The sequence below is a fragment of the Bubalus bubalis genome, chromosome X (genome assembly GCF_019923935.1).
Source record: "Bubalus bubalis isolate 160015118507 breed Murrah chromosome X, NDDB_SH_1, whole genome shotgun sequence".
Lineage (NCBI taxonomy): Eukaryota > Metazoa > Chordata > Mammalia > Artiodactyla > Bovidae > Bubalus > Bubalus bubalis.
In genome coordinates, this window is record NC_059181.1 from 104,394,506 (window position 1) to 104,532,553 (window position 138,048).

At 51.1% G+C, this 138,048-nt stretch overlaps 7 protein-coding genes, 2 long non-coding RNA genes and 1 pseudogene across 31 annotated transcripts in view; 8 read left to right on the forward strand and 2 right to left on the reverse strand.

The window, feature by feature from the left end:
- Window positions 1-28,343: 28,343 nt before the first annotated feature.
- Window positions 28,344-29,259, forward strand: LOC112582084. The gene is made up of 3 exons (XR_006548479.2): window positions 28,344-28,486; window positions 28,816-28,944; window positions 29,124-29,259. It is a non-coding gene; the product is annotated as an uncharacterized LOC112582084 (long non-coding RNA).
- A 430-nt stretch (window positions 29,260-29,689) lies between these two features.
- Window positions 29,690-81,979, reverse strand: IKBKG (inhibitor of nuclear factor kappa B kinase regulatory subunit gamma). 11 transcript variants are annotated; one of them, XM_044936650.2, is made up of 10 exons: window positions 76,939-77,215; window positions 73,260-73,461; window positions 71,274-71,497; window positions 66,026-66,144; window positions 63,762-63,914; window positions 62,858-62,954; window positions 61,719-61,862; window positions 61,316-61,458; window positions 61,079-61,140; window positions 29,690-34,913 (listed from the first exon to the last, which is right to left on the reverse strand). In XM_044936650.2, the coding sequence occupies exons 2-10, from the start codon at window positions 73,444-73,446 to the stop codon at window positions 34,795-34,797; spliced, it is 1,248 nt and encodes a 415-aa protein (XP_044792585.1). In that variant the 5' UTR covers window positions 73,447-73,461; window positions 76,939-77,215; the 3' UTR covers window positions 29,690-34,794. The 11 variants fall into 11 exon arrangements, with proteins under 11 accessions (XP_044792585.1, XP_044792579.1, XP_044792581.1 ...); XM_044936644.2 differs by lacking the exons at window positions 29,690-34,913; window positions 76,939-77,215 and adding exons at window positions 57,444-60,835; window positions 81,826-81,979; XM_044936646.2 differs by lacking the exons at window positions 29,690-34,913; window positions 76,939-77,215 and adding exons at window positions 57,444-60,835; window positions 81,469-81,973.
- LOC112582083 lies at window positions 29,888-32,467 on the forward strand (annotated as a pseudogene).
- Window positions 77,223-94,489, forward strand: G6PD (glucose-6-phosphate dehydrogenase). Of its 5 annotated transcripts, none has more exons than XM_025276080.3 (13): window positions 77,223-77,241; window positions 78,498-78,625; window positions 85,665-85,702; window positions 85,777-85,885; window positions 86,325-86,542; window positions 91,672-91,860; window positions 91,946-92,071; window positions 92,389-92,482; window positions 92,833-93,019; window positions 93,118-93,353; window positions 93,444-93,520; window positions 93,637-93,729; window positions 93,863-94,489. In XM_025276080.3, exons 2-13 carry the CDS (start codon window positions 78,506-78,508, stop codon window positions 93,951-93,953), a joined length of 1,578 nt encoding a protein of 525 aa, XP_025131865.1. In that variant the 5' UTR covers window positions 77,223-77,241; window positions 78,498-78,505; the 3' UTR covers window positions 93,954-94,489. The 5 variants fall into 5 exon arrangements, with proteins under 5 accessions (XP_025131865.1, XP_025131861.1, XP_025131862.1 ...); XM_025276076.3 differs by lacking the exon at window positions 77,223-77,241 and adding an exon at window positions 77,435-77,624; XM_025276077.3 differs by lacking the exon at window positions 77,223-77,241 and adding an exon at window positions 77,439-77,624 and having other exon boundaries at window positions 91,702-91,860.
- On the forward strand, window positions 78,688-79,998 carry LOC123331733. Its single transcript, XR_006548480.1, has 2 exons — window positions 78,688-79,659; window positions 79,907-79,998. It is a non-coding gene; the product is annotated as an uncharacterized LOC123331733 (long non-coding RNA).
- Window positions 94,490-100,670: 6,181 nt separating the features above from the next.
- Window positions 100,671-109,134, forward strand: FAM3A (FAM3 metabolism regulating signaling molecule A). 2 transcript variants are annotated; one of them, XM_006043613.4, is made up of 10 exons: window positions 100,672-100,882; window positions 101,212-101,284; window positions 103,184-103,291; window positions 103,879-103,902; window positions 105,982-106,105; window positions 106,191-106,249; window positions 106,648-106,698; window positions 107,274-107,358; window positions 107,435-107,561; window positions 108,491-109,134. In XM_006043613.4, exons 2-10 carry the CDS (start codon window positions 101,272-101,274, stop codon window positions 108,584-108,586), a joined length of 687 nt encoding a protein of 228 aa, XP_006043675.1. In that variant the 5' UTR covers window positions 100,672-100,882; window positions 101,212-101,271; the 3' UTR covers window positions 108,587-109,134. The 2 variants fall into 2 exon arrangements, with proteins under 2 accessions (XP_006043676.1, XP_006043675.1); XM_006043614.4 differs by lacking the exon at window positions 106,648-106,698 and having other exon boundaries at window positions 100,671-100,882.
- A 137-nt stretch (window positions 109,135-109,271) lies between these two features.
- Window positions 109,272-117,259, forward strand: SLC10A3 (solute carrier family 10 member 3). 3 transcript variants are annotated; one of them, XM_044936643.2, is made up of 2 exons: window positions 109,272-113,412; window positions 115,446-117,259. In XM_044936643.2, the coding sequence occupies exon 2, from the start codon at window positions 115,584-115,586 to the stop codon at window positions 117,015-117,017; it is 1,434 nt and encodes a 477-aa protein (XP_044792578.1). In that variant the 5' UTR covers window positions 109,272-113,412; window positions 115,446-115,583; the 3' UTR covers window positions 117,018-117,259. The 3 variants fall into 3 exon arrangements, with proteins under 3 accessions (XP_044792578.1, XP_044792577.1, XP_006043677.1); XM_044936642.1 differs by lacking the exon at window positions 109,272-113,412 and adding an exon at window positions 113,464-114,220 and having other exon boundaries at window positions 115,334-117,259; XM_006043615.3 differs by lacking the exon at window positions 109,272-113,412 and adding an exon at window positions 113,464-114,220.
- A 565-nt stretch (window positions 117,260-117,824) lies between these two features.
- On the forward strand, window positions 117,825-120,527 carry UBL4A (ubiquitin like 4A). Of its 2 annotated transcripts, XM_025276062.1 has the most exons (5): window positions 117,825-117,985; window positions 118,139-118,244; window positions 118,479-118,693; window positions 118,800-118,906; window positions 120,362-120,527. In XM_025276062.1, exons 1-5 carry the CDS (start codon window positions 117,938-117,940, stop codon window positions 120,471-120,473), a joined length of 588 nt encoding a protein of 195 aa, XP_025131847.1. In that variant the 5' UTR covers window positions 117,825-117,937; the 3' UTR covers window positions 120,474-120,527. The 2 variants fall into 2 exon arrangements, with proteins under 2 accessions (XP_025131847.1, XP_025131848.1); XM_025276063.2 differs by lacking the exon at window positions 120,362-120,527 and having other exon boundaries at window positions 118,800-118,985.
- Window positions 120,528-128,095: 7,568 nt separating this feature from the next.
- Window positions 128,096-129,748, forward strand: LAGE3 (L antigen family member 3). Its single transcript, XM_006043617.4, has 3 exons — window positions 128,096-128,382; window positions 128,707-128,835; window positions 128,996-129,748. The coding sequence occupies exons 1-3, from the start codon at window positions 128,159-128,161 to the stop codon at window positions 129,108-129,110; spliced, it is 468 nt and encodes a 155-aa protein (XP_006043679.1). The 5' UTR covers window positions 128,096-128,158; the 3' UTR covers window positions 129,111-129,748.
- A 749-nt stretch (window positions 129,749-130,497) lies between these two features.
- The window catches only part of PLXNA3 (plexin A3), a 16,347-nt gene continuing 8,796 nt past the window's right edge, over window positions 130,498-138,048 (reverse strand). For 3 of the 5 annotated variants that reach the window (XM_025275951.3, XM_044936641.2, XM_044936639.2), the window contains 18 exons: window positions 137,814-137,950; window positions 137,556-137,726; window positions 137,085-137,178; window positions 136,755-136,994; window positions 136,533-136,676; window positions 136,219-136,453; window positions 135,990-136,132; window positions 135,631-135,887; window positions 135,458-135,524; window positions 135,218-135,376; window positions 134,964-135,123; window positions 134,763-134,866; window positions 134,470-134,566; window positions 134,082-134,272; window positions 133,608-133,777; window positions 132,870-133,082; window positions 132,511-132,661; window positions 130,498-131,542 (listed from right to left, as the gene is read on the reverse strand). In XM_025275951.3, coding sequence (XP_025131736.1) covers window positions 131,447-131,542; window positions 132,511-132,661; window positions 132,870-133,082; window positions 133,608-133,777; window positions 134,082-134,272; window positions 134,470-134,566; window positions 134,763-134,866; window positions 134,964-135,123; window positions 135,218-135,376; window positions 135,458-135,524; window positions 135,631-135,887; window positions 135,990-136,132; window positions 136,219-136,453; window positions 136,533-136,676; window positions 136,755-136,994; window positions 137,085-137,178; window positions 137,556-137,726; window positions 137,814-137,950 — 2,829 coding nt within the window. In that variant the 3' untranslated portion in view covers window positions 130,498-131,446. The remainder of the gene's footprint in view (window positions 131,543-132,510; window positions 132,662-132,869; window positions 133,083-133,607; window positions 133,778-134,081; window positions 134,273-134,469; window positions 134,567-134,762; window positions 134,867-134,963; window positions 135,124-135,217; window positions 135,377-135,457; window positions 135,525-135,630; window positions 135,888-135,989; window positions 136,133-136,218; window positions 136,454-136,532; window positions 136,677-136,754; window positions 136,995-137,084; window positions 137,179-137,555; window positions 137,727-137,813; window positions 137,951-138,048) is intronic. The other 2 variants (XM_025275952.3, XM_044936640.2) reach the window with 1 other exon arrangement.

Genomic DNA, 138,048 nt, shown 5'->3' on the forward strand with positions numbered 1-138,048 from the left:
ATGATTCTTCCTTATAACTTTTATTAATGCCAGAAATGAAATAGTAAAAATACAGTGAATTTTTCAAAATGGCATGATTTTGTCCCATTCACAGGCTCCAGGGGTTAGGCCTTCAACATCTTTTCCTGGGGACACAATCCAACCCACAGCCACCCTCCACCACCTCCCACTTCGCTCTGAGCACAAGCCCTCAGCATGTCCCCTGAGGCCTCCACATCCAGTCCCTGTCAGCTCTCGGCCCCCTGTCCTGCTGCTCTCCTCTTCACCCACTCTGCTCCGGCCACACTGGTCTCCTCACACTCCCAAACCTCCCTCAAGTCCTCACTCAGTCTCTGCTTCACAATGAAGCTGACCCCAACCACCCTGTTGAAAATGGAAAACCACTCCTCCAAGCGCTCCCTCTTCTCCTGCTGCACTTCCGGCCAGGGATCTCACCACCTTTCCATAGGCTACCTAATGTAGTTGTTATTTCGGTTCTTGACAGTCTCTCCCGGCTAAACTGGAACCTCCATGGAGGCCTGGAACAGTGTCCAGCAAAAAATGTTCCTTTAGTTACCAAATAAATAAAGCTACTGTAGAAAGTATAATAAAATATTCTTCTGAGCTAGGAATGGGGAACTACTTCTTAAATATTGTTTTAAGCCCATAACAGATTAATATCAAGAATATACTGATATTTTAAATATTCTGCTGATTATCAAGAAGATAAATGCAATTCTGATTTGTGGAAATGGGCAAAGGATACAAATAGGCTAGTTACAGAAGAGGAAAGCACCAAAGGTCGCAGGATACGGTAGGAGTGGAGATGGGTGTAGCCATAGCAGAAAGCAGCCTGGCACGACTGAATCCAGTGAAGCGTGCACATGCCTGAACTCCAGCATTTCTGCTCCTGGGAAACTGTGACAAGTCCCCTCAGTGGGGGTGTATAAGGGTGTCCTCATGGTGTCACCTGTGGAGGCGGGAGTCAGAGCCACATAGATGTCCTGCTGACTGTCCTTCTGCTCTAATGTCAGACCCTCAGGTGGGTCTACTTAATTCATGAGTTTCCACTTGTGTATGGATGACAGCAGAAGCCAACACGCTAGACCCTCGCTTGGTACATTCTTTGGGCTTTCTTCCCACATGTCTGACCAAAGTGTCCACACCTACTCTCTGCATGTCCATGAGAATCTGGTTCTTCCCTGACACAGTTTTTCTTCAGGGATGATGGTGAAAACCTATTAATATCTGCTAAACCTACAACTAAAACTATAATGTCTGCTCATGGATCCCCCTTTTTCGCACCCACAGAGAGCTTGGACAGAGAGCTCATTTAGTCATCTGTAAGTAACTGCAATGCTTTACTTCCCACTTGGCTTTCGTACAGGATCCCTAGTCCAGCACCATACTGCCCTTTACTTGGAGAAGCTGGCCTGCTCTCCTCTCCTCCTGTTGATTTTATTTATTTATTTTTGCCTATGTTGGGTCTTGCTTTACTTCCCACTTGGCTTTCGTACAGGATCCCTAGTCCAGCACCATACTGCCCTTTACTTGGAGAAGCTGGCCTGCTCTCCTCTCCTCCTGTTGATTTTATTTATTTATTTTTGCCTATGTTGGGTCTTCCTTGCTGCAAACAGGCTTTCTCTAGTTGTAGGGAGTGGGAGCTACACTCTAGATGCTGTGCTCTCATCATGTTGACTTTATTCATATACTTTTGCCTGTGCTTGTCTTCATTGATGAACATGGGCTTTCTCTAGTTGTGGCAAGTGGTGTCTACACTCTAGTTGCTGAGCACAGGCTTCTCATCGCCGTCACTTCTCTTATTGCAGAACATGGGCTCTAGAGCACAGGCTCCATTGCTCCGTGGCATGTTGGATCTTCCAGGACCACATTGAAGCAGTGTCCCTTGCATTGGCAGGTGGATCCCCATCCATGAACCCCCAGGAAGTCCTCCTAATGTTTTATCTGGCTCCATCCTGAACTGTAACCATTTCTCTAACCTCTGCTTTCTCTTGGATTAAAATTATATGTGTATATGTGTGTGTGGGCTCAAACGTGTCTGACTCTTTGGACCCATGGACTGTAGCCCACAAGGCTCCTCTCTCCACGGAATTTTTCCAGGCAAGAATACTGGAGTGGCTTCCCATTTCCTTCTCCAGGGGATCTTCCCCACCCAGGGACTGAACCTGTGTCTGTTGCGTCTCTCATGTTGGCAGGCAAATTCTTTACCACTAGTGCCACCTGTCTTTTGAAAGCCTGAATAAAAGTGTGTGGCTTTACAAATTGGACCACCTGAATCATTTCCTCTACAAGTTCACTGACACCATCCACTCATGCCTGCTGCAAGTCCTTTCCCACTCCTTCCAAACAGGTCCAGGTTAGCATCTGCAGCCTTTGACACATCTTCCTTGACATGGGTTTCAACCTAAATATCAGCTTTATTACTGATGAAACTGCTTGGGCAGACCATGATTGGGCATCTGAGCCAAGTCAAGTTGCTGACTTCCTCCAGACTGGCTGAGACATGGGGATGGCCACCCTCAGGGAACCATGGGCCCCAAGGATTGATCCACCTTCCCAGGCTGCTGCTTCCCATGGTCAGGTTCATTCCCTGTCACACTCTGACATGTGTGACAGACCCATTTTCTTCAGTACATATTATCTCTGAGATTTGCTTTCTCATACTGAGTCAGATTATCTGTCACACACACTCTTTCTGTAATATTCCTGTGTCACTCTATAACACTTTTTCCATCACACTCTCTCACACCTGATCTCTCCTAGACTCTACCTCTGACACTCTGTGTGCCACACATTCACGCTGTCATGGTATCTGTGAGAGAGTTAACTTAGTCAGGTTTCTAGGGAGACCAAGGCTCTTTAAGGAGGAGGTGAACATTCTTTCTTTTTCACATTCTTTTGCCTTAGACACGGAGGCCTGGTAGGCAGCAGAATCTCTTGCTCAAGGACAAGAGTTCAGAACCTGTGTTACGGGAGAAGGTCTGGGTAAAACTTCCATGGCCTTGAGCTCTGGGTTAACCCATTTCTTCTGGTTAATATCCTGCAGATGTCATCCCAGGATGTATGTTACGGGAAAGGGTCTGGGCAAAATTTTCACTGCCTTGAGGCATCCTTTTAATCTATTCTCAGCAGCTAGCAGAAAAGTATATAATGCTCTGCTTAACCAAGCAAACCAGCTACTCTTTCTACCCCCTTATGATGTCTATGTCAGAAGTTTTTCTGTCACTATCACTTTAATAAAATTCCTACTACACAAATCTCTGAGTGACTGAAGTTGAGTCCCTTGGTCCTGGAATTAAATATTTTCCTTTGGAGACCACAAATCTGGCGGCACCTTCCACCATTCACCGTACACGTTAAGTTACCATCTATCATCTTGGGGGCTCACTATCACTATCATCTGCAACTTAGTCTCTTCCCGTCACATTCCATCCTTTTAAATTCCTGTCCAAATCACACATTTGGTCTCTCAAAAATCACTCAAAACCACTCACCTGTCACAGTGGTAAACTCTCTGAGAAACTCGTTCTATTATACACTGTCTTTCCTTCATACTCTGTCACTCTCTTGTCACACATATTGTCATTGTCATTATCATTTTCCTTTGCAGATCTCACAGTTCAGACCCAACTTAAATCCCGTGCCTGATGGAGCACTGCAGTCATCAGTTTTGAGAAATGGAGAAACCAAAATGCACAAGACTTTGACCTGCTGGTGTTGGGGAGAGAGTGGGTTTATGTGATTTGGAGGAGAGCTGCATCATGGGAGACAGGAGACTGACATGGTAATACTGTCTGAAAACTGACCTGGTGGACCAACACATGGAAAGCCCCTGCAACAGCACATGGACCATAGCAAGCGCTAGCTATCACTATGGATGAAGAACACAGGTACAGATGTGGGCAGGACAGATGGGGCACACTGGTGGGTCGTGTGGCTTGGCCCCTCACCCTCTAGTCCATCATAGTCTAGTGAGCCCCCTTCTACAGCACGACTGTTCTTACAAATGTCCCCTCAACCTGAGGGAGAGATATGTCCAGGCTCCCCGCTGGGGTCCTCTTGGCCACAGAGCAGGGGACAGACACAGGCAGCAGACTGGGTCTACCCACACTCTAAAACTGACTGGGAGCCAGAATCGACAGAAACTGGGAGGGTGGTAAGATGAGACAGGAATGTCCCACCCACAGGGAAGGGTCTGCCACTGCTCGTGCCTGTTCCCCTCCAGGGGGGTGGGGGAAGGCTGCTGGCCTTGGATTTGGAGGGCCAGAGGACTCCCTGGCCAGGGTGTGGGGCTCAGGGGCCAGATTGAAGTACAACCCCTGATGCAGTCACCTCCCATGGCACCAGTGGTCCCTGGCAGATGCTCCCCACGCCCAGGCAGTGCTGCTCCAGCCTGGTCGCCATGCCCAGCTGCACCTTGCTTGTTGAATTCACCCCCTTCCAGACCCAGAAGTAGACCAGCACCCAGCAAGTCAGCAGACACAGTCACCTCTCAGTTGAGGGCCACCCAAATGACTAGGCCATCGGAGAGCCTCAAGACTTTGTTCCTGGTGTGTGAAAGGCCATGAGAGTTGTGCCAGCAGAGGGCAAGAGACTAGGCGGTGTCCAGGGGAACATGGCCCTTCCCCCAGCCCTTCAGTCTAGCTGGTTCCTCCGGTGCTTCTGAGGGGCCTTGGGCAAGCCCACAGCCTGGAGTCCCTGCAGTCTCTGTGCCCAGATCCCCAGTCAGCCCAGCCCCATGCCATCCCCAGTGAGTCCAACAGCAGTCCCTGCTTCCCTGCCCACGCAGGCAGGCACAGCCCGCTCCACATCCCTAGTTTTAGGACTCTAGGGCCAGTCCCTGGTACACCCCCATGTGCATGCACCTGCACATGCCCTCAGGCACGCACAAGCACGCAGACTTGAGCTATGTGTGGGAAACGAATGGCACAGACCTGGCCTGGCCCTGGCGCTCGACTCCCTTCCAGAAGCTGAAGTCAGCAAGAGAGTCACATGTGAACATGGCAGCAGAGGTCTAAGGGGAAGGGGCTCACTTGGTGGTTCCACGTTTGGCAGGAAACACTTACGTGCTCATAACCACCTAAGAGGGACATCCTGGGACTGGCGTCAGGGCCTGATTGCACAGGCATTCTCGGCGCCCATAGTGACGTCACCCGCCCAGGGGCGTGGTTTCCTTTGGGTGCCTCAGCCCCTCAGACGCTCCGGCTGGCCGTGGTGGGCTGACGAGAAGTGGGTGTGGTCATGGAGGCCACAGACCCAGGTGCTGGTGGAGGTGTTGTGGTGGGACGTGCTGAAGACCACAGAGTCCCGGATGAACCTGGTGACCCAAATGGCCCTGAAGGGCACCAGGACCTCGGAAGTGCGGGAGAGGCAGGTGCGGCTGAAACTGAAGCCCCAGAGCCGGTGCAGGCACCTCACACTCTGAGACCTGGTGGAGACGCTATGCCTTGGCCAGGTGGACAAGCCATGCCAGGGCCCAGTGGACACGCTGCACCGGGGCCTGGCGTATGTGCTGCATCGGGACTTGGTGGGCATGTGCTCCTGTGGGCGGAGGATCAGGAAGCCAACTTCTCAATTTGTATATTATTTGAAGAGAGGCAAGGGGCTGGAGCAGGGAGGAAAGGGCCTACTCTAGACATTGGAATGCAGAGAAGGTGGTCAGCCTGGAGATAGGAAGGGCTGTAGGGAGGGAGACCAAGAAGACGATGGAGGGTCTGGCCTCGGGGGTATGGGTCAGTGGCGGCAGGGAGAGATGGAGAGGGGAGATGGCCTGACGGACTGGAAGGGTGGGGAGCAGACTTGGGGTGGGGACGGAGACAAGTGAAAACGGCCAGAAGGAAACAGGCCTCCAAGTGAAGAGTAGGCCTGAGGCACAGGCAAGGTTGGTGTGAGATGGTCCCTTAACCTCGCCGCCACCAGCTCCATCATAGTGCTCTTCCGTTTACCCATGGAGGCAGAGGTGGCCTGCCAGTCCCTGAGCCCATACGTTCAGCCCTACTGCAGGGCAGTAGGGAAGGAGCTCACAGTGAAGGGCAGCATCCTAGCAATGTTAGTTTGCAAAGGGGCCTGGGTGGGTACCAAGTGTCTGGGGTCATTCTAATAGTGAATTGGAGACCACAGAAAGATGAAGTCTAAGGATGTAGACATGTGCAGTGAGCCTGTCACCAGCTGAGGGGGCAAAGAGAACTAGAGGAACAGTTACCAAATTTAATCTGATTTTTTTTTTCACTCCCCTTTAGCTGGCTGACTGCTAAAAACAGTAGCCACCTCGGAATGTCCATCACTCCTGTCTCAAGCAGTTTTTCCTGTTGGTTGGGATCAACCAATCAATTATGGGGTAATTTGGCCCCTGGTTATGCCTAAGCCAAGAAAGAGCACCTAAGTTTAACCTAGGCAGTGCATCCTTCCCCAGGGCATTGATTCCTACACTGGCTGCTGATTTATTATGGGGGCTTAACTATTTGCTTATATTGGCCTTTGGGCACTCTTGGCCCTGTTGTTTTCCTCTGGCTGGAGGAGGAGGGTGTTTCAATATTTCTTGTAGCACAAAATAAAGCTGAACTATCATTCTCTGTCTGAATATATTTTCAAATACTGCGCCTCCACAGTTTCCTTCCTTTGTCCTTGGCTTCAAGAGAAGGTTCTGGGCTTAAATAGTCTAGTTCAGTTCAGTCGCTCAGCCGTGTCCGACTCTTTGCAACCTCATGAATCGCAGCACGCCAGGCTTCCCTGTCCATCACCAACTCTCAGAGTTCACTCAGACTCACGTCCATCGAGTCAATGATGCCATCCAGCCATCTCATCCTCTGTTGTCCCCTTCTCCTCCTGCCCACAATCCCTCCCAGCATCAGAGTCTTTTCCAATGAGTCAACTCTTCGCATGAGGTGGCCAAAGTACTGGAGTTTCAGCTTTAGCATCATTCCTTCCAAAGAAATCCCAGGGCTGATCTCCTTCAGAATGGACTGGTTGGATCTCCTTGCAGTCCAAGGGACTCTCAAAGGTCTTCTCCAACACCACAGTTCAAAAGCATCAATTCTTCGGTGCTCAGCCTTCTTCACAGTCCAATTCTCACATCCGTACATGACCACAGGAAAAACCATAGCCTTGACTAGATGGAACTTGTTGGCAAAGTAATGTCTCTGCTTTTGAATATGCTATCTAGGTTGGTCATAAATTTCCTTGCAAGGAGTGTCTTTTAATTTCATGGCTGCAATCACCATCTGCAGTGATTTTGGAGCCCAAAAAAATAAAGTCTGACACTTTTTCCACTGTTTCCCCATCTACTTGCCATGAAGTGATGGGACCGGATGCCATGATCTTCGTTTTCTGAATGTTGAGCTTTAAGCCAACTTTTTCACTCTCCTCTTTCACTTTCATCAAGAGGCTCTTTAGTTCTTCTTCACTTTCTGCCATAAGGGTGGTGTCATCTGCATATCTAAGCTTATTGATATTTCTCCCGGCAATCTTGATTCCAGCTTGTGTTTCTTCCAGTCCAGCGTTTCTCATGATGTACTCTGCATATAAGTTAAATAAGCAGGAGGACAATATACAGCCTTGATGTACTCCTTTTCCTATTTGGTGTATGCAGGTCAGGAAGCAACAGTTAGAACTGGACATGGAACAACAGACTGGTTCCAAATAGGAAAAGGAGTATGTCAAGGCTGTATATTGTCACCCTGCTTATTTAGCTTATATACAGAGTACATCATGAGGAATGCTGGGCTGGATGAAGGACATGCTGGAATCAAGATTGCTGGGAGAAATATCAATAACCTGAGATCTGCAGATGACACCACCCTTATGGCAGAAAGCGGAGAAGAACTAAAGAGCCTTTTGATGAAAGTGAAAGAGGAGAGTGAAAAAGTTGGCTTAAAGCTCAACATTTTGAAAACTAAGATCATGGTGTCCGGTCCCATCATTTCATGGCAAATAGATGGGGAAACAGTGGACACAGTGGTTGACTTTTTTTTTTGGGCTCCAAAATCACTGCAGATGGTGACTGTAGCCATGAAATTAAAAGACGCTTATTCCTTGGAAGGAAAGTTATCAACAACCTAGACAGCATATTAAAAAGCAGAGACATTACTTTGCCAACAAAGGTCCATCTAGTCAAGGCTATGGTTTTTCCAATAGTCATGTATGGATGTGAGAGTTGAACTATAAAGAAAGCTAAGTGCCAAAGAATTAATGTTTTTGAACTGTGGTGTTGGAGAAGACATTTGAGAGTCCCTTGGACTGCAAGGAGATCGACCCAATCCATCTTAAAGGAGATCAGTCCTGAATGTTCATTGGAAGGATTGATGTTGAAGCTGAAATTCCAATATTTTGGCCACCTGATGCAAAGAGCTGACTCATTTGAAAAGACCCTGATGCTGGGAAAGATTGAAGGAAGGAGGAGAAGGGGGCGACAGAGGATGAGATGGTTGGAGGGCATCACCGACTCAATGAACATGAGTTTGGGTAAACTCTGGGAGTTGGTGATAGACAGAGAGACCTGGCATGCTGCAGTCCATGTGGTCACAAAGAGTTGGAAACGCCTGAGCAACTGAAATGAACTGAACTGAACTCCCTCCCCACAACACAACTGAACAAGTGAGCCTAAATAAGTGACCACCTTTGCCCCCTTGTGTCAAGGTGAAATTTAGACACTGAAGAGACTTGCAAACACAGGAAGCCAAAAGAAACAAAGAGGGAACTGCTCTGGAAGTGACAGGTGCAACAGATTAAAACCCTGTAGTTGGCACTGACTAAACATTGGAGGGGCCTACGGACCTTGAGAAGAAGTTTAAGCTGGAACAAGGAACTATCTGAAACTGAACTGACCCCACACTGCCCTCAAGAGCTCCAGACAATTCCTACATATAATTTTACTATTATCATGTTTTAATTTTTTATACAATTTTTTATTTTTAATTTATTACTCCTTTAATTTTCATTTTTATAACCTACTATTACCTTACAAAAAGAGCCCCTATTTGTAAAGCAATTTTCATATATATATTTTTTTAATTTTTGTGATTGATTTTTTTTAATATTTTTAATATAGTATTTTTGAGAGTCTACTATACTCTAGAATTTTAATCTTTGTGTTTGGGTATTTGTTATCAATTTTCTACCTTTAAGAATCCAATCTTCAGTACCCATTTTTACTTAGCAGTGTGATTACTGGCTGTTTGCTCTCTCCCCTTTGTAGTCTCCCTTTTCTCCCCCAGGTCAGCTCTGTCTCCTCCCTCCTCCTTCTCTTCTCTATGTAAATCTGTGAACCTCTCTGGGTTTTCCAGACTGGAGAGAGCACATAGGGAATTCTTTACTGGCTAGATTGCTCTCTCTCCTTTTGACTCCCCCTCTTCTCCTCCTGGTCACCTTTATCTTCCTCCTCCCTCTTCTCTATGTAACTCTGTGAACCTCTTCGTGTGCTACTCACTGTGGAGAATCTTTCCACCATTAACCTAGATGTTTTATCATCTGTGCTGTAGCGATGGAGAAGTCTTGAGGCTACTGTAAGAATAAGACTGAAAGCCAGAGGAAGAAGGCATAAGCCCAAAACCTGAGAACACCAGAAAACTCCTGACTCCAGGAGTTTTGGATGAATCGACAAGAGCTCATCCAAAAGCCTCCATACCTACACTGAAACCAAGCTCCACCCAAGAGCCAACAAGTTCAAGAGCAAGATATACCACTCTGATTCTCCAGCAACGCAGGAACACAGCCCTGAGCATTAATATACTGGCTGCCCAAAGTCACACCAGACTCACAGACACCCCAAAACTCACTACTGGACACTTCATTGTACTCAAGAGAGAGGATATCCAGCTCCACCCACCAGAACACAGATGCAAGCTTCACTAACAAAGAAACCTTGACAAGCCACTTGTCCAACCCCACCCACAGGGAGGAACCTCCACAATAAAGAGGAAACACAACTTCCAGCCTACAGAAAGGCCACACCAAACACAGCAATCTGAACAAAATGAAAAGCTAGAGAAATAGTCAGCAAGTAAAGGAACATGATAAATGCCCACCAAACCAAACCAAAGACGAGGAGATAGGGAGTCTACCTGAAAAAGAATTCAGAATAATGATAGTAAAGATGATCCAAAATCTTGAAAACAAAATGGAGTTACAGGTAAATAGACTAGAGACAAGGATTGCAAAGATGCAAGAAATGTTTAATAAGGACCTAGCAGAAATAAGAGTCCATCAATAATGAATAATGCAATAACTGAGATCAGAAGCACTCTGGAGGGAACCAACAGTAGAATAACTGAGGCAGAGGATAGGCTAAGTGAGGTGGAGGATGAATGGTGGAATTACATTAAGCATAGAGGAAAAAAGAAAAAAGAATTCAAATAAATGAGGACAACCTCAGAGACCTCTGGGACAATGTTAAACACCCAAACATTCAAATCATAGGAGTCCCAGAAGAAGAAGACAAAAAGAAAGGGCATGAGAAAATACTTGAGATAAAAGTTGAAAACTTCCCTAAAGTGGGGAAGGAAATAGCCACCCAAGTCCAAGAAACCCAGAGAGTCCCAAACAGGATAAGCCCAAGGCGAAACACCCCAAGACACATATTAATCAAATTAATGAAGATCAAACACAAAGAGCAAATATTAAAAGCACCGGGAAAAGAAACAAATAACACACAAGGGGATCCCCATAAGGATAACAGCTGATCTTTCAATGGAAACTCTTCAGGCCAAAAGGGACTGGCAAGACATACTTAAAGTGATTAAAGAGGAAAACCTACAACCCAGATTACTATACCCAGCAAGGATCTCATTCAAATATGAAGGAGAAATCAAAAGCTTTACAGACAAGCAAAAGCTGAGAGAATTCAACACCACCAAACCAGCTCTTCCACAAATGCTAAAGGATATTCTCTAGACAGGAAACACAGAAAAGGTTTATACACTCAAATCCAAAGCAACAAACTAAATGGCAATGGGATCATCAGTTCACTTCAATTAAGTCGCTCAGTCGTGTCTGTCTCTTTGTGACTTCATTAACTGCAAAATGCCAGGCCTCCCTGTCCATCACCAACTCTCGGAGCCTACCCATACTCATGTCCATTGAGTCAGTGATGCCATCCAACCATCTCATCCTCTGCCATCCCCTTCTCCTCCTGCCCTCAATCTTTCCCAGCATCAGGGTCTTTTCAAATGAGTCAGCTCTTAGCATCAGGCGGCCAAAGTATTGGAGTTTCAGCTTCAACATCAGTCCTTCCCATGAACACCCAGGACTGATCTCCTTTAGGATGGACTGGTTGGATCTCCTTGCAGTCCAAGGGACTCAAGAGTCTTCTCCAACACCACAGTTCAAAAGCATCAATTCTTTGGCACTGAGCTTTCTTTATAGTCCAACTCTCACATCAATACATGAATACTCGAAAAACCATAGCCTTAACTAGAAGGCCCTTGGCAGCAAAGTAATGTCTCTGCTTTTTAATATGCTGTCTAGGTTGTTCATAGCTTTCCTTCCAGGAGTAAGCGTCTTTTAATTTCATGGCTGCAATCACATACTTATCAATAATTACCTTAAATATAAATGGGTTGAATGCCCCAAACCAAAAGACAAGGATTAGCTGAATGGATACAAAAACAAGACGCCTATATATGCTGTCTACAAGAGACCCACCTCAAAACAAGGGACACATTCAGACTGAAAGTGAAGGGCTGGAAAAAGATATTTCACGCAAATGGAGACCAAAAGAAAGCAGGAGTAGTAATACTCATATCAGATAAAATAGACTTTAAAATAAAGGCTGTGAAAAGAGACAAAGAAGGACACTACATAATGATCAAAGGATCAATCCAAGAAGATATAACAATTATAAATATATATGCACCCAACATAGGAGCACCACAATATGGAAGGCAAATGCTAACAAATATGAAAGGAGAAATTAACATTAACACAATAATAGTGGGAGACTTTAATACCCCCACTTACACAGCTATAGCTAGATCAACTAAACAGAAAATTAGCAAGGAAACACAAACTTTAAATGATACAAAGGACCAGTTAGACTTAATTGACATCTATAGGACATTTCACCCTAAAACAATGAATTTCACCTTTTTCTCAAGTGCACACGGAACTGTCTCCAGGATAGATCACATCCTGGGCCATAAATCTAGCCTTGATAAATTCAAAAAATTGAAATCATTTCAAGCATCTTTTCTGATCACAATGCGGTAAGATTAGATGTTAACTACAGGAAAAACACTATGAAAAATACAAACATATGTAGGCTAAACAACACACTTCTGAATAACCAAAAATTCATAGAATAAATCAAAAAAGAAATCAAAATATGCAAAGAAATAAGTGAAAATGTAATCACAACAACCCAAAACCTATGGGATTTAGGGAAAGCAGTGCTAAGGGGAAGGTTCATAGCAATACAAGCCTACCTCAAGAAACAGGAGAGAAATCAAATAAATAACATAACTCTACACCTAAAGCAGCTAAAAAGAAAGAAGAAATGAAGAACCCCAGGGTTAGTAGAAGGAAAGAAATCACAAAAATTAGGGCAGAAATAACTGCAAAAGAAACAGACCATAGGAAAAATCAACAAAGCTAAAAGCTGGTTCTCCGAGACGATAAATAAAATAGACAAACCATTAGCCAGACTCATCAAGAAACAAAGGGAGAAGAATTAAATCAACAAAATTAGAAATTAAAATGGAGAAATCACAACACACAACACAGAAATACAAAGGATCATAAGAGATTACTATCAGCAACTACATGGCAATAAAATTGACAACTTGGAAGAAATGAACAAATTCTTAGAAAAGTACAACTTTCCAAAACTGAACCAGGAAGAAGAAATAGAAAATCTTAACAGACCCACCACAAGCACAGAAATCAAAACCATAATTGGAAATATTCCAACAAACAAAACCCCAGGACCAGATGGCTTCACAGGTGAATTCTACCAAAAATTTAGAGAAGAGCTAACACTTATCCTACTCAAACTCTTCCAGAAAATTGCAGAGGAAGGTAAACTTCCAAATTCATTCTATGAGGCCACCATCACCCTAATACCAAAACCAAACAAAGATGTCACACAAAAAGGAAATTACAGGCCAATATCACTGATGAAAATAGATGCAAAAATCCTCAACAAAATTCTAGCAAACAGAATTCAACAACATATAAAAAAATCAGACATCATGACCAAGTGGGCTTTATCCCAGGGATGCAAGGATTCTTCAATATTCACAAATCGATCAATGTGATATGCTACATTAACAAATTGAAAGATAAAAACCATATGATTATCTCAATAGATGCACAGAAAGCCTTTGACAATATTCAACATCCATTTATGATTAAAAATAAAACCCTCCAGAAAGCAGGAATAGAAAGAACATACCTCAACATAATAAAAGCCATATATGATAAATCCACAGCAAACATTATCCTCAATGGTGAAAAATTGAAAGCATTTCCTCTAAAGACAAGGATGCCCACTCTGACCACTACAATTCAACGTAGTTTTGGAAGTTTTGGCCACAGCAATCAGAACAGAAACAGAAATAAAAGGAATCCAGATTAGAAAACAAGTAAAACCCTCACTGTTAACAGATGATATGATCCTCTACATAGAAAACTCTAGAGACTCCACCAGAAACTTACTAGAGCTAATTACTGTTTACAGATGATATGATCCTCTACATAGAAAACTCTAGAGACTCCACCAGAAAATTACTAGAGCTAATTAATTAATACAGTAAAGTTGCAGGATATAAAATTAATACACAGAAATCTCTTGCATTCCTATACACTAACAATGATAAAACAGAGAAATTAAGGAAACAATTCCATTCACCATTGCAATGAAAAGAATAAAATACTTAAGAATAAATCTGCCTAAAGAAATAAAAGACCTATATATAGAAAACTATAAAACACTGGTGAAGGAAATCAAAGATGACACAAACAGATGGAGAAGTATGCCGTGTTCATGGATAACAAGAATCAATATGGTGAAAATGAGTATATTACCCAAAGCAATATATAGATTCAATGCAATCCCTATCAAGATACCAACAGTATTTTTCAAAGAATTAGAACAAACAATTTCACAATTTGTATGGAATTACAAAAAACCTCGAATAGCCAAAGCAATCTTGAGAAAGAAGAATAGAACTGGAGGAATCATCCTGCCTGGCTCCAGGCTATACTACATAGCAACAGTCATCAAGACAGTATGGTACTGGCACAAAGACAGAAACATAGATCAGTGGAACAAAATAGAAAGCCCAGAGATAAACCCACGCACCTATGGACACCTGATCTTTAGCAAAGGAGGCAAGAACACACAATGGAGAAAAGACAGTCTCTTTAACAAGTGGTTCTGGGAAAACTGGTCAACCACTTGTTAAAGAATGAAACTAGAACACTTTCTAACACCATACACAAAAATAAACTCAAAATGGATTAAAGATCTAAATGTAAGACCAGAAACTATAAAACTCCTAGAGAAGAACATAGGCAAAACACTCTCCGACATAAATCACAGCAGGATCCTCTATGACCCACCTCCCAGAGTAATGGAAATACAAGCAAAAATAAACAAATGGGACCTAATTAAACTTAAGCTTTTGCACAATGAAAGAAACTATCAGTTCAGTTCAGTCGCTCAGTTGTGTCTAACTCTTTGCAATCCCATGAATTGCAGCACACAAAACTCAGCAGTGGCCACAGGACTGGAAAAGGTCTGTTTTCATTCCAATCCCAAAGAAAGGCAATGCCAAAGAATGCTCAAACTACCGCACAATTGCACTCATCTCACATGCTAGTAAAGTAATGGTCAAAATTCTCCAAGCCAGGCTTCAGCAATTGTGAACCGTGAACTTCCTGATGTTCAAGCTGGTTTTAGAAAAGACAGAGGAACCACAGATCAAATTGCCAACATCTGCTGGATCATGGAAAAAGCAGGAGAGTTCCAGAAAAACATCTATTTCTGCTTTATTGACTATGCCAAAGCCTTTGTGTGGATCACAATGAACTGTGGAAAATTCTGAAAGAGATGGGAATACCAGACCACCTGATCTGCCTCTTGAGAAATTTGTATGCAGGTCAGGAAGCAACAGTTAGAACTGGACATGGAACAACGGGCTGGTTCCAAATAGGAAAAGGAGTATGTCAAGGCTGTCTATTGTCCCCCTGTTTATTTAACTTATATGCAGAGTACATCATGAGAAATGCTGGGCTGGAAGAAGCACAAGCTGGAAAATTCAAGATTGCCGGGAGAAATATCAATAAGCTTAGATATGCAGATGACACCACCCTTATGGCAGAAAGTGAAGAGGAACTAAAAATCCTCTTGATGAAAGTGAAAGTGGAGAGTGAAAAACTTGGCTTAAAGCTCAACATTCAGAAAACTAAGATCATGGCATCCAGTCCCATCACTTCATGGGACATAGATGGGGAAACAGTGGAACCAGTGTCAGACTTTATTTTTTTGGGCTCCAAAATCACTGCAGATGGTGATTGCAGCCATAAAATTAAAAGACGCTTACTCCTTGGAAGGAAAGTTATGACCAATCTAGATAGCATATTGAAAAGCAGAGACATTACTTTGCCAACAAAGGTTCGTCTAGTCAAGGCTATGGTTTTTCCTGTGGTCATGTATGGATGTGAGAGTTGGACTGTGAAGAAGGCTGAGCGCTGAAGAATTGATGCTTTGAACTGTGGTGTTGGAGAAGACTCTTGAGAGTCCCTTGGACTGCAAGGAGATCCAACCAGTCCATTCTGAAGGAGATCAGCCCTGGGATTTCTTTGGAAGGAATGATGCTAAAGCTGAAACTCCAGTACTTTGGCCACCTCATGCGAAGTGTTGACTCATTGGAAAAGACTCTGATGCTGGGAGGGATTGTGGGCAGGAGGAGAAGGGGACAACAGAGGATGAGATGGCTGGATGGCATCATTGATTCAATGGACGTGAGTCTGGGTGAACTCTAAGAGTTGGTGATGGACAGGAAGGCCTGGCGTGCTGCGATTCATGGGGTCGCAAAGAGTCAGACATGACTGAGTGACTGAACTGAACTGAACTGAGGCCTCCCTGTCCATCACCAACTCCCGGAGTTCACTCAAACTTATGTCCATCGAGCCAGTGATGCCATCAGCCATTTCATCCTCTGTCGTCCCCTTCTCCTCCTGCCCCCAATCCCTCCCAGCATCAGTGTCTTTTCCAATGAGTCACCTCTTCACATGAGGTGGTCAAAGTATTGGAGTTTCAGCTTTAGCATAATTCCTTCCAAAGAACACCCAGGACTGATCTCCTTTAGAATGGACTGGCTGGATCTCCTTGCAGTCAAAGGGACTCTCAAGAGTCTTCTCCTACACCACAGTTCAAAAGCATCAATTCTTCAGCACTCAGCTTTCTTCACAGTTCAACTCTCATATCCATACATGACCACAGGAAAAACCATAGCCTTGACCAGACGGAACTTTGTTGGCAAAGTAATGTCTCTGCTTCTTAATATGCTGTCTAGGTTGGTCCTAACTTTCCTTCCAAGGAGTAAGCGTCTTTTAATTTCATGGCTGCAAGCACCATCTGCAGTGTGATTTTGGAGCCCCAAAAAATAAAGTCTTCCACCGGTTCCACTGTTTCCCCATCTATTTCCCATGAAGTGATGGGACCAGATGCCATGATCTTAGTTTTCTGAATGTTGAGCTTTAAGTCAACTTTTTCACTTTCCTTTTTCATCAAGAGGCTTTTTAGTTCGTCTTCACTTTCTGCCATAAGGGTGGTATCATCTGCATATCTGAGCATATTGATATTTCTCCCAGCAATCTTGATTCCAGCTTGTGCTTCTTCCAGCCCAGTGTTTCTCATGATGTACTCTGCATAGAAGTTAAATAAGCAGGGGGACAATATACAGCCTTGATGTACTCCTTCTCCTATTTGGAACCAGCCCGTTGTTCCATGTCCAGTTCTAACTGTTGCTTCCTCACCTGCATACAGATTTCTCAAGAGGCAGGTCAGGTGGTCTGGTATTCCCATCTCTTGAAGAATTTCCCACAGTTTGTTGTGATCCACACAGTCAAAGGCTTTGGCATATTCAATAAAGCAGAAATAGATGTTTTTCTGGAACTCTTGCTTTTTTGATGATCCAGCGGATGTTGGCAACTTGATCTCTGGTTCCTCTGCCTTTTCTAAAACCAGCTTGAACATCAGGAAGTTCATGGTTCACGTATTCCTAAAGCCTGGCTTGGAGAATTTTGAGCATTACTTTCTAGCATGTGAGATGAGTGCAATTGCGTGGTAGTTTGAGCATTCTTTGGCATTGCCTTTCTTTGGGATTGGAATGAAAACTGACCTTTTCCAGTCCTGTGGCCACTGCTGAGTTTTCCAAATTTGCAAGGTGAAAAGACAGCCTTCAGAATGGGAGAAAATAATAGCAAATGAAGCAACTGAAAAAGAATTAATCTCAAAAATATACAAGCAGCTCCTACAGCTCAATTCCAGAAAAATATGCAACCCAAACAAAAAGCATGCCAAAGAACTAAACAGACATTTCTCCAAAGAAGACATACAGATGGCTAACAAACACATGAAATGATGCTCAACATCACTTATTATCAGAGAAATGCAAATCAAAACCACAAAGAGGTACCATCTCATGCCAGTCAGAATTGCTGCTATCAAAAATTCTACAAACAATAAATGCTGGAGAGGGTGTGGAGAAAAGGGAACCCTCTTTCACTGTTGGTGGCAATGCAAACTACTACAGCCACTATGGAGAGAAGTGTGGAGATTCCTTAAAAAGCTGGAAATAGAACTGCCATATGACCCAGCAATCCCAGTGCTGGGCATACACACCGAGGAAACCAGAACTGAAAGAGACATGTGTATTCCCATATTCACTGCAGCACTGTTTACAATATCCAGGACATGGAAGCAACCTAGATGTCCATCAGCAGATAAATGGATAAGAAAGCTGTGGTACATATACACAATGGAGTATTACTCAGCCATTAAAAAGAATACATTTGAATCAGTTCTAATGAGGTGGATGAAAATGGAGCCTATTATACAGAGTGAAGTAAGCCAGAAAGAGAAACACCAATACAGTATACTAACACATATATATGGAATTTAGAAAGATAGTAACAATAACCCTGTATACGAGCCAGCAAAAGAGACACTGATGTATAGAACAGTTTTTTGGACTCTGTGGGAGAGAGAGACGGTGGGATGATCTGGGAGAATGGCATTGAAACATGTATAATATCATATATGAAGCAAGTGGCTGGTCTAGGTTCGATGCATGATACTGGATGCTTGGGGCTGGTGCACTGAGACGACCCAGAGGGATGGTACGGGGAGGGAGGAGGGAGGAGGGTTCAGGATGGGGAACACGTGTATACCTGTGGCGGATTCATGTTGATATATGGCAAAACCAATACAATATTGTAAAGTTTAAAAATAAAATAAAAAAAAACAAAACCCTAAAAAAAAAAAGAAAGCTGTGGTATATATACACAATGGAATATTATTCAGCTATTAAAAAGAATGCATTTGAATCATTTCTAATGAGGTGGATGAAACTGGAGCCTATTATACAGTGTGAAGTAAGTCAGAAATAAAAACACCAATACATGTATTAATGCATATATATGGAATTTAGAAAGATGGTAATGATGACCCTATATGCGCGACAGCAAAAGAGACACAGATGTAAAGAACAGACTGTTGGACTCTTTGGGAGAAGGCAAGGGTGGGATGATTTGAGAGAAGAGCATTGAAGCATGTATATTAACATATGTGAAGTGGATCCCCAGTCCAGGTTCAATGCATGAGGCAGGGTGCACTGGGATGACACTGAGAGATGGGATGGGGAGGGAGGTGGGAGTTAGTGTCCAGATGGGGAACACATGTACAGCTGTGGCTGATTCATGTCAATGTATGGCAAACACCACTACAATACTGTAATTAGCCTCTATTTAAAACAGATAAATAAATTTTCAAAAAAGAAAAGCAAAAAAAAATTTTTCCAATTTAGATGAAATTAAGAAATTCCTTGAATGACACAAATTCCCAAAATTAACTCAAGAAGAAAGTGAAAACCCTAAATACCCCCAAATTTTTCAAAGATACGGAACAGAAAACTCCAGGCCCATGTGACTTAACTCGTGAATGCTATGAAATACTTAAGGGAGAAATATCAACAATCCCATACAAATTCTTTCAGAAAGTAGAGGACGGGAAACACTTCTCAAATCATTTTATGAGAGCAGCCTTACAAAATACCAAAACCAGATGAAGACATTGCAAGAAAAGAAAACCATAGACCAATATTCTTCATTAAGTTAAGCACAAAAAATGAAATGTTAGAAAATTTAATCCAGCAATATATAAAGCATTATGACCAAAGGAGATCTATCCCAAGAATGAAAGATTGGTTATGCATTAAAAAATCATCAACCAGTGTTATTCATCATATTAAGAAAACACAAGAGAAAAACCACATGATTATTTCGATAGATGCCATAAAAGCATTTGACAATATTCAACGACTATGATAAAAACTGTCCGAAAACTAGGACTACAAACAGACTTTCTTAATCTGATCAAGGTAAACTATAAAACTCCTGCGGCTAACATGATAATGGAGGAAAATATAATCCCTCCACTGGGGGTGGGGAAGGCTGCTGGCCTTGGATTTGGAGGGCCGTGGAGAGGCCTATCCAGCCAGGGGGTGGGAATCAAGCAGCCTGATGGAAGTACCTGCCCCTCCTCGGGCAGTGGCCCTGATCCAGTCACCTCCTGTGGCACCAGTGGTTCCACCTCCCAGGCAGTGGTGCCCCAGCCCTGTCATCAACCCTGGCTGTACTGTGTGGGCTGATTTGACCCCCTTCCAGACCAGAAGTAGACCAGCACCCAGCAGGCCAGCAGACACAGGGTCACCTCCCAGTTGAGGGCCCCTGGCACCTCCAGCCCTCCAGAGAGCTGCAAGACTTTGTTCCTATAGAGGGAAAGCCCGTGAGTTTTGTGCCAGCAGAGGCCAAGAGACACCCCCAGTCTCTGTCCTGGGTGGGGGGGGGGCATTGCCCTTCTGGCAGCCCTTGAGTGCATCTGTTCTAACCGGTGCTTCTGGGGGCCCTGTTGTAAGTTCCCAGCCTGGAGTCTCTGCAATCTGTGTGCCTGGAGCCCAAGGTGGCCCTTCCCCATGCCATCCCCAGTTAATTCAACAGCAGTCCCCACTTCCATCCCCAGGAGGGCAGGCACAGCCTGCTCTGCATTCCTAGTCTTAGGACTCCAGGACCAGGTCCCCATGCACTGCCATGTGAAGGCACCTGCACATAAACACAAGTACACACAGATGCCAATGTGCATGCCTCTGACCTATGCTCTCTTTCCCACACACACACACATGCCCATGTGCATGCACCTGACCACACACTCTCTCTCACACACAGATGCACATGGGAACGCCCATTTGCAAGCACCTCCACAAACACACATGCACACACCTATGTGTATGCACCCCTGCACACGCACTCACACACACATAAACGGACATGGGCTAGCACCTGTGCACAGGCACTACTCCCTCTATCTCTCTCGGGCACACACACACACACACAGACATGCACGTCAGATGCCCATGTGCATGCACTTGCCCACACGCACATGGACACACATGCACACACACACACACGTGAGCTACGTGTGGGACACCAGAGGGACAGACCACGCCTGACCCAGAGGTGCCTGACTCCCTTCTGGAAGTCAATGACAATGACCTGCGCTCAGTAGGATGCTCACCTGTGAGTGTGGCCAAGTTGGCAGCAGTGCAGTCTTGGTGGTGCACAGGGACCAGGGCTCACTTAGGGTTTGCAGGCTTGGACCGGAAACAGGCACATGCCCTGATGAGTGGGGCAGGGTCTGTTTGAGCATGAGCACTGAGGAGCTGTTGCCATACTAAAGGATGGAGCGCCACCCAAAGGCTTCCTTGCTAAGCCGTTTACCAGGTTTCTGGGCCTGAGGCAGGGCTGACTGAGAGGACGCAGACCACCTGGATGTGTGTCTGTGCAGGCTCATTGGGGTGACACAGCACACGAACGCGTGAAGCTTCAGCAGTGAACGCCCATTGCCCGAGAGCCTGCAGCCACTGTGGAAGCCAATGGTCGGTGGGAACCAATCGTGAGGCAAGACCAGGGTGTGTGTGCGCAGGCGTTCTGCTGATGCTTGGTTGAAAGTCGCACTACAGGGCTGGGTTCTGGAGGGAGGGTTCAGTCTTTCCCAACGTGGAGGGAAGGGGAGAGGGGTTCAAGATGGAGTCCGAGGCACACGGTTGAGGAACCATGAGGACAGCAGATGAAGATGCAGGAGCTGTGGCCTTTGTAGTGGCACAGCACAAAGCGGCCAAGGTGTGCCAGGTGGTGCTGGTGGCCGCAATGGCCCTGGCGACCCAACTGGCCCTGGTGACGCCATCAGTCATGGAGTTCCTGGCGGCCCCAGCGACTTGGCTGATCCAAGAGGCCCCAGCACTGCAAGAGAGTCAGGTGGTGCAGCTGGTGCCATTCCACAGATCCCGGGGGCACCCCAAGCACCAGGGCCTGGTGGAGATGCTGCACCCGGAGTCAAAGTTCTGAGTAACCAAGCCCTCCAGTTGTATCCTATTCCAGGAGCCCTGGTGGGCTGGGCGACCACGAGGGTTGGGGTGTGGGCTAGGGGTGGTTTGGGGGGTTTCAGGCAGAGGGGCCTAAAGTGTAGGAGGAGGGTACTCTGGGGGGATGGAGGGTGTGGGTCAGGGGTGATCTGGCTGCCAGGGGAAGTTAGTGAGGAAAAGCAACCTGTAGGGAACCAGAGGGTCCAGCGGTGATATCCAGGGTGTCCTTAGGTTATAGGCTGGGAGGTCCGGACAGCCTAGGCGGCAGCCTTGTGAAAGAAGGTGGGTCTCTGTGAGCAGGGAGCCTGATGTACAGGCAAAATGAGTGTGGATGGTGCCTTAACCATATCTCCACCAGTAGCCTCACCGTGCCTTTCTCTTCCTGTCTCGATGTACTGCACTGCGACGGTCAATTTGGAAGATGCTCGATGTTAATGGCCACCTGTTGGTTCTGTCAGTTCTAAAGGGGGCTGGGGTGGGGGAGGGGTGGTGGGTGGTGACCAGTCTCAGCCCAGGAGGAGCCATAATGGAGGGTTAAGCCTAGAGGAGAAGTGTGGTGCCCTGGGCTTGTCAGTGTGCGGGGACAGAGGGAGGAAATGCTCCTCTTCCTCCTCGTCGGGAGCCTGAATTTCATTTTCCCTCCCTTTTAGCCAGTTGAGTGCTGAAGACCATGTCATGCTCCAGACGTCCATCACCCTCTGTCTGCAGAAGATTTCCCTGGTATGTGGACCTTGCAGCACTATGTACCTCCCCTTTTTACTAAGCCTCTGTGTGAAAGTCAGGGATAAATCTAGCCTATGTGCCCTAGCCTCATGTGTCCTTCCCCAGGGCATTGATTTCTGCAGTAGGTGGATTGGGCTTCATCTTGTGCATGTGCTGCTGCTTGGGGGCTCAGGTTCCACATAGTTTGTTTGGTGATTGTTAACTGCAGAAAATAAAACTGAGATACAGTGCTATCTCTGACTATTTTTAGCTTCTACACGTCTTAATACTGTATTTGTCTTCTGGTTGGAGGGGAGGTTCTGAGATCCAGATAGTCAAGGAGTACAACATAACTGAAGACAATTTAAGAAGCGGGAGAATAACATAGTAGTGTACTGCCATTCAGTATTAATTTTGGAATATTTTCTCATTTTATGAAGTGTAGTGAAGTGAAAGTCTCTCAGTTGTGTCCAACTCTTTGTGACCCCATGGACTATACAGTCTGTGGAATTCTCTAGGCCAGAATACTGGAGTGGGTAGCCTTTCCCTTCTCCAGGGGATCTTCCCAACCCAGGAATTGAACCAGAGTCTCCTGCATTGCAGGCAAATTCTTTACCAACTGAGCTATCAAGAAAGCCCCAGTTATATTTATATATTAAGATATAATACCAGAATATTGTTCTTCAGTCTCTTAAGTTGTGTCTAGTCATCTCTTTTGGACCCCATGAACTATAGCACATCAGGCTTTCTCTCCCCACTGTCTCCTGGAGTTTGCTCAAATTCATGTCTACTGAGTGAGTTATGCTATCAAACCATTTCAACCTCCATTGTCCTCTTGTCCTTTTGACTTCAATCTTTCCCAGAATCAGGGTCTTTTCCAGTGAGTCAGCTTTTCACATCTGCTGGCCAAAGTTTTGAAGCTTCAGCTTCAGCATCAGTCCTTCCAATGAATATTCAGAAATTATTTCCTTTAGAATTGACTGGTTTGATCTCCTTGCAGTCCAAGGCACTCTCAAGAGTATCCTTGTATCCTGAAACCTTGCTTAACTAATTAATTGTAATAGCCCTTTTGTAGATCCCGTTGAACTTCCTGCTTAGACAATCATTTTGACTGTAAATAAATATGCATTTATTTCTTCCTTTCCAATTGATGCATTTTAACTGAAATCTCCAACACTTTGGCCAGCTGGTAAAAAGAGCCAACTCATTGGCAAAGACCCCGATGCTGGGAAAGATTGAAGGCATGCAGAGAAGGGAACGATAGAGGATGAGATGGTTGGATGGCATCTCGACTCAATGGACATAAGTTTGAGCAAGTTATGGGAGATGGTAAAGGATGGGGAAGCCTAGCATGCTGCAGTCCATGGGGTCAAAAAAAGTTAGATGCTACTGAACAACAACAACACACTGATTTCTGTCATAATAGGTTGGATTTTCCTGCTTCTTTGCCTCCTGGTAATTTTAGATTGAATGCCAAGCATTATCAAATTTCCCTTGCATGCTTGACTTTTTTCTATTCCTAAACTTACTCTTGAGCTTTATTCTGGAATCCTGTTAAATTACTTGGAAAAAAACAGTTTGATCCTTTTGGGTCTTACTTTTGAAGATTGACTCTGTAGGACCAGAGCAGATCTTAGTGTAGGATGAACTTAATTAACTGAAATCTTCAATGTCCGAGAAGGCTATAGCTGGAAACAAGGACTCTTAAAACCTGTGGTGGATTCATGTTGATGTATGGCAAAACCAATACAATATTGTAGAGTAATTAACCTCCAATTAAAATAAATAAATTTATATTAAAAAAACTTTTATTTACCAAAATTATTTGTTAGTTTTTGGCTGTGCCGAATCTTGTTAACTGTGTGCAGGTTTTCTGCACTTGCAGCCAGCAGGGGCTACTCTAATTGCTGTGCTCAGGCTTCTCATTGTGGAGGCTTCCTTGTGGAGGAGCACAGACTCTGATTTTGGTGAGCTCAGTAGTGGTGGCACACGGGTTTAGTTGTCCTGGGCATGTGGGATCTTCCTGGCCCAGGGATTGAACCCATGTGCCCTGCATTGGCAGTCAGATTCTTAACCACTGGACCACCAGGGAAGCAAAAACAAGGACCCTTATACAGCTGGGCAGCTGTAGTTGTTCAGTTTCCCATTTGTGTCCGAATTTCTGCAACCCCATGGACTGCAGCACACCAGGCCTCCCAGTCCCTCACCGTCTCCTGGAGTTTCTTCAAGTTCATGTTCATTGCATCTAGGATGCTGTCCAGCCATCTCATCCTCTGACACCCTCTTCTCCTTCTACCCTTGATCTTTCCCTGCATCAGGGACTTTGCCAATGAGTCATCTGTTCGAATCAGATGACCAAAATACTGGAGCTTCACGTTCAGCATCCGTCCTTCCAGTGAATATTCAGGGTTGATCTCCCTTAAGATTGAATGGTTTGATCTTCTTACTGTCCAATGGACTTTCAGGAGTCTTCTCCAGCACCACAGTTCAAAGGCATCAATTCTCTAGTGCTATGACTTCTTTACAGTCTGGCTCTCACAACCATATGTGATCCTGTGAAGACCATAGCCTTCACTATATGAACCTTTGTCGGCAGAGTGATGTCTCTGCTTTTCAACACTGTTTAGGTTTGTCATCCCTGACCTGCCAAGAAGCAATCATCTTCTGATTTCATGTTTGCAGTCACAATCTACAGTGATTTTGGAGCCCAAGAAGAGGAAATCTGTCACTTCTTCCACCTTTTCCCTTTCTATTTGCCATGCAGTAATGGGGCCAGATGCCATGATCTTAGTTTTTTGAATGTTGAGTTTTAAGCCAGCTTTCTCATTTTCCTTCACACTCATCAAGAGGCTCTTTAGTTCCTCTTTGCTTTCTGCTCAGATATGCAGATGACACCACCCTTATGGCAAAAAGTGAAGAGGAACTAAAAGCCTCTTGATGAAAGTGAAAGTGGAGAGTGAAAAACTTGGCTTAAAGCTCAACATTCAGAAAATGAAGATCATGGCATCCGGTCCCATCACTTCATGGGAAATAGATGGGGAAACAGTGTCAGACTTTATTTTTCTGGGCTCCAAAATCACTACAGATGGTGACTGCAGCCATGAAATTAAAAGACGCTTACTCCTTGGAAGGAAAGTTATTACCAACCTAGATAGCATATTGAAAAGCAGAGACATTACTTTGCCAACAAAGGTTCGTCTAGTCAAGGCTATGGTTTTTCCTGTGGTCATGTATGGATGTGAGAGTTGGACTGTGAAGAAGGCTGAGCCCCGAAGGATTGATGCTTTTGAACTGTGGTGTTGGAGAAGACTCTTGAGAGTCCCTTGGACTGCAAGGAGATCCAACCAGTCCATTCTGAAGGAGATCAGCCCTGGGATTTCTTTGGAAGGAATGATGCTAAAGCTGAAACTCCAGTACTTTGGCCACCTCACGTGAAGAGTTGACTCATTGGAAAAGACTCTGATGCTGGGAGGGATTGGGGGCAAGAGGAGAAGAGGACGACAGAGGATGAGATGGCTGGATGGCATCACTGACTCCAAGGACGTGAGTCTCAGTGAACTCCGGGAGTTGGTGATGGACAGAGAGGCCTAGTGTACTGCGATACATGGGGTCGCAAAGAGTTGGACACAACTGAGCAACTGATCTGATCTGATCCGCGTATCTGAGGTAGTTGATGTTTCTCCTGCCTACCTTGATTCCGGCTTGTAAATCATCCAGCCTGGCATTTCTCACGATGTGCTCAGCATATAGATTAAACCAACAGGGTGACAGCAGATAGCCCTGTCATACTCCTTTCTCGATCTTGACCAATCAGTTGTTCCATACTAGGTTCTAACTGTTGGTTATTGACCTGCATACAGGATACTCAGGAGACAGGTATAATGGTCTGGTATTCCCATCTCTCTAAGGGCTTTCCACAGTTTGTCATGATCCACACAGTCAAAGGCTTTAGGGTAGTCAAGGAAACAGAAGTAGATGCTTTTCTGAAACTCCCTTGCTTTCTCCATAGTCCAGCGAATGTTGGCAATTTGATCTCTAGTTCCTCTTCCTTTTCTAAACTCAGCTTGGACATCTGGAAGCTCTTGGTTCGCATAATGCTGAAGCTTAGCATGCAAGATTTTAAGCATCACCTTACTAGTATGGGAGATGAGTGCGGTTGTCCAATGGTTAGCCCGTTCTTACTTCCCTTCTTGGGAACTGGGATGAGGATTGATCTTTTCCAGTCCTGTGGTCTTCCAGACTTGTTGACATAATGAATGCAAAACCTTGGTGGCATCCTCCTTTAGGGATTTGACTATTTCTGCTGGAATTACATTCCATCCACTAGCTTTATTAACAGCAATGTTTCTTGGACAACTGAACCAAGTCAATTTGCTGACTTCCTCCAGACCAGCAGAGACCTGGGCATGGCCGCCCTGGGGGAAACATGGGCTCCAAGGACTGACCCACTTGCCCAGGCTGCTGCCTCCCACTGTCAGGTTCATTCCCTGTCACACTCTGATATGTGTGACAGACCCATTTTCTTTCACCGATATATTGTCTCTCACATTTACTTTCTCATACTGAGTCAGAGTACCATCACACACTCTTTTTCTTTAATATTCCTGTATCACTCTATAATTCTTTTTCCGTCACACTTATTCTCTCTCACATCCTATCTCTCTTAGAATGTCTCTCTGACACTCGGACACACACTCCCTCTGTCTTGGTTTCTGCATCTTAGTCTCTTCCCATGACATTCTGTCCCTTTAAATTCCTGTCCCAATCACACATTCACTCTGTCACACTCACTCAAAAGCATTCACCTGTCAGAGTGGTAAACTCTCTGGAAACTCATTCTATCATACACTCTCTTTTCTTCATCGTTCTGTCACTGTCTGTGTCACACACATTATTCGTCATTGTTACTATCACTATCCTTTGTAGATCTCACCAATCAGACCTAACCTGAGTCCGGTGCCTGATGGAGCACTGCATTCATCATAGTTTTCAGAAAGGCAATAACAAAAATGCCCAAGACTTTGAGTTGCTGGTGTTGGAGAGACAGTGGGTGTGTGTGATTAGTTTGCAGGAGAGCTGCATCATGGGAGACAGGAGACTCACATGACAATGTGAAGTGAAGTAAAGTGGCTCAGGGGTATCCGACTCTTTGCGACCCCATGGACTATACAGTCCATGGAATTTTCCAGGCCAGAGTACTGGAGTGGGTAGCCTTTCCCTTCTCCAGGAGATCTTCCCAATCCAGAGATCAAACCCAGGTCTCCCGCACTGCAGGCAGATTCTTTACCAGCTGAGCCAAAGGAAGCCTGCACTATGGCAACACTGTCTGAAAACTGACGTGATGGATGAACACATGAAAGCACCTGAAATAACGCATAGACCATAGGAAGTGCTAGTGATCACTATGGTCAAAGAGCACAGGTATAATGTGGAGTGGGCAGAGACGTGATGCTGGTGGGTCAGGTGGCTTGGGCCCTTGCCCTCGACTCCCACCTTACTCCAGTGAGACCCTTCTGCAGTATACGTTGGAGAAATCAAAGTTGCCTTGTGGAACTAGCTTTAGGCCTTGAGACGAAAGTCGGCATTTGTGTCTCAGTGGCATCTCTGTGGACACTTGGCGAGGTCCATTCCACGCCATCTGAGCCAGCACTGGAGGGGCCCGTGTGCGCAGGCGCATAAGGGGGCACCTGAAAGGAACGTGGCATTGTGAGGGAGCTGAGTCCCCCCAGCGTCACGGGGTCTCCATAGCAGCCCGTGGGTGGATGGGGTGTGTGCGCAGGCGCAATTTTCACGTCCTTGCGCAGAAGGGGAGGGACTTTGTGAGGGGCCCGGTCTCTCCGCCCCTTATTTGCGGTCTGAGGGAGACGCGCGGCAGCCATGCAGGCGTCGGGTGGTGGCGCCGGTGGTGCAGAGGGCCGAGATGACCAGCAGAGCTCCAGAATACCTGCTTGCCAGAGTGGTTCAGGCAGTGCTGACGGTGAGGCTGTTCGCCGAGCCCCAGAAGGCCGGGGTGGGCCTGGCAGAGGAAGAGCGGTGTTGGAAGCTGCTGTAGTGCGTCCCCGGGGTGAGCGGGCACCAGGTGACGTAGGATCTGCTGGAGATGTAGCACCCTTGGCTGTAAGACCTAGACGTGGAGAGGTGGTGCTGTATCCTTTTCATGGAGCCTCCCTGGGCACGGTCAGTGGTATGGTGGTGGGAAACATGCCGGCAGCCTGAGGAAGGGATAGAAGGGAGCACGGGGGCTATCCGGGGCAGCGGGACTGGGCAGCCTGGAGGGAAAGGAGGTTGTCAAGGCCTGAGGAGCCTGGAGGGTGGGGAAGATGGACCCAAGGGTTACGGAGGCACCTGAGGGTAGTCTCAGGTTGTGGTCGGGAGCATGGGCATTCTGGGGTAAAAATGGGCCTCTGAGGTGTGAGGAAGCCCGAGATAGCAGCAAATTCTGTAATGGATGGTGCCTTAACCGTGTCTCTCTCAGCACACTCAGAGTGCCTTTCCAGTCACCCCTGGAGGCAGACATGGCTCGCAGATCTCTGCTCCCAGATGTCCAACGCCACCAAGGATTGATTCGGAAGGAATTTGCAGTGAATGGCAGTGACCTGCTTGTGTCAGTTCCAGACGAGTTTGCCTTGGGGAGTGGGGGGTGGCAGGTGCTGTGGTCTGAGCTCCCTCTTAAGCATGCTGTGATGGAGACACTGAGGGGCTTGGTATAAGGAGGGGGGCTGGTACCCTGGACCTACAGGAGCAATCTTCCCTTTGACCTGATTTTCTTTTCCCTGCTTTTAGTAGATGGACTGCTGACGACCTGGCTTTCATCCGACTGTCCGTGAACCAGTTCCTCGATCAGCTTTCCGTGGTGATTCGGAACATTCGGCGCCTTGGGCACCCACCTCGCCAAAGCCGAAGCTGAGGAAAGGGGCTGAGGCCTAACCTTGTGTCCCCTAGTCGGCAGGGCATAGGGAATTCAACCTAAGAGTCATTGCCACTTTGTTATTTGAGTGTAAGTTTTAGCCTGTACTGGCCTTTGGTCTCTTTCAGTTCACTTGCTTTGTTTCCCTGCTGCTTGAGAAGTGGGATGCTTCAGTGTTTATTACAGCAGAAAAGAAAACTAAGTCACTTTTTGTGCCCTAGTTTCCTTTCAGCTAATGCGCTTCTGGATTTTAAAAACACTTTTTATCTTTGTTCTCGTGTTAGAGGGAAGGTTCTGAAATTCAGATATTTGAATTCAGTTACAAGGGAATTGAAAACAATTTCGGACAATGAAAACCAAGCCCGATGTTCAGCACTAAATACTGTCAACATTTAAGAATATTTTCTGGTTGTACTTGCACATTAAACGTATAACAGCATGTGATGTAGAACTTATCAAGTTTAAATTTTTTCCTGAACTTTTTTCATTTAATATACTAGCTTTTCCACTTTCTTAAATCTCTTAAGAAATGTGTTATTGTCCAAGATGGCGGCGTCCGGGGCGCTGCCTCCTCGGCCGCCGCCGCCGCCGCCGCTGCGAGGGGCCTGCGGGCCGCCCACCCGCCAGCCGCGCCGGCGCCATGAAGAGGCAGAGCGAGTGAGACTCCAGCCCGAGCGGGCGCGGCTCGTCATCGTCAGCCAAACAGCCGCGGGAGCGCGAACGGGAGGCGGAGGCGGGCGGAGGGGGCGGGCGGCGCACAAGGCCTCGGGTGGCGCCAAGCACCCCGTTCCAACGCGGGCTCGCGACAAACCTCGCGGTAGCGGGGGCAGCTGCGGTGGGCATCGCGACGGCCGAGGCGCCGGGGACGCGAATCACCGTGCGAGCAGCGGCCGCTCATCGGGCTCGGGCGCCGGCGGCGGGGGACGCGGCGGCAAGGCCTCAGGGGACCCAGGCGCTTCGGGCGCGTCGTCCCGCGCATCTCCACTACCGCCACCTCCGCCGCCGCCCGGGGCTTAGCCCACGGGTCCCGGCTCCTCAGCGGCTGCACCCGAGTACAAGACGCTGCTCATTAGCAGCCTGAGCCCCGCTCTGCCTGCCGAGCACCTCGAAGATCGGCTCTTCCACCAGTTCAAGAGCTTCGGCGAGATCAGCCTGCGCCTGTAGCACACGCCTGAGCTGGGCCGCGTGGCCTACGTGAACTTCCGGCACCCGCAGGACTCACGTGAGGCCCGCCAGCACGCCCTGGCCCGCCAGCTACTGCTCTACGACCGTCCGCTCAAGGTGGAGCCCGTGTACCTGCGAGGCGGCGGCGGCGGCGGGAGCAGTAGGCCAAGCAGCAGCAGCAGCAGCGCCGCCGCCTCCACTCCGCCCCCGGGCCCGCCAGTGCCCGCCGACCCGCTCGGCTACCTCCCGCTGCACGGCGGCTACCAGTACAAGCAGCATTCGCTGTCCCCGGTTGCCGCCCCTCCGCTGCGGGAGCCCCGCGCCCGCCACGCTGCTGCAGCCTTTGTCCCGGGAGCGGGGCATGGACTACTACGGGCTGTACAACGACCACGGGCGACCCTACGGCTACCCGGCCGTGTGCGAGGAGGACCTGATGCCCGAGGACGACCAGCGGGCCACGCGCAACCTCTTCATTGGGAATTGGGACCACAGCATGTCGGAGGTGGAGCTGTGACAGGCTTTCGAGAAGTACGGCATCATTGAGGAGGTGGTCATCAAGAGACCCGCCCGTGGGCAGGGCGGTGCGTATGCCTTCCTCAAGTTCCAGAACCTAGACATGGCCCATCGGGCCAAGGTGGGCATGTCGGGTCAGGTGATAGGCCACAATCCCATTAAGACAGGGTACGGCAAGGCCAACCCCACTACGCGTCTCTGGGTGGGTGGCTTGGGACCTAACACCTCACTGGCGGCTCTGGCCCAGGAGTTGGACCGTTTTGGGAGCATTCAGACCATTGATCATGTCAAGGGAGATAGCTTTGCCTACATCCAGTACGAGAGCTTGGACGCAGCCCAGGCCGCCTGTGCTAAAATGAGGGGCTTTCCCTTGGGGGGTCCGGACCGCAGGCTGTGCGTGGATTTTGCCAAAGCAGAGGAGACTCGGTATCCCCAGCAGTACCAGCCCTCCCCCCTCCCTGTGCACTATGAGCTACTCCCCGACGGGTATACCCGGCACCGGAACCTGGATGCCGACCTGCGGGTGCGGGACAGGACCCCTCCACACCTCCGCGGAAACAGCCTCGAGGGCTACAGCCACTCAGTGCGCAGCCGGAGTGGTGAGCGCTGGGGAGGAGATGGGGACCGGGGCCTGCCCAAGGCCTGGGAGGACAGGCGGAAGCGCCGGAGCCTCTCCAGTGATCGCGGAAGGGCCACCCACTCCCCTTACGAGGAACGGAGCAGGACCAAGGGTGGTGGGCAGCCTGCGGACCGAGGCTCTGACCGCACCCTGGAGCGTAGCCGCAAGGAAAACCATTCCAGTGAAGGGACCAAGGAGTCCGGCAGCAACTCCCTCAACAGCAGCTGACACGGGGCGGAGGAGCAGAGCCACCACCACCACCACAAGGCTCCCGACTCTTCCCACGGGAAGAAGACCCGAGAGAGCGAGCGCAATCATCGGACTGAGGCCGAGCCCAAGCCTCTGAAAGAGCCAAAACACGAGACCAAAAAGCTCAAGAATCTTTCAGAGTATGCCCAGACGCTGCAGCTGGGTTGGAACGGACTTCTGGTGTTGAAAAACAGCTGCTTCCCGACATCTATGCACATCCTAGAGGGGGACCAGGGCGTGATCAGCAGTCTCCTCAAAGACCATACTTCTGGGAGTAAGCTGACCCAGCTGAAGATTGCCCAGCGCCTTCGCCTGGACCAACCCAAGCTCGATGAGGTCCCACGACGCATCAAGCAGGGGAGCCCCAATGGCTACGCAGTGCTCCTGGCCACCCAGGCGACCCCCAGTGGGCCTGGCTCTGAGGGGATGCCTACGGTGGAGCCTGGCCTACAGAGGCGGCTTCTCAGGAACCTGGTCTCCTACTTGAAACAGAAGCAGGCTGCAGGGGTGATCAGCCTGCCAGTGGGTGGATCCAAGGGCAGAGACAGCACAGGCATGCTCTATGCCTTCCCGCCCTGTGACTTCTCACAGCAGTACCTCCAGTCAGCGCTGAGGACATTGGGCAAGCTAGAGGAGGAACACATGGTGATAGTTATAGTAAGAGACACAGCCTAGCCCAAGCCTGGCTTTTCCAGCCTGTTTGTCACTAAAGCAATTATTTTAAAATCTGACCACTGCTGCCCTGCACCCCCAGCCCATCCTACACCCTTGATTTGAATTCTCTGCTGGGTTACTCCATTTCATTTGGTAGGGGACCAAAGTCCTATCTCCCCACCAAAAACTAAGTTCTTAGGTTTGGGTTGGTTTTTGTTTGTTTTTTGTTTTTTGTGTTTTTTTTTGTTTTTTGTTTTTTGTGGTTTTTTTTTACCATGATAAGGGACTCCTGTCATGTCGGCTTCTAGTGTATGAAATACTGACTGCTGTGTTCTGTATTTTTTTATTTTTTGACTAACTGTGTGGAAAATTGTCAGTAAAGCCTTTGTCAGAGGATGGATTTAAAAAAAAAAAGAAAAGAAATGTGTTATTGAATAGATATAAGATGCATTATAATGTAATTATTGGGACTTCCCAGGCAGCCCAGTGGATAAGACTTGCACTTCCAGTGTAGGAGCTGCAGGTTCAATCCCTGGCAGCAGAACTAAGATCCCACATGTCATGTGGCGTGGCCAAAAAATTAAGATTGGGTCTTTAAATTAAAAAAATAATAATAATAATGTAATTATGGAGCATTTGTTTCCACTTTTTACATTACTATGGTTAATGATTTAGTGGAATTTATAAATCTTTCCATTAATAGTTATTTCCTTAAAGTATTAATATATTCCAAGAATTAGAAATACTGACCTAAATGTTTACTTCTTTTGTTTAAATTAATTTATCTTTTAAATTGGAGGCTAATTACAATATCATAGTGGTTTTTGCCATACATTGACATGTCCAGGCTCCCCACTGGGGTCCTCTTGGCCACAGAGCAGGGCACAGACACAGGCAGTAGACCAGGTCTTTGCACACCCTAAAACTGACTGGGAGCCAGAATCAACAGAAACTGGGAGGGTAGGAAGGTGGGACAGGGATGCCCCACACACAGGAAATGGTCAGCCACTGCTGGTGCCTCTTCCCCTCCAGTGGGGGTAGGGGTGGGGGAAGGCTGCTGGCCTTGGATTTGGAGGGCTGAGAGGACTCTCCGGCCAGGGGGTGGGGCTCAGGGGCCGGATTGAAGTACAATCCCTGATGCAGTCACCTCCCGTGGCACCAGTGGTCTGGCAGATGCACCCCACACCCAGGCAGTGCTACCCCAGCCCCGTGGTCTCCCCCGGCTGTATCTTGCCTGTTGACTTGACCCCCCGTTGTAGACAGAAGTAGACCAGCAGGCTATCAGATACAAGGTCACCTCCCAGTTGAGGTCCCCTGGCACCTCCACCCCTCCAGACAGCCTCAAAACACTGTTCCTGGGGAGGGAAAGGCCATGAGAGTTGTGCCAGCAGAGAGCAAGAGACTGCGGGTGTCCAGGGCAACACGGCCCTTCTCTCTGCCCTTGAGTCTAGCTGGCTCATCCAGTGCTTCTGAGGAGCCCAGGGCACGCCCACAGCCTGGAGTCCCTGCAGTCTGTGTGCCTGGACCCCCAGGCAGCCCTGCCCCATGCCTTCCGCAGTGGGCCCAACAGTAGTCCCTGCTTCCCTCCCCAGGTGGGCAGGAACAGCCCACTCCACATCCCTGGTCTCGCACCCCCACGTGCATGCACCTGCACATGCCCACATGCACAGACAAGGACGCAGACTTGCGCTATGTGTGGAAGACCAATGGGATCCCCGGGGCCTGGCCCTGGTGCTTAACTCCCTTCCAGAAGCTGAAGTCAGCAGGAGGGTCACATGTGAACATGGCAGCAGAGGTCTAAGGGGAAGGGGCTCACTTGGTGTTTCCACGTTTGGCGGGAAACACTGACGTGCTCATAACCCCCTAAGAGGGACATCCTGGGACTGGCGTCAGGGCCTGAGTGCGCAGGCGTTCTCGGCGCCCATAGTGACGTCACCCGCCCAGGGGCATGGTTTCCTTTGGGTGCCTCGGACTCTCAGACGCTCCAGGTGGCCATGGTGGGCTGACCTGCAGCATGAGTGGTCATGGAGGCTGCAGACCCAGGTGCTGGCAGAGGTGGTGTGGCGGGAGATGCTGAAGACCAAGGAGGTCTGGATGGAGCTGGTGACCCAAATGGCCTTGAAGGGCATGAGGGCCTCGGAGGCGCGGGAGAGGCAGGTGCAGCCACGGCTGGAGCCCCAGAGCTGGTGCAGGCACCTCACGCTCCGGGACCTGGCGGAGATGCCATGCCAGGGCTGGGTGGCCACCCCGCTCCAGGACCAGGTGGACATGCGGTGCCAGGGCCTGGTGTCCACGGTGCCCTGGGGCCAGGAGGACACGTCAGGCTGTGGCCTCTTGGACATGCTGCATCAGGACTTGGTGGGTGTGTGCCGCCCATGGCCAGAGGACCAAGAAGCCAACTTCTCAATTTGTATCCTATTTGAAGAGAGGCCAGGGGCGGGGGCTGGAGCGGGGAGGAACGGCCCTCCTGTAGACAGTGGAATGGAGAGAAAGCAGTCAGCCTGGGGATAGGAAGGGCTGTGGGGAGGGAGACCAAGAAGATGGCTAGAGGGTCTGGCCTTGGGTGCATGGGTCAGGGGTGGCAGGGAGAGATGGAGGGGGCAGATGGCCTGAAGGACTGGAAGGGCTGGGAGCAGACTTGGGGTGGGGATGGAGACAAGTGAGAATGGCCAGAAGGAAACAGGCCTCCAAATGAAGAGTAGGCCTGAGGCACAGGCAAGGTTGGTGTGAGATGGTCCCTTAACCTCGCCGCCACCAGCTCCATCGTAGTGTTCTTCCCGTCACCCATGGAGGCAGAGATGGCCCGCCAGTCCCTGAGCCCACATGTCCAGCCCTACCGCAGGGCAGTAGGGAAGGAGCTCACAGTGAAGGGCAGCATCCTAGCAATGTTAGTTTGCAAAGGGGCCTGGGTGGGTGGCAGGTGTCTAGGGTCATTCTAATAGTGAACTGGAGACCACCAAAAGACGAAGTCTAAGGATGTAGACATGTGCAGTGTGCCTGACACCAGCTGAGGGGGCAGAATTAGGAGAACAGTTCCCACATTTAATTTTATTTTCTTTTTCCCTCCCTTTTAGCCCTCTGATTGTTGAAGATGGTGGCCAGCTCCGAATTTCCATCATGTTCTGTCTCAAGCAGCATTTCCTGTTGGTTGGGATCAACCAACCAATTACAGGGTACTTTGTGCCCCTAGTTATCCCTAAGCCTAGGCCAAGAAAGAGCACCTAATAATAACCTAAACAGTACATCCTTCCCCAGGGCATTGATTCCTACACTGGTTGCTGATTTATTATGAGGGCCTAATTGTTTGCTTATATTGGCCTTAGGCACTCTTGGCCCTGTTGTTTTCCACTGGCTGGAGGAGGAGGGTGTTTCAATATTTCTTGTAGCATAAAATAAAGCTGAACTATCATTCTGTGTCTGAATATATTTTCAAATACTGTGCCTCCACAGTTTCTTGCCTTTCTCCTTGGTTTCAAGGGAAGGTTCTGGGCTTCAGATAGTCTAGTAGTACAGTGTAATTGAAGACAATTTAGGAAATGGAAGAAAATTAAAATATATTATGGCTTCTCATTCAGCATTAACTGTGGTTGGTACTTTGGAATATTTTCTTAGTTTTATATTGGCATTTATATGGCTCAGCTGGTAAAGAATACACCTGTAATGCGGGAGACCTGGGTTCGAGCCCTGGGTTGGGAAGATCTCCTGAGAACGGAAAGGCTATGCATTCCAGCATTCTGACCTGGAGAATTCCATGGATTGTATAGTCCATGGGGTCACAGTGTTGGACACAACTGATTGTCACATCATCTATAACAATAGTGTAATTTTTGCATATTCAGGATTAATTTTTTCCTGGAATTGATTTTAACATATAAGCATTTTCTCTTTCAAAAATTTATTCAAAAACATGTACTTGGATGCATATAAGAAGTAGCATAATGTAAGTGTTCAGTCAGTTCAGTTCAGTCTCTCAGTCATGTCCAATTCTTTGCAACCCCATGGACTGCAGCACACCAGGCATCCCTGTCCATCACCTACTCCCAGAGTTTACCTAAACATATCCCTGAGTCCGTGATGCCATTCAACCATCTCAACTTCTGTCATCCTCTTCTCCCACCTTCAATCTTTCCCAGTATCAGGGTCTTTCCAAATGAGTCAGTTCTTTGCATCAGGTGGCCAAAGTACTGGAGTTTCAGCTTCAACATCAGTCCTTCCAATGAATATTCAGGACTGATCTCCTTTAGGATGGACTGGTTGGATCTCCTTATAGTCCAAGGGACTCTCAAGAGTCTTCTCCAACACTACAGTTCAAAAGCATCAATTTTTCAGCACTCAGCTTTATTTTATATTCCAACTCTCACATCCATACATAACTAGTGGAAAAACCATGGCCTTGACTAGATGGACCTTTGTTGGGAAAGCAATGTCTCTGCTTTTTAATGTGCTGTCTCAGTTCAGTTCAGTTCAGTCACTCAGTCGTGTCCAACTCTTTGTGACCCCATGAATTGCAGCACGCCAGGCCTCCCTGTCCATCACCAACTCCCAGAGTTCACTCAATCTCATGTCCATCGAGTCCCTGATGCCATGCAGCCATCTCATCCTCTGTCGTCCCCTTTTCCTCCTGCCCCCAATCCCTCCCAGCATCACAGTCTTTTCCAATGAGTCAACTCTTCGCATGAGATGGACAAAGTACTGGAGTTTCAGCTTTAGCATCAGTCCTTCCAAAGAACACCCAGGGCTGATCTCCTTTAGAATGGACTGCTTGAATTTCCTTGCTCCAACACCACAGTTCAAAAGCATCAATTCTTCAGTGCTCAGCTTTCTTCACAGTCCAACTCTCACATCCATACATGACTACTGGAAAAACCATAGCCTTGACTAGACGGACCTTTGTTGGCAAAGTAATGTCTCTGCTTTTTAATATGCTACCTAGGTTGGTCATAACTTTCCTTCCAAGGAATAAGCATCTTTTTTTTTTAATTAAAAAGTCACCTTTAATAGCAAAAGGCAACATTATACAGGTTATAAGCACTAGACTATAAAGAAACAGTTTTTTGTTTTGTTTTGTTTTGGTTTTTTTTAGCATCTTTTAATTTCATGGCTGCAATCACCATCTGCAGTGTGATTTTGGAGCCCCAAAAAATAAAGTCTGACACTGTTTCCACTGTTTCCCCATCTATTTCTCATGAAGTGATGGGACCAGATGCCGTGATCTTAGTTTTCTGAATGTTGAGCTTTAAGCCAACTTTTTAATTCTCCTCTTTCACTTTCATCAAAAGGCTTTTTAGTTCCTCTTCACTTTCTGCCATAAGGGTGCTGTCATCTGCATATCTGAGGTTATTGATATTTCTCCCAGAAATCTTGATTCCAGCTTGTGCTTCTTCCAGCCCAGCATTTCTCATAATGTACTCTGCATATAAGTTAAATAAGCAGGGTTACAGTATACAGCCTTGACGTACTCCTTTTCCAATTTGCTCCATGTCCAGTCTGTTGCTCCATGTCCATTTCTAACTTTTGCTTCCTGACCTGCATATAGGTTTCTCAAGAGGCAGGTCAGGTGGTCTGGTATTCCCATCTCTTGAAGAATTTCCCACAGTTTATTGTGATCCACACAGTCAAAGGCTTTGGCATAGTCAATAAAGCAGAAATAGATGTTTTTCTGGAACTCTCTTGCTTTTTCCATGATCCAGCGGATGTTGGCAATTTGATCTCTGGTTCCTCTGCCTTTTCTAAAACCAGCTTGAACATCTGGAAGTTCACGGTTCATGTACTGCTGAAGCCTGGCTTACAGAACTTTGAGCATTACTTTACTAGCCTGTGAGATGAGTGCAATTGTGCAGTAGTTTCAGCATTCTTTGGCATTGCCTTTGCTGTCTAGGTTGGTAATAACTTTCCTTCCAAGGAGTAAGCGTCTTTTAATTTCATGGCTGCAATCACCATCTGCAGTGTGATTTTGGAGCCCAAAAAATAAAGTCTGACACTGTTTCCACTGTTTCCCCATCTATTTCCCATGAAGTGATGGGACCAGATGCCGTGATCTTAGTTTTATGAATGTTGAGCTTTAAGCCAACTTTTTCACTCTCCTCTTTCACTTTCATCAACAGAACAGATTCTTTCGTTCTTCTTCACTTTCTGCCATAAGGGTGCTATCATCTGCATATCTGAGGTTATTGATATTTCTCCCAGCAATCTTGATTCCAGCTCGTGCTTCATCCAGCCCAGTGTTTCTCATGATGTACTCTGCATATAAGTTAAATAAGCAGGGTGACAATATACACCCTTGATGTACTCCTTTCCCTATTGGAACCAGTCTGTTGTTCCATGTCCATTTCTAACTGTTGCTTCCTGACATGCATACAGACTTCTCAAGAGGAAGTTCAGGTGGTCCAGTATTCCCATCTCTTGTTAAACATTTAATATGTTTCCATTTGTCCCTAATAATGATTCAGTGGAATTCTTCTGTATAAGTCTTTGCCTGATTGGTTATGTCCTCAAGATAGATTCCAAAGGGTAGAAATACTGAGATAAAATTTTACTTTTCTATTGATTTTTTAAGGCTATTGGCCTACAGTAGGTGGTTGCTACTCAAAAGTGTGCCTCTCCCCCAGAATTCCAGTTTGCCGACCACCTTTATCAGTAGGTCTGATTCCTCCCAAAGTAAAAACCTTAGCTTGCAGAAGATCAAACAACTCAGAAACTATAGGACTGTAACTTTATGGCCTACTGACCTTGTTTCTGATCAACGTAGAAAAGTTTGGGGACAATTAGTTAAGTCTTTGGGGGAGGAGTTAGCTCCCTCCAATGTTTAGTATTTGCTGCAACCTATTTTCTACATGTATGATCAGGTTATCTGCAGATAAGGTGTACTCAGCCACTCAGTTGTGTTCAACTCTTTGCAACCCCATGGATTATAGCCTGCCAGGCTCCTCTGTCCATGGAATTTTCCAGGTAAGAATACTCAAGTGGGTTGCCATTTCTTCCTCCAGGGGATCTTTCTGACCTAGAGATCGAGCCCACATCCCCTGCAGTGGCAGGCGGATTCTTTACCATTGTGCCTCCTGGGAAGTGGCACAGTGTTAACATTGAAAGAAAGTAAATGTGCATCTTCACTGAATAAAGATTCAGTAAATCAGAATAAGCCCATCCCTTGGTGGCTCAGTGGTAAAGAACCCACCTGCCAATGCAAGAGACTCGGATTCCATCTGATTCAGGAAGATCCCCTGGAGTAGAAAAGGACAACCCATCCGGTATTCTTGCCTGGGAAATCCCATGGACAGAGGATCCTGGTGGGCTGCAATCCACAGTAGAATACAATTGAGCAACTAAACAACAAAACAGTAAGAAAGAAATCAGAAGAAGTTGAGAATCTGTGTGAGGAGATGATATGTTCCTGTTTTAACAGTATGCTCCCACTATGTGACTGTGGGTATTACTTTTGATCTTTTTTTAATTTGTGTGGGTCTCAGTTGCAGCATGCAGGATCTTCAATGCAGCATGCGAGCTCTTATTTAATAATTGCAGCGATGTGGGATCTAGTCAGCTCACAAGGAACTGAACCTGGGCAACCTGCATTGGAATTGTGGAGTCCTAGCCACTGGACCACCAGGGAAGTCCCTGACATCAGTATTTTCTTTATTTGGGAAAATAATTGTCTGCTCTATTAGATTAATGGGCTTCCCAGGTGGCACAGTGGTAAAGAATCTACCTGCTAATGCAGGAGATGCAAGAGATGCAGTTTCAAACACTGGGTCGAGAAGATCCCTTGCAGAGGAAATGGCAACCCACTCCAGTATTCTTGTCTGGAAAATTCCAGGGACAGAGGAGACTGGCAGTCTACTGTCTATGGGGTTGCAAAGAGTTGAACGTGACTGAGTGACTGAGCATGCATGCTCTATTAGATTAAGAAATAATCTTTCCCAGTCTTGTTCCTTTAAAACATTGGAACTTGATTTTGAATTTGATGACAAGTGTACCCCACTGTCGAGGACATGTATGAGTTTCATAACCCAGCATCCATTTTCCTTTTCTTGGTACTGATATGCTGTCACCCGGGAAAATTGCCCCTTTCCTTTTCTCTCAGCCACTGTGACTGTGATAGAGTTGACTTCACCTCTGATTCCAGGGGTTGGCATGTGGCCCAGGCCTGCCAAATTGGAGCACTGCTTTCCTGCAGCTGTGGTGATATCATCCAACCAGTGACACTTTGGGTCTCTAGGGGAGACAGGATGTCAAAGGACAGAGGGAGAGTTGGAGCAAGAAGGCAAATCTCAGGGAACAAAATGCTGGATCTAGCCATGCCTAAAGACAAACTACCTCTGTACCTTGTAGTTACACAGACCCAGAAACTCTCCCTTTGGCTGAAAAACCACTGTGGATATTCTTGGTCATTTTTGTTCCACTTGTTTTTCACTTGCAATAGCAAAGTCTTGACTATTAGTGAATTGAAGAATCATAGTTTTCTTTTTTACTTAACTAATGTGGTCTGATGGAGAAGGCAATGGCACCCCACTCCAGTACTCTTGCCTGGAAAATCCCATGGATGGAGGAGCCTGGTAGGCTGCAGTCCATGGGGTCGCTAAGAGTCAGACACGACTGAGCAACTTCACTTTCACTTTTCATTTTCTTGCATTGGAGAAGGAAATGGCAACCCACTCCAGTGTTCTTGCCTGGAGAATCCCAGGGATGGTGGAGCCTGGTGGGCTGCCATCTATGGGGTCACACAGAGTCGGACATGACTGAAGTGACTTAGCATAGCATAGCAATGTGGTCTGAAGACTTGGTCCTTCTTTAATACTTCAAGGGAGAAATAGGCCTATTTTGTTACTAAGGGATTAGTTCCTTGCTGATCAACCCATATCATGGTAGAAAAGGAACCCAGTGAGTCAAAGGAGGGGAGGGACACTGCAAGGGGCAGCTGGAGGAAGGGGACAAGGAGGGTGACCATCCCTTGCCAGACAGGGCACCCAGAATCGACCCAAAATTAGGCCATATAGTGGATATGGTGAAGCCTGTGCCATCCACAGTACTTTAAGAGCTGTATAATATTCCTCAGAATGTGTAATCCATAGTTATTTTAACCAATCTCTTGTATATAGGTCTTTAGGCTGTTTGAAATTTGTCAGTGTTATAAACAAACCTGAAATGGATATCCTGGTACATTTGTTTTTGTGTAATACATTATGTGGAGAAAGAAATGGCAATGCACTCAAGTATTCTTGCCTGGGAAATCCCATGGACAGAGAAGCCTGGTGGGCTGCCGTCTATGGGGGTCGCACAGAGTTGGACACGACTGAGCGACTTCACTTTCACTTTTCACTTTCATGCCTTGGAGAAGTAAATGGCAACCCACTCCAGTGTTCTTGCCTGGAGAATCCCAGGAATGGGGAGCCTGGTGGGCTGCCATCTATGGGGTCACACAGAGTCAGACACGACTGACATGACTTAGCAGCAGCAGCAGCAGCAGCAGCAGAGTACATCCTGTGAAATGCTGAGCTGGATGAAGTATAAGCTGGAATCAAGACTTCTGGGGAAAATATCAATAATCTCAGATACACAAATGACACCACACTTATGGCAGAAAGCAAAGAAGAACTAAAGAATCTCTTGATGAAACTGAAAGAGGAGAGTGAAAACGTTGGCTTAAAGCTCAACATTCAGAAAACAAAGATCATGGCATCTGGTCCCTTCAATTCATGGCCAACAGATGGGGAAACAGTGCAAAGAGTGACAGGCTTTATTTTGGGGGGCTCCAAAATCAGTGCAGATAGTGACTTCAGCCATGAAATTAAAACACGCTTACTCCTTGGAAGAAAAGTTATGACCAACCAAGACAGGATATTAAAAAGCAGAGACATTAGCTTGCCAACAAAGGTCCATCTAGTCAAGGCTATGGTCTTTCCACTAGTCATGTATGGATGTGAGAGTTGGACTATACAGAAAGCTGAGTGCCGAAGAATGGATGCTTTTGAACTGTGGTATTGGAAGAAGACTCTTGAGAGTCCCTTGGACTGCAAAGAGATCCAATCAGTTCATCCTAAAGGAGATCAGTCCTAAATATTCATTGGAAGGACTGATGTTGAAGCTGAAACTCCAATACTTTGGCCACCTGATGCACAAAGCTGACTCATTTGAAAAGACCCTGATGCTGGGAAAGATTGAAGGTGGGAGGAGAAGGGGATGACAGAGGATGAGATGGTTAGAGGGCATCACTGACTCAATGGACATGAGTTTGAGTAAACTCTGGGAGTTGGTGATGGACAGGGAGGCCTGGCATGCTACAGTCCATGGGGTTGCAAAGAGTCGGACATGACTGAGCAACTGAAGTGAACTGAACTCCCTCCCCACAACACAATTGAACAAGTGAGCCTAAATAAGTGACCACCTTCGCCCCCTTGTGTCAAGGTGAAAATTTGACACTGAAGAGACTTGCAAACAGAGAAAGCCAAAATAAACAAAGAAGAGGGAACTGCTCTGGAAGTGACAGGTGCTACAGATTAAAACCCTGTAGTTAGCATTTACTAAGCATTGGAGGGACCTACAGACCTTGAGAAGAAATATAAGCTGGAACAAGGAACTATCTGAAACTGAACTAACCCCACACTGCCCTCAACATCTCCAGAGAAATACCTAGATACATTTTTACTATTATCATTTTTCAATCTTTTTATTTTTTTAAGTTCTTTATTACTTTTTCATTTTTATAACCTACTATTACCTTGCAAAAAAGACCCTACTATTAAAGAAAATTTCATATAGATATAAATAGATTTTGTTTTGTATTTTTAATATTGTATTTTTGAGAGTCTAACCTGAAAATCTACACTAGATTTTCAATCTTTGCTTTTTGGTATTGTTATTCATTTTGTACCTTTTAGAATATAAGTGCCCATTTTTACTTAGGGGTATGATTAATGGCTAGATTACTCTCTCCCCTTTTGACTCTCCCTCTTCTCCTCCTGGTCACCTATATCTCCCTCCTCCCTCTTCTCTTCTCCATGTAACTCGGTGAACCTCTTTGGGTGCCACTCACTGTGGAGAATCTTTTCACCATTAACCTAGATGTTTTATCATCTGTGCTATATGGATGGAGAATTCTTGAGGCTACTGTAAGAATAAGACTGAAAGCCAGAGGCAGGAGGCTTAAATCCAAAACTTGAGAACACCAGAAAACTCCTAACTCCAGGGAACATGAATTGACAAGAGCTCATCCCAAAGCCTCCTTACCTACACTTAAACCAAGCTCCACCCAAGAGCCAACAAATTCCAGAGCAAGACATACTATGCTGATTCTCCAGCAACACAGGAACACAGCCCTGAGCATTAAAATACAGGCTGCCCAATGTCATGCCAAACCCACAGACACCCCAAAAATCACACTGGACACTTCATTGCACTCCAGAGAGAAGAGATCCAGCTCCACCCACCAGAACACGGACGCAAGCTTCCCTAACCAGGCAATCTTGACAAGCCACTCATCCAACCCCACCCACACAGAGCAACCTCCAAAATAAAGAGGAACCACATACTTCCAAACTACAGAAAGGCCACCCCAAACACAGCAATCTAAACAAATGACACTGGGAAGACCCAGAGGGAGGGGATGGGGAGGGAGGTGGGAGGGGGGTTCAGGATGGGGAACACATGTACACCCATGGCATATTCATGTCAATGTATGGCAAAACCAATACAATATTGTAAAGTAATTAGCCTTCAATTAAAATAAATAAATTTATATTTAAAAAGAAATAAACAAATGAAAAGGCAGAGAAATAGTCAGCAGGTAAAGGAACATGATAAATGCCGACCAAACCAAACCAAAGAGGAAGAGATAGGGAGTCTACCTGAAAAAGAATTCAGAATAATGATATTAAAGAGGATCCAAAATCTTGAAAACTAAATGTAGTTACAGGTAAATAGACTAGAGACAAGGATTGAGAAGATTCAAGAAATGTTTATCAAGGACCTAGAAGAAATAAAAAAGAGTCAATCAATAATGAATAATGCAATAACTGAGATCAACACCACTCTGGAGGGAACCAACAGTAGAATAACTGAGGCAAAGGATAAGATAAGTGAGGTGGAAGATAGAAAGGTGGAAATAAATGAAGGAGAGAGGAAAAAAGAATTAAAAGAAATAAGGACAGCCTCAGAGACCTCTGGAACAATGTTAAATTCCCCAACATTCAAATCATAGGAGTCCCAGAAGAAGAAGACAAAAAGAAAGAGCATGAGAAAATACTTGAGGAGATAACAGTTGAAAACTTCCCTAAAATGGGGAAGGAAATAGCCACCCAAGTCCAAGAAACCCAGCAAGGATCTCATTCAAATATGAAGGAGAAATCAAAAGCTTTACAGACTAGCAAATGCTGAGATAATTCAGCACGACCAAACCAGCTCTTCAACAAATGCTAAAGCATTTATTTCATTTACTTCATTTATTTCTCAGGAAACAGAAAAAAGGTTTATAAACTTGAACCCAAAACAACAAAGTAAATGGCAATGGGGTCATACTTATTAATAATTACCTTAAATGTAAATGGGTTGAATGCCCCAACCAAAAGACAAAGACTGGCTGAATGGATACAAAAACAAGACCCCTATATATTCTGTCTACAAGAGACCCACCTCAAAACAAGGGACACATACAGACTGAAAGTGAAGGGCTGGAAAAAGGTATTCCATGCAAATGGAGACCAAGAGAAAGCAGGAGAAGCAATACTCATATCAGATAAAATAGACTTTGAAATAAAGGCTGTGAAAAGAGACAAAGAAGGACACTACATAATGATCAAAGGATCGATCCAAGAAGAAGATATAACTATTATATATATATATAAAACAATTATTTTATATATATAGGTGTGTGTGTATGTGTATGTATATATATATATTTATTTATATTTATATTTACATATATATATGCACCCAACATAGGAGCAACATAATATGTAAGGGAAATGCTAACAAGTATGAAAGGGGAAATTAACAGTAACAAAATAATAGTGGGAGACTTTAATACCCCACTCACACCTATGGATAGATCAACTAAACAGAAAATTAACAAGGAAACACAAACTTTAAATGGACCAGTTAGACCTAACTGATATCTGTGGGACATTTCACCCCAAAACAATGAATTTCACCTTTTTCTCAAGTGCACATGGAACATTCTCCAGGATAGATCACATCCTGGGCAATAAATCTAGCCTTGGTAAATTCAAAAAAATGTGTAATCATTTCAAGCATCTTTTCTGATCACAATGCAGTAAGATTAGATGTCAACTACAGGGGGGAAAAACTATTAAAAATACAAACATATGGGGGCTAAAGAACATGCTTCAGAATAACCAACAAATCAGAAGAAATCAAAAAAGAAATCAAAATATGCATTGAAACAAATGAAAACGAAAACACAACAACCCAAAACCTATGGGGTTTAGGGAAAGCAGTGCTAAGGGGAAGTTTCATAGCAATACAAGCTTACCTCAAGAAACAAGAGAAAAATCGAATACATAACCTAACTTTACACCTAAAGTAACGAGAAAAAGAAGAAATGAAAAACTCCAGGGTTAGTAGAAGGAAAGAAATCATAAACATTAGGGCAGAAATAAGTGAAAAAGAAACAAAGGAGACTATAGCAAAACTCAACAAAACTAAAAGCTGGTTCTTTGAGCAGATAAATAAAATAGACAAACCAGTAGCCAGACTCATCAAGAAAAAAAAGGAAGAATCATCAATTCAACAAAATTAGAAATAAAAATGGAGAAATCACAACAGACAACACAGAAATACAAAGGATCATAAGAGACTACTATCAGCAACTATAGGCCAATAAAATGGACAACTTGGAAGAAATGGACAAATTCTTAGAAAAGTATAACTTTGCAAAACTCGACCAGGAAGAAATAGAAAATCTTAACAGACCCATCACAAGCACGGAAATCGAAACAGGAATCAAAAATCTTCCAACAAACAAAAGCCCAGGACCAGATGGCTTCACAGCTGAATTCTACCAAAAATTTAGAGAAGAACTAACACCTATTCTACTCAAACTCTTCCAGAAAATTGCAGAGGAAGGAAAACTGCCAAACTCATTCTATGAGGCCTCCAACACCCTAATACCAAAACCAGACAAAGATGCCACAAAAAAAGAGAACAACAGGCCAATATCTCTGATGAACATAGATGCAAAAATCCTCAACAAAATTCTAGCAAACAGAATCCAACAACATATTAAAATGATCATACGTCGTGACCAAGTGGGCTTTATCCTAGGGATGCAAGGATTCTTCAATATCCACAAAGCAATCAATGTAATACACCACATTAACAAATTGAAAGATAAAAACCATGATTATCTCAATAGATGCAGAGAAAGCTCTTGACAAAATTCAACATCCATTTATGATAAAAAAAAAAACCCCTCCAGAAAGCAGGTATGGAAGGAACATATCTCAACATAATAAAAGCCATATATGATAAACCCACAGCAAACATTATCCTCAATGGTGAAAAACTGAGAGTATTTCCCCTAAAGTCAGGAACAAGACAAGGGTTCCCACTCTCAGCACTACTATTTAACATAGTTTTGGAAGTTTTACTCACAGCAATCAGACAAGAAAAAGAAATAAAAGGAATCCAGATTGGAAAAGAAGTAAAACTCTCACTGTTTGCAAATGAGATGGTTCTCTACATAGAAAACCCCAAAGACACCACTAGAAAATTACTAGAGGTAATCAACAAATATAGTAAAGTTGCAGGATATAAAATTAACACACAGAAATCCCTTGCATTCCTATACACTAACAATGAGAAAACAGAAAGAGAAATTAAGGAAACAATTCCATTCACCATTGCAACAAAAAGAATAAAATACTTAGCAATAAATCTACCTAAAGAAACAAAAGACCTATATATAGAAAACTATAAAACACTGATGAAAGAAATCAAAGATGACACAAATAGATGGGGAAATATACCATCTTCATGGATGGGAAAAATCAATATAGTGAAAATGAGTACACTACCCAAAGCAATCTATAGATTCAATGCAATCCTTATCAAGCTACCAACGATATTTTTCAGAGAACTAGAATAAATAATTTCACAATTTGTATGGAAATACAAAAAACCTCGAATAGCCAAAGCAATCTTGAGAAAAAAGAATGGAACTGGAGGAATCAACCTGCCTGACTTCAGACTATACTACAAAGCTACAGTCATCAAGACAATATGGTACTGGCACAAAGACAGAAATATAGATCAATGGAACAAAATAGAAAGCCCAGAGATAAATCCATGCACCTATGGACACCTTATCTTTGAAAAGGTGGCAAGAATATACAATGGAGAAAAGACAATCTCTTTAACAAGTGGTGCTGGGGAAACTGGTCAACTACTTGTAAAAGAATGAAACTAGAACACTTTCTAACACCATACACAAAATTAAACTCAAAATGGGTTAAAGATCTAAATTTAAGACCAGAAGCTATAGAAGTCCTAGAGGAAAACATAGGCAAAACACTCTCCGACATAAATCACAGCAGGATTCTCTATCACCCACCTCCCAAAGTAATGGAAATAAAAGGAAAAATTAACAAATGGCATCTAATTAAACTGAAAACCATTTGCACAACGAAGGAAACTATAAGTAAGATGAAAAGACAGCCTTCAGAATGGGAGAAAATAATAGCAAATGAAGCAACTGACAAAAAGTCAATCTCAAGAATATACAAGCAGCTCATGCAGCTCAATTCCAGAAAAATAAATGACCCAATCAAAAAGTGGGCCAAAGAACTAAACAGACATTTCTCCAAAGAAGACATACAGATAGCTAACAATCACATGAAAAGATGCTAAACATCACGCATTATTAGAGAAATGCAAATCAAAACCACAATGAGATACCATCTCACGGCGGTCAGAATGGCTCCCATCTGAAAGTCTACAAACAATAAATGCTGGAGAGGGTGCGGAGAAACGGGAACCCTCTTACACTGTTGGTGGGAATGCAAACTAGTACAGCCACTATGGAGAACAGTATGGAGATTCCTTAAACAACTGAGAACAGAACTCCCATACGACCCAGCAATCCCACTGCTGGGCATATACACCAGGAAACAAGAATTGAAAGAGACACTTGTACCCCAATGTTCATTGCAGCACTATTTACAACAGCTAGGACATGCAAGCAACCTAGATGTCCATCAGCAGATGAATGGATAATAAAGCTGTGGTACATATACACAATGGAGTATTACTCAGCTATTAAAAAGAATGCATTTGAATCAGTTCTAATGAGGTGGATGAAACTGGAGCCTATTATACAGAGTGAAGTAAGTCAGAAAGAAAAACACCAATACAGTATATTAAGGCAGATATATGAAGTTTAGAAAGATGGTAACCATGACCCTATGTGGAAGATAGCAAAAGAGACACAGATATAATGAACAGACTTTTGGACTCTGTGGGAGAAGGCGAGGGTGGGATGCTTTGGGAGAATATCCTTGAAACATGTATATTACCATATGTGAAATAGATCACCAGTCCAGGTTCAGTGCATGAGACAGGGTGCTCAAGGCCAGCAAACTGGGATGACCCTGAGGGATAGGATTGGGAGGTAGGTGGGAGCGGGGTTCAGAATGGGGGATACATGTACACTCATTGCTGATTCTTGTCAATGTATGGCAAAAACCACTACAATATTGCAAAGTAATTAGCCTCCAATTAAAACAAATAAATTTAAAAAAACTAAAAACAGAACTACCAAATGACCCAGCAATCCCACTACTGAGCATATACCCAGAAAAAAACATAATTCAAAAATGTATATGCACTCCAGTGTTCACAGCAGCACTCTTTATATCCAAGACAGGTAAACAATCTAAATGTCCATCAATAGATAAATGGATTTTAAAAGATGTGGTACATATATGCAATGAAATATCAGCCATAAAAGAGAACAAAATCATGCTATTTGCAGCCATATGGATGGACATAAAGACTGTGATACTGAATGAAGTCAGTCAGACAGGGAAAGACAAATATCATATGATATCGCTTATATGTGAAATCTAAAAAATGGTAGAAATGAACTTATTTACAAAACAGAAATAGAGTCACAGATGTAGAAAACAAACTTATGTTAACCAGGGGGAAAGCATGGTGTGGGTGGGGACAAATTGGGAGATTGGGATTGACATATACACTCTACTATATATAAAATAGATAATAAGCACCTACTGTATAGCACAGGGAACACTATTCAGTACTCTGTAATGGCCTATATGGAAAAGAATCTAAAAAAGAGTGGATATATGTATATATATATATATATATATATATATATATATATATATGAATCAACATTCAGAAAACGAAGATCATGGCATCCGGTCCCATCACTTCATGGGAAATAGATGTGGAAACAGTGTCAGGCTTTATTTTGGGGGGCTCCAAAATCACTGCAGATGGTGACTGCAGCCATGAAATTAAAAGACGCTTACTCCTTGGAAGAAAAGTTATGACCAACCTAGATAGCATATTCAAAAGCAGAGACATTACTTTGCCAACAAAGGTCCGTCTAGTCAAGGCTATGGTTTTTCCAGTGGTCATGTATGGATGTGAGAGCTGGACTGTGAAGAAAGCTGAGCGCCGAAGAATTGATGCTTTTGAACTGTGGTGTTGGAGAAGACTCTTGAGAGTCCCTTGGACTGCAAGGAGATCCAACCAGTCCATTCTGAAGGAGATCAGCCCTGGAATTTCTTTGGAGGGAATGATGCTGAAGCTGAAACTCCAGTACTTTGGCCACCTCATGTGAAGAGTTGACTCATTGGAAAAGACTCCGATGCTGGGAGGGATTGGGGGCAGAAGGAGAAGAGGACGACAGAGGATGAGATGGCTGTATGGCATCACTGACTCGATGGATGTGGGTCTGAGTGAACTCCGGGAGTTGGTGATGGACAGGGAGGCCTGGCGTGCTGCGATTCATGGGATTGCAGAGTCGGACACGACTGAGCGACTGAACTGAACTGATAAGTGAATCATTTTGTTGTACACCTGAAACTAACACAGAATTGTAAATCAACTATTGTTGTTCAGTCACTCAGTTGTGTTCGACACTTTGCGACCCCATAGACTTCAGCATGCCAGGCTTCTCTATCCCTCACCATCTCCTGGAGTTTGCCCAAGTTCATGTTCATCTCTGATGCTGTCCAGCCATCTCAACCTCTGACGCCCTCTTCTCCTTCTACCCTCAATCTTTCCCAGCATTAGGGACTTTTCCAGTGAGTCGTCTGTTCACATCAGGTGACCAAAATACTGGAGCTTTGGCTTCAACATCCGTCCTTCCAGTGAATATTCAGGGTTTTCCTTTAGGATTGACTGGTTTCATCTCCTTTCTGTCCAAGGCACTTTTAGGAGTCTTCTCTAGCACCACTCCTTGAAGGCATCAATTCTTTGGCACTCAGCTTTCTTAACTGTCTAGCTCTCACAACCATATGTGACCACTGGGAAGACCTTAGCCTTGACTATAGGGACCTTTGTCGGCAGAGTAATGTCTCTGATTTTAACAGCCTGTCTAGGTTTGCCATCCTTTTCTTGCCAAGAGCAATCATCTTCTGATTTCATGGCTGCAGTCACCATCTGTGGTGATTTTGAAGCCCAAGAAGAGGAAATCTGTAACTACTTCCACCTTTTCCCCTTCTATTTGCCATGCAGTAATGAGGCTGGATGCCATGATCTTAGTTTTTTAAATATTTAGTCTTAAGCCAGCTTTTTCATTATCCTCCTTCACCCTCATCAAAAGGCTCTTTAGTTCCTCTTTGCTTTCTACCGTTAGAGTGGTATCATCCGCGTATCTGAGGTTGTTGATGTTTCTCCTGCTTATCTTGATTTCAGCTTGTAACTCATCCAGCTTGGCATTTCATGATGTGCTCACCATATAGATCAAACAGACAGCATTTAGAGTAAGCAGACAGCCCTGTAGTTTTCCTTTCTCAATCTTGAACCAATCAGTTGTTCCAAACAGGGTTCTAACTGTTGCTTTTTGACCCGCATACAGGTTTCTCAGGAGACAGGCACGATGGTCTGGCATTCCCATCTCTGTAAGAGCTTTCCACAGTTTGTCATGATCCACATAGTCAAAGGCCTTACTTAGCACAGTCGAAGAAAGAGAGGTAGATGTTTTTCTGAAACTACCTTGCTTTCTCTATAAGCCAGCGAATGTTGACAATTTGACCTCTAGTTCCTCTTCCTTTTCTAAAATGGACTTCCCTGGTGGCTCAGACGGTAAAGCATCTGCCTACAATGCAGGAGATCTGGGTTTGATCCCTGGGTCAAGAAGATCCTCTGGAGAAGGAAATGGAAACCCACTCTAGTACTCTTGCCTGGAAAATCCCATGGATGGAGGAGTGTGATAGGCTACAGTCCATGGAGTCACAAAGAGTTGGATATGACTGAGAGACTTCACTTTCACTTTCTTTCTTGTGGACATCTGGAAGCTCTTGGTTCGCATAATGCTGAAGCCTAGCATGCAAGATTTTAAGCATGACCTTACTAGCATGGGAGATGATTCAGCCCCTTTCATGCATCATAGCCTTGTTGTGGCGAAGGGGCTTGCATAACTCAATGAAGCTATGAGCCATGATATGCAGAGCCACCCAAGACAGATGGGCCGTAGCAGAAGAGTTCTGACAAAACGTGATCCACCAGAGGAGGGAATGGCAAACCACCCCAGTATGCTTGCTGTGAGAACCTCATGAACTGTAAAAAAAGGCCAAATCAATGATACTCCAATATAAATTTAAAAAAACATGTCATTTGCAAATATTTTCTCCCATTCAGTAGGTGGCCTTTTTGTTTTTATCAATAGTTTCATTCACTGTGGAAAATTTCCTGTTTGAATAGGTCCCATTTGTGTATTTCTGCTTGTATTTCTGTTCCCTGGGATGTCTCATGCAACCTGTCCTGTTCAGGGTGCCTTGTGGCATTGAGTGCTTGGTGGTTTAACTGTATACTGTTCACTGTCCAAAAAAAACACACTTTTTTTGTGGGGATTCTTTGGCGCCTCCTTTTGCTAGGCATTTAATGGTACTATTATGGGATGGATTGTGCCGCAGACTGAATGTTTGTGTCCCCTCAAAATTCATGTGTTGAAATCCTGACCTGAAAAATTACGGACTTTGGAGGTGGGGCCTTTGGGAGATGATCTGGGTCATGAGAGTAGAGCCCTCATGAATGGGATTAGTGCCCTGATAAAAGAGACCCCAAAGAGCTCGCTCACCCGTTCTGTCATGTGAGGACACAAGAAGGTGGCTGCTTATGAAGCACAAGTAGGCCATCTCCAGACACGAGATCCACTGGTACCATGACCTTGGACTTCCAGCCTGTCTATAGTAGACCGTGCTAGTCTGTGATAGCAGCCCAACCTGACAAGCCATAGTGTCCCCCAAAAAGATGTTTAAGACCTAAGCTCCACTGCCTGTAAATGTGACCGTATTTGGAAATGGGGTCTCTTTAGATGTAATCAAGTTAAGATGTAGTCATACAGGCTTGGGGTGGCCCTAATCCAATGACTGGTGCCCTTATAAGAAAAGAAAGTGAGACATAGAGACACACAGGGAGAAGGCCATATAAAAACGAGGCAGAGACTGAAGTGACACGTCTAAGAGTCAAAGAACACCAAGGACCACAGGCCACCAATGTGAGGCTGGGAGCAAGGTGTGGAACAGGATTGCCCTCAGAGTCTGAAGCATGAGGTGCCCCTGCTCCCAACTGGATTTCAGAAAGAGAATAAATCTTTGTTAAGCCGTCCAGTTTGTGGTCATGTGTTACAGCAGCCCTGAGAAAGTCACATGGGTGCTATCAGCCCAGGAACACTTGGAACCAAATTTAGGCCTTGAAGTCCCCAAAGCACCCCAGCTACTCAAACCCAAACAGCACAGAGCCAGGCCTACAACCCCAAATTTATGCTTTGGTATCCTGTGTCTGTGAGCACCTCATCAACACTCCCTGCAGCCCCAGCGCTGGGGTGAGTTGGGTTGACTTTCGGCCTCCCTTGTGTTCAGTTCCAGAACCAGCATCCTTGGGGCACAGTAGCCTCAGTGGCCTCCTTCTCAGACTCCCATTTCCTCTCAGCTTTCACTCTCTTGTTGGTTCTAAACTGCTTTACCAGATTTGAAGAAAATTTCATCTGTCATTTGTAGTTATTTTCAACAGAAAATTTTGACTACTACTGCCCACACTTAGAGAAGCCCAGGCTTGTTCTGTCACACTCCTGGATGCTGACTGAATCCTCATTCTGGTACTGCAGACATCTAAGTGATTCTGAGAGATCAATCCCCACCTCGGCCCAGACCCACAACACTCAGACGCAATGGAACCTGCAGAATTCACAGAACAGCTCCATCCCTGGGTCTCCCCGCTTCCAGACGCACCAGACCTACCACATGCCCTGTGCTCTGCTCCACCCAGGATGCGATAGTATCGGCTGTGCCTGCACCCCGCCACTGACACGCACACCCCTCTCTGTGGGGGGGGGGGGAGTTCTCCTCTAAAGAAAGGACAGAGCAGGGGCACCTGCATCGAGAGACTAAGGCAGACAGTCCCCTGTTCTCTTCTGACCTGCGATGAGTGCACACGGGGCTTCTCAGCAAACTCATTGCCTATCCTCGCGCTGGTCCAGGGGTTCCACCCTATAGTGGACAGAGATGGAAAACAAACCAGAAAAGATTGGAGACTCCAACAGGGCAATGGATTTAGGATGGAGACTTTAGATGAAGGTAATGTTTCAACTGCAAGCTGAACAACAAAAAGAAACCAGCCATGCAAAGATTTGGGAAAGGGCATCCCCTGCTATGCGGAGGGCTGGGGGGGAGGGGGGCAACAGGGGCAAAAGCCTAAAGATACAGTCAAGGAAGGGGAAGAGGGTGACATTGACTCTTGGTAAGAACATGCCAGTCAACCTCTGGTACTCAGGAATGGCCAACCATGGCTGACTTCTTGCAGCCTAAGGTCAGGACCCTGGGCCGACCCAGCTCCCTTTTGAGTCCCCATCTGAGAAAACAGGGCTAGCAAGAGAATGTAGTTTGTTCCAGCCAACATTTGACTGAGCACCCCCCCTTTCTCCAAGTCTTTCCTAAGAAGGCTCCCCACATGTGAACCCCTGCTCTGTCCCTTTGAGATGTCCATGTACCTCCAACAACCCAGGAGAGGCTTTCTAGGGGACTTGAGAGTCATTCCTTTGAAATGGGATCCTCAGGAAGGACAGGGCCTGAGTCTACCCATCTCTGAGTAGGATGGAATCATAACATCCAAGAACTGACCCCAGGGACGGACACTGCTGACCTCACCACATTGACCCTGACCAACCCGCTGTGGGTTTTCACTGGAGACCCTGCTCGCTGACCCCACCTCACTCTCCCTTCAAATCACCGGCACCCCTGTGCCAATCAGAAGGGTGCCTGGCACCCTCGCCTGCTGACCAAACAAAACCAGTTCCTACCCCTTTACCTAAAGGCCGGCTGAGTTGCTCCACAACTGCATATCCTAATGCTGCTGACATGAGACAGATGAGGACTGGGCAGGTAGAGATATGGAGTTAGTATCTAATGGGGATAAGGTTTCCATTAGGGAAGATGAAAAGGTTCTGAGAATGGATGGTGGGATGGTTGCCCAACCATGTGAATATGCTTCTTGCCACTAAACTGTGCACTTAAAATGGTTAAAATGGTAAATCTTATGTGTATTTCACTGCAAGAAAAAAAAAACACCTGCATCATTAAAGTGTTTGGAGAACACCTTTGAAAATAAACTTTCAACAATCTGCTTTTAAAAACATAATTTGTAGCTTGGAATTATGTGTTCTTAGGTTTAAAGAGTGAGTCACATTATCTTTGAAGTTGCAAGGATTAACAAGCAGTTAGTTAGTTAGCAGTCAGTGTGTGTGTGTGTGTATTTTGTTTTGAGCACCCAATGCAGTCCCTGGGGATGTGCTCAGAGAAGTGCAACTGTTAGGAAGTCAGTGCTCACCAATGACTGGGTAACACAAGCACAAAAGCCAGGGGTGGCCACCCCTGTGCTTAGCAGAGCAGTTAATGCAACCGAGAACACAGGCACCTCTGCCATAGAGCACTGTTTATGATGCTTATGGCAGCCCCACAATGCCACTAGACTCAGGAAATCACTTTTGCTTCTTGCTGTATGTTCAGTTGGTTGCACTTAACTGCTCTCAGAGTCAGCAGGGAAGGTCCCATCACAGGTCAGTGTGTGGTCAGCACATTTTCTCATGCCATTTCTGAGTATCCACACAACGGTAACCTCGATGGGGCTAAAGAAAGTCTTTACAAAGAAATGAAGAAATGCAGCGAAGGCTCGTGATGGTTCGCCAAAAGCGAAACAAATGCAGATAGACTGCAACTGAGTCCCATCAGCTACAGCAGGGCCACCTGGCCCACCTCATGGATGCAATGGTAATGTGCTCCAAATTGTACCCACCTGGATTTGGGGGACCACCCCCCCACACACACAGTGTAGGGTGCAGTTTGACCCTAAGTTGAAATGTCTGTTTTGGAGTCTTGTGGTTTCTATCTTGACTCCAGTTCCAGCCCTGCCCTGGCCAAGGCTGTTCAAGCACCCCCCTTGCCACAGCTTCACCACCACGAAGGAAGGAGACACTTGGCTATGTCAGGGCAGAGGTTGCAGAAACCATGAAGCAGCCACACTGCACATCACCGGCCTGCAAAATGCGGCTGCTGCAGTCCTATTTCCCTTCCTCTGATTCTCCATCCACCCCAGCGGAACAGCATGCAAACAACAGCCTGCTCTCAGCAGTGACTGAAATCAAAGTCAAACCTTGGATGGTCCCATTTTATGGATGAGGAGCCTGAGACTCAGAAAGGTAAAGTCACCAGTGCAAGCCTCACACCGCAGACAGGCCTAGGGAACACACTGCCGGGCTCCAGCTCCTCTCCAAGGAGCCACTGCTGCTCTCTGCACCTCGGCAAAGCCTGCCGAGGGATGTGTCAGGCCTGGCCCTTCCAATGATGTCCTTCTGTGGCCAAGGAAGACACTCAGCCCTGTCCCCTTTCTGACCCATCAGCAGGCAGCGGACCACGGAAGGCCTCCAATTCACCACGGAGGTGGAGCAGCAGCTGTTTTCTAACAGCAGACTCCTATATGCTGTCACCTAAATGCTCTCTTCAGCCTCCTATAAAACAGAGCTGGGGACTTCTCTGGTGGTCCAGTGGGTAAGAATCCGCCTGCCAGTGCGGGGAATGTGGGTTCAAGCCCTGGGCCAGGAAGACCCCACATGCCAAGGAGCAACTACTGAGCCTGCACACCTAGAGCCCAGGCTCTGCAACAAGAGAAGACACTGCAGGGAGAAGCTGGCGCACCACAACTAGAGGAAGCCCTCGGAACAACAAAGACCCAGCAGAGCTGAAAAGAAATAAATAAGACGTTTTTGGAAAAAACTGTTAGGCATCCCACATTATGGGTGGAAATGTGTCCCCTCCAAGAAGACAAATCCAATGGGACTGTGTCCTTATAAAAGGGGACACTTGGAGATGCAGACACGCACAGAGGAAAGATGACGTGAAGACACAGGGCGCAGACGGCCTCTCCCATCCCAGGAGAGAGGCCTGGAACACACCCTCTCTCACAGCCATCAGGAGAAACTGATCCTGCCCAGTCCTGGATTGTGGACTTCCGGCCTCCATGACTGGGAAACAATACGTTTCTGTTGTTTGCAGCACCCCCTTTCCAAAGTATACACACACAGCTCAGAAACAAGGAGTCTGCCCTCGTACCGCTGCCAGCCACTCGCAGGCAAATCTCTTGGCTGCCCCCACCCCGGACCAAGTTCACAGTAACATACATTCTCTATCAAAGTAATACATGCAAATGATATGCATCCGGAAAATACATAAACACATAAGGCAAACTTAATCACTGGTAATCCTACCACCACAGCCATCCAAACGGTAGCAGGGCACGCACAACAGTTCTCCCTCTTTTATTGGGGTCACACTTCATATATCGCTGTGTCTGTTGGCTTTTTCACACCCACGTGCTCCAGAGTGGGTTCCAGGTGATGAGGTAGCCACGGCTCCAGAAGTGCTGCCTCCTACTCCACGGCCTTTGGTGGCTACAGATGCTGCTGCAGCCAGCACCCTGACAGTGCTGAAGTTGCAGATTTAAGGAGGCTGGGACACTCCCTATGTGCTTGTCCATCCCACTCGACCAGCCCCATAGCAGTGGGTCCCCACGCCTTGTCAACAGGGCACTGGAAGTTGGCGTTTGTTGCCATTTTGACATCACTTTTTGTCTAGTTTGAGTCTATGTTGTTCTAGTCATTAATGAGGAAGAAATGCTTTTGTATTGTGGTTATTTGATTGTTCTTAACGTGCATTTTCTTAACCAGGTAATGGAGCAGGGTGTGTGGAAGCAATGGGCAATGCCAACGTGGAGGTCCTATCTGTCCATCTCCACCACCCAAACCCACAGTTGTGAGGGTCCAGGGGCCACCTGCTTCCCTCACAGGAGGAATCCACCCCCTTGTTTCAGAAGGGTGGCTGAAAACCTTCAGTCTCTCACATCCTGTCGGCCCCATGGGAGGTGGGTGCCCAGCATGCAGGAAGAGAAAGTTCCAGACAGCAGTGGGTCCTGGCCGGCGCCCAGTCCCCAGACAGCCCCAAAGCAGCTGCTTTGGGGCAGAGGTGGAACGTGTGTGAAGCTCCCACTACAGCCACTGTGCTGCCTAGGTGGGGGCCTCTGCCTGAGCCACAGCAATGCTCCTGGGTTGTGGGGGGCAGAGAATGTCCACCTCGCACCACTCTGGGGTCTCCCCTTCTTTCAGCCCCCTTTCAGAGGAGGGAGCTGGTCAGAGAAGCACTCTGGTGTATATGTGTCATCATCTTAGAAGCGCTAAACGAATCCCTACCCAGCCAGGAGCCACCACCCAGGATGCAAGTGGTCCAACAGAGCCACCCTTTCTTTTTCCTAGCCATGTGCGTCAGCCCCAGCAGCGGTGTCCAGCTGGAGATGAAGGGTCTGAGGCTCAACAGTCCCCGAGCCTGCAAGCACCTACCCCACTCCCAACTCCATTTTTCCTCACTACAGTTGTTACCTGCCTCTGCAGAGCACAGCGGTCACCATCACCCCAGGGAACAAGCCCTCCGACAGAGCTGCCAATCCCAGAGATGCCTGCCTTCAAACGCATCTGCCCTCATCTGTGGGCACCAGAAGATGACCCTGTGCTGGGCTGAACGGTGACCAACACAGATGCACACGTCCTGACCCCCAGAACGTGTGACTATGATCTTACTTGGAAAAAGGGTCTTTGTAGATGCAATAAAAGCAAGCATCTGGAGACGAGGTCATCCTGGATGACTCAGGGCAAGGGGGGGAGGGAGCTCCAAATCCAGTAAGTGTCCTTGAAAGAGAAGAAAAAGTGGAGGAGATCATGTAGAGACAGAGGCAGATGCTGGAGAGACACGTCCACCTGCCAAGGAACACTGAAGACCACTGAGAGCTGGGAGAGGCCTCTAGAAGGAACAAAGCCTGCCCACACCTGGATTTCAGACTTAGGCCTCCTAAGTCACCTGCTCCAGGTCTAAGTCACCTGCTCCAGCAACAACAGGAAACTAATACATTCCCCAAAATGGCAAGTACTCTTGTAGAAAAATTGCAGGATACGGTTTGAAAGAGCATCCATGAGCAGAGAACCTATCTGTGCCTTTAATATGTTCCTGAAGGACCATTTGCAACTGAACACTGGGCTTCAGGAAGTAGATCAGTCTACCCCTGCAGATGACAAGAAAGCCCCCAGCCCAGGCTTGTTTTCAGAACAGGATGCTGGCTGGGCCTTCATCTAGCCAGACTGATATCCCAATCCTAGTCCACCCTGGCACTGCCAGATAGCAGGGGTCCCGCACAAAACCCAGGGACAGGGGTCTGTGTCATCCCATTTCCAACCAGGCAGCCCCCGGGGCACAGAGGGATGCTGGGTGCTGAGAAGGAAACCACAATTACAGGGTTGATGCCCACAGCATTGACATCGTCGGAAATATCCAGATTCTTGCAAAACTATAAGAGAGTTCTCTGGTGTTGGTACTCTGCCAGAGATGGTGAAGTGGCTTCTGTTGGCCAGGCTGGGGCATCTGGGGCTGGCATAGGGAACAGCATCACAGACTTTGGTGGCAGCGCTCCTGGGGAGGACCAGGGTGCATTGCAGCATCAGACAGCACAGGGCAAGTGTACCTGTGGTATGCACACCTCCTCAGACCAAGAGGTGGTGACAACACAATCCGAAGCTGTGCAGGATAAACGAAACAACGAGAGAACTCCAGTGCAAACACACCGGTACCAAGTCAGGAGGAAGAGATAACCACGGGTTACATCACACACGAAAAGAGTCCATCCCCCTAATGACCAAAGAGCTCTTGTAAGTCAAGGAATAAAAGACTAACTGCCCAATAGAAAAATAGGTAAAAAAATCCAAGCAGGCCATTTATACCAGAACTGAAAAGGACCCTTCAAGCTCTGAAGAGATAAGTCAAGCTTACTCTTAACAGAGAGGAGCTCACCTTGTGGGATGGGCACAAGCCTCCCCCACCCCCGCCACTCTTGGACACTATCACCCGTGGCAGAGCTGTCGGGAGAGGAGGAAGGCACACCAGGGTAGGGGCCTCAGTGCTGTCTAGCCCTGGTGGATACTCAATGGTGCCACTTCGAAGGATCCAACCCAAGGTACGTATGAGAGATGCACAAAGATTTTGTACCACAGTGACAACCCCAATGTCCATTAGTAACAGACAGCATCAGTCCAATGTGCTGCAGCCGCCAAGGAACAGCACCCAGCTTACAAGACCTGCACCCTGGGCGCTGTGCCAGGTGGCTGGGAGGAAGGCTCTGCCCACCTCAGCCTCGGAAGCTGGTGTCTGGGAGCCCCAGCTGTGGCTCGTGACCTTCCCAGCACAGGTGGAAAAAGTGTGAACCCCAGAGCCAAGCAGCTCAGGCAGACAGAACAAAACAAAAGAGCACGGTGGTGGGCCTCGCTGGGGCTCTGTGTTGCCCTAAGAGATGGGAACCCGTGGACAAGGGTGTGGAAGCATGGGGGCCTGCGGCTAGGTCTCAGGGTTCAGAGAGGGCGCCCACTCTGTGTCAGCTGCCCCTAGTTCAGGCCCAGGCAGACAGGAGAGGAAAGCAGCAGAGAGCACTGTCCTGGGCTGCCTGGCGGCCTGCAGCCCTATTCGATGCACTCCATGACGTGTATCTGCAGGGTGTCTATGTCAGGAGCCTGATACTGACACTTGGGGCAGCAGAACTTGGGCGGCTCATCAGGGGGGCTTCTCCTCTGGCTGGACGGGTTCAGGTGAAAGGAGTGATGAGCTGGGGAAAGAGATCAGGCACCAGTCGGGGTGGGCTTCATGTGTGTGTCCCCCTGCACCAACTGTGGGGCAAGGCAAGGACCGACACCTGGGCTACAACCACCTGAGTCACCAAGGCTAGCATCTCCCTTTTCGGCCCACCCCTGGGGTGGGGGTGTACTGATGGGGAGGAGGGGGCCACGTCCAGTTCCCTCTTCCCCCGTAGTATTGGGATCCATCATGCCTCCTCCCACTGCTCGCTCACCTGGGCCAGGGGCTAAGGGGGGCTGGGAGACCTCAACGTGCCGCTTCCTCATGTCTTCAATCCTTTGAGAAAAGAAAATAAAGCGTCCAATCAATACATCTGGGTCACGTCTCCAGCATGAGCGAGGCTGGGGGAAGGATGGGGTGCAAGGTGGGGAGGGGGAGGCCAGCTCCCCCTTGACCCGACAGGCCCAGGACCCAGTGCCACTGCCCGTGGGGCCTGTGCTCCGACACCCACCTGGCTGACTCCTGACAGCTGGTCTTGAGCCTGCTGTATTCCCTCTGCAGCTGCTCCAGCTGTTCTTGTAGAAATTCCTTCTTCTCAGCCAGCTTCTCCCGGGCCTGCCTCTCGGCCTGGAAGTCTGCCTTGTAGATATCCGCCTGGCAAAACCAAGAGAGGGGCAGCGCGTACTGTCCATCAGCCACTCCATGCCAGGCCCAGGGAACAGTGTGGGGGGGACAGCAGAGCCCCTCAGCATGAAGACGGTCCCCGCCAGGGCAATGCAAGTTCGAGGAACGTCTCAAGGGGCTCGGAGGCTTTCTGAAAGGCCACTGCCAAATGACACACGACACATGGCAGGTCCCAGCCCTTGCGTCCCCGCCTGCACCCCCGCAGGCCGGCCACAGGGGTGAGCCCTCACCTGGGCTTTTAGCACTGGGACAGTCTCCATCACGATCTTGTGCTGTTCCGCCTCCTCCTTCAGCTTGTCGATCACTTCCTGTTTGGCCACCAGGGCCTCCTCAGCCTGCTGGAGCTGCTGCTTGAGATCCTCCAGCTGCAGTCCCTATATGTGGGGGACAGGGAGCTGATGGAGCCCCATCTGGCCCAGCCATGGAGGCCGGGCCATCCCCGGGCCGGCCGCTGCTCCTGGGGAGGAGGACCAAAAGGAACCAAAGACGGGGCATTGTGCAAGGCACGGGAAAGGCAGAGGAGGCCGGAGAGGACCGCTGGGGTCACCTGGCACAACCTCGCCCAGGCTGACATTCCATCCTGAGCTGTACAGTCCTCATCCAACCCTCCAAGGGACAGGGGCCACCCACTCCATGCAGACCAGTCTCATGCCCTAGTGCTCCACTATGTGCCCACTAAGCCGAGTCTCATAGGTTCCCCCGTGACACCACCTCACAGATGCCCCACAACCCCCTTTCCTGCCCCCACCCCCACCACACGCACAGAGACACACTCACACACACACATGCACACACACAACACCCAGCCTTCCCTCTTGAGGTCAAAGGGCCACAGTTTTGTAACTAGCTCTTCATCATGTGACCCAGTTTCAGGCTTTATCCTTATAAGTCTCTTCCAAGTATGTTTCTGTTTAACTATATCCTTGAAGTGTGATCACTAGAAACTACACTCAGGATAGGTCTGATGATGACCAATAAGCACAGGGCTCCCAGCCACCTTCAAGACTGATATGGAAACATTCCCAGGGGACGCGTGGCAGGCAGGAGCAACCATGGAGACAAGCGTGATCCTACTTGGGGCAGAGCATCTGGAGGCCCCCCACTCCGTCCACCGTGGGCAGCAAACAACACAGCCCAAGCGTCTCCACCTCCCCCCACCGTCTGGCCTGACCCATCACTCCAGGGCCCTAACCAAGCTCCAGGGTGAATTGAGTATCCCTCTCCAAAGCCAGCTCTGTGAGTCTATTAAGGTAGGGCCTTGACTTCCAATATCCAGGATCTAGGAGGAGGATCAGCTCCTGGACTGCAGGGAGAGGAGCCAGGGGCAGGTCAGTCCCCAACACCCAGAGGACACCTCTCCCATACTCACTCGGTTCCGCTCACTGCTCACCATGCTGCTCTTCATGTGATTGTCATACTCTTGGAAGAGCTGGTGATAGGCCACCTGCAGCTGGGCCAGCTTCCGCCTGAGGAAAAGAAACCACCTTGTCCTGATCCAGCCACAGCGTTCAACTCCACCCCCTTCCTTCCCCTCAAGGCCAAAGGCCAGAATGTGGCTTCCGGGGTGCCTCTGGGCCGTGCAGGCCACCAGCTCCGAGGCAAGCTTTGCTACCTAGTTCATATCCTTTTTCTTAAATCACGCATTTTCAAAACAGTATAGAAAGCAATGTGTATCACAAAGCAGAGCTTTGGTCCAACTACACATTTCTGTGAGGTTGGCTTTTCTTCATGTACTTCAATCAAAACATATCACAACAAAAACTAAAGAACTTCAATCAAAACATATCACATCAAAAAAGAAAGAAAAATAAAAAACCTGTCACAACAGACTGACCACAGCAGCAGCGGACAGGAGAGTCCAGCAATTTTTAGTGAACCAGAGACAATAATGAATGAGATTTATAAAAATGTAATACAATGTCAGTCTCGAAGTATTTCTTATTCTGGAAGACATAGTTCTTTTTCACAAGAATATGTATTTTTATGTGCAAAAAATAAAACTAAAAGACAGCTGTCCTGTCCCCTTCAAAAAAGTCAACTTCATGAAGAATCCAGAAAAGCAGGAGGACGGTTTGAGATGAAAGAAGACTCAAAAGACACCCCATCAAAGACAAAGCAGGATTCTCAACAGGACGCTGTGAACGTATGGGCCAGAGGGCGGAATTGGAATGTGGACAGGAGAGTGAAGGATGTCACCCTCTCCAGGACGCCTCGCTGGGGTGTAACGACAGTCAGGGACAGTGTTGGGCTCCCCCCCACCACATCCCACTCACTTCTCCTCCGAGGCGGCCTGGCGTTCCATGCGCAGGGCAGCTTCCATGCTCTCGTTCTGCAGAACAAGCTGGTCCACCTGCACGCTGTGCCGCTGTTCCAGTGCCTCCCGCTCGCTCTCCAGCTGCCGGGCCTTTTCGCTGGCCACCCGGGCCCTGTGAGGAAGTGGAGGTCACAGACAGGCCTGGGGGGAGGGGGCACCGGCCAGCCCAGCACCCCTGCCACATGGTGCAAGACGGACACCATGGCGGGGGACCAGTCCTGGCACAGGGCGACGAAGGGGGATGCCTCCAGGTGACCCTGGGGTGGGCGCTGGCTGGGGAGACAGGGACGACTGTAGGGCATCCGGCTCGGGGTGGGTTTGGGCTGGGGACAGCCATCCAGGAAGGATGTTCTGGGGGTAAAGGAGGTGGTCCCAGGGGAGAGGAGCCCCAGGAACTGCCCATGAGGTTATCACAGGCGGGTGCTGGGTGCACTGGCCAGGGCCATCTAGTGGACGGGTCAGGAGGGACTGCAAGGAAAGAAAGCAGAGACAGCCAGCCTTGATAGAATTTCTAGAAGGTGGGGAGGGAGAAGTGAGAAATTGGGGGGGGGCCAGAAAGGGGCACTGCTCCAGAGGCCACGCAGGCTCCACACCTGCCCAAAGAGCCTCCTACCTGCCTGCCTGTGGGTATACAGCACTGATGGCCCAGCACCCCCCACCAGCCCGGGTCTCCTACGTCTAAACAGCGCCCTGCACTCTGGGTCCAGGCTTCGGCCAGGCCACCGGCTGGATCGAGGCTTCCTCAGCCCCACTGCAGGGTGATGGCGGGGGGCTGCTGGAGATCGGCTCTGGTCCCAGCATCTCTCCACGCCTGGGCCAGTCTATCAGACGCAGATTCTGTCTGTGAGCTGACAAAACCCAGCCCTGTCACTGCCATCATCAGATGGGACTGCCACCTGCCAGGGGCCTGATGGGAGACGCCTCCTGCCCTGAGCTGTCTAGCTCAGCACGTATGTGCTCAGCCAAGGGGGTAGGAGTGGAGGTGGGGTGATAGGAAAGCAGGGTGCCCAAGAGCCTATAACTGCTAGAATAACGGCCCTCCAGGGTCGTTAGAGGACCAAAGGCAGTTACAGAACTGCACTGACAGTGTCCCAACTCCAGCAGCTTCTTTTAGGTGCACAGAAAAAAACATAGGCAGAGAAGATACCAGAGTATCCTAAAAATTACATGTGCCTTTTCGCAATACGGAGTGACAGAGGCATGTCTGGGGAGATGGCAGGATGCAACAATCCCAGAGCCTGTAGGCTCAGCCTTGAGTGGCCTCCCCCCTCGCCGTCTATTTCCTAGAGGGCAGCACACTCACACACGCTTACCTCCTGCCTGTTCCCCCAGCCTCCTTCAGGAAGGCATCCCAGACACCGCCCGGGGCACCCTGACCACCTCCAGTGCTGCAAGGGCTAGGGCCACCCTGTAGCCCGAACCCATCAGTCTGGGGTATCTGCAGTGGAGCAGCATGAGAACCCCAGAAACATCCGTGCCCTTTGACCCAAAAACCTCACTTGCAGGAACCTCCCTCTGCAGAAGAGAGTAGCCAGAGGACCTAAGGATGCTGACTTCAGAAGGGCTGGCATGCAAGACTGGCCCAGGGATGGTGCCCGGGCAGTAGGCTGCTGCGAGTCCTTGACATTGATGAGACACTTTCTCTACTGGTAAGGGTGGTCTCTGTGCCTCAGCTGTTGGCACCACAGGGTGGTTTACAGGGCACACTGGCTTTCCTCTGGGAGTCGGGAAGTTTGGCACGTGCCTGGAAGCCATCAGCCCTCAATAATACTCATGGCACTGAGTCTCGAGTGGGCTCCCTAGGTCTCCAGGGGGGGGCCTCTGTTGCTGCCTGTGAAGGAAGCATGCTGGGGGCCCCTCAAGGGAGGGAGAGAGGGAACCAAAGGCATGGTGGTCTTCACCCCTGACCTGTGTCTTCTGCCCTTGGGGGTCCTGGTGTGTGCCCGTTCCTTGTCATCAATCTCAGCTGCGAGGGCTTCCCTGCAGCCCACGGGCTTGCCCTTCCATGCCACCCCAGAAACACCCACTCAGTAAAGAAGCCAAACTCCAGCAGAAGGTCAGAGAGCCCACAGGTGCACTGGGACCCAGGTCCTGGATGCCCAGTACCCCCAGTCCTGTGTGTCCTGTCACAGAGGACATCTCTGGAGGCTCCCAAAGGGTCCTGTTCTCCTCAGGAGCCCTGGCAGTGGCCTCGGGCTGGGCTTGCCCTCCCTGCCACTTCACCTGCTCTCCAAAGCCTGGCGCTCCTTAGTGGCAGCCTCCAAGCGACTCTGGCTCTCCTGCAGCTCCCCCAGCAAGGACGTTACCTGGGCTTTCACTGAGGCCTTGTCCTCAGCCATCTGCTGCATGAAAAAAAAAGAGCCACTTTCTGTCAGCAGTGGTTTCTTGCCAGCTGCCTGCCCCTTGCACCCTCAAGTCCCCGGGGAAGCCTGGAAACACGGTGACAGACTTCCTGAGGGCTGCCCTCAGCGGCCCCCCTCACCTAACCTCCACCTCTGGAAGCGTCTCCCCCTCATCCAGGCAACTGAAGCGGTGGAAAGAGATCCCGTCCCATGAGCTCCCCATCCCAGGCCTTCCTCATCCCTGCAGATGGGGCAAAAGGAGAGGCAGGGACATGGGAGCTTCTCCACCTCTGAGACTCAGTGCCAAGGAAGGCAAGACTCAAACAGAGTGACAAAGATACACACTCCGCTCCACGGGCTCCAGGCCATTGGAAGGTGATGTGGACTGACACCATTTCCAGAAGACTTGCACAAGCAACAAGATGCAAGAGTTGGCCCAACTCCCCTTTGCCCAGCTCCCTTCATCAAGCTGTCCAGACTCCAGTCCCGAGACTGAGGCCTGCTCAAGCCCAGGGTCAAGCCCCAGTCCTCGGCTTTCCCCGCCCCTCAGTACCAACCACCACGCAGACCTCCCAGCCAGGCCTCGGGGTCTGCACACGTGCACTCGTGCACTCACACGTGTGCACCCAGCCCCGCCCACCATTCCTTCTCAAGGGCGGTCTCAGGCCCGTGACCCTCTCCATGTATACACATGTGAGGATGACCTGCTCTGACTCAAGGCCTTCAGTACCCTCCACAGGCTAAGACTTTCCAGAGTCCTACCTCCAGGACAGACTTGTCTCTTGCAACCCAACTTAGCTATCTGACTGCCTAACTTCTCCACCTCGAAGCCCATGGTCACACCCTATGGATTAATGCCCACACTGCGGCCCACCACTGGGCCCAGCCCGCTGAGAGCCCCTTGCTAAGCAGCTACAATAAGCTTGCCCAGGCTCCCAGTTCCACCCCTGTGGCTGTAGGAGTTCCCCAGGGCTGCCCAAAAGGACCACAAATTTGGCAGGTGGTTAAGATAACAGAAACAGATTGCTTTCTAGAGGCCAGGAGTCCAAGAGCAAGGTGTCAGCAGCGCTGGATCATTCTGAGGGCTTTGGGGAAGGATCAGCTCCAGGCCACTGCCTTGGCTTCTGGGGGTGGCCAGAGGTCCTTGGTATTCACCAGCTGTAGCTGCATCACTCTATCTCTGCCTCCATCATCACGTGACCATCTTCCCTGTATGCCTGTTTCTCTTCTAAGGACACCAGTCATTGGATTTAAACCCATCCTCAGCCACTGTGACCTCACCTTAACTTGGTTATATCTGCAAAGACCTCATGTTTAACTAAGGTACTAGGTTACTGAGGTACTAGAGGTCAGGATATGGACATTTTTTGGGGGTAACATAACAATCCATAATATCCCCCACACTCCAGAGGAATCCACATAGCACAGCCCCCTCCCCCGATTCCTGTCACACTCAGGATCAAAGCCTGAATCCTTCCACTGGCTTACTAATCCCACAGGACTAGTCCCCACCATGACTACCTCCTCAGCCCCTCTCCATTCTGCCCCAGCTATGCTTGCCTCTTTAGTCTTCCCTGAACATTACAGGTATGCTTCTGCCTCAGGACCTTTGCACATACTTTCCTCTCCTCTAAAACAGTCTTTCCCCAGAAATCCATATGGCTCATGTCCTGTCTTCCAGGCTTTCTCGGTGGCAACTCAGTGAGACCTTCCCCATCTAAGAGTGCGAATAGCCCATACCACCTGTCCTGTTAGATGAATATCTCCACTTGGATATCTAGTCATCCTCTCAAAACTAACCTCAGTAAAACTATACTCCTGACCATACCCAGAAGCCAGTTCCACTCACGGCCTTCCTTGTTACCAGTAGATGACTAACCCATGCTGTAGTTGGCAGGACAAAACCTTCAAGTCCTTCTTGAGTCCCATCTGCCTCTCACAACTCACGTCAGATCCATCAGGAAATCCTGTCAAGATGTATCTTAGAATCTATTTGATGACACTTAGCAGGTAATGGTACTATTTTATGTGTGACAGTGCTGTTGTGGTTATGTTTCTTTCAAAGTCATTTCTTAGAGATCCACATGGAACTTTTTATGGAAAAAGTCACAGTGTCTGGAATTTGGTTCTAAAAAATGGGTGAACTCCTAGGTATCTACCTGAAAGAAATGAAAACTCATGTTGGCACAGAAATGTTCATAGCAGCATTACTCCTAACAGCCAGAGTAGAAATGACCCAGATGTCCATCAAATGAAGACTGGATTAAAAAAAAATGTAGTCTCTCTCTATACTGGAATATCATCCAGCCATAAAGTGAAATGAAGTATCTGGACAAACTACAGCATGGATGAACCTCAAAAACATGATGCTGAGAGAAAGTAGCCAGACACAAGAGCCACACATTGCAGGATTCCACTCACAAGAGATGTGCAGGTACCTGGGGCTTGGGGGGATGGGACTGCGGAGTGACAGCTCATGGGGACACGATTTCTTCCTGGGGTTTCTTCTTGCGGTTTTGGAACTACATAAAGCAAAGAGATGGTTGGCCAACTCTAAGACTATACTAAAAACAATTAATTCTACACTTTCAAAGGGCGAGTTTTATGGAATATGTGTTTTAGTATGGTTTCTCCATGGTTAACATCTTACCCCTATCACCTGCTGTCCATGTGCAAGAGTTTCTCTTATGTATATACCTGGGGTACAACTGACAAGGTGAGGGTGACCTGAACTTTCAACTTGAAGAAAAAATGCCAGATGGTTTTTCAAAGCAGTGTCACCAATTGATGCTTCCAGCAGCAACATGAAGCCACGGCCTCTCCAATACCCACTACTGTCAGACTTGTCAGCTAGCAATAGGGCTTTGGCAGTGGCTCTGATCGCTACTGTGAAGCCAGCATCCCATCCCGTGAGTACAGGGCAGGCAGATGCTCTGCAGGCATTCTGAGAACCGCAGCCTTCTCCTTCTCCCTTCTGCAATGGTTCAGGGTGGTAGTGGCTTTACTGGTGGCCCCAAAGTGGTATGGCCACGGCCTAACCCACAGTTAGGCCTAACCTGAGCACCGAAGAATTGATGCTTTTGAACTAGATGTTGGAGAAGACTCTTGAGAGTCCCTTGGACTGCAAGGAGATCCAACCAGTCCAGCTTAAAGGAAATCAGTCCTGAATGTTCATTGCAAGGACTGATGTTGAAGCTGAAACTCCAATCCTTTGGCCACCTGATACGAAGAGCTGACTCACTGGAAAAGACCCTGATGCTGGGAAAGATTGAAGACAGAAAGAGAGGGGATGACAGAGGATGAGATGGTTGGATGGCATCACTGACTCAATGGACATGAGTTTTGAGTAAACTCTGGGAGTTGGTAATGGACAGGGAGGCCTGGCATGCTGCAGTCCATGGGGTTGCATGCTGCTGCTAAGTCACTTCAGTTGTGTCCGATTCTGTGCGACCCCATAGACGGCAGCCCACCAGGCTCCCCCGGTTGCATAGAGTCGGAAACAACTGAGTGACTGAACTAAACTGAACTAACCTGCAGTACGTGTCAATGGCATCTGACCTAGAGACACGGTCACTGCAGATGTGGTGGTGTGAAGATGAGGTCATACTGGAGGAGAGCGGGCCTCTGATCCAGTGACTCCTGAGAACTACAAAAGACGGACAATTGAGCAAGCTCTACTGTGACTTCTTGCAGCCGAAGGTCACGACCCTGGGCCGACTCAGCTCCCTTTTCAGTTCCCATCTGAGAAAACAGGGCTGGCAAAAGAATGTACAGTTTGTTCCAGCCAACATTTGACTGAGCGCCCCCTTTCTCCAAGTCTTTCCTAAGAAGGCTCCCCACATGTGAACCCCTGCTGCTACTGCGAAGTCACTTTAGTTGTGTCCAACTCTGTGCGACCCCATAGATGGCAGCCCACCAGGCCCCACTGTCCCTGGGATTCTCCAGGCAAGAACACTGGAGTGGGTTGCCATTTCCTCCTCCAATGCATGAAAGTGAAAAGTAAAGTGAAGTCGCTCAGTTGTGTCTGACTCTTAGCGACCCCATGGACTGCAGCCTACCAGGCTCCTCCGTCCATGGGATTTTCCAGGCAAGAGTACTGGAGTGGGGTGCCATTGCCTTTTCTATCCCTTTGAGATGTCTGTGTACCTCCAACAACCCAGGAGAGGCTTTCTAGGGGACCTGAAAGTCATTCCTTTGAAATGGGATCCTCAGGAAGGACAGGGCCTGAGTCTACCCATCTGAGTAGCATGGAATCGTAACATCCAAGAACTGACCCTGGGGACGGTTGCTGCTGACCTCACCACATTGACCCTGACCAACCCACTGTGGGTTTTCACTGGAGACCCTGCTCACTGACCCCACCTCACTCTCCCTTCAAATCACCGGCACCCCTGTGCCAATCAGAAGGGTGCCCGGCACTTTCACCTGCTGACAGTGGTTACCAAACAAAACCAGTTCCTACCCCTTTACCTAAAGGCCAGTTGAACTGCTCTTTGACACTTGTGTCTTCATAAGAAGATGAGGAAAGATGCCCAGACACCCAGGGAGAAGGCCACGTGACAGTATGTTTGTAAACCACGGAACACTGAGTCCTCCCAGACAGTACCTGAGGCTAGGAGACAGGCTTGGACCAGATCCTGCCCTCAGAAAGAACCAACCCTGTCCACGCCTAGATCATAGACCTCCGGCCTCCATGACTGGTAGACCACACGTTTCTGTGGCTTCCAACTACCCTGTTTGTGGTACTCTGTTACAGCAGCCCCGGGAACCTGAGACACTCCCCGAGGGCCCCGCCAGGCTGTCTACACTGCCAGCAGCATGATTTCTGGCTGGACCCTGGGCCACATGTACCAGCTTGATCTCCGGGGCCCAGAAATCAAGTACCTAAGGGGAGCCATACAGGCGCCCCAGGCCTCCAGGAATGACCCCCCCACAAGCCCCCAGAGGGCACACTGTCATGCATGGCTCCATCTCTCCTGGACTTGCCCTCCATTCCTTTATCTTTACTGATTTCAACCCGTATCCCAGCCAGCGGCTCACCCTAATGCCATAACTGGGAGGACAACAGCTTTCCCCAACTCCGGGAGCCCCCCACCCCAGCGTCCCCAGGCAGGCGGCCAGGTCTTTACCTGCTGGCACGTCTTCAGGCGCTCCACCTCCTTCAGGGCCTGCTCCCTCTGCTGGCGCAGTTCACGCTTCTCTAGGCTCAGCCTCACCACCAAGTCCCGGGCCTCCTGGAACTTCTGCATGAGGAAGGCCTTCTCCTCCCTCTGGTTGCCCTGGAAACGCTGCAGCTCCTCACAGCGCTCGCGCAGCATCTGGTTGCTCTGGCGAATGGCGTCTGCAGAGATGGCTGGGGCCAGATGAGCCCAGGGCCCAAGGCCCCCCCACCACCCCGAGGACTCCCCAACTGGGATGGTTTCCCAATGCTCCCTCATTTTGCCAATCACTTTCAAGGTCAGCTGCACAAATGACATGCCCCCAGTGTCCACGAGAGCTTCACTTAAAAACACGTGTCAGGGAGTCCCTAGTGGCCTCGTGGTTGGGACCCAGTGCTTTCACTGCCCTGGCCCGGGTTCAATTCCTGGTCAGGGAACTGAGGTCCCACAAGCCGCACAGTGTGGCAAAAAAAAAAAAAAAAAAAAAACCATGTCAAATGTCAGTTTCTTTGTTCTTTGTAAGTGACTCTGGAACTCATCTGCCTTTTGCGTGGGTCAGAGCAGGCCCCTGGGTCACTGCCTTTGGGATCAGACAGACTGGGGGCAAACTTCCCCGAGCTCTGCTGGCCCCAGACTGAGGGGGGTCTGGCGGGGCAGGGCCAGAAGTCTGGGAGCAAGCGAGTTCTCTGAGCCTCGCCATCCTCATGTACACATTCAACGGGGACAAGCATCCCCATCTCAGAGACAGGACGGGTAACATGGAAAAGCAGCCAAAGTGCCTGGTGCACGAGACAGCTTCAAGAACCACTTTGTCTTCCTCTTCCCGGGCAGTCAGCAAGGGCTGAGGAAAGGAGAGCCACCCACCCGGGGACACCCCCAAGCAGCAGCCCACCATTGGTACTGACAAAACGGATCCATGGCCTATAAAGGTGCTAGCCACCACAGAACTGGATTAGAGGGGGCCCCCTCTCTGTTCAGAACCCCCAACGAGCTAAATAGGCCTACTGATGGAACATTCTTTCGCTAGAACCAAAATGGCTCCTGAGCCTGGCTCCAGAGCCACCTTCTATGCACCACAGTCCCCGTAAGACTCCAGCCCTGCAAGGGAACGACTGATCTGAGACAGGGCTTCCTGCCTCACGCCCACGGTGCCCCCACCGGCCCCCACTGTCCTGGGGATGAGCTCAGACCACACATGTAGCTGTGGAGAGCGAGCTGTCTCCCTGCCCCAAACTTGGCTGCCAGCTCAACGTGGCCCCAACACAAAAACATATTTAACGACACCTGGGGGATATTGTTGGCTGTCATACCTGGAGGGGGGACGATTGACAGGCTCATGCTCCACCCACAGTGGCCCCGACATCCCTTCCCCAAAGCCGCCCAGGGGCCCTTTCTAGGAAGCCCCTGCCTAGCCCAGAGCAGACCACACCCCTTTCTGGAGCAGGTCACGCCCCTTCCAGATAGCCACGCCCTTCCTCAGATAGCCACGCCCCTTTCCAGGATCCTGTTTAATGCTTCTGTCCATGGGGTTGCAGAGAGTCAGACACACGACTGATCAGTACGGAGACACAGGGGCCTGGCGGCCTTGGCCCGATAGGGACAACCCAAAAAGGTCACCTCAGCTCCAGAGCTCCTTGGAGGGAGGGCAGCCCAGCTTCTCCCTCTGCCCGCCCCTTCTTATTCACTGCCCTGCCCTGCCCTTCCCATCCCCTCCCCTCCTCGGTGTTGGTCCTAACTCTAAACATTCTGGATGGCACTCTGTAGCTGTGAGTCACTTCCAGAGAACCCCACAGGAAACGAAGGAAGGAGGCTGGCTGAGCCAGAGCCACAAACTGGCTCTCGAACGCCTGCCCACCCCAGTCCCAGAAAACAGAGGCACTGGGTGAATGGGGTCAATTCCCCCAGCAGGGCCTGCTCCCCAGACATTTGACTCTGCCCGCCCGCTGTCGCCCTCACCTCGGAGCTCTTGATTCTCCTCCAGACAGCGCTGGAAGGTCTCAGGGGTGCCCTGCTCTGAAGGCACATGGAGCATGGCTGGCTTCCCCAGAGAAGACTCTTCACCCAGCATGTCCTGGTCCCCTGCCGGACCGCCACTCGGCTGCACCATCTCACACAGTGGACTCTTCCAGGGGGGCCTGCTCATCCAACACGTCAGGGCCTGAAAGAGAGTTAGCAGGGGGAGGATATGAAGAGACCTATGCAGAATTCTCCTACCCTGCAGGACGAGGAGTCCTGGCGTCACACTTCAAGCAGAATGATGAGCATGCTGGCAAGTGGGAAGAGATGTTAACATGGGCTTTCTGGTCTAAGAGGTAGCACATAGTCACATTCCTAAGGGAGGTGCAGGCTCTTCTGTGGGGCTTGGAAAGGTCATGGTTCAGCACTGCTTGTAAACTGTAAGTTGAAGTTAAGAACGTCACCAGAGAGGAGAAATCACATAGAAAATTAGTTTTGGAGGGATGTGTCAGTGTGCTGGGAATCCTACCCCCCACACACACACTTCCAAGCATGAGTGGAGGTGAGTGGCCCCTCACCTAGTATAGTGAGTTGAATGATGACCCCCAATAAGGTATGTCCATGTGACATGCCTTATGACACCCAGAACCTGTGACTGTTAACTGCAGAAAAGGGTCTTTGCAGATGCGATAAAATTAAGGATCTGGAGATAAGATAATCCTGGATGAGAAAGGCCCTAAATCCAACAAGTGTCCTTATGAGACACAAAAGAGGAGAGAAACAGACACAGAGGAGACGCCACGTGAAAATAGAGGCAGAAACAGGAGGGATGTGGTCACAAGCCCAGGGACACCTGAAGCTCCAACAGGCTGGACGAAGCCCAAAGGACCCTGCCCTGGAGCCTCCGAAGGAAGCACAGCCTTACCAACACCTTGACCTCAGGCTCTTGGTCTCCAGAGCCAGGAAAGGATAAACTTCAGTTATTTTAAACCCTCGCCCCCACTTGTGGCTATCTCTTACAGAAACCCTAGGAAATCCATACACCAAGTAAGAGAGTCTTCACAGAGATCACTCTGAGCCTGGTGAGTGTTCTTTGGAACTGAGGGGCTGAAGTGGATCATCCTGTGTTTGACGTGTACTGAGACATCTGAAAGCAGGGCCTGGGCTCACAGATGAAGGCAGGGAGACAGAGAAAGGCTGAGCCATTTGTGTTCTCTTGTGACCTGGAGTACAGAGAGGGAGTCTACGCCAGACAGCATCAACCTGGAGCCCTTTTAAGTCCTGCTCAAGAAGACTGGCTACATGAAGAGGAAGCTAATCCCAAGAGAAGTTTCCAGGAGTAGGGCCTGAGCTGCATCAATAGACTTGAACACCCTACTAACCCATTAGCAGTATCTGATGGATCACTGATCCCTGATTCCAGAACAGCCCACTCTCCTGGTTTTCCGCCTACCTCACTGGCTGCTCCCTCTCAGGCTCTTTCACTGGCCCATCCTCATCAACCCAGCCCTTCATGTGGTCTTGCCCTAGGGCTCTGCCCTGGGACCTTTTCTCTAATTTCAGTCACTCCAGTACTACTTCCATCTAGACTCAAAACTGTAGCCCTCATCTTAATGCTAATGATGCCCCAAATCAGAACTCTTTCCTGAACTCCCAACTCAAACATCAAATTCCAGATCTCCACTTGGATATCCAGTCATCCTTTCAAAACTAACCTCAGTAAAACTACACTCCTGATCATCCCCAGAGGCCAGTTCCATTCATGGCCTTCCTTGTTACCAGTAGATGGCTAACCCATGCTCTAGTTGGCAGAACAAAACCTTCAAGTCCTTCTTGAATCACATCTGTCTCACAGCTCAGGTCATTGAGCTCATCTCACAGCTCAACTCACAGCTCATTCCTGCTCAGGATTCAGCAGGAAATCCTGTCAAGATGTATCTTAGAGTCCATTTGATGACACTTAGCAGGTAATGGTACTATTTTACATGTGATAGTGCTGGTGTGGTTATGTTTCTTTCAAAGTCATTTCTTAGAGATGCACACAGAAATTTTTATGAAAGAAATCACACAGAATCTGGGATTTGGTTCTAAATAATGGGTGAACTGCTAGGTATCTACCTGAAAGAAATGAAAACTCATGTCCGCACAGGAATGTTTGTAGCAGCATTACTCCAAACAGCCACAGTGAAAATGACCCAGATGTTTATCAACTGATGAACAGACAAAATCTAGTACATTCCCATGCTGCAACATTATGCTAAAAAGAAACAACTCACAAAAGACCACATATGATTCCATTTACATGAAATGTCCAGAATAGGTAAATACATAGAGACAGAAAGACTGGTGGACGCTTAGAGCAGGGGTAGATGGGGTGGTGAGAGTGATGGCTGAAGTTCATGGGGTTTCTTTTTGGAGTGATGAAAATGTTCTGGAATTAATGGTGATAGTTGTGCAAGTCTGTGAATGCACTGAAAAACCAGTGAACTGTATACTTTAAATGGGTGATTTGTGAGGTATGTGAATTATATGTCAACAAAGCTGTTTTTGAGGAGTATGAATTAAAAATATCCACGAGTTCATAACTGTTGAAGCTGGGAAGTGAGTACATTGAATTTACTAGACTATTATACTTTTCTACACCTTTGAAATTTTACACAATAAAATGATAAGAGCAACATCACTGTTCACATAATTATTGTAATAACCTCCTAAAAGCCACCCGGCTCCTACACGTGCCGCCCCCATAGTCAGTTCTCCCCACCGCGCCAGACCAGTCAGCCTGAAAGGTGATTCTGATCACATCCCTCCTCTGCTGGGATTCCCTACAATGGTTCCTCGTTGCCGATAGCTTAAAACCCAAAGTCCCTACCACCATGTACAAGGCCGTGCGCTATCTGTTCTCCCATTAAAGTGAAAGTCGCTCAGCTGTGTCCAACTCTTTGCGACCCCATGGACTGTACAGTCCATGGAATTCTCCAGGCCAGAATAATGGAGTGGGTAGCCTTTCCCTTCTCCAGGGGACCTTCCAAACCGAGGGATCGAACCCAGGTCTCCTACATTGCAGGCGGATTCTTTACCAGCTGAGCCACCAGGGAAGCCCAAGAATACTGGAGTGGGTAACCTATCCCTTCTCCAGCGGATCTTCCCGACCCAGGAATCAAACCGGCTCCCACTCTAAGTATTCCCTCGCTCACTCTACTCCAGGTATAGCGGCCTCGTTACTGAGTTCCTCGAACATGTCAGGATAGCCCATTCATCCTCAAGTCACAGAAATGATACGAAGTCCGGGAGACATTTATCGTTTTGCAAAGGAGCAAAATGATGCACATGAGGTAAGATACTTAGCTGGCAAGTCATATTTGACACCTTTTTAAAGAACTTTAACCTGAAATGCACAGATGATGAACAGAAAATGTCTCCGACCTAGAAGAGTCATTCACAAACTAGGGGTGTGGTCAGACTCGGCGCTGGCGGAGGAAAGAGAGGCGGAAACAAACCCGCTCGCCGCCAAAGTAACCTGAGTCCTCAATCGGCCTGCCTCCGCCGGTGCTCTGGAAGTGCGCAGCAGAACCCGGCCGGACCGAATAGGAGGGGGAAGCCTGGTCATCCGGGGAGGGGATGTCGGAGGCGGCAGAACGCCCACCGATGGTACCCTGTCTTCAGGAGAGGGCCACACCTGTCAGCTGAGTCGGTCCGACGTGAGAAGGGCGGGAACGGCGGGCCCCGAGCGTTCCTCGGACCCCCGGCGCTCCGAGAAAGTCCGAGTTCCGCTGTAGCCCTTCCCTTCTCCCGCTGCCGCCCTTCCCTTCTCCCGCTGCCAACTTCTCACATCCGGCTTCCGGTGTCTAAGCTGTGGGATCCGGAAGTAAAACGCTCAGGTCCCGCCCCTGCCTGGCCGGCCGGCGGAAGGTACAAGAGAGGCTGTCCAAGCCGGAAACCTGAACCCGCCAGCCTTGGTTGGCCCGCGGAGCATTCCCCAGTAATTAGCGTCGCGACCTGCATTCCCTCTTGTCTCTCCGGCAGGGCCGTCCCCCCTCCCGCTAGGGTTGGAACCACAACGAGGCTATTATCTAATAGGGCTGGTTTGACCTGCTCCGGCGAGGGGACGGAGCTGCAGAAGACCCCACCCACCAACAGGGTCAAGGGGCAGGGTCAAGCAGCTGGCGGAAGTGGAGGCCTGCGCGAACGCGCAGGACCTCCCTGGGGCCCTGCGCCGAAAGCCGGACTCTAGGGGCGGGGTCGGGCCAGGGATGGGGACGCGGGCGAGCTGCGGGGAGCTACAGGCGGACTCGCGAGGTAGCGGGGACACGGCACAGCCGCAGCCGAGACAGCGGGCGGCCCGCGGCTCAGCGGCCGGCGCAGGTGCTCGAGGAGCAGGGTGGGCCAGGGCTGGGGCCTCCAGTGGGGGGTGGGCCCCCCGCCCCCCACGGGCCTGGCCGGGATGCGCGCGCACCTGCCCGCGCCCTCGACCTTCCCCGCCCCACGAGGGAGGGGCCCCGAGGAGGCCACACCCCCGTATCTCGCCTGAGGCCGGTCAGCTCAGCCCAGGTTCCCGCCCTCGCCGGTTAAATGGGCCGGCGGGGCACAGCCTGTGGAAACGGCCGGGGACTCGGGGTCTGCGGGTGTGACGGGCGAGAGCAGCGAAGCACAGGTAACCGAGTGGGCGGTCGCGGCGCTGCGAGGCACTTTGATTGCCCAGACTTGGGAACGGGGCAAAATCCAGAGGGCCTAACCGATCTGGTACCCTGAGTTGCCCTCATGGGACCCCCGAGGAGACGGAGACCCCGAGAGGGCCAGGGACTTGCCGGGGGTCTGCCCAGCGTGGCAGGAGGAGGGCTGGAGCGACACTCCCATCGGCTGCACTACCTCACATGCTCCAGCTCATTGTAGAGTTTCTGCCTGCATCCTGGGCGACATGGTCTTAGGCAGATCGTACGCTGCTCCATCGGAGTTTTACTCAGTTGCCCCAGAGCTGAGGCCCTAGTAAGAATCCAGTAATGCTTTGGGTCATTTTGTAATATACACCACAGAAGAAGGTTGCCCAGAGAGGATGGCCGGAGCCCAGGGCCAGCAGTTTCTAATTTCCCGAACATCCTGCTCCCCGGGTATTCAGTCAGTGGTTTCAGTAATGAAACATCTGCTGGAGGAGAGCCCAAAGGACTCCTCCAGAAAGGGGCCAGCTTCTCAGTGCTCTTCTCAGCTCCTGCCTTGTCAACTGAGTTTTTCTTTCACTAGAGAGCGCCATGGCAGAGCAGGTGGCTCTGAGCCGGACCCAGGTGTGCGGGATCCTGCGAGAAGAGCTGTACCAGGGTGATGACTTCCATCAGGCCGATACGCACATCTTTATCATCATGGGTGCATCGGTGAGTCTCCCCTACCAAGCCCAACAGCTTAAACGCAGCAGAAGGGACCTCAGGGTGCCTGTGCTTTCCCAACTGCTTGCAGCTGGGCCCTTCGGGCTCTTGCCCCTGCTCAGGGGCCGCTGTCAACCCGTTACCACCCAGTGTATACACACCGTGAGGCATTTCTGAAGTCCGTGTGTAGCCATTGAGTGTAGACCTCTGTCCTGGAGCTGGGAGGCCCTTCGGGACTGTCTGGTTGGACTTCCTCCTCCACAGGGAAGACAGAGAGGTAAACAGGGGAAGCAGTCCATTCCAGAAGGGTGTTTTCCAAACATGTTTCTGACTTGACAGATGTCACACAGTCAGTCCAGAGGTAGGATCCAGGGCCCGATCTCTACCTTGTCTGTCTACCCTCAAGGTCGCCAAAGACACACACTTGACCCTTCTTGAAACCCCATCTGTTTGCCCCAACTTCCAAGGCCTCTCAAGGAGCTGAGACCAGCCCCATTGTCCAGCCAGTGGAACTGCCACTTTTCTGTGATCAGAAAGGCCAGATACTAGAAGCAAAGGCAGAAACAGCGTGCTGACCATACATGTCGGGGGTGGTGGAACATGAGAGGATGGGTGGGTCCTCAGAGAGCCGTGACTGGTCCCCCTGACTAAAAGCACTCTCTCCATATGCCGCATGGAAATAAGATTGACCTGGTGGCAAGACATGAGAAAGGGCTGGAACACTGTCAACATTTCATCTCAAAGGGAAACTTTTCACCCTGGACGGGACCAAGAATCCGCTCCCCAGGATTATGAGCATCTCTGGTGGTGACTTACTGTATAAACCTGAAGGGAGAGTTCTACCAAGCTAGTGAGCTCTTGACAGGGCAGGCATGGTCTCTCTGTCCCTTCCACATCCCTGTCCCTTCAGCTCTGGAGGAATTCGATTCTTCATTCATGTATCATAACAGGTCACCGCCCTTTGCAGAATGTGCTTCCTGCCGGTTGTGTGATTCTGGTCAGAATTTGGAAAAAGCCAGAATACAGGGCAGGGGGCTTTGCAGGTGAGGAGGGCTGTGCCACTGGGAGGGAAGGGAAGGCCGCCCGAAACTTTCCCCTGACCATCTTATCACCCCAAGACTGTAGGATGCCCAGTAGGGGTGCACAGGGGGCGGCTTAGCCCCCACCCTGGCCCCAGCCTCGTCCCTCGAGGTGCCAGAAAGATTAACACCTGGGACTAGGTCCAAGAAATAGGTTGACAAAGAAAGTTACTCAGGATTTTTTTTCCTCCTTCCCCCATCCCCATCCCAGCATGTCCCAAGACACTCCAGCAGAGGATCCCTGACTTCAGTAAATGGCCTATGACCCTAGACCCTCAACTCCGATTAAACACCTCACTGAGAGCAACAAAGTGTGTTCTGTGGCCTGGGCCAAGTGTCTCCTCCTCTCTCAACCCTACAGTCTCCACTTGGCAATGGAAGTCTTTGGAGTATCAAGGGGCCCCGGGGTTCTGTTGAGCTCATTCGGTGACTCCTCCCTGCCTTCATGTGTGGCTGCCTTGGCATTGGGCAACACTGTTTCTTTGCAATCCGAGCAGTTCCCCTTTGCTCTTCTCTGCTCTGAGAGCAATCAGCAGAGGCTTCTAGGGCAGAAAGGGGAAGTGCCTGCTGCAGCCGGCGGGTCGGCGGGGTTGGGGGGGGCGGGTAGAGCCTGTTTTTTTTGTTGTTTTGTTTCTCCCGTTACTGCTGGGATGTGTGGGAGGCAGGCAGGCAGCAGAAACCTGCTACTCTGGGAGACCAAGGAGTTCACAGCACAGTAGGCACCTGCCCTGAGGCCCCCCACCCCCAACTCCCCACCTTGGGAGCCGTGCCTGGGGGCTGGGCCCCAAGGTGAGTGTGTGTGACAGCAAACACTGCCAGGCCTTCATGCCCGCAGAGCCAGGGCCTTGGAGCGGAGCCTGCAAGTGCAAAAAGGATGAGCTGTCCTCCGCGCCTCTCCTCCCTGCCGGCTTTGCCCAACCCGCACCCAGGCACCCAAGTTCCGCCCCGTCCGAAGGCCGGCTGAGGAGTTACCCGATGGCCTTGCAGCTGCAGCCGCTCCCTGCTCCCTCCTCCGGACTCCCACCCTCGGTAGGAGGGCAGTGGAGGTACTTACAGGACGTGGTCTGGAGGCCTCTGGAACCCGAGAACCCCGTTTCTCCTTCCAGACTGGTGTTGAGAGAGGAACCCTGGGCCTGCCAGGCTCGAGCCACTCTAACCCCAGTGGAAACAGAGCGATTGAGATGAGAGAAGAACAGGCTAAGGAGCCCCCTCGGGCAGAAGTGGCTCCCTGCAGAGTCTGCAGGGTGGTCTTTGCCTCTGGGCCTCAGTTTCCCCGTCTGGGCCATGGGCTCCATGAGTGCTCCAGGGCCCATCCCGGAGATGGGGTCCCGCAAGGGCTGAGCTGGAGGACCCCGGCCCTCTCTCCTCGGGGGGTGCTTCTGGGCCGCCTCCCCTCCTGGGGTGATAAGATTCCTGCTGTGTCACGGTGACTCTGGCGCTCCCCCAAAGGGCTTATGAGTCATGAGCCCCGCGGCCCAGGAGGGAGGCCAGGCAGATCCTTGACTCCAGGGGATTGAGCCCACCCCGGTTTCCCAAGTCTACTGCCGCGTGCTCCACCCTAACACCCTGGAGACTTGAGATAAGATCGCGGTGGGCCAGATACGGCAGCAGGCTGCATCCTGCTGCTAAGCCACCATGTGGCCCCAGACTCCTCCAGACCCCACGAGCACTGTGCTCTTGGCCCACGGTACTTCCGGCAGAGCAATCGAGCCCAGGCCACTGGGTAGGGGGGCCTCCTAGGCCTCTGCGCCCCCGCCCCAGTCCGGGTCCTACCTCACTCCTCCCTTGGGTGAGTGACTCAGAGCCCCAGGCCGCTGGTGGCAGGGCTGAGCTGAACAAGGCGAGCAGGTTCCACCCCTTGCTAATCCCAAAGGAACCCGTGAGGGCAGTCGGCTATGGGGCACCGTGACTCAGCAGACAGGACACTAGCCCACTGGAATTTGATCAGAAGCAAACATTCCTCTGGGCCAGGAGGTGCTCACTGACGGGGGATTGATGGCTTCTCCTGCCAGATCCCCACAACAGGAGCGGGGTAGCGGAAAGCAGGCACTGCTGGGCACTGGGAGGAGAGGGGCCACAGGCATTGCAGCTGGGCTCCAGGGAGACCCCAGCCGGGGGTCAGACACCAACCTTGAGGCGCTGTTATCTCCAGTCTTCCCAGAGAAGGTGGCCAGCAAGACAGGTCCCTGCTCCAGAGCCTTCGGCAATCAGTTCTGAGCGCCTGTCAGACAGGGTCAAGGGCTGCGACACAGGGGCACCCTGGTTTGGGAACCACCCACTGGAGCACTCCAGGTTCCGCTAGAGCCCAGAGGTGGCAGAGAAATACTGGCCCATGTGAGCTGGGCACTAGCCAAGACCTGGGCCGGAGCAGACACATGGACTTGTCCACGTGTGGATGTTGGCTCGGCCCAGGAGACGCAGAGTGAACCCACAAATGGGAACTGAGCATGCAAGCCTCAAAAGTGGCCTGCCCTTGCCCCCAGCCAGAGGAGGACTTGCCCACCTAGTAGCTCCCCAACTACCTTCCTCATGGCCTGTCTAGGGGTGCAGATTGCAATCAGTTCTTGTCCTGTGGCTCCTCTCTGCAACAGTCCACCAGTGTGACCACATCCAGTGCTGACATGACTCCTAAACGGTCATTTTGCCCTGAAGACTCAGGTCCTCACCCCTGGAGGTGGTTTTCCTGCCCAGTGCGAGTCTAGCAGCTCTGCCCAGCAGCCCTTGTTGATTACAGGGCAGGGGGCATGAGAGGGCACCTGCTCTGCACCCAAGCCATACCCAGGCTCATCACCTCTTCCACCCACAGTGGAGAATTCCTTTGTCAGGTCACCAAAAGCAAGCAGGTGGCCACGGCTATGGCAGCTAAACCAGCCTGGAGAGAAGGGACTGGGTGACTTCGTGCGATGACAGCGTTGTTGCTCACAGTTGCTGTGTCTTCAAACACTTGCCATTATCTTGGAAAGTTTCACATGGTCAACGGCAAGCGCAATACGCAGCCAGGGCCTCCCACTGTCTGCTCAGTTGTTCTTTTCAGTCTTTTTATTTGTAGGCAACATTTCGCACACATCGAAAGACATCTCTGTTCAATCGGTTCTGACCTTTATAACCAGAGACAACATTTCCATCTCCCCAGCCAGCCCACCTCCTACTCTGGACTCTCACTTATGTCACTGTGGCTGCTTTGCCTTTACTAAAGCTTCCCTTAAATGAACTCAAGGTGTTCAGTCTTGTGTGTCCAGCATTCTGGTTCTGAGAATTGCTTGTGCTGAGTAGGTCACTGGCTCGTCCCTTTTTTCTTGGTTTGTAATTTTTGTTCTTGCCCCCTGCACAGCTTGCAGGATCTTAGTTCCCCTACCAGGGATCAAACCCGCACCCCTCTGTGGTGGAGTCCTAACCACTGGACCACCAGGGAATCCCCCTGGCTCATCCCTTGGTGTTGCTGAGTGGGTGTCCCACTGTGTGGATATCCAGCTTGTCCATCTCCTGTTGATGGCCTTTCACTGTGTCCCAGCTCAGGGCTATTGGGAATCATGGCTGCTGTGAACCTTGGTGCAAGTGTTTGCTCCACACCACCTCCAACACCAGATGGCATTAGTTTTTTCAGATTACAACCTTCTGGTGGTCAAGCTGGATCTCATTGTGGTTTAATTTGTATTTTTCTGACAACTGGTCATCTTGAACACTTTCTTGTGTGTTAAGTAACCATTGATTTTTCTTGTTGTGAAGTATGTGGTCAAGCCTTTACTGATCTTGAATTCTTTTCTTGTTTTGTTGTACAGTGGGTTTTTCTCTTTTTAATTGACCTTTTTAACCACGTTCAAGTTACTAACCAGTGGCGTTTAACACATTTCATGATATCGAGGGGAGTGGGTTATATATTCTAGATTCTACATCTGGTGAATCTTTTCTCCCAGTCTGTGGCTTGTCTATTCATCTTGTTTTTTTTCCCCAATTCATCTTCTTAATAGTGTCTTATGATGACCAGGAGTTTCTAATTTTGCTCAAGCCTTCATTCATCCATTTTTCCAGTTACTGCGTTTTGTGTCCTAGCTAAGAAATCTGTTTCTACTCCCATCTATTAACTTTTTCAAACCTAAAATCTCATTAATTGTAATAATTTTCATAAATCTTGGTTTCAAGTGGTTTTCTTTTTTTAAATGGACAGGTGGTCAGCTAGAGACCAGGCCTGTGTGACACTTTCTTCCCCACCTTGTCATGTTTCTTGTTCTCTGCCTGTCACTGGTGGGGCTTCTGTCGGGGTGTTGAGTAAAGAGCTGAAGACAGGCCCTCTTTTCTTGCTTCTGGTTGTTGAAAGAGGATTATTTCAACGTTTCCCTACAGTATATGATGTTTGTGGAGTTTTTAACAGGGGCTGCTTAGCAAGGTGAGAAAGTTCCCTTTTATGCCTAGTCTGGGAAGGGGTCCTGTCATGCTAGGTGTCGAAATTTTCTGGAACATTTAATCTCCATCTGGTGAGTTTTAACAAGGTTCCTAGATTAAAAACTCTAAAGGAGTAGACATATGGCTTAGAGCTTTTTTCCTCTAATCTGTTCATGTAGTGAATGTTAATGACTTTTCTTTTCTTTTCAATATCAAACCAAGCTTTCACTTGCAGGATGATCCCAACTTAGTTAGGACATACTCCATGTTTGACGTTGCAGGGTTGGGTTTGCTGGTATCTCCTGCAGAATTGTTTGCACCTGTATCTGTGTTCATGGATGAGACAGGCTTGGGACCGCCTGTGCGCATTTCTCAGACTCTCTGGCCACAGGGTCCTGGGGCCACCACACGGCTTGGCAAACGCTCCCCAGTCAGGCTTTGCCTCCGAATGGCAGTCTCTGTGGCATTTTGTGAGACCTATTAGCAGAGCTGTCTCTGTCAGGGACAGTTGTCAGGGGCCAGGCTGGGCTTGCTGAAAAGGGTGTGAACGCCATCCTGTCTCCTTAATGACCATTGCCTCCCTAGGTCACTCATTCCATTGTGGTATGTTAGAATTTTCCAGAAAAGTGTCCATTTCATGTAACTTATCAGATGTGGGATAAGGTCATTCACAGAACCCTCTGCGGTCTTTCCTGTCAGTAGTTTTGTCCCACTGCCCCCATGATTCTTGGTGCCTTTTTAAAAAGCAATCTTTCCCAGGGGACTGTTTGAATTAATTTAATTAGTCTTTTTCAAATACCAAGACGGGGCTTTGTTGAGCTGTTCTTTTGGCTTGTTTTCCATTTTATTCATTTTTACTTTGCAGTGTTTCCTGCCTTGTGATTTGTTTGGCTTTTAAATTCTGCTGTCCTTTTTCTAGGGCTTCCCTGGTGGCTCAGTAGTAAAGAATCTGCCTGCAATGCAGGAGATTCGGATTCAATCCCTGAGCCAGGAAGATCTCCTGGAGGAGGTAACGGCTACCCACTCCAGTGTTCTTGCCTGGAGCATTCCATGGACAGCAGAGCCTGACAGGCTGCAGTCCGTGGGGTCGCAAAGAGTCGGGCATGACCGAGCAACGATGGATGGTCCTTTTTCGAACTTTTTCAGTTGAATGCTGAGTTCATCAGCTTCGAGCCATTCTTTTTTTTGCTAACATAAGCATTTAAAGTCATGCCTCAGTTTTGTTGCATGCTACTTCCAATGCCATTCAATTCCAGTGAGTCTAGGGTTTTCTTTAGCCCATGAGCTCTTTAGAAGCAGGCTTCTTGTGTTGGCTTTGGTTTTGCCCATTCAACCATAAGACGAGTCTGTGGATCGTGGGACCAGCGGGTTAATGGGGTACCTCCTGGCCAGCGTGAGGTCTCTTTCCCTTAAGGTGCCCCCCAGCAATGTGCGGGCACTCCAGGGGAGGGTCAAGGGCTAGACTGGGCCCCAGTTCAAGTGGCTCAGACTATACACAGGGGGCAGGACAAGCATGCACAGGTCTCCCCCCATGGGGGTGATCTGGGGTGTGTCCTCAGCTCCTAACCACGCCTGTTTCTCTGCCACAGGGGGACCTGGCCAAGAAGAAGATCTACCCCACCATCTGGTAAGCCTGTGTCCCCACTACCTTCTGTGGCCCCGCGCCCCCTCGCCCTTGCCACAGCCATGCTCTGCCCTCAGGTGGCTGTTCCGGGATGGCCTTTTGCCCGAAGACACCTACATCGTGGGCTATGCCCGCTCCCGCCTCACAGTGGCTGACATCCGCAAGCAGAGCGAGCCCTTCTTCAAAGTGAGTGGCTTCTGGGGTCTCGGCAGGTGGCACACACCACCACCCCCCATCCCATCACAAAGGCCCTTCGTCCTGCCCCTCCTGTGCCCAGCCACCCCCTCCCTGGCACCTCCCAGCCCCCTGTGACTTGGGCTTACCACTTCCTTCCCACTGTACCCTGTGACCTCTCAAACATGGAGATGCCTGCCTTCTCTTAACACACGGTACTTAGGTGGCATGACTTCAGAGAGAGAGCTTTCTCCCAGGTCCCAGTTTGCTGGACTCTGGCTTCTGTCTTAGGGCATGGAGGCCCCCACCCCCACCCCCGTGGGCGTGCTGGAGCTGTGAGTGACCCCAGTGCGAGGCTAGGATGGCTGACCTCTCAGGAAGCCCGCTCTGCCTATGGGCTCACAGGAGAGCAAGGTCAGGGAGCCAAGATGCTTGTGTCCGTGTTGCCCAGGCTACCCCGGAGGAGAAGTCCAAGCTGGAGGAGTTCTTTGCCCGCAACTCCTACGTGGCCGGCCAGTACGATGACACTGCCTCCTACGAGCGCCTCAACAGCCACATAAATGCCCTTCACCAGGGCACACAGACCAACCGCCTCTTCTACCTGGCCTTGCCCCCGACTGTCTATGAGGCTGTCACCAAAAACATCCATGAGACCTGCATGAGCCAGACGTAAGGCTGGTCTTTGTCCCTACCTTCCTGCCTCCAGGGTGTGCCCTACCCTGGTGTGACCTGCCCCAGCAAGCTGAGCAGAGCCCCCAGGGCCAGCCGGTCTGCTGCTGCTGCTGTTAAGTCGCCTCAGTCATATCCGACTCTGTGCGACCCCACAGACGGCAGCCCAGCAGTCTCCTCTGTCCCTGGGATTCTCCAGGCAAGAACACTGGAGTGGGTTGCCATTTCCTTCTCCAGTGCATGAAAGTGAAAAGTGAAAGTGAAGTCGCTCAGTCGTGCCCAACTCTTAGCAACCCCATGGACTGCAGCTTACCAGGCTCCTCCATCCATGGGATTTTCCAGGCAAGGGTACTGGAGTGCGGTGCCATTGCCTTCTCTGGCCAACCGGTCTAGGGAGTCTGAAAAAGATAGATGCCCCTGGTTTGTAACTTCCATGAATTCAGTCTATGAAGAATGGGCATTTTCCGTTTTCTGGAAGTTTCCCAAAAATGCTGGCACCCGTATTTACCATCCAGTTCAGTTCAGTTCAGTCGCTCAGTCGTGTCCGACTCTTTGCAACCCCATGAATCGCAGCACGCCAGGCCTCCCTGTCCATCACAAACTCCTGGAGTTCACTCAGACTCATGTCCATCAAGTCAGTGATGCCATCCAGCCATCTCATCCTCTGTCGTACCCTTCTCCTCCTGCCCCCAATCCCTCCCAGCATCAGAGTCTTTTCCAATCAGTCAACTCTTCGCATGAGGTGGCCAGAGTACTGGAGTTTCAGCTTCAGCATCATTCCCTCCAAAGAAATCCCAGGGCTTATCTCCTTCAGAATGGACTGGTTGGATCTCCTTGCAGTCCAAGGGACTCTCAAGAGTCTTCTCCAACACCACAGTTCAAAAGCATCAATTTTTCGGCACTCAGCCTTCTTCACAGTCCAGCTCTCACATCCATACATGACCACAGGAAAAACCATAGCCTTGATTAGACGGACCTTTGTTGGCAAAGTAATGTCTCTGCTTTTCAATATGCTATCTAGGTTGGTCATAACTTTCCTTCCAAGGAGTAAGCGTCTTTTAATTTCATGGCTGCAATCACCATCTGCAGTGATTTTGGAGCCCAAAAAAATAAAGTCTGACACTGTTTCCACTGTTTCCCCATCTATTTCCCATGAAGTGATGGGACCGGATGCCATGATCTTAGTCTTGTGAATGTTGAGCTTTAAGCCAACTTTTTCACTCTCCTCTTTCACTTTCATCAAGAGGCTTTTTAATTCCTCTTCACGTTCTGCCATAAGGGTGGTATCATCTGCATATCTGAGGTTATTGATATTTCTCCCGGAAATCTTGATTCCAGCTTGTGTTTCTTCCAGCCCAGTGTTTCTCGTGATGTACTCTGCATATAAGTTAAATAAGCAGGGTGACAATATACGACCTTGACGTACTCCTTTTCCTATTTGGAACCAGTCTGTTGTTCCATGTCCAGTTCTAACTGTTGCTTCCTGACCTGTATACAGATTTCTCAAGAGGCAGGTCAGGTGGTCTGGTATTCCCATCTCTTTCAGAATTTTCCACAGTTTATTGTGATCCACACAGTCAAACGCTTTGGCATAGTCAATAAAGCAGAAATAGATGTTTTTCTGGAACGCTCTTGCTTTTTCCATGATCCAGCGGATGTTGGCAATTTGATCTCTGGTTCCTCTGCCTTTTCTAAAACCAACTTGAACATCAGGAAGTTCACGGTTCACGTATTTCTGAAGCCTGGCTTGGAGAATTTTGAGCATTACTTTACTAGTGTGTGAGATGAGTGCAGTTGTGCAGTAGTTTGAGCATTCTTTGGCATTGCCTTTCTTTGGGATTGGAATGAAAACTGACCTTTTCCAGTTCTGTGGCCACTTCTGAGTTTTCCAAATTTGCTGGCATATTGATTGCAGCACTTTCACAGCATCATCTTTCAGGATTTGAAATAGCTCAACGGGAATTCCATCACCTCCACTAGCTTTGTTCGTAGTGATGCTTTCCAAGGCCCACTGGACTTCACATTCCAGGATGTCTGGCTCTAGGTCAGTGATCACACCATCGTGATTATCTGGGTCCTGAAGATCTTTTTTGTACAGTTCTGTGTATTCTTGCCACCTCTTTTAATATCTTCTGCTTCTGTTAGGTCCGTACCATTTCTGTCCTTTATCGAGCCGATCTTTGCATGAAATGTTCCCTTGGTATCTCTAATTTTCTTGAAGAGATTTCTAATCTTTCCCATTCTGTTGTTTTCCTCTATTTCTTTGCATTGATCGCTGAGGAAGGCTTTCTTATCTCTTCTTGCTATCCTTTGGAACTCTGCATTCAGATGCTTATATTTTTCCTTTTCTCCTTTGCTTTTCACTTCTCTTCTTTTCACAGCTCTTTGTAAGGCCTCCCCAGACAGCCATTTGCTTTTCTGCATTTCTTTTCCATGGGGATGGTCTTGATCCCTGTCTCCTGTACAATGTCACGAACCTCATTCCATAGTTCATCAGGCACTCTATCTATCAGATCTAGACCCTTAAATCTATTTCTCACTTCCACTGTATAATCATAAGGGATTTGATTTAGGTCATACCTGAATGGTCTACTGGTTTCCCCTACTTTCTTCAATTTCAGTCTGAATTTGGCAATAAGGAGTTCATGATCTGAGCCACAGTCAGCTCCCGGTCTTGTTTTTGTTGACTGTATAGAGCTTCTCCATCTTTGGCTGCAAAGAACATAATCAGTCTGATTTCGGTGTTGACCATCTGGTGATGTCCATGTGTAGAGTCTTCTCTTGTGTTGTTGAAAGAGGGTGTTTGGTATGACCAGTGCATTTTCTTGGCAAAACTCTATTAGTCTTTGCCCTGCTTCATTCCCTATTCCAAGGCCAAATTTGCCTGTTACTCCAAGTGTTTCTTGACTTCCTACTTTTGCATTCCAGTCCCCTATAATGAAAAGGACATCTTTTTTGGGTGTTAGTTCTAAAAGGTCTTGTAGGTCTTCATAGAACCACTCAACTTCAGCTTCTTCAGCATTACTGGTTGGGGCATAGACTTGGATTACTGTGATATTGAATGGTTTGCCTTGGAAACGAACAGAGATCATTCTGTCGTTTTTGAGATTGCATCCAAGTACTGCATTTCGGACTCTTTTGTTGACCATGATGGCTACTCCATTCTGAGGGATTCCTGCCCGCAGTAGTAGATATAATGGTCATCTGAGTTAAATTCACCCATTCCAGTCCATTTGAGCTCGCTGATTACTAGAATGTCGACATTCACTCTTGTCATCTCTTGTTTGACCACTTCCAATTTGCCTTGATTCATGGACCTGACATTCCAGGTTCCTATGAAATATTGCTCTTTACAGCATCGGACCTTGCTTCTATCACCAGTCCCATCCACAGCTGGGTATTGTTTTTGCTTTGGCTCCATCCCTTCATTCTTTCTGGAGTTATTTCTCCACTGATCTCCAGTAGCATATTGGGCACCTACTGACCTGGGGAGTTCCTTTTTCAGTATCCTATCATTTTGCCTTTTCATACTGTTCATGGGTTTCTCAAGACAAGAATACTGAAGTGGTTTGCCATTCCCTTCTCCAGTGGACCACATTCTGTCAGATCTCTCCACCATGACCCGCCCGTCTTGGGTTGCCCCACAGGCATGGCTTAGTTTCATTGAGTTAGACAAGGCTGTGGTCCTAGTGTGATTAGATTGACTTGTTTTCTGAGTATGGTTTCAGTGTCTGCCCTCTGATGCCCTCTTGCAACACCTACCATCTTACTTGGGTTTCTCTTACCTTGGACCTTGGACGTGGGGTATCTCTTCACGGCTGCTCCAGCAAAGTGCAGCCACTGCTCCTTACCTTGGATGAGGGGTATCTCCTCACCGCCACCCTTCCTGACCTTCAACGTGGGATAGCACCTCTAGGCCCTCCTGCGCCCGCGCAGCCACCGCTCCTTGGACGTGGGGTTGGTCCTCCCGGCCGCTACCCCTAGCCTTGGGCGTGGGGTAGCTCCTCCTGGCAACCGTCCCTGACCTCAGACTTGGGTAACTCTTCTCTGCCATTCCTGCACCGTTGCAGCCTGGCACTCTTAGCCGCTGCCCCTGACCTCGGACGTGGGGTAACTCCTCTTGGCCTCCGCCCTTCGGGCATGGGGTCCTCCCAGCTTCTGCCCCTGACCTCGGACGTGGGGTAGCTCCTCTCGGCCGCACTCAGTGCGCCGGTCGCAGCCATCGCGCATCCAGATCCCTATATAGACCCTCGGAGTCAGCTCCCCAGAAATCCCACTGTCCCTGGTAGCAGTCCCAACTAACACTACAAGGTGGCAGTGTTGCTCCATGAAACTTTTTCACTGCTGCCAGCTTATTCTCAGGCTCTCAGCACTTCCCACGGTCCCGTCGACCACCACCAGGGGGCGGTGTTGCTCCACGGGAACCCTGCTTCCTGTGACGCAGTAGCTCCTGCGTGCTTATGTCCCCCAAACCAGGACCATGTCTGTTTCACTTTGTCCAAGGTTTGGATGTGGAATGGCCACATTAACTCTCCGTTAGGATAAAGGGGGCTTCCTTTGTAGCTCAGTCGGTAAAGCATCTGCCTGCAGTGTAGGAGACCCAGGTTTGATCCCTGGGTGGGGAAGATCTCTTGGAGAAGGAAATGGCAACCCAGTCCAATATCCTTGCCTGTAAAATATCATGGACAGAGGAGCCTGGTGGGCTGCAGTCCATGGGGTCGCAAAGAGTCAGGTACAAGTGAGCGACTAACACTTATTTACTTCCTCACGTTTAAACCCTTGGGGGGAGCTATGCCTTTGGCATCCCCTCCCCCTATTTTCCCACTAGCTCAGGGCACCCCCAGACCCTGCAGGAACCCTGCATTGCCAGGAGGGAGCAGAGAGGGCAGGAGGCGCTCCTCCCAGTCGCCAGCCAGTCAGGCTAGAAGGCTTCCGAGGAAGCTTTGAGCTGAGCCCCAAGGGCTGGGAATTAGAAGGGGTGTCCTCTGGGCAGAGGCCGGAAGAGACCCAGCCCTGCAGAACTTGGCTGGCCCAGCTGACTGCTGAGAGGAGGCAGGGAGTCTCTGCCTTCACTCTCTAGGGAAGGGAGGGTGGACGGGGATGGGAAGCTGAGCCATGCCCCACCCCAGGGAGGGTGATGTGGTTCTGGGCTCTCACAGAGGCTGGAACCGCATCATCGTGGAGAAGCCATTCGGGAGGGACCTGCAGAGCTCCAACCAGCTGTCCAACCACATCGCCTCCCTGTTCCACGAGGACCAGATCTACCGCATTGACCACTACCTGGGCAAAGAGATGGTCCAGAACCTCATGGTGCTGAGGTGCGCTGGGGCAGGGGTTGGGGGCCAGGGGTCCTGGGCCGTCCCCCTCCGATGCACAGTCAGCCTCCGTGTGCCCCTACCCCAGGTTTGCCAACAGGATCTTCGGGCCCATTTGGAACCGGGACAACATCGCCTGCGTCATCCTCACCTTCAAAGAGCCCTTTGGCACTGAGGGTCGTGGGGGCTACTTTGATGAATTTGGGATCATCCGGTGAGAGCCTGGCTCCCTTATCTGGGGAGGTGGGCACAGGCACCATCCCACTTCCCCTGCAGGTCCCCCCGCCCCGCTCTGGGCTCCTGGACCCTGATGTTCAAGTTGGGCAGCATGAGTGTCCGAGCAGTCAGTGGGGACTGTAAAGGGTGGGGTCACTGTCTTCTGTCTTTCCTCAAGGGGACCTGGCAGACACTGGGGATCAGGAAGGAAGCTCACTGCTTGTTGCTGGAAGGCCAACTTTGAGGCCCTGAATGCTGGGAAGGTGGCCGACGAGGGGCTAAGGGAGCTCATGCCTCACTTCTTCCTGCCCCCAGGGACGTGATGCAGAACCACCTCCTGCAGATGCTATGTCTGGTGGCCATGGAGAAGCCCGCCTCCACTGACTCAGATGACGTGCGCGATGAGAAGGTGGGTGGGGCCGCCCCCTCCCTGCCCAGCCCCCTTTCCTTAGCCACCCATCCTGAGCACCAGTTGCCCTGGGCCAGGAGGCAGGCAGCCTGTCAGAGAACTGGCAGGGCCATGCGACCGAGCTTCTCCTGGAGAAGAACCAAGGGTGGGGTGAGGTGGTCCCAGAGGGCCCTTGCGGGATGGAGCCTGAAGCCCGGCTCTGGAAGCAGGAGCAAAGCTGCACGCGGGACATGTCCTGACTATCAGGGCCACTCGCCCATCCAGGAAGGCCACCCCTGGGCATTAACATGGCTCCCTGGTGCCCGGTGTCCTCTTTACCCAAGGGGCCTGTCTTCCCGGCTCTCCTGCAGGTCAAGGTGCTGAAGTGTATCTCAGAGGTGCAGGCGAGCAACGTGGTCCTGGGCCAGTATGTGGGGAACCCCGACGGAGAGGGGGAGGCCACCAAAGGGTACCTGGATGACCCCACGGTGCCCCGCGGGTCCACCACGGCCACCTTTGCGGCTGCTGTCCTGTATGTGGAGAATGAGCGCTGGGACGGTAGGTGGCGCCGCCATCCCATGGGGATGGGAGTCGGCCCCTGCAGCCAGCCAAGCGCTCCCCAAAGCCTGCTGTGTCCATCCCCCGTCTCCTCACAGGGGTGCCCTTCATCCTGCGCTGCGGCAAAGCCCTGAATGAGCGCAAGGCCGAGGTGCGCCTGCAGTTCCGTGACGTGGCCGGGGACATCTTCCGGCAGCAGTGCAAGCGCAACGAGCTGGTAATCCGCGTGCAGCCCAACGAGGCCGTGTACACCAAGATGATGACCAAGAAGCCTGGCATGTTCTTCAACCCTGAGGAGTCGGAGCTTGACCTGACCTATGGCAACCGATACAAGGTGGGCACCCGCCCGCCCCCTGGGCAGGGGCGGCAGCCCAGGGATCCACGGGGCTCACCAACTTGGTGACACCCTGTGGCCTGCTCGCAGAACGTGAAGCTCCCTGACGCCTACGAGCGCCTCATCCTGGACGTCTTTTGCGGGAGCCAGATGCACTTCGTGCGCAGGTGAGGAGAGGCACCCCCCTCGCCCTCCCTCCTTCCCCGCCCCCCCTCCATCCCCCTCTTCATCCCCCTCCCTCCGTGGTCACACTGGCCTCCCATCCCCACCCCTGTCCCTTCAGTGATGAACTGCGGGAGGCCTGGCGGATCTTCACTCCACTGCTCCACCACATTGAACGCGAGAAGGCCCGGCCCATCCCCTACGTGTACGGCAGGTACGTCTATGCAGGAGGTGCGGCGGACAAGACGGGGTGTGGATGGGGGGGTGACGGGAGTGGAGGGGGGGCGAGGGGGGACCCTGTGGCTCAGGGCTCCCTCACCGCTCCCCACTGCCTGTCCCCCTGCCAGCCGGGGCCCTGTGGAGGCAGACGAGCTGATGAAGCGTGTGGGCTTCCAGTACGAGGGCACCTACAAGTGGGTGAACCCCCACAAGCTCTGAGCCGGCCCCCCTCCCGTGCGCCCTGGCCCTGCCCACCTCTCTCGCTCCACACCCCCTCCCACCAGACCCAGCTCCAGAGGACTCGGGACCACCGCCCCCAGCCCCACATTCCTGCCCTGGGCTGGGGCCACCCCCCCACCCACTCCTCAGCCCAGTCGCATTCCTCGGCCAGCCAGCACTGTGACCCCACCCGCACCCGACCCCAGCCAGCCTGTATCCCCGGGACTGAGCCCCCCCCCCACCGCCCAGAGCAAGGAAGAGGAGGGCTATAGTTGGGGAAGATGGGGGCAAGGTCCTCAGAAGGCCGAGAATGGGCCCCCCCCCACCCCCAGTCTCAGCGCCATTCCACATTCCTGGTCCCCCCACGGAAGGGACGTCCACGCCACCCAGTGCCCTCCCTGCACTGGGCCCTCCGAATGTCCGTGTGCCCCCCAGGCCCCCCACCACCATAACTCAGCACTCCACAACCACCCCGTCTCACTCCCTCAGCACCGGAAAAGCAAAAGCAGCAAAGTGCCATTAAATCAGCAAACTAAGCCACCCTGCTCTGGGTCCTTTCTTGCCTCCTGCGACAGTGGGAGGGCGCCCCTGTGGCTGCTTGCCCACCTGCCCTGTCCCCACCATCGGCTTGCCCCAACACCCACTTCCCTTGACCACCAGATTGGGTGGGCACGTGGATTTCCTCCTCCCCAACCAAGCCGTGGGATCTTGTCAGACCACCACTTGTGGCACAAGAACAAGTCATGTTCCTTTTATTCATTTCCCCCCGCCACGACAAAGTATTTAGGAAGGAGTGGCTAAGGGACTTGGGGACATAAACCAAGGGGGACAGGCGAGTCCAGGGCACACAACAGTCTGGCACCACGGAGAGGTACACAGCTGGCCTTCACGCCTGAGACCAAGAGCAGGCGCCCTCCAGGGGATCTGCTGGCTTCCTTGAGCCTGGCTGCCTCTGGCTCCATCTTCACATAAGCTTCTCCCTTGACCAGGACACCAGTCATCCTGGACTGGAGGCCCTATCTCCCCCAGGATGACCTTAATCTCAACTAGCCAGATTATCTCTTCACACGCCTCATTGCTGAACGAGAACACAAGGGGCCAGGTGAGCCTGCCCCCCAAAGGCAGTGCCCCTCCAGGCGTCTGTCCGGCCTTTCCCCTCGACCAAGCATCAGGAAGGGGGCTGCAGCCGCTCCTGTGGTCCCCGCCCTGGGCCTGAGTTCTGGGACATGTGGCTGACCCAAAACATACAGGATGCTCCTCGTTTGCCAGGATGTTTCATGGAGGGACCAAGCCAGCCACCCAACATGTGACCTGAGCAGGCAAGGTCCACTCCCCAGGTCCCCACGGCTGGCAGGGCTCAGGGGTCATGGAGCCAGGGAGGTCTGTGACCGTGGGGCCAAGCCCGCAGGCTGTTTGTTGGCAAGAGCTTGGCCACCGTGGCTCCTCACTTGAGCTTGGGCTGTGTAGGGAGACCACCAGGTTCACGTGGACCTAGATTGAGCAGAAAAGGACTTGCTGGGCTAGGGACAGCTGGAATCCAGACCCCATGGTGCCTTCAGGTCTGCATGGAGCAGCTGAGAAAGCCCCTTGTGGACATTTGGGCTTCATTTGGGGTGGGGACGCTGGCCTTGGTTCTCTTCCCTGTGCCGGTGGCCTGGGGAAGGGGCAGTGAGTCTTTCATTCTAATGCTCTGGCTCCTGCATAGCTAGAGAGTCCTGTCCTGTCCTGGACGCTATGGGGCAGCTGTGTGCCCACAAAGGCCAGACACTATGCTTAGTCGCTCAGTCATGTCTGATTCTTTGCGACCCTGTGGACTGTAGCCCGCCAGGCTCCTCTGTCCATGGAATTCTCCAGGCCAGAACACTGGAGTGGGTTGCCATTCCCTTCTTCAGGGGCTCTTCCCCACCCAGGGATCCAACCACGGTCTCCGGCATTGCAGGCGGATTCTTTACCATCTGAGCCACCAGGGAAGCCCTCAGGAGAAAAAGTAAAGAAACAAAAGAGCCTTTCTTGACCCTGCTGGGGTCTTTGTGCTCAGGGCCCCCTCACACAGCTCCACAGACACCTACAGACTTTGGGGGGTCCAGTAGAGCTGAGTTCTGGGGAGAGTCATCCCAAGCCCCTTGGAAAGCCTTCTGGCATGGCATCACTGAGTGGGACACTTAACAGCATGGAGGATCCATGTAGGGCCAGGAACCAGAAGTGGAAGAGAGACTAAGCTCTTCCTGGACCCCCAACATGTGATGACTACGTGGGAGTAGGGAGGGCAGGGTGGGGACCCCCAAGCTGATCCTCTCTGAGTGTCCCCACCATGACACAGGGCCCAGGCTAGAGAAGTTAGTGGACAGCTCAGATCTTGGTGCTACCCTGTGGCAGAGATGAGAGGGCCCTGGTGAGGATGATCGACTCACTGGATGCCCGGTGCCAATGAAGGACAGACGTGAAGGACCTGAGAGGGACAGTAGCTGTAATCTCAGCTCTAGGAGCTTGCAATGCAAAAGAGGCATGAGGTCCTGGTTGTTGTTCATTCACTCAGGCATGTCCAACTCCTTGAGAATGCATGGACTGCAGCACGCCAGGCTTCCCTGTCCTTCACCATCTCCCAGAGTTTACTCAAACCCGTGTCCATTGAGTCGGTGATGCCATCCAACCATCTCATCCTCTGTCGTCCCCTTCTCCTGTCCTCAGTCTATCCTAGCATCAGGGTCTTTTCCAATGAGAAAAGGCTCTTTGCATCAGGTGGCCAAAGTATTGGAGCTTCAGCTTCAGCATGAGTCCTTCCAATGAGTATTCAGGGTTGATTTCCTTTAGGATGCACTGGTTTGATCTCCTTGCTGTCCAAGGGATTCTCAAGAGTGTTCTCCAGCACCACAGTTTGAAAGCATCAATTCTTTGGCACTCAGCCTTTGTTATTGTCCAAGTCTCACATCTGTACATGATTACTGCAAAAACCATAGCTTTGACCAGATGGAACTTTGTCAGCAAAGTGATGTCTCTGCTTTTTAATACTCTGTCTAGTTTTGTCATAGCTTTTCTTCCAAAGAGCAAGGGTCTTTTAACTTCATGGCTGAAGGCACCATCTGTAGTGATTGTGGAGCCCAAGAAAATAGTCGGTCCCTGTTTCCATTGTTTCCCCATCCATTTGCCATGAAGTGATGGGACCAGGTGCCATGATCTTAGTTTTTTGAATGTTGTTTTAAGCCAGCTTTTTCACTCCTCTCTTCCAGCCTCATCAAGAGGCTCTTTAGTTCCTCTTCTCTTCCTGCCATAAGAGTGGTGTCATCTGCATATCTGAGGTTATTGATATTTCTCCCAGCAGTCTTGATTCCAGCTTGTGATCCATCCAGCCTGGCATTTCTCATGATGTACTCTGCAAATAAGTTAAATAAGCAGGGTGGCAATATACTGCCTTGACATACTCCTTTTCCTATTTGGAACCAGTCTGTTGTTCCATGTCCAGTTCTAACTGTTGCTTCCTGACCTGCATACAGGTTTCTCAAGAGGCAGGTCAGGTGGTCTGATATTCCCATCTCTTTAAGAATTTTCCAGTTTGTTGTGATCCATACAGTCAGAGGCTTTAGCGTAGTCAATGAAGCAGAAGTAGATGTTTTTCTGAAATTGGCTTTTTCTATGATCCAAAAGATGTTGGCAATTTGATCTCTGGTTCCTCTGCCTCTTCTAAATCCAGCTTGTACATCTGGAAGTTCTAAGTTCACATACTATTGAAACCTAGCTTGAAGGATTTTGAACATTACTTTGCTAGCATATCAAATGAGAGCAATTGTGCAGTAGTTTGAGCATTCTTTGGCATTGCCTTTCTTTGTGATTGGAATGAAAACTGACCTTTTTCAGTCCTGTGGCCACTGCTAAGTTTTCCAAATTTACTGGCACATTGAGTGCAGCACTTTCACAGCATCATCTTTTAGGATTTGAAACAGCTCAACTGGGATTCCATCACCTCCACTCACTTTGTTCATTGTGATGCTTCCTAAGGCCCACTTGACTTCACACTCAAGGGTGTCTGGCTCTAGGTGAGTGATCACACCATCGTGGTTATCTGGGTCACTAAGACCTTTTTGTATAGTTCTTCTGTGTATTCTTGCTAACTCTTCTTAATATCTTCTGCTTCTGTTAGGTCCATACCACCTCTGTCTTTTATTGTGCCCATCTTTGCATGAAATGTTCCCTTGGTGTCTCTAATTTTTTGAAGAGATTTCTAGTCTTTCCCATTCTATTGTTTTCTTTTTTCTTTGCATTGTTCACTTAAGAAGCCTTTCTTACCTGTCCTTGCTATTCTTTGGAACTCTGCGTTCAATTGAGTATATCTTTCCCTTTCTCCTTTACTGGTTCCAGTTAAGAGCATTCAACTGTCACCTCCATTCCAGGTGCCTACAAGGAGGCACAAGATTGAAGGGGGGGACCCTGTAAGGACAGTCACTGGTCCCCTCATCTCTGAATAGTCCTTAGGGCCTCACTGAGTCACACCTTTGTACCTACTCTGGCAGTGGCAGAGGTGGCATTGGGTGAGGGCATTCAACTGTCACTGGCAACCCAGTTGCCTAATCTAGGGTCCAGGCAAGAGGTCCCGTGTAAGAACAGTCACCTGTCACCTCAGCTCCGGGTGCCTACTTGGGAGTAGAGGCAGATGCCAGCACAAGGGCATGAGCACAGAGGCCCCCATGAGCCCTGTCACTTGACAACTCCACACGCAGCGTCTGCACAGAGAAGGCAATGAGGGATTGGCTGAGGGCATGGGTTCTGGGTGCCCACAGTTGGCACGAGGAGCCAAGCAAACACCGGGAACTAGCACTGTGGCTGTGGGAGCTGCCCTGCGGATGAGCAGGAGGGCCCAGAGGAGACATTCTGCACTGGGGCACATGACTTGCGAGGGTCTCATCCTCTCTTAAGTCCCCGTTGAAAAATATTCCCGGAGAAACAAGGCCGCCCACTGAAGCACAGAACACTGGGGAGGAGTCCTGGGCCTCTGGCCCTGCACCAGTGTGGTTTCCCTGGGGTTGATGAATGTGTCATTGGGCCCTCAGGAGGACTCATTAAACCAGCGTTTCCAAAATGTCTGCTCTGAGAAAGACGTAAACAGTGTCCTCTAAGCACTAGTAGTCTCCCCGCTGCCTGGTGCCTGGCTGGCAGCTCCAGAGTGGGACCAGCCACCAGCTTCATCTATTGGGCACCACAACACCCAGCATTGCAGGAAAGACCACTGAGGGAGGGCATGGCGCCCAGGGTTTGGTACTCACAGACAAGTGTTGTTGTCCAGTCAGTCATATCTGACTCTTTGCAACCCCATGGACTGCAGCATCCCAGGTTTCCCTGTCCTTCACCATCTCCCGGAGGTTGCTCAAACTCATGTCCATTGAGTCGGTGATGCCATCCAACCATCTCATCTTCTGTTGTCCCCTTCTCCTCCTGCATTCAATGTCCCAACATCAGGGTCTTTTCCAGTGAGTCAGTTCTTCACATCAGGTGGCCAAAGTAGTGGAGCTTCAGCTTCAGCATCAGTCCTTCCAATGAATATTTAGGACTAATGTCCTTTAGGATTTTCTGGTTTGATCTCCCTGCAGTCCAAGGGATTCTCAAGAGTCTTCTCCAGCACCACAGTTCAAAAGCATCAATTCTTTGGCGCTCAGCTTTTTTTATAGTCCAACTCTCACATCCATACATGACTACTGGAAAAACCATAACTTTGACTAGATGGACCTTTGCTGGCAAAGTGATGTCTCTGCTTTTTAATACTCGTCTAGGTTTGTGATAGCTTTTCTTCCAAGGAGCCAGCGTCTTTGAATTTCATAGCTGCAGTCAACATTTGCAGTGATTTTGGAGCCCAGGAAAATAAAGTCTATCGCCGTTTCCATTGTTTCCCCATCTATTTGCCATGAAGTGATGGGATCGGACGCCATGATCTTACAGATAGCAAATGGTCAGTACTACGTGATCCCAAATACTAATCGCTGACTGCAGGGGCCTGAAACATCACCTTGATCTTGTAGGGAGAAGGGGTGGGGGGGGAGTGTTGTGGATGCCATTGTAGAAGTTCCTGGATGCTAACCAGAGCTCTGTCACTGCCTAGCTCTATCAACTTTCTCTGGTATTTTTGGTTCTTTCCTTAGGGAATTTTCCCATAAGTGAGGTCATTGGGTCAAAGGGCACGGATGTTTCTGTGGTTCTCACGCCGCCGGGCTGCAGACGTCCCAGACCAATGGGTTCAGGCTACAGGGTGGCCCAAGCTCTCCCAGCCCGGGGGTGCGGGGGGGGGGGGCGGTGATCAGGGTGCCCCGGGCGGTGTCCGGGGTGCCTTCCTGAAGGAGGCTGGGGGAGCAGGCAGGAGGTAAGCGCGTGTGAGCGTGCCGCTCTCTGGAAAACAGACTGGCGAGCGGGGAGGCCGCTCAAGGCTGAGCCTGCTGGCTCCTGGATCATCGCATCCCGCCATTTCCCCGGACACGCCTCTGTTATTCCGTGTTACGAAAACGTACAGATTTGAACGTTGAAAGAATTTCTCATTACGCCCCGGGATCCCGCCGCCCGTTTGTAGGGTTCGGATCTGAGCGCCGGGCAGGAGCGTAGCCCCGCCCTCAAAGCCTGGGAAGGCGGGGCTCTCCCCGCTGAGCGAAGTCTCAGAGGAGACGTCAGGGGCGGGACCGAGCGTGGCCCCTCCCCCCGGAGCCCGGCCCGGGGGCTCTGCCGGAGAGTGCGTCGGGGGCGGGGCAAATTCGGGCCCCTCCTACCCGGTAGCCGGCTGCCCAGAGCTAGCCGGTGACGGCGGTGGCAGCTGCGGCCGTGCTCTCGCCCCAAGTCGCCATTGCTGGGCCTCTCGAGCTGCCCCGCGCAGCTCCCTGGCCTCGCCAAGTAGAGCGAGGCGGGTGGCCTCACGACGCTGCCTTCGATCCGGCTCTCATCCCTCCCTGCAGCGTCAGGCAAGTCTCTGGCTGGCCCGGCCCGCGTCGCCGGCCTCCATGCCCAGAGAGGTGGGGGGGTCCTCCCGCGGGAGGGACCCGCATCTGGGACAACCACTTCCACTTCCCAGCCCCAGAGGCTCCCGGGTGCTCGATCGTGACCCGCCTGGTTCCCGCGTCCCCTCCGGTCCCAGCCGGGTTTCTCTCCACGTCCCCAAGGGGCCTGGCCAGGGACTTAGACCAGCAAATCGGCGCACCGATAACTCCCGCACCATAACTGGGGCCCACCAAGAGGTCGTCCCTGACCCCCACCCAAACCTGCTGTTCTGCTTTGTTGCCCCCCTCCCCAGAGCGCAGGGTCCCCAAAGGCTGCACCTGCTGGCTGTCCCAGCCCAACGAGAGAAGTGGACATGAGGTTGGCAGGTGGGTGGCTTCCACCGTGAAAGGGAGAGTCTTGGAAAGCAGACTCGGCTGGAGGCCCAGCTGCCCAGAGGTCTGTCTGGAAGGGCGGGGAGGGCGGAAGTTGTGGGACCACTGGGTTTGTTGGGTTTTGCAGAAACACTCATTCTATGACCTTGAGCAAATCCTTTCACTTCTGAGGACTTCAGCTCCCAACTCTTTCAGTCGTGAGAAGAGGAGTATGATAGTCTGTTTCTCCCAAACGGGGTGACTGGCCACTCTTTGGAAAAAGAGCTATGTGAGAGACGCCCCAAGGAGTGCAGCAGCTGGGTGGACAGGGAGATGTGGTGGTCTTAGACAAGAAGCTGATCAAAGTGGCCCTGGGCTCAGATGGGAACCCACTGCCAGTTCTGCTGTTGCCTGGACAGTTGAGACAAAGTGGGCTTGGGGTCCCATCAGTTTTGGGGTGGACTTCCTAGTGGAAAAGGTTGCAGCACTATGAATGTATCCCAGGGAAGCTGGCCCATGAGGAACTGGCTGGGAAGATGTGGCCTCAAGAGTTGTCAGGGCTGGGCTGGGAAAATAAGAGTCACTGCTCTGTGAATGTCAGTTCAAGGCTGGGAGCAGAGGAGGGCACTTATACAGATAGTTGAGGCAGGAGGGGAGAGTGAGAGAAGGGTATGGACACAGGATTTGGGGATTCCCCAGTGTCATTCTGTAATGTTTTCACTTGCCGCACTGTATGAATGGAGGGATCATTTGCTGAAAGACAAAATACCAGAAGAATAGTTTGCTTATTTGGGGTAGAATAGAGAAGATGAGTTCTGTTTTAATATTTAGTTTGAGACACCTGTGAAATATCCAAATAGCAATAGTAAAGTAGCAGTTGGCTATATAGATATGGCTCAGAAGACAGGACAGAGCCAGAGATAAACGTTAAGGACAAGGAGAATGGATGACATGATCCAGGAAGGGTCCATGGAAGGAGGTGAGAAGGCCATGTGAGACAGAAACCAGGACAAGCCCAGGTCTTCAGGGCAGGGTCTCAGAGGATGAGAAGGGTGAGGAGCATCCTATGGGCTTCCAGGGTGCCAGCCCAGAAGGGTTTCTGCAGGAGGGCTTCAGCCTGGAGACAATGAGGGCCCACAGGTAACCCCGGGGCGCTGACCCCAAGAAGGTCCCAGGCCGGGGGCCTTGGCGACAGGCTGTCCTACGGGGCTGATGGAGGCCCGGGCAGAGAGGAGGAGATCAGAAGACAGAGGGACCAGGAGGGAAGTCTATGCAAGGAGGGAAGAGCCAGCATATGCGATTCTGGAGGGGCCTGAGAGGAGGGGAAGGGAGCAGATGGAGGCCAGTGGCTGGCTGGGGACGTGATCCCCAAGGACTGTCCTCCTGCATCTTCAGAGGACAGGAGATGTTGACTATAGAGGACCAAGAGTGAGACAGAGTGAGCTATTCCAAGAACCCCAGCCAGGGTGGGGAGCTGGGCACCCAGCTCACAGCAGGGGAAGGGAGGCCTGCCTGGCCTTCTAAAGGGGTAAGAGCCTTCTCCTCCATCATTGCAGGAGAAAGGAGGGCAGGGTGGCGGGGACTCAAATGCATGGGTACCTCAGGGGTTAGGGGGCTCCTCTGTCAGCATGGGAGGTGGGTAAAGCCCTCTCCAGCAGGGGCTCTGAAGGCCCCTCCACAACACCAGGGAGAACCAAGCCAAGAGCCTTCCAGGTGCAGCAGCCTTTCCTCCTTCACCCACCAGGAGCTGATCTGCCTCTTGTGCCTGGTGGGTGGCCACAGGTACCCCCCACTCCTGTTCTCCCATCCCTTCCTCCCCAGCGGATGAGGAGATCTGCTCATGAGAAGGCCTGGGGTCATCCGGGAGCTCGCTGCCCTCAGAGGTGGCCTCGCTCATGTCTGTCCTGCTTCCAGGCCCCCTTCGCATCGTGGCCCTGGTCATCACCGTGGCTGTCACCTGGATTGTAGTCAGCATCCTCCTCAGTGGCCTTGGCTTTCCTTGGATCCAGCAACTCTTCGCCAGTGAGTGTGGGACTTTCCCTCACCCTGCTACAAGGGTCGCTGGTGGCAGGCAACCGGACCTGTGGGCTGAGGCTCAGGACGGGTCTGGCAGTGGTCTGGTTTGTCTGTTTCCTCCTGGCAGGACACCAGGAGCTGTCCTCACTGGTCTGCCTCTTGGTGTCCAGCACAGCCTGACCCTTACCACCCAGTTGCTTTGGCTGGACACACCAATCCCCACTCATTAGAATCCATTCAGTTCAGTTGGAGTCACTGGGGCCTGAGTAGGGGGGCAGGGGAGCTTCGGCTGAATCTTGGGGATGATGCCCTCGTTGGTCCCTGGAGGCTTTCCACTGGGTTCTGAGATGGGGAGGGAACTCGACCCCTTCTTGCCGGGGACACCTCATCTCTAAGGACTTTTCACAAGTCCCATCTACCCTTTTCTGAAACAGAGAGCTTTGCATGTGAATGTTTAGACTTGCCCAGGAATGTATGTGCCAGGATGAGCCTGGCATAGCCCCTGGCCCCTGATCCTGGCTTGCCCTCCACGTCGACTTCCTGGTACAGGACCAGGCTGCCCTACTAACAGAAACAACTCTCTGTACCCACAGGCCAAGAGAACTCAGTGACTGCAGGTAAGGTTCCTCTCACCTCACTGCTCCTGCAGTGTACCTACCCCTCTGACCACCTTTGTGACAGCTGTGCTTGTACCCAGCCCACCAGGGTTTCTCTTCTCCATTTACCCCTCCCCATACTGTAGCCCAGGAACTGCTTGCATGCTGGGAGTCCAGAGAACAAGTTACCTCCTTCCAGAATACCTAGGGGGGCAGGCATAGGATAGACATTGCCATTCTGAAAGGGAGGAATTGTAAGGAATAAAGAGGTCATCAGTCTCAAGCAAGTCCAAATCCCAGCAGGGCAGATCCATTCCATTTCAAAGCCTAAGAAGAATCCCTGGGCCTTTGAGGGGGTGAAGGTTGGCGGGGCTCTGGAATATAGGGGGCGATCTTACCCTCCCTTTGGGTCCAAGCCAACTGTGGCCTCTGCAACTATTGACCTGCCCTTGGAATTCTCCTTCCTCCCTTCCATCCTTTGTCTGTCTCTCTCAGTCCAGCCTGGAAATGTTCCTACTTGTATACGAGTCTCAAAAAACCTTGTTTATCTCCTTTGGAATTCATGAGGGTCTAAGCTATAGACAAGAGAGTCCTCCAGATCATTCCTGGATAACGTCATCTCTCTCTCCTGGCTTCTGCTGACACAGCTGAGTGGGTCTACAAGTCACCCGTCTAGCTCTTAACAAACAGTTGTCCAGCCACACCCTGGGTGTTGTCTCCTGAACCTGCCCTTCTCATTTTTTTTTTTTTTTGCAATATGGTTAGGCTGAGAATTTTCCAGACCTTCACATTCTGGTTCTTTCATGCTTAACTGGCCTGTCTTCCCTCCCATGTTATTGTGAGCGACAAGGAGAAATCCTCAACACTCTGCTTAGAAATCTCCAAGTTCAGCCTTCACGAGTTGTACCTTCCACAAAACACTAGAACACAATTTGGCCAAGTTCCTTGCCACTTGATGACAAGGGTGGCCTTTTGGCCAGTGTCCCAGAACACATTCCTCATTTCTGTCTGAGAGCTCACCAGAAGCACCTTTAGCATTCACATTTCTAGTGACATTCTGGGCACAGTGATGTGTGTATTCTCCATGAGGGTAGAAGCTTTCTCTACTGTTCTCCCTTCTTTCTGAGCCCTTAGCAGAATTACCTCCAATGGCTATATGTCTACTAACAGTCTCTTCAAGGCAATCTAGACCTTTTCTAAGAAGTACCTCAGAATCCTACAGCCTCTACCCATTACCCGGTTGGAAAGCCATTTCCACATTTTGGGGGATTTATTACAGTAGCACCCCACTTCCTGGTCTCAAACTCTGTATCCATTTCCTGGGGTGGCCATACCAAAGTGGCAGAAACTGGGTGGCTTAAACAGTAGAAGGATATTCTTTCTGTTCCAGAAGCTCCAAGTCTGAGATCTAGATATTGAAAGGCTACTCTCATCCAAGAGGCTCCAGGGGAGGCTCCTTCTGGCATCTTCCAGCTTCTGGTAGCCCCAGGTGGCCCCTGGCTTGTGATTTCATCCCTTCTGTCTCAGCGCCCATTTTCACATGGCCTTCTCCTCCACGTCTGTGTCTTCTGTCTTCTAAGACCACACATCATTAGATTTAAAGTGATTAGTGAAGTCGTTCAGTCGTGTCTAACTCTTCATGACCCCATGGACTGTAGCCTACCAGGCTCCTCTGTCCATGGGATTTTCCAGGCAAGGGTACTGTAGCAGGTGGCCATTTCCTTCTCCAGTCATTAGATTTAGGGCCCACCCTATTCCAGGGTGATCGCCTCTAAATGAATTATAATGTCAGTAACCCTGTTTCCACTGAAGGTCACGTTTTGAGGTCCTAGGGCTTCAGAGCCTCTTCTGTGGGAACACAATTCACCTCGTAACACACCATCCTCCTGGCGGCTCTCCTACTATCCTCTGTTCTCCCACCAGTGGCCAAAGAGCCTCCCTGAGGGTCCCTGACCTCAACCTGAGCCATGTCTCCTCCGCACGCCAGTCCCCTGGTCTGTGATCACTCATTCGTCCCTATGGGCTGGCCCTGACCACCCCCTCTCCGGTGTCCGGTGCCCCCAGGGCCAGGCCCAGGAGTCACGCTGGTTGTCCCCACAGAGCCGCGGGCAAGGAAGTACAAATGCGGTCTGCCCCAGCCGTGCCCCGAGGAGCACCTGGCCTTCCGTGTGGTCAGCGGCGCTGCCAATGTCATTGGACCCAAGATCTGCCTGGAAGACAGGATGTGAGCCTCTCGGGATGGGGGCGGGGAGGGAAGCAGGGGCTGCATGCCATTGATGGGCCATTGGAAAGCTTTGACCCGCTTCCAGGCTCATGAGCAGTGTCAAGGACAACGTGGGCCGGGGACTGAACATTGCCCTGGTGAATGGTGAGTTCCCCATGGAGCAGAGATGCAAAGCCGAGTGGCAGCCTGCCACCCTCTGTCCACATGCCCACTCCGGGAATTCCTGGGGGGCCTGGGGCGGTAGCGGGCAGTGTGTAGGAGCTGAAGGTTCCACAGAAGTGACCCGATGGACAAGAGCAGGGTAGCAGTGAAGATCTCGAACTTTCCAGGGATGGGAGGCTGCTGCCTGGGGAGCCCCCGGAGGGCCGCCAATGCCTGGCAGCCTTGGGTGTGTCCTGGCATGTGAACCAGCAGCACGGTGGTAGGCATTCACATGTTGGGGGTATTGGGGGGAGCTTTTGGAAGGGCTGCTGATCTGGGGGCTCCGGGTGGCATCACTCTGGCAGCTCCTGCAGCAGCGCCCAATTCTTCCCCCTACCCAGGGGTAAATGGAGACCTCATCGAGGCCCGCGCCTTCGACATGTGGGCGGGAGGTGAGTCAGGCTGCCACTACTACTTTCTGACTGTGGGTGGAATGACAGCTCCTTTGCCCTGAACGCTGTTCCCTCTAGGTTCCCCTGGGCAGCTCAAGCACTCCCTCGCCTTCAGAAAAGGTGGGGAGAAGGACCGGTGTACAATCAGGGCTTTGGCCCTGGCTTCTTGTTTTCTGGGCTTCCCTGGTGGCTCAGATGGTAAAGCATCTGCCTGCAATGTGGGAGACCTGGGTTCAATCCCTAGGTCGGGAAGATCCCCTGGATAAGGGAAATGGCAATCCACTCCAGTACCCTTGCCTGGAGAAATCCCATGGACGGAGGAATCTGGTGGGCGACAGTCCATGGGGTCGCAAAGAGTCGGCCATGACTGAGCGACTTCCCTTTTTCTTTCTTTCCTTACTTGTTTCCGAAACTCTTCTATTTCTTATTATCTGGTTCCTAAACTCACTTGGCGACCTGGCTTGGCATGAATCCCTGGCCCACTCCCTGCTTTAGTTTCCTTGTTTGGAGAACAGGGGTTGGTGAGGGAGGGGTGCTCAGAGGTGGCCAGTGCTCCATGGGACCTGTCCCCCCAGATGTCAACGACCTGCTGAAGTTCATCCGGCCGCTTCACGAAGGCACCCTAGTGTTTGTGGCTTCCTACGACGACCCAGCCACCAAGTAAGTGATGGCCGAGGCCGGCCTCAGCCTCATCCGTCTAGGGTCACAGCTCACCTCTTTTCCTTCTGTGCGTCAGGATGAATGAAGAGACTCGGAAGCTTTTCAGTGATCTGGGCAGCAAGAACGTCAAGGACCTGGCCTTTCGGGACAGCTGGGTGTTTGTGGGGGCCAAGGGTGTGCAGAATAAGAGCCCCTTTGAGCAGGTATGGACACAAAGCCTGGAACCCCCACTGCCTGGCCCAGGGCAGTCTGCCCGCCCCTCTGGCCTGCATCCTCCAAGGTCCCCTTCTGTTCATGCCACAGCCTTCCCTGAATTCTGCCCAGCACACCTGCCCCCCGCCCCACAGTGGCCCTGGCTGTGCACAAGGAGGGCAGTAACTTTGATCTTCTCTCTCTTGTCTGGATTTCCCCCTAAAGAACCTTTGAATGGCAAAGCTTTCACATGAGCAAGAGTCACAGTTAAGACACCTCCCTGCTATACATCTTCAAGATGCTTGCCAGACATCTTGTCAGTTGTTTGGTTAAGATTCCATGCTTCCACTGCCAGGGGCAAAGGGCATGGGTTCTATCCTTGGTCAGGGAACTGAGATCCCTCATGCCACGTGGTACAGCACCACCCCCACCCCCAAAAGATTCTCAGTGATGTCCCATCCCTGCCAAACCCAGGACCCCAGTTTAACCTGTACACCATGCTCCCCAGCTGCCCTCATTGGGAGGCCCCCCGCCCCCAAACCCTGCTCCCCGCAACAGGGCAAGGCAAACAGGCCATTCCAATGGTTTCTGGAAGGCTCCAGCTGCCAAAAAAGCAGCTTGACTCCCAGACAAGAAATGTCCCTTTGGGCCTCACTCTTGACACAGCTTTCATGGGCTCCCTGTGGGCGAGGTGGGGGCTGGGACACACCCCGTCCTTCCCTTCCCAGCATGGGCCAGGCCCACCAGAGTTCTGAGAACCTGACCCCCTCCAGCTGTAAGGGGACAGCTGCCGCCATCTTTAGCTGAAAACACTGAGGCACTGGCAGACGGGGCTGGGTGCCCAGAGAATGCCCGCTTGGTTGACCCCAGCCCAAGAGGATGGAGGGTCTGTCTGGCCCCGGTGGCTGAGGATGAGTACATGCCTTCTTCTACCCCACAGCACGTGAAGAATAGCAAGCACACCAATAAGTACGAAGGCTGGCCCGAGGCGCTGGAAATGGAGGGCTGCATTCCCAGGAGGCCCGCAGCCAGCTAGGCGCCAGGCTCGCAGACGAAACTGAGCAAGGCTGCGTGTGCCCAGCCCCTGACGAGGCGCCAGCACAGGGCTGAGGCCCCGACCCCACACCCAGCACGTCGGGACTTTGAGGTGGTGACCAGCGACCAGACAGTGACCAGTAGTGGGGGCTGCCCAGCGGACCCATCGCACTTTGTGTCTGGGGGGAACCCCAAATACCTGTCTCTTCTGAAAGCTGCTCCCCTAGTCAACCCCCAGCCAGGCTAGTCCCAAGCACCTGCAGCCCCAGGTTTGGTAGTGGCTGCCTAGAAGGTTTGGGCACCGTCCAGAACCTCTGCATCACAGAGTGCCTTGCGGCTCCATGGGCCAGGCCTGTTTCCAGCATGATTTGTTGTGCTGGGCCACCTGGCCACCTCCAGGGAGGGGCGGCCACCTTGGAGCCGGGCCAGCTGTGTGCTGAAGTTGCGGCCTGATGGCAGTCTCTGGAGTGGCAGGTGGTTGCCCCTGTGGTTTGTCAGAGGGCCTGCCTTCTCCATGACCTCTTAATAAACTGGTGGCCCCCAATAGGATGAAGTGTGTTCAGCGGGGTGAGTCAGGGGTGTTGGTGTCCTGGGGGAGGGACACGTCCCCGAGGCTCAACCGACTCGCCTTCACACCCTTTGTAATGGCCTGTGTCTCCAGGGTGCATGTCATCCACAGGCCCCTCTGCCCAGTGGGCATCCCTGTAGCCTTGCCTGGAAAGCTGATTCTGGCTGCTGGAAACTGGCTGAATCCCTTGGACACAGGCCTGTAGGGATAGGAGTGGGGATTCAAATCAACCCAGGAGGCTTCCCCCTCCTGCCCCGGCTCCCTCAAGAGCTGGTGCTTCTCCCCGCAGCACTCAGCTTTAGATCCCTTTGAAATCAGGGCACGAGAGATCAAGGTAGGGAGGCTATTTGGCACTTCTCAGAGATCACAGCTCTATTTCCCTACATTGGGTGAGAACCAGCAAGAAACGATAAGGAGTTTTGCTGGAAAAGTACACAAAGTGGCACAGAAATGGCCTGGTGTCAGGAAAAGGAGGGAAGGCAGTTTGGACTTCCCAGGTAGAGGAATCAGTTGGGCACCAGCCAGGTCACATTGAGGGTACCGTGGCGGGGGGCAGTGGACGTTTGAGTCCCCCTCTAGGGGTTAAGTGCTGCCAGAGTGTGAGTGCATCATCAGAAAATGAAGGTATTTAGGGAGGCGCGGAAGAGAGAGAGAGTCCTGGGATGGCCCAGGAGGAGAGGCTGTGGCTGTGGGGCCACAATCACAGCCATAAAGGGTCAGGGAGTTGCAGACGTGAGGGCAGCCTGAATTTCTTGCCTGGGAGATGGTGATCACACGAGCTGAAGACCAGCCTGACCCCGTGCCAAGAACTTGAGATGTTTTCATTTTTACATGGACTTTGTTTTTTAGAGTTTTAGGTTCCCAGCAAAGTTGAGCAGAAAGTCCAGAGTTCCCTTATACCCAGCCTCCACTGAAACGTCATCACCACCCAAAACCCAGGGTGGACTTTGGGGTTCCCTCTTGGTGTCGTGCACTCTGTTTGACAAGTGTTCATAACAACAAGTGATGGTTGAGTCACTAAGTCATGTCTGACTCTTCCGACCCCATGGACTATAGCCTGCTAGGCTCCTCTGTCCATGGGATTCTCCAGGCAAGGATACTGGAGTGGGTTGCCATTTCCTTCTCCAGTGAATCTTTCTGACCCAGGAAATCAAACCCAGGTCTCCTGCATTGCAGGCAGATTCTTTACCAAGTGAGCTACGAGGGAAGATGCAATAACTGAGTACTTACCATTATAGTATCATCTATGTTATTCATCTTTTTTTAACCTTCTATTATGGACATTTCCAACATCCTCCAAAGTAGAGAGAATAGTCTGATGGGTCTGGATGTATCCATTGGGGCTGCCACAAGGATCAACATGTGGCCAGTGAATCATCTGCATGTATTCCCTGCTCAGTCATCACAGCAACCCCAGTGAGCAAGTGCTGCTGTGACCCCTGTTTAGAGAAGAAAAAATGGTCCCTGGTATACTTAGGAAAGCTTCCCTGGGGCTGGGAGGTTAGAAGGCAGCTAAGTAGGGCCCCACAAAGTTAGTGACTCGCCCCAAATGAAATGCACCTTAGTCAAGGGACGAACTGCAAGGCTGGGAGGTGCCTCTTATCAACCACTATGCCAGCTGACCTGACCCAGACCTTCATTGCTTATGCTGGATTCACACAGATGGAAGCAGCAGGCCAGCTTTATCCCCCACATGGCCCAACACAGGCCAGGACGCTGACAGTGGGTGGTGTGCAGCCTGCCAGACTTTCCAAAGTAGAGGGCCATCTTTTTACACCCAGTGGTCCTCCTCCACCAGGGTTTTGTCCCCCAGGCCTACCCTCAGGAGTTAAGACATCCTCAGTTACAGTTACAAGAGCCAGGGTCCCAACTCAACTGGCACATGCGAAAATAAAGCCACGATAGCAAAGGGAGGCTGAATTTTCCTGTAACAGACCCCCAATGCCTACGGGTGAGTCCAGCTCCAGTCATGTCCTCAGGGCTCTCGTATGTCGGCTCCCCTTTTTTTTTTGTATTCATGTCTTTTTCAAATGTGCTGACTTCCCAGGCAGGGGGAGCAACCCCAGCAAGAAAGAGTTCCCATCTTCCCAGTCCCTAGGGAACTACCTCTCATTGGCCCAGATTGGATTATGGGTTTATCTTTGCCTCAATCTGTGTGGCTCTGATTGGCTACTTCTGTGTCATGCACCCCAAGAGGCCAGCATTGGGGTCCTCTACATGCAAACCTGTGTACCAAGAGAGGAAGAGAGATGGCCCTCTAAAGAAAACTCAGGCACCACAACCTGTAGCTGGGCTTGTAAAAACGCCAGTTGTCACATTTCCCGGTAAATACCAAATGCATCCCATATTCATGCTTGTATAGAATATGCCTTCCATGCCTGCTTATTTATCACACAGTCTTCCTGGAGGCCCCTGCATGGAGAGCAGGAGGTAAGTCCACCTCTCAGGGTCATCACTGTGCCCTGTTAGTGGGATGGAGGTGGGTCTCCCATCTGAAGTGCCCTGATGTTCTTTTAGCTGTAACTATCATGTGTTCCATCTGTTTTCTTGGTCCAGATGACTTATTTGGAATAGATATCCTTGACTGACTCATAGAGACCTTCCTTCTTCTGGGGTAAATTATTAATCCTCGAAACTAACTACAAACATTCTTGTTTTGTTGTTGTTGTTGTTCAGTCACTAAGTCGTGTCCAACTATTTGTGACCCCATGATTTTAATTTAGCCACCCCTTTTTCCTGGAGGGAAGGCCTCCAAATTCCTTCAGATCAGACACCCCACCAGCCCCTCTGGCTTTTCAGGGAAGGCTGGAGAGACTAACGATAATGGGGAGCAGCCTTCTAACTACATTTGTTCTCCTTGACCCCTGACACCAATTCTCATCCAGTTGGGAATATAAAAACGAAGGGTTCCTCAAGGGTGAACACATCGTTTAGGTTTTCCATCCCCAATGTTCAGCTGATCCATCCCCCTTCTCCCTCTGGCCACTTTTACCCCATCCTCAGACAATGACAGCACCACTGCTCCTTTGCAAAATTGCAGTCTTCAACCTAGCATGTGCCCTCTCACCTGTGCCAGCCTGCTTCCATCAGGACCTCTCAACCCCATTTGAGAGGGACAGTACAGACTTTCTGGGATACTAAGTCCACACACACACAAAAGGCTTATGTCTTAACTGAGACTAAAGAACAGCCTAGAGCTACAGCTCTGAATGTTTCTTGATCACTGACATAAACCCTCTTGAGTGTGCACCCCCACCATGTGTGTCTATCTGCTTACACATCACATGAATGTACTAATCTGAACTTTATAACACACATACACAAATACAGTTCTCAATAAATAAGGCTAAATTAAAATTAATAGGTTTTTATTTAGATGATTACAGTTATTATTTATTGGGAAAATAAATAAAAATAGATATGCTACAGGTCTTTTTGGACATTCTCTACGATGTGTCTTAGAAACCTTCTTGGGGCAAGAACCTGCAACTTTGGGCACCACTGGCCTCCATCACAGCCCTGACAAGAAGTTCTTCCAGAGCAGTGGGTAGCTATTGTCCCACTCCCTGACTGCGGTTGCCCAGCAACCTTTGGGACCATACAAATCTCCTTTGATTCTACACTTGTTCACTGTCTTCTCACATCCACGTTCTACACCTTCACCACCTTTTTGCCCTTCCTTATTACCATGTGTTTGCACTCCTCCGTGAAACCTTAGGACCTTGCTGGTGGCCCCAAATAGTTTTGAAATCTCCGGACCCTGCTGGTGGCCCCAAATAGTTTTGAAACGTTCAAAAATCCACTGATCTTACACAGGGTGGAAATAGGCGCTCGGTCATTGCTTGAATGTAGGAAGGTGGAACATGGCCGAGACTGGGTCCCAGAGTCTGGATCCGTCAGAGTCGGCCCTCTGGCCACAGGGCTAGCGCCCAGAGAAGGCACGTGACAGAAACCCTGATTCCCGGGTCCTACCACTAAGCAGCAGCTCCCGGGCGTCCTAGCTTGACTAAGGGCTAAGCATGCGTCCCACTGCCCCTAGAGGTCGCAGCGTGGTTGGGAAGGACTGGGGTGCCTACTGGTGCGGGTCGCCCCGGCAGCGACCACAGAAGACTGGTATACGCGTCTCACTAGCCACACGAGATAGCACCCAGCACCGACCCACCACGACCCGGAAGGCAGCCAGACCGGCGCGCGCGCGCGCAGACTCGCCGCTTCCGTGTTACGTTATATCCGGTCTAGGCCCGCCCCGACGGTGAGAGGTAAGGGGGCCGCCGTGGGGTAGGCGGGGCGGAAGCGTGGGGCGGAGGCGGAGGCGGTGCTTTGTCGGGCTCGGGGCGGAGCCCCGGCTGGCAGTGCTCGTGGGCGTCCGCCCGCCCGGCAGGCGCTGGCTCCGGCGCCGAGTTTCCGGGCTGCCGAGGCAGGTGAGAGCCTCAGGCCGGAAGGGCGGGCGGAAGGCGGCTTCTGGCTCCGGCCAGTTTCCTCCCTCGCTTGCTGTGGCGGCCGGGAGCCGCGGAGAAGGCTCGCCGCAGGGCGTTCGTGCAGCCGCGGGGACCGGGAGTGGCGTGAGGGATCCCGGGGCCGCCCGGGCGTATCGCCGGCTGCAGGGCGCTCCTCCCCCTCTCCCTCCCCAATTTCTGCCCGAGCTCTGATCTGCCCTGTCCAGCTACTTCCGGACTCCCAGGTAGGGAGGAGCCCCGGGTCAGCACTGCCAACTGCACCGACACCGAACACTCGGCCAGTGTGGGAAAACCTACTGACCCGGGGTTCCCTCCCTCGTCTTGGGGCGTATCTGCCCAAACTCTCCTGGCACCTAAAGAAGAAATGGTGGGATCTGGGCCAGATCCCCCACACAGTGACTCACAGCCACCAGTGGTACTGGAACGACGGGGTGCACGGCCATTCACCTCCTCTGCCTTCTGAACTGGTTCACACCAGACCGGTGGCTTCAGTCCCAGGTGCCTTCGTTTCTTCCCTGTGAGTCCCCTCCACTGTACTTCTCCTGCTCCCTCTGGTTTTCCTGCCTCCCTCTTCAGCGGTGGGACCCAAGGCTGAATCAAGGCCTCCAGGGTAAGTAACCCAAATGCCAAGCCAGGAGAGGCTATGGCATCCCAGGGTGGTAGAGGATGACTTTCCCAGGGATGAGCCTTCTGCTGAACCAGCCCTCCACCACCTACTTCCACTGCTCCCCAGTCTCAAATGAGACTATCCCCGATAGGATCTAGAGACACAGGGGCCTCTTCCAAGACTCGGACAATGCCAGGCATGAGTCAGTCAACAGTAAGGATGAAGAATTACTGTGTCCTCATCTTGGTTGCCCCAGTTCCTGCAGGACAGTAGGGTGTGGGCTGCCCAAATTGAGAAGTGGAAAGAGGCAAACGTCCTTCTTTCCCCTTGAGGCAGCCCATCCCTCTAGAAACACTCCTCAAGGGTAGTTCTAGGCTCTGGTAGGGGTCCACGTGGGCATGAGAGGAGTCCCTGAACTCTGAGCAGAGCTTCTCAGATGGCACAGTGGCTCTAGGAGCTCCAATTTTGGGCCTGCCAGGGGAGTGAGAGCTCTGACAGAAAGGGGAGAAACCTCTCAGTAGACACATGGGCCTATCTGATCCCTTTCTGCTGCCCCTTCTGGCAACTTCCCTGGGGAGAGGGGGACCTGCTTCCTCCCAGAACCTACATCTTGCCCCTGTCAGCAGGTAGGTAGGCCAGATGGCCACACACAGCACCACCATTCACATGGCAGTGGTGAACACCGGCACATGGGGCCTTTGGCCCCGGGGTCACCTGCTGCCCACACCACTTTGCCGGCTGCTCTCTGCTGGTCAGATGACACTCAGATGCCGTGAGCTGGCCTGCTGTCATTGGACCTGCTTCCTGGGCATCCCTGGGCTGTCCTGCAGAGATTTCCTCCTGGTTGTGGTACTGCCGCAACTGTGCCTCAAAGCAAGTGCGGCACAGGCTAGTGGTGACAAGATTGGGGCTGTCTCTCCCTGGTGGCTGATCATGGCTGATCCCCTGGTGTCAGGCCATCTCTGAATTGTGGAAATCAGCCCAAATCAGCAGGCTGAAGGCAAAGTCCTACCTGTCGCTGGCCCTTCGGGGGAAGCTTGAGGCAGTTGTGACTGGGGAAGGGATACGCGAATGGCACTCAAGGGCCAGCACTAGGCATTCCCTTTCCATCCCCAGGCTTGCAGCAAGGGACCCTGCTGAGTCTCCCATCAGTGGGCTTCTCGGTCATGCTCCTGGGCTCACAGCTGCTCATCCTCAACAGCCACCACCATGTCCCTTCTCTTCTCAGAAAGAGCTCTACCATCAAGAAAGGCAGCCCAGCACCAGACCTCGCCCATGGACCCTTCTCAGGACCAGCCAACAGCACCAGCAAGGCTGGTCTCCTAAGCCACAGAGGGCCTGTGCACCCCACCCTTGGGAAGGAGCCATGGTGTTTAGGAGTGGTGAAGGCCACTCCCTGCAGTGGCCTGGCCCAGAAGGGGGCACTGGTTGCACGGGCCCCCAAAGCATGCTCAGAGCCACCCTGCTGCTTGTCAGCCTGCTGTGGGGGGCCCGGGGAACAGCCAGTGCCAGTCTCAGCCCAGCTCTGGGCCATCCCATGCCCCTGACCAGGGGCCGCTATCTGAGCATTGGAGATGGCTCTGTGATGGAGTTTGAGTTCCCAGAAGAGAGCGAGGGCATCATTGTGATCACAAGCCAGTACCCAGGCCAGGGCAATGGGACGGGACCCAGCCCCATGCTGAGGGTCACCTCCCTGGACCCAGAGGTGCTGACCATCAAGAATGTGAGTTCTATAGCCTTGGGCAGCGGCGGCAGCTTCGTGGTAAGCATCCGCTCGGGCCTGCCTGGGATAGCCCCACTCCACATCCAGCTCACGGACCCCCGCGAGGCCCCGCCCAGGCTGATCGAGGAACGGAGAGATTTCTGCATCAAGGTCTCACCAGCTGAAGATACCCCCATCACCCTTGGCACTGACCTAGTCCACTTCTCAGAGAACCCAATCCTCTACTTGCTCCTGCCTCTTATCTTCGTCAATAAGTGTTCATTTGGGTGCAAAGTGGAGCTCGAGGTGCTGAAGGGGCTCTTGCAGAACCCCCAGCCCATGCTGCTCGGCCTTCTGGGCCAGTTTCTAGTCATGCCCTTCTATGCTTTTCTGATGGCTAAGGTCTTCATGCTGCCCAAGGCCTTGGCTCTGGGCCTCATCATCACTTGCTCGTCGCCCGGCGGCGGGGGGAGCTACCTCTTCAGCCTCCTCCTTGGAGGGGACGTCACTCTGGCCATCTCTATGACTTTCATCTCAACGGTGGCTGCCACTGGCTTCCTGCCGCTGTCCTCAGCCATCTACAGTCGCCTGCTCAGCATCCATGAAACACTCCATGTGCCCTTTTCCAAGATCCTGGGGACCCTGCTGTTCATTGCCATCCCCATTGCAGCAGGCGTGGTAATCAAGTCCAAGCTCCCCAAGTTCTCGCAGCTGCTGCTGCATGTCATCAAGCCCTTCAGCTTTGTGCTGCTCCTGGGTGGTCTCTTCCTGGCCTACCGCATGGGGATCTTCATCCTGGCAGGCGTCAGGCTGCCCATCGTGTTGGTGGGCTTCACGGTGCCCCTGGTCGGCCTCCTAGTGGGCTACGGCCTGGCCACGTGCCTGAAGCTGCCGGTGGCGCAGCGGCGGACTGTCAGCATCGAGGTTGGGGTGCAGAACAGCCTGCTGGCCTTGGCCATGCTGCAGCTGTCCCTCCGCCGCCTCCAGGCTGACTACGCCTCCCAGGCCCCTTTCCTTGTGGCACTTAGCGGCACCTCGGAGATGCTGGCCTTAGTAATTGGCCACTTTATCTATAGCAGCGTGTGCGCCATTCCCTGAGGCCCCCTGGGTCAAGCTTTCACCAGGCACCCCTAGCCCCCAACCTCCACCAACTGTCCCCACCATTCTTGTGTACCAAAGGCCTTTAGTTCTCATGCACTATGCACTCAGAAAAAAAAACCCAGGCTTATTTTTTTTACTCGTTTTTTATTCTCCAGCTTTCAGTGCCAAAGAGGCCATGCTGAATTCTGTAGACGGGCACTGCCCAGAAAATATATTTCAATAAAACAGAAGCAAGCTTGGGTCCCTTGCTGTCTTTGCCCTCTGAGGCCTGCGGGTCGGGGAAGGAAAGCTGTGATGTGGCTAGGTAGGCGTGGGCCAGGGTGGAGGGCTGGCTTGGGCGACAGAGTGACCTCTGGCCAGATTTAGCCCTCCTCGCCCCTGCATTGCCTCTGAGAGCTGTGTATCTGTTCTAGAAGGAGCAGTTGGAAGGACAGAGGCCTGACTCCCCCGCCAGATCCCAAGCTCAGTTGCTTTTCCACAGGTGGACTAAAAAGGAGGCCGGCGGGTGGTGAAGCGAGCTCGGCAGGGCCAGGCCTTCTGCGGGCTCCTGAGAGGCAGGGGATGGAACGGGCATCAGCGTTGACCTGCTCTGCCCGCGGGCGGTGGCGCGCGAACTCCCGGCCCGCCGTCTCCCAGGGCCCAGCTCCTCAACTCCTTCGAGCGGGCCCGACTCGTCCCTCCACCTTTTTCCCCTCTCCGCGGGCTTCCGGGTTCCGTCGCCCCGGGGTCCGCGGAGGACAGTCCAGGTTATGGGGGGAGGGGCCTGCGATTCCGCGGGGAGGGACCGCGACGCCGGGCGCGCCCCTCGCGAGGCTTCCGGCGGCGGCGGGCGGTTCCGGCGCGCGCCCGGGGCGGCGGCGCGCGGCGGCGGGCCGTTGGGGTGCGCGCCGGCCCGAGTGGACGCCTCGGCGGCCGCCATGCAGCTGACGGTGAAGGCACTCCAGGGCCGCGAGTGCAGCCTTCAGGTAGCATCGCTGGGCTGGGTTGCGCGGTCAGCCCCGCGGGTGCGGGATCGAGCCGCGGGCGGGGACGGACCCGGCGGGTTGGCCACCTCGGGAGAGCCGCCCTCCGCGCGGGCCGCGGCCTCACCCCCCGCCCACCTTTCTCGGCCGGGACAGGTGTCGGAGGACGAGCTGGTGTCCACGCTGAAACATCTGGTCTCCGAGAAGCTGAACATCCCGGTCCGCCAGCAGCGGCTGCTGTTCAAGGGCAAGGCCCTGGCAGGTAACCAGGGAGAGGGGACTCCGGGGGAGACCCGCGGGAAGCCAGGGGATGGGGCATCCAGCCCAGGCCCGGGCAGCAGTGTAGGTGGAGGGGGATCTGGCTAGGTGACCCCCCACCCCCACCCCGGGAGGCCACCGCAGCGCTTCGCCTGGGCTCCCCGAGGCCTCGCAGCACCGTGGGCAGTGCGACCGTGGGCCACAGCTCCATCAGTTTCTCTCTCTCTCTCTCTGACAGATGGGAAAAGACTCTCCGATTACAGCATCGGGCCGAATTCCAAGCTCAACCTAGTGGTCAAACCTCTGGAGAAGGTGTTGCTGGAAGAAAGCACCGCGCGGAAATCGGCCGAGGCCCCGGCCCCACCGCCCGCCGCCTGGACGCTCATTTCCAGAGTTCTGGCCCAGCACTTCAGCGCCGCCGATGCCAGCAGAGTCCTGGATCAACTCCAGAGGGTGAGAAGCGTGGCCCAGGACCTCTGCGTCCTGCCCACCTGCCTCTGTCCCAGCGGGCCCCCGCCCCAAGCCACACCCCTGAATCCTTCTGGCTTTCTCTCTTCAGGATTATGAGCGGTCCCTGAGCCGCCTGACGCTGGATGACATTGAACGCTTGGCTGGCCGCTTCCTGCACCCCGAAGCGACTGAAGCTATGGAGAAGGGGTTCTCCAAGTAGGATTCTCGGAGTGTGGGGAGGAGCCTGGCCAGGCCACAAGCTGCATGTAGCATTAAATGTCTTCTTGTATTGCAACTTGGCTCATAATACTGCCTGGCGGGTACCCGGGTACCTGTATCTGGCTCATGTTAGGTGCCAGGCCCCACTCATTGGCTCCCACATGTTGCACAAAAGGTGAGACAGCCGAGGCTCCTAGCGGGCAAGGCAAGGAGCCAGATTCTGAGTCCAGCCAGCTTCCAGAAGTGCTTCAGGGTGAGAGGGAGAAGAGGGTCGTTCAAATGGGTTCTGAGGGGTGGCCATGGACATTCCAGGTTTAGCCCACTGAGGAGAAACCCTCGAGCAATACCTTTTCCAGGCCTGGAAGGGGAAGCAGCTAGCCCCTGATGCCCAATCCTGTCACCTCATCCTTGGCAGGTCCGGCATTGGCAAGAGGTCAGGTGACAGCCAGCCTTGGGCCCCCTTAGCAGCTGCAACCAGTATGCACTCAAAGGGAAGGCGGGCTGGGGAGTCTAGGATGTCACCCGGCTCTGAGGAGTGACCTTAGGCAAGTCCTTGTGCTGCGTTGGTCCCCAGCCTTCAACTCTGCCCAGTGAGGGCTGCTCCTGAGACTCTCTCAGTTTCCTTTAGCTCCAAAGCCTGGGGTCAGGAGTCTGTAGGCATCCTACCCCTGTGTCCCAGATACAAACTGAGGCCAAATGCTGAGTGAAGGCCAAGCGTGGCCCAGAGACGGAGTGTCCTGGCCCTTAGTGTCACAGCTTTTCTCTGGGCACCCCCTTCTGCTTGTCTCCTCCAGACAGAAGTGGTCCATGACCTTTAGAGATGACAGGTGACGGTCTCGAGGTGACTCGAGCAGGCCCCTGACCCTTTGCCCATCCTCTGCCACATGTGGACAGGGCCTCCCACTGTGCACACCACTCACTGTCTGAGAGGGAACCTGGGTGGGGGCAGAAGCTGGTGGGTGGGCCGTAGAGATCATCTAGGCACCTGCTCCTTGGAGGAGGGCATCTGGGCCACCCTCTGGCCTGAGCCTCATGGGGTAAGTGCTGGGTCCCCAGGTCAGGAGGACGGACAGTGGCTCGAGGGCCAAAGGCTTTGAAGAGCAGGTGGAAGTCCGTGGTTCCACCCAGGAGCTGGGCATGCACTGCCGCAGTGCCCATGTGATAGACTTCCCTACGCTCTCATTTCTTTGCAGTCAGGAAATTTTATATTGACCTTTTCAGTCACACTAGAGGTGCATGTGAGACTTTAACCTGAAAGGAACTCTATTAGCTGAACTGCTTTTGGTTTCCCCATCATTGATTTAACCATTACAGGATATTGGTTTAAGCAATAAAGGAAAGGTATTGGTTTGCGAATTGGAATTGGTTTGTAAAAGTCCAGGGGTATTGGCAGCAGATAAACGATTTCCCCAAATACCCAGTTTCTTCCTACCTCCCCTCTGCACTCTGCAGTGTCTGCTTCATCCCAGGCCTCTACCTCAGGATCAGAAGATGGCTGCCTGCAGCTTCCACCGAACCCCTCGGTCACAGCCAGCATGGAGCACCTTCCCGTCCTCTAGCGTAGCTTCCTCCTCAGCTGCCCCAACAAATAAACGTTGTCCCTTTTGGATGCTCAGAACTCGGTGCCTCCATCATTTTGTCAGGGGCTTGGGTGGGCTGTGGAAGGGAGAGGGCAACTCTCAGGAAGGCCGGGTCCTCAGGGAGGGCTGATGCAGTCTTGTCAACAGACACAAGAGACAGCTGGTGAGTCTTGTGTGCCTCCCGACTGGGCAGTGACGACCCTGTGGTGGCTAGGAGCCATCTGCTGGGTGCAGGAAGTCATCGAGGAACTCAGGCTGCCCATGGAGACAGGAGTGGCATCTCCTGGGTGTATAGCAAGTGCCTTGCTGACAGGACCAACGGGCCAATTCCGCAGCCCTGTGCAGCTTTCCACGACATTCCGGAGGGCCTGCGGACACAATGTCCCAGACACTGCAAGGATGCATGAAATTACTTCCCAGAGATCATGACTGAAGAAAGGGGAGAGCACTGGACCTGGGGGGGACTTCACCAACTGGAGACACTGCAGAGGCCAAGGCACCTCCGCAGACGCAAGGCCACAGGGAGAGCTTGGTGTCAGAGGCCAGGAAGGCCCTTCCAGCCAGGGTGCAGAGTGTCTAGTGCTGCCAAGAAGCAAAAGAGAGGGCAGCCTCCTCTCAAGCTAACAAGAAGGTCATTGGCGATGTTTTAGGGCAAGAAGCCGCTGCATGGTGGAGAGGAGGAAAGGTCTTGCCAGTGACTGGAGACCCCCAGTTCCAGAAGCTTGTCTGGGCAGGAGTGTGTAGCTACAGGGGTGGAGGGGGGAGACAGGGAAGAGGTGCTGGGATGAGAGATGGGAGGCCCAGGTGGGAAGGGGCCACGGAGGCTCTGGTCTAGGCCTTGTGCCATTGCTAGAGGATAGAATGGCCACGGGCTGTGCCCTGCCTTTTTCCTTAGTTTCTGGGAGGGGGGGTGGCCCCATGTACCCTGCAGGCTCCAAATGCTGCAATATCTTTCCACAGGGGCTGGAATGTTTATGGCCAGCACTGTGCCCCTGGAGCCAAGTGTCTGCCCCAGAGGTGGGCACTGACCCCCCACATTACCCCCCATCCCCTGGCCTGAGACCACTCTCTCCTCATGGAGGGGCCTTGAAACAGCCCCACTAGGAGATGGCAGGGTGAGTGAAACGTCCAGCTGAAGTGGCCACAGACAGCAACGGTCTGGCACCTGGAATAAGATGCCTGTGGTGCCACTTGCCATGGCCACACTGACAGAGGGGCAGGCTCAGAGGAAAGCAGTGTTTCCTTTGGGGTGGGGCTCGCTGAGCTGGAAAACACCCAGGCAAAGATCAGCTGTGTGCACAATTTGCTGGCACCTTGCTTTCCATGCAGGCCTGGAAAAAAGCCAGCCTTACCAAGTCCAGTAGGTCTGACAAGTGCTGCTCAGGATGGGTCAGGCCCTGCCAGCAGGAGGTGCGAAGGCCATGGCAGCCTCTGTGCTCTGGGTCTTGGAAAGCCTGCAGGAGAGATGCTCACTCCTGTCCCCCTGTCCCCCTCCAGGGCCCAGCCAGAGCGGCCTCCCGGAGCTACTGGGGACCTGCCCCGGGCCACCTCTTCTGCCTGCCCTCTCCAACTTTTCCTTCTACTTCCCCTAGCTCTGGGCTTCCCTGATAGTTCAATTGGTAAAGGATCCGCCTGCAATGCAGGAGACCCCGGTTCAGTTCTTAGATCGGGAAGATCCGCTGGAGAAGGGACAGGCTATGCACTCCAGTATTCTTGGGCTTCCCTGGTGGCTCAGCTGGGAAAGAATGTGCCCAAGGTGAAAGGCAACACCACTAGGTCAGGCTTTTGATGACAGGAAGTGGGAGGCCACCTTCGCCTCTCCTAACTCTCCCTTGTCCACGGGCCATCAGGCAGCAATGCTTTTGGAAAAGTCCAGGACACTGGCCTCATAGTAAGTCCCAGGATCTGGATTTGCCTCCTTCCTTGCTGGTTAGATTCAGCTTAGGCCTTCTGAGGAGACCGGCCACACAGGGCAGGCTGTGTCCCTCCCCACGCAGTGTGAGGGAGGCTCAGTGTGATCAGTTTCTCCCTGGTAAAGCTGCCTTCTCCCTTCCTAACATACAAGTTATCTGGGTGATACCTTGAGACCCAGGGACTTTCTCTTTCCCAACAACCTTCATCTCATGGTCTTACCACCCAAGGATGCTCCCCATTTGGATCAGTTCAACTGGATGAATTGCACTGGTGGCTGCAAAATGGTGATTTTTTCTACAATTATTAATTGGCATTTCTCTACAAAGAGCTTTCCCTTGTCCCTGCTGTCTTTTCTTAGTTGTGATGGTGGACACTTTTTTTATTCAACAACTTAGAATCTAAGTTGTCTAAGTGTCATTTTGAGGACAGTTTTTACTGCATTGTAGCATGCATACAGTAATGGGCATAAATCATCAACATACAGCTCAACAGAATTTCAAAGTGAATACACCCATGTGTGCATCCCCTCCAGATTGAAATATATACGTAACGTCTGCCTATATATTACCTTCCCTGGTGCCTCCTCTCCAAAAGGTTTAATAATCTTTTGGGTGCTGAAATTGTTCTAGCTTTGGTTCTTTCCAGTTGGCTCCCACGTCTCTTTCACATGCCCCATCCTTTTCCTTTTCAAACATATCCTTCCTTTCTGACACTACAAGGTGCTCCAGGCTCCTCTTGTATTTTTCCCTGACCCATACCTAGAATCTTCCATTTCTCCAAGGAGCTCTGGTTCCTTTTAGTGGAGACTGGTGTTGAGAACCAAGTTCTGGGTACAGGGAACAGTCTTTGCTACTGGAGTGTCATTGCTTCTAGACTCTCACTGGACAAAACTAGGCAATCTATTTTTTTTAAGAATTGGAGAAGCTCTATACAGTCAACAAAAACAAGACTGGGAGCTGACTGTGGCTCAGATCATGAACTCCTTATTGCCAAATTCAGACTGAAATTGAAGAAAGTAGGGAAAACCAGTAGACCATTCAGGTATGACCTAAATCAAATCCCTTATGATTATACGGTGGAAGTGAGAAATAGATATAAGGGACTAGATCTGAATAGACAGAGTGCCTGATGAACTATGGAATGAGGTTCATGACATTGTACAGGAGACAGGGATCAAGACCATCCCCATGGAAAAGAAATGCAGAAAAGCAAAATGGCTGTCTGGGGAGGCCTTACAAATAGCTGTGAAAAGAAGAGAAGTGAAAAGCAAAGGAGAAAAGGAAAAATATAAGCATCTGAATGCAGAGTTCCAAAGAATAGCAAGAAAAGATAAGAAAGCCTTCCTCAGCGATCAATGCAAAGAAATAGAGGAAAACAACAGAATGGGAAAGACTAGAGATCTCTTCAAGAAAATTAGAGATACCAAGGGAACATTTCCTGCAAAGATGGGCTCGATAAAGGACAGAAATGGTATGGACCTAACAGAAGCAGAAGATATTAAGAAGAGGTGACTAGAATACACAGAAGAACTGTACAAAAAAGATCTTCACGACCCAGATAATCATGATGGTGTGATCATTCACCTAGAGCCAGATATCCTGGAATGTGAAGTCCAGTGGGCCTTAGAAAGCATCACTACGAACAAAGCTAGTGGAGGTGATGGAATTCCAGTTGAGCTATTTCAAATCCTAAAAGATGATGCTGTGAAAGTGCTGCACTCAATATGCCAGCAAATTTGGAAAACTCATCAGTGGCCACAGGACTGGAAAAGGTCAGTTTTCATTCCAATCCCAAAGAAAGGCAATGCTAAAGAATGCTCAAAATACCACACAATTGCACTCATCTCACACGCTTGTAAAGTAATGCTCAAAATTCTCCAAGCCAGGCTTCAGCAATACATGAACCGTGAACTTCCAGATGTTCAAGCTGGTTTTAGAAAAGGCAGAGGAATCAGAGAGCAAATTGCCAACATCTGCTGGATCATCAAAAAAGCAAGAGCGTTCCAGAAAAAACATCTATTTCTGCTTTATTGACTATGCCAAAGCCTTTGACTGTGTGGATCACAATAAACTGTGGAAAATTCTGAAAGAGATGGGAATACCAGACCACCTGACCTGCCTCTTGAGAAATCTGTATGCAGGTCAGGAAGCAACAGTTAGAACTGGACATGGAACAACAGACTTGTTCCAAATAAAAAAAGGAGTATGTTAAGGCTGTATATTGTCACCCTGCTTATTTAACTTATATGCAGAGTACATCATGAGAAACGCTGGGCTGGAAGAAACACAAGCTGGAATCAAGATTTCCGGGAGAAATATCAATAACCTCAGATATGCAGATGATACCACCCTTATGGCAGAACATGAAGAGGAACTAAAAAGCCTCTTGATGAAGGTGAATGTGAAGAGTGAAAAAGTTGGCTTAAAACTCAACATTCAGAAAACGAAGATCATGGCATCTGGTCCCATCACTTCATGGGAAATAGATGGGGAAACAGTGGAAACAGTGTCAGACTTTATTTTTCTGGGCTCCAAAATCACTGCAGATGGTGACTGCAGCCATGAAATTAAAAGACGCTTACTCCTTGGAAGAAAAGTTATGACCAACCTAGATAGCATATTGAAAAGCAGAGACATTACTTTGCCAACAAAGGTCCGTCTAGTCAAGGCTATGGTTTTTCCTGTGGTCATGTATGGATGTGAGAGTTGGACTGTGAAGAAAGCTGAGCGCCGAAGAATTGATGCTTTTGAACCATGATGTTGAAGAAGACTCTTGAGAGTCCCTTGGACTGCAAGGAGATCCAACCAGTCCATTCTGAAGATCAGCCCTGGGATTTCTTTGGAAGGAGTGATGCTAAAGCTAAAACTCCAGTACTTTGGCCACCTCATGCGAAGAGTTGACTCACCGGAAAAGACTCTGATGCTGGGAGGGATTAGGGGCAGGAGGAGAAGGGGACGACAGAGGATGAGATGGCTGGATGGCATCACTGACTCGATGGACATGAGTCTGAGTGAACTCCGGGAGTTGGTGATGGACAGGGAGGCCTGGCGTGCTGCGATTCATGGGGTCGCAAAGAGTTGGACACGACTGAGCGACTGAATTGAACTGAACTGAACTGAGGACTATTGTATGAATGAACCACAAGTGATTTCACCAACTCCATCCTGATGGACATATGTGTTTTGTCCAGTTGTTTTTTTCTTTTTTAAAATTTTGGCCTGTGCTGGGTCTTTGTTGCTCCACGTGGGCTTTCTCTAGTTGCAGTGCAAGGCTTTCTCATCACCGTGGCTTTTCTTGTTGTGGAGCATGGGTTCTAGGGTGTGTGGGCTTCAGTAGTTGTGGCACAGGGGCTCAGTAGTTGTGGAGAATGGGCTTAGTTGCCCCACAGCATGTGAAATCTTCTTATACCAGGGATCGAACCCATGTCCCCTGCATTGGCAGGTGGATTCTTAACCACTGGACCACCAGGGAAGTCCAATGGACATGGACACCAAGTCCATGTCCAATAGTTTTCTATTACTATTTATATTATGCTAAGTAACAAAGGATGAGGTGGTTGGATGGCATCACCGACCCAACGGACATGAATTTGAGTAAACTCTGAGAGTTGGTGATGGACAGGGAGGCCTGGCATGCTGCAGTCCATGGGGTTGCAAAGAGTTGGACACGACTGAGCAACTGAACTGAACTGAAGTAATTTTGTGTATATGTTGTTTCATATCTGTGAAGTAACTGGTACATGTGGCATTCCTAGGCCCAAGACACTGAGTTTTTGAGGGGATGAGAAGGGAGTGACAGAGGATGAGATGGTTGGATGGCATCACCTACTCAATGGACACGAGTTTGAGCAAACTCCAGGAGATGGTGAAGGACATCTGGCGTGGTGAAGGACATCTGGCGTGCTGCAGTCCATGGGGTCACAGAGTCAGACACGACTGAGCGCACAGAATGTTGTTTCATCCAACAAGAAACAAACCACCTAGTGCATACACTACACAGAAAAGTATCAGAGACAATACAATGACAGTATAGAAGTGAACAAACTTACAATTTCAGATTATTAGAAATGTAGCAACCTGAAATGGGCAAATGTGATGAAGGGCGCCTGGGGGTAGTATGTTAGATTGGTGATCCCAAAGGCCTCTCGGAGTTGACACCGGAGACTAGATCTTAATGACAAGAAGGAGCCAGCAACGGGAAAGTCTGGATACAGTCTTCCAAAAAGAAAAAGTAAGTGCAAAGGGATGGGGGCAGGCCACCCTTGGTCAGGAGCAGAGAGAAGTCCCTAGAGGCTCCACAGAGTAGGGAAGCAAGCAGGTGGAGGAACCCTGAGCCGGGTCACACAGGACTTTTAGAAGCTACAGGAAGGAGTTTGTCTTTGTTTCAAAGACAACAGGAAACTGTTTTAGTACTTTAAGCAGAGACATGATATGATGTGATATATGTTAAAAATTAAGAACTGATTCTACTGTGGAGAACAGGATGTAGAGGAGCAAGCATAGAAGAAAACTAGTCAGAAAGCTGTTCAAGGGGCTCCCCTGGTGAAGAAAAAAAAAGTGAAAGTAGTAGTCACTCCGTCATGTCCCACTCCAGGCTCCTCTGTCCATGGAATTCTCCAGGCAAGAATACTGAAGTGGGTAGACATTCCCTTCTCCAAGGGATCTTCCCCACCAAGGGATCGAACCCAGGTCTCCTGCACTGCAGGCAGATTCTTTACCATCTGAGCCACCAGGGAAGCCCCAGTGGTAGAGAATCCGCCTGCCAGTGCAGGAGACTTGGAAGCTCTGATCCAGGAAGATCCCACATGCCTGGGAACAACTAAGCCAGGCACAACTACTGAGACTGTGCTCTAGAGCCCACACACCCTAGAGCCCGAGCTCTGCCAACAAGAGAAGCCGCTGCAATGAGCCTGCTTGCTGCAACTAGAGAAAAGCCCTCACAGCAAGGAAGACCCAGCACAGCCAAAAACAATTAAACTATATGCGAAAAAATAAAGCTTTTCAAGTTCAGGGAGATAGGGTGGCCACCGGTGGAGACTAGCAATGAAGGGGGAGAGGGTAGGCTGATTCAGGATGGATTTTGAGGGGTGATCCAACAGGCTTTGATAACCTACTTCACCTTTATGCCCTTCCTTATGATTACAAAGGAGGAAAACAAAAAACTAACAGGCCTATCACCATCAGAAATTTCATGTCACTTTAAAAACTTATTTTTGATTAAAAATGCCCTATAAGGTTACTGTCAAAAACTTGCAGAACAGAAAAGGGAAGTTAAAATCGAGTCATAAAGTTTGCGAACGGCCTGAGCTGTGGGAAAGAAAGAGTCGCTCAGTCGTGCCCGACTCTGTGGTTTAGTCAGTAAGTCGTGTCCGACTCTTGCGACCCCACGGACTGTAGCCCCCCAGGCTCCTCTGTCCATGGGGTTCTCCAGGCAGAAATACTGGAGTGGGTTGCCATTTCCTCCTCCAGGGGATCTGCCTGACCCAGGGATCAAACCTGGATCTCTTGCATGGCAGGCAGATTCTTTTCCCACTGAGCTACAAGGGAAGCCCCGAACTGTGGAAGGGAGACTCATTTCTCTGCTGCCAACGGAGACCCCATCGGCTGGCCGGCTCCACCGGACCTGTTTGCGCAGGCGCGTGGGGCGGGGGCGGTGCTTCAGGAAGGAACAGCAGTATTTCAGCCGCTCGCGGAGAGGGCGGGCGACGCCGAGGCCCGGAACCCGTGGATGGAGTTGGAGGCGGGGCACGGCAGCCATGCAGGAGACAGGTGGGGACGTAGGCGCAGGCAGCCCGGCGGGTGGCGCCGAAAGCCGGGGCCGGCGGGGTGTCGGGGGTGGCCGGGGCGGCCCCCGCAGCGCGGGTGCTGCTTCCGCTGCAGACCACGGAGCTCCGGGTGTCGCCCCGGCCCAGCACTCTTCAGGGCTGGGCGGAGACCCGTGGTCCCCGGCCCAACGGCCGGGAAGGCGACCATGCGTATTGTATCCTACTCGAAGGGCAGTGCAGATTGGGCTGGGGGCTGCCTGCGGTGGGAGGTGGGACAAACGGACCGGCGGGTCAGGGGCTGCTGAGGGGTGGAATGGCCAGGGCGCTTGGGGCGGGCAGAGAATAGAAAGCTGAAGGGAGACGGGAAGCGGGGATGGGCCGGGGTGGCGTGAGTCGGGGGGAGAAATGGGATCACGGGGCAACGGGGTGGTTGGGCTGGATTAGGGCTACGAGTGGCCCGGAGGGGCTGGAAGAGGTCCTCAGACAGGACCCAGAGCTCCAAATCCTTGTGGGTGGTACCTTAACCGCGTCTCCATCAGCACCCTAAGCGTGCCTTTCCCTTCCGCCTTGGAGGCAGAGATTGCCCGTGGGTCCCTGGCCCCAGATGTCGAACCTCACCGTGGAGCGGTTGGGAAGGAGCTCACAGTGACCGGCAGTGTCCTGGCGGTGTAAGTTGGAAAAGGGGCTGGTTGGAAGTGGTAGCAGGTGACCGAGCTCGTCTCTCGCCAGGGGTGCTCTATTTGGACACGCTCAAAGGTTGTGTTTATGGAGGTGACGCAGTGCGCTGGGCCCATCTCCACCTTGATTCTCTTTTTCTGTCACTTTCAGCTGCTGGAGAGCTGAAGATTGCCGCCTCCTTCGAATCTCCATTGTCAACTTTCTGGACCAGCTTTCTCTGGTGATGCGAACCATGCAGCGCTTTGGGCCCCCTGTTGCCCGCTAAGCCAGGGCTGGGGAAAGGGGGGTTAAGGTCTGACCTGGTGGCCCTTCCTAGACAGTGATCCTTCCTAGGGCAGTGACTCCTGCACCAGTTGCCGAGTTATTATGGGGGCCTCATCTTTTGCCTATAATGGCCCTTGGGTGCTCAAGGTCCACTTGCATTGTTTGGTGCTTAAATGCTTAACTACTGAAAATAAAATTGACCTATGATGAGTTTATTTTCAACTATAGCACCTTCAAAATTCTTGCCTTTGTCCTTAGATTGGAGGGTTCTGTGATTCAGATAGTCAAGTAGTACAGTGTAAGTGAAGATAATCTAAGAAATGGAGGAGGATAGGTCCTGTCTCTCATTCAGTATTAGCTACTATCAATATTTTGGAGTATTTTCTGAGTTTTATAGTTATATAGTAAACGTGTAACAATAATATTTGATATTGTGCAAGTTTAGCATTTTTCTTGGTATTTCTCATCTAACATGAACTTTTTTCTAAATATTCTTCAAAATCGTTATTGAATGTTTAAACTATTTTCAGTCTTTGCCATATTATAGGTAATGATTCAGTGGAATGCTTGTATATAGATCTTTGCATGAATGATTAAGATTACAAGAAGTAGAATTAATTAAATGTTTAAAGCTCTCAATCTAAAGTATGTGAAATTACTCTCCATAAAATACCCTCCCACCAGAATTCTGGTTTTCCCACATTAGTGTCACCACTTGGGGCTTCCCAGGTGGTGTAGCAGTAAAGAATCCACCTGCCAGTGTGGGAGGCACAAGAGATGAGGGTTTGATCCCTGGGTCCAGAAGATCCCCTGGAGGAGGAAAATAGCAACCCACTCCATTATTCTTGCCTGGGGAATCCCATGGACAGAGGAGCCTGGTGGGAGTCCATGGAGTCGCAAAGAGTCAGACACGATTGAGGGACTTAGCACTGCACAGGGGCACAATGACTGCAATGCACTCGGGACAGTAAAGAGTTGGCAGACATGAAGGTGTTTGGTGGCCATGAAGCTGTGGACCATTTTGAAGAGAGTGGGGACGAGGGCCACTATGTTTATTAACAGGGTCCCGGTGCCTCCCATGGTGAGAAGAGGCCGAAGGTAGCCAGGGCAGAAATGGGGAGACTGGCATCCAGGCACGAGACAAGGGCAGCTTGGACCACACAGGGGCAGTGGGGATGGGGAGAAGGGAGTGGCTTCTGAACGTGTCTTGAAGGTGTAGCCACCCGGCCTCGTTGATGGATTGGACATGGCTGTCCTGGACCACCTCAGATCCTCATAAACCCCACAAGGAGTCACCCTTCCTCCCACAGATGGCATCCAGCTCAGGCAGAGTCCGACAGTCTTCCCACCTGCTTCCACCTGCCCTGAGAACAAAGCCACATGCCAACTCCGTTTCCCAACATTTAATTAGGAAATAAAAGATGACAGGGTCAAAGAAAACCTCATGCAGAAAAGAAAAAGGGGGCAAATCGGGTTTGTAGGAGCATGGACCGGGGGCTGGATTCCTCCAAGGAGGCAGAAGAACAAAGGAGTAAGGCACTGCCACCTCTGCCCCTCGAGGCGTGCGCAGGGCAGGGCAGCGGAGGGTGAGTGGTCTGGGGCGCACAGACCCCGCAGACGGGGTTTGGCAGCAAGGCCCGGAGGAGAGTCCGGTGCCCCCAGGCCCAGATCTGGCCCTGGCAGGAGCCTGATTCAAGCTCTCCAGGCTTCAGAGAACACAGCCTGGGAGGAGGCCCAGGCCCAGCCCGAGAAGTCTGGACAGGCTTCTGTGTCAGCTGCAGGGGGACCCCCTCCGCAGAGCCATAGTCTGAGGGCACCTTTGGTGCCTTGCCCACCCCGAGTGCTGCTGGTGTCCAGGCCCTCTCCTGAAGATGGGCGGGGGCAGCCAGGGGAAGGGGCAGGGCCAGAGGTGAGGCCAAGGCTGACCCTGTCCCAAGGGGAGCCGGGAGGACTCAAGGAGAGGAGGTGAGTGAGATTGGGACATCCGGGGCAGGAGGGGCCGTATTTACATATGGAAAGGGTGAGTGGAGATAAATTAAATAAATAGGTGGTTGAGGCATAAATAGCAAGGAGGTCAGGGGCAATCACCAGACTGGGCAGGAGGGCAGGAGGAGGGTGGGGGTATTGCTGCTGCTGTGGTGGGGGGCTTGGTCCGGTCGCCCCCTCCCCATGCAGGGCCCAAAGCAAGGCACTAATGAAGGGCCCCGGGCTATGCTGGGGGTGTCTCGGCCCGGTGCCACCTGATCCAGGGCTCAGCCCAGGACCCAGGCCCGAGACGCCCCCTGGACGGGAGACTGGCTCAGGACTGAGACGCGCCTTTCTCCAAGTCGGCCGCCCTTAGCTGTTGCTGGACACAAGGCCGATGATCTGCTCCAGCTTCTGGCGCAGCTTGTGTTTCCGACAAGAGGCATCTCGGTCCAGAGCGCTAAGAACCTGGGAAGCAGGCCCCGAGCTGGCCTCTCAGGGGCGGCGGGCTGTTCCTCCCAGCCAAGCCCCCTGCTCCTTGGGGCAAGCTTGCCCTTCCCTCAGGCCTCAGGGTGTCCCTCCCTGCTGGCCAGGACCCTGGGCACATGGCCTCCAAACAGCCCCTCTCCGACCCCAAATCCTCCTCCAGCCACACAACTCTCGTCCCTCCTCTCCACGGCCAGCATGCAGCCCCGTCCAAGGGTGATGTGGACTCGAGGCTCTCCTTTCCCGTCCCCTGCAGACCCCCAATCCCACTCTAGACCTTTCCCATCCAAAGCAGCAGGCCTTCTTGGGCCTCATCTCCATTGACCATGGGCAGCACCCAATAGCCCATCACTCCTCCTGACACCTGGTGGGGGTTCTTCACGCATGTGTTCCGGGCCCGTGTGGCACTTGGGGGGGTGTCCCTCCCAACCCTCCTCAGACTCCACAGCCAGCTCCCCTTCTGCTCTGCCACATCAGAGTGTCCCAGGGCTCTGTGCCTAGGCCACAGCTCTGTCTCTAGCTGCCCGAGGACCCCCTTGGTGAGCTCATCCAGGCTCAGGGCTCTCAGGCCTGTATCCAGCTGACGTTTACCAGTTCTCATCTCCAACCAGGAGCCCAATCCTGAAGCCCACCCTCTGGCTTCCCTGTCTACTGAGGCTCCAGTCACAAATCAGGCAGGTGGCCTGACCCTGCCCACCTCTGGTCCTACCCTGCGTTCCTGGCCCTTTACTTTCTCCCAACCAGAACTTGGTGCTTCAGCCAGTAGCTTCTTTTCTGGGTCCCTCACCTCCCCACATCTACAGAGAGCGTCACGTGTACCATCCTGAGGGCTTGTTTGTGGGAGGAATTGTGAGTAATCCAAGAGCTGGTCTCCCTGACTCCCATCACGCCCCTGCTTTTGCCACTGGCTGCATTCTCAAACTCAAGGGGCCTGCGGGGCTGGCACGCACCTCCTGACGGTACTTGGTGACGTAGAAATAGAGCTCACTGAGCGCACTCAGGACATTGAAGTCACTTGCGTGGAGACGGGACTGCTCCACCAGATACGCATCCATGTCCTGGTCACTGATGGATGCCATCTTGGCTATGTCCCGGTAGTACCTAATGGGATCCCGAAGAAGTCATGCTGGCAGCTGCTGCAAAAGTCAAAGCCCTTGTCCTGGCTGCCAGGCCAGCCTCTGGGCTTTCTTCCTGAAGCTGGCCCTTCATTAATATGAGCCAGCCTAGGCAGGGCCAGCTTCTACACTCTTACCCAGTAGCCATGTCCTGTGGGTGTCCAGGCCCCCCACCCCCACACACTGGGGCCCACCTCTCCACCCAGCTCTTGTAGTTGGGGATGTCCTTGGCGTAGAGCAGCTTGTTGGAGGGCGAGTCCTTGCCCAGGCGGTGCTCCGACGTGGAGCAGGAGTCCATGAAGGTCTGAGCCACCACTGACAAGCAGGCGTCCGTGATGCTGCTCTTGTGGATGTCGAACACGAACTGCGGGTTCTTGATCACATTCACCCAGAAGCGCAGGGGCAGGCTAGACAGAGGGACAAAGGCCCACAGCTCCCCAGTTTCCCCGTGTCACACCCTCCTGTCTGCTCACCTCCACAGGCCCACAGGTGGCAAGATGACACACTGAGAGTTAGCAGCCTTTTCTTTAATTTTCAGCCTCACTTCAAGCAGTGAGAAGTAAGAGGAAATGGCATTCTGGCCTTGGTGATTTCAATGTTCCTCCCACACACACATTCACCCCCTGGACCAGGCTTCCAGCATCTCTGCACTGTGCCAGCGGTATCCCCAGGTGAGCAGCCAGGCCCAGACAGTCAAGGGCACCTCTGAGTGCAGGGAACACTATCTGCATCCCAGCCGCCCAAACCCCTGGCAGAGTGACAGACACTTGCTCTCCCTACTCAGTGGCACCATCAATGCCAGGCCACTGTCCTCTCCTGCTGGGATGAGCAGTCCAGCCCCCAGCCCCCACTGTCACCCTGACCGAGGTCCCCAAGTACCAGCCAAGCCTCCTCTTCCCACCCAGCCCTGGAGGGCCAGCGCACGGTGGTACCAGTTGCTCTTCCAGGTGTGGCGCACATCAGGATCACTGATCTGCCGCTGGTCGGCCTGCTCGTCCAGGAAGTCAAACATGTACTTAATGGCCAGTGGCAGGGCCGAGCCACGGTGTGCCGTGCTGAACACGGTTTCAAAGAGGTCATCCACGAACTTCTGCAGTGTGCCCTGCAGGGGCACAGCAAGGGCACCAGCTGACAGGGAGCCAAGGGGGAATGTTCCCACACCAGGACAGATGGGAATGGAGAGGCCTGACAGTGAGCGGGGCTTCTCTGCCCGGCTAACAACACCCCTCAGATAGACCTGGCCTTGACCTCAGGGTGATAGTTTCCATAGCAAAGGCCTTAAGACAGTCCCTTGGCATTGGAACAATCCAGTGGCCCCTACCCCAGGCAGCCGGGGCCAGTCTGAGGGCCAAGTCCAGGACAGAAGGAACCCACACTCAGGCCAGGATGGCACAGGGCAGGCGCACCTTGGTGGCCAGCAGCCGTGTCAGGTAGATCTCTGAGACCATCTTGCTGCCACGGTCACCCTCTCGGTGGTCGGCGTGGTCATGGTTCTTCACCAGGTGCCACAGCTTGGTGCCTGTCTCCTGGTCCGGGGTGATCATGGGCGCCCGAGAGCGGAGGCTGTCGGGGCTGCTGGCCGTGCGAAGCAAGCTCTCTGGGGCAGGGGATGGTGTGCCCCCTTAGGCCAGTAGCCCAGCCATCACCATGGCTCATGCCCCCTCTATCCCAGGAGCCCTGCACTTCTAGGCTCTAAAGAGCCCAGACCTCCTGAGAGCAGGGTCTGGGGACCACGGCCAACACAGCCTCAAAGGGCACGAGGCCAGCAGACACCACCACACCGAAGACACTTACCGTAGCGGCTGAGGGAACGGGTGAAGGTGAAGGAGTTGGCCATGTTATAGGCTGACACTTGTTTGGGCACCAGCGCCACCAAGGAACCGTCTGTCACCTGCAGATGCCAGGGACAGAGAGGGGGCAATGCAAGAGGCTGAGAAGCCAAGGGGCTGACCCTGTGGGGGTATGTGGGGCAGCTCCCACAGCTCCCAGAGAAGGGCCTGTATTGTGGGGGTGACAGAGGAGAGGGGTCAGCACGGGGCCATGGCCTCACAGGAGCACTGGTCATGGGTGGCCCTCCAGCTCCTCACCTGGTAGTGGGCCAGCGAGTTGACCCTCTTCCAGTCACATTCGATCTTGGTGGTGACATCCTCATCCTGGAGGATGACACGGGCCATGCGGCCCTGGCGCCACTCTGCAGGCCACAAACAGCTCAGTAGTGGGGGAGCATGAACAACAGCCATAGTACCAGGAGGTGCGGAGGGGCCGGGAGGAGAGGGCAGGGGCCTCACCTAGGTCCATGTCCTCAGCTTTGGGGCGCTGGGAGTAAGGAATGCCCTTGTACACAGCATCGAGCAGCTTGTCTTTGGCCTGGGTGATACTGTCACAGTTGAGCACCTTCACAGGCACCTGAGCACTGCCCTCGCTCTCCGGGCACACACAGTGCAGGGTCTGAGTGGGTGAGGGGCCACAGGGTGGGTCCTGGGTGAGGCTTCCCCACAGACCTGACACCCTGTCCACCTGACCACCCCCCCACACCACGCACCAGTGTCTTATAGTCAATCTGCTGCCGGATGAGCTTGTCCTCGCTCAGCGAGTACCGTGCCTCGCCTGTGATGGCATCAATGGGGCCTTTCTCCATCTGCTGCTTGATGGCACAGTACAGCAAGAAGAGCGGCTCCCCCGCACACTCCTGCAGGCAGGGCTGGGCATACAGTTGCCTGCCAGCCAGCTGGCAGCTTCCCCACCCTACGGCCCCCACCACCTGCCCTGTGAGCATGCACACCTTCAGAAACTTATGCAGCAAGAAGGTGAACCAGTTGGTGAGCATCTTCTCAGCCACCGACTCAGTCCTGGAGAGAAAGGGGTGCTGGGGTCCTGGCCGGTAAGGGCCTCCCTAGGGGTGGGGCCTGGCCGGGGCAGGGCTGGCCCGGGGCTGGGGGAGGGGGGACCCAGTACCTGCGCAGAAGCAGCTTCGGGTGGTTCTTGCTCTCAAGGTTCTTCTCGATGAGGTCCACCAACAGCTGCTTAAGCAGGCCCGTGGCATAGTCAAGGCGGCTCTGCAGGGCCACCATGGTGAGGGAGGCCACGGTGCCCCGGTCACGCATGGAGAAGCTGCTCTGGGCCTCCAGGGTGTGGATGAAAGTGAGCACGAAGGCACGGCTGTGCAGCAGCTGCCCGAAAAGACGCAGGGCCTTCTCAACGTGGGGGGGGGTCTGTAGGAGACAGGGTGTCTCAGAGAGCAGAGGTGACCCTGCAAATGACAGGGCAGGGGCAGACAATGGTGGGGTGAGTGTATGGGGTGGGGTGGGACTCACATCCAGCTCCTTAAGCACCGGGTGGGCCTCGATCCCTGGGAAGAGCACCCGCACAGCATAGGTCCGGTAGTCTAGGAAAGGGATCTGCACGCCGTCCATGTGGTTCGTCAACTCATTGATGTCTGTCTGCAGCTCAGCGAAGGCTGGGGAGGGCCAGTGGGGCAGAGTGAGCAGGGCAGGAGCGGGGAGCCCCTGCGGCCTGCCCCACGCCCCACCTCCACACAGGCACCTTCCTTGCACTCCAGGGCCACCCGGGACTCCAAATTGTCCATCTGGAACTGGAGCCGCTTAAGTGTGCGGTCGGCATCCTGAGTCTTACGTTTGTAGGCAACCAACACAGCAGTGATGGCCAGCAGCAGGAGGCTGCCCCCTACTGCCAGCCCCACCACGGCCGGCAGGGTCAGCGCACGCTCGGCTGTGATATGCAGGGTGCCCAGCCAGAACTCCAAACCGCCCACCAGCACCTGCGGGGACGGGCACACAGTGAAGCGAGCCCCATGCCTGCCCCAGGCTGCCCTGGCCGCCTCCCTGCCCCATACCCACCATGACAGGCTGCCGGCCCGTCTGGCTGGGGGAGTCGCAGAGGAGTTGTGTGTCGGAGACAGTTAGCGCGCATGGCTGGCCCCCTATCAGCACCGTGTAGTTGAGGCGGGAGCTGCCAGCTGCCACGGGGATCAGATTCTTGCCCTGCACACAGACAGCCCAGTCAGCCAGGGCTCCCCACTACCCCAGCCATCCTGCCCTTTGCTCCTGCCCCAGCGGCACCTTTAGCACTACGTGGGAGCCCGGTTTGATGTCCAGGACCCCAGAGGGCCCAAGAGGCTCAAAGCTGGGGTCAGGGTAGTAGGTGAAGGAGGACCGGTTGAGGGAGCGGGCAGTCTGCACGTGGTCCAGCAGGAAGCCAAACTCATCTGGGTGCTCGCCCTGGGCCTGTGGCTGGGGCTGCCCCAGGAAGATGCCAGGGGCTTTACACAGCATGGCAGTGTCATTGATCACCTGGCATGTCTGCAGGGACAAAGGCAAGCAGTCCAGCACTTGAGGCCACAGTGGGCAGGGAGGCAGGGGTGGGATGGGGGGGGCGCAGCTGGCACTCACATTGGTGGTCTCGATGCCTCGGTACTTGGCCCGGACCCGGGGCTCCTGGACCGTCAGCAAGTGGGTCCCACTCACGGTAATTGCAGTGCTTCCACTAGGGACAGGAGTGAGGGACTTCAGGGCTCCTCCCCAACTGCCCCAAGCATGGCCCTCTCTCTGCTTTCCCCATTGGAAGCGGAAGTGAAGTGAAAGTCACTCAGTCGTGTCCAACTCTTTGTGACCCCATGGACTATATAGTCCATGGAATTCTCCAGGCCAGAATACCAGAGTGGGTAGCCTTTCCCTTCTCCAGGGGATCTTCCCAATCCAGTGGCCCTGGAGCCTCCCTAACCCTGGGTCACCCAGTGGGTGCCAAGTGCTGTGTGGTCATGGAGGAACCAGGCTCCCCTCTGCTGAGGAGGGCTCAGGCTCAGAGGGGGTGGAACTTGATACCAGGCACTCAGAGACCTGGTCCCCAGCGTCCCCTCTTACTTGATGATGCTCCACGTGGGCTCGAGGCGTGTGACAGTGGGGTCCTGGGTGTAAGTGTAGACAACACCGGGACTGGAGATGTTCGCGCGGTCAATGGCCAGCATGATGGGGGCTTGGCTTGGGCCCAGGGTGGAGACAGGCGAGATGCACACGATGGCTTCAGCATCCCTCCTGCGTCAGCAAGTGGGGACTTGGAGAGAGTGGCCCAGGGCTGCCCGCCGTTTGCTGGCCTGAGGCCCCAGCTCCCGAACAACCCACCTGACGAACTGGCACTCGCCATCTCTCACGGTCACCATGACCCTGCTGCCGGCGTCCAGAGCCCTTCCAGAGATGGTGAGCCGCGTGCCCCCAGAGGCCGGGCCCCGACTGGGACTCACACGGTCAAACGTAGGCGTCTATGGGAGAAGACGTCCTAAGGGGCGGGGTGGGGGGGGTGGCCAGGCCGCACGCTACCGGCAAGAAGCGATGGGAGAGGAAACGGGTAGGCACCCCA

Bases quoted from the DNA above. Each gene is read 5' to 3' on its own strand.
- IKBKG (XM_044936644.2), bottom strand. From the start codon at position 73,446: ATGAGCAGGCCCCCCTGGAAGAGTCCACTGTGTGAGATGGTGCAGCCG. The intron at 63,915-66,025 runs GTGAAGTGGCAG...ACTTCCTCACAG, and splicing joins CGCCAGGCTTTGGAGAGCAG to GGCCCGGGTGGCCAGCGAAA. The intron at 61,459-61,718 runs GTGAGGGCTCAC...TGGTTTTGCCAG, and splicing joins TCCCAGTGCTAAAAGCCCAG to GCGGATATCTACAAGGCAGA.
- G6PD (XM_025276076.3), top strand. From the start codon at position 77,513: ATGGGGACGCGGGCGAGCTGCGGGGAGCTACAGGCGGACTCGCGAGGT. The intron at 92,072-92,388 runs GTGAGAGCCTGG...TCCTGCCCCCAG, and splicing joins GATGAATTTGGGATCATCCG to GGACGTGATGCAGAACCACC. The intron at 93,521-93,636 runs GTGAGGAGAGGC...CTGTCCCTTCAG, and splicing joins CAGATGCACTTCGTGCGCAG to TGATGAACTGCGGGAGGCCT.
- FAM3A (XM_006043613.4), top strand. The intron at 103,292-103,878 runs GTGAGTGTGGGA...CTGTACCCACAG, and splicing joins GATCCAGCAACTCTTCGCCA to GCCAAGAGAACTCAGTGACT. The intron at 106,250-106,647 runs GTGAGTTCCCCA...CCCCCTACCCAG, and splicing joins GAACATTGCCCTGGTGAATG to GGGTAAATGGAGACCTCATC.
- SLC10A3 (XM_044936643.2), top strand. From the start codon at position 115,584: ATGGTGTTTAGGAGTGGTGAAGGCCACTCCCTGCAGTGGCCTGGCCCA.
- UBL4A (XM_025276062.1), top strand. From the start codon at position 117,938: ATGCAGCTGACGGTGAAGGCACTCCAGGGCCGCGAGTGCAGCCTTCAG. The intron at 117,986-118,138 runs GTAGCATCGCTG...CGGCCGGGACAG, and splicing joins GCCGCGAGTGCAGCCTTCAG to GTGTCGGAGGACGAGCTGGT. The intron at 118,907-120,361 runs GTAGGATTCTCG...TGCACTCTGCAG, and splicing joins ATGGAGAAGGGGTTCTCCAA to TGTCTGCTTCATCCCAGGCC.
- LAGE3 (XM_006043617.4), top strand. From the start codon at position 128,159: ATGCAGGAGACAGGTGGGGACGTAGGCGCAGGCAGCCCGGCGGGTGGC. The intron at 128,383-128,706 runs GTATCCTACTCG...CGTCTCCATCAG, and splicing joins GGAAGGCGACCATGCGTATT to CACCCTAAGCGTGCCTTTCC. The intron at 128,836-128,995 runs GTAAGTTGGAAA...TGTCACTTTCAG, and splicing joins ACCGGCAGTGTCCTGGCGGT to CTGCTGGAGAGCTGAAGATT.